We start from the raw sequence: 111773 nt of genomic DNA on the forward strand, positions 1-111773 counted from the left end.
AGGGACACAACGACATGCTGACTGGAGTGGGGTTTGAACTTGTGGCCCCTGATCCGAACACCAACGCACTAGCCACAGCCTCCCTTACAAAAATTCGTAAACCCTTTATAAGGCTACTGTTATTGTAAAGTGGTACCCGTAATTCTTTACCACCCTTCAGAGGAAAGCAATGTTTCCATTATTAAACACCTGGAAATGTAAACAAGTGACACGATGATTTGTTAAGGTTTAGTAAAACATCATGCTTTGGCTTTTAACAAGTGCATGTGTTATGTTATTTAAATTACGTAAATTAAATATGATAGGCTTTTGGTTTTAAAGTCCTGTGTTGTTTTGACCCATCTCACTAACTTGACCATAAAACATCTGTGTGTTACATTAAAAACATGTAATCCGGGAGACATTATTCTTCTTTTCCTGCACACTCATCGTGTTGTAAAGTCCAATAACTCAGCACTAAATCCACAACTCCAGGTTTCACGTGGTAAGAAACCCATTCATCGTTTGTGAACCTAATGTTTAACTCGACAATTTTCTCTGACAGCGTTTGTAAATTATGCAGCTGAACATTACTGATTACATTTTAGTGAGGTGATACATTTATAGCTGCATAAGCAAAGTGGGTGAAAATAAAGAAAAAGGTGGATTTAATCCAGGATTTCGATCATAGTTTGAACTCATAACAGATACCTGGTGAAGCGAAGAGCAACAGTGCCCTCTACTGGTCTGTTAACAAATACAATTACAATTCCTGCAGTCTGACAAAGCAAATCCAAATATTTGTCATTTTGGGCTCTGGGTAATTTGGGTGGCACTTCACACTATTTTACAAATCAAACATTGGATCAATGATTGAACAGCCTTATTTCTCTGGAGTATTTAAACTATTAAATTCATTTATTTTTGAACGATTATAGGCTACTAACATACTTTGAGAAAAACTAATTCAATATTTAAAACAAAGACTGCCAATTTTAATTAAAGGGGACCTATCATGCAAAATGCACTTTTGTACGTCTTTTATACATGAATATGTGTCCCCGGTGTTCCAGGGAACTCACCAAGTGTCAGAAAACACAACCCTCTCTATTTTCCTCCATACCCAAATCTCTAAAAAAAAAAAGGGGCTGCAACGGATCTGATACAGACTGATCCAGATTTGAACACTTTACTGACGTCAGTAAAGTGGCGCTACGGCTATTGGTCAATTCTCCACCTATCAGGGGAATGAGAGGTTGGGCCACGGCCGGCCATTGCTGCTTGAAAGCGCTGGAGACGCTGGAGCCAGGCCTGTAAGTGGCGCTGTAGTCGGCCACAAAAGCAGCGAAGAAGACTTCCCGCGCATGGTTGCCATGGTTGCCCTTCTGTTTGTTCTCCGCTGTGGCTCTCCCTCCCCGAGGCAAGCTTTTGCGCCTCCTTTAAAACAAATGAATAATGACTCTATATAATAATATGTAAGGGATAGTGTGCAGCGACGCGGTCATTATGGGGAAAAGAACACCGACAGGCCGATCAGGAGCCCGACGGAGCGGAGGGATCTAGATCGGCATGAAGGCACATTATGCAATGTGCACATTATCCCGCTTATTACATGGCCACATTCTCGACAAAGTAACGACATGACTCCCAATATTAATTGAAATGCTTTTATGGATATAGAAAATGATTTTATTGATTAAAAAAATTGTTGTATGTATTGATTTAAATTGACATGCATCCGCTAAGAAAAATAGTCCGTTGTTACTGTTTGAACTAACGTAGCAACGGCAGGAACTGCTTCGAGAGTGTTTTTGAGGAGCTTTTTGATTACAGATTTGAAAACATCGTTGCTTGCTTTAAAAGTAGCACAATTCATTATGTCAAACCTTGGAAAGTATCTAGATATCCCTGCCCTAATGCCAAAGTAACTGGCAACTGAATATGTTTCGCCATTTGATGTCTATGTCTGGACCGCTGCGTAAAAAGGCGGGTTTCTGCCCCGTTACTTCTTTTTTTAATTTATTTCTTTTTTTTATTGAGTCAGGCACAATGAGTTTACATTTATACAGTCAATATTTTTATTTATTTTTCCCCTTTCCCCCCCTCCCGGTCCTAGCTAGTCAATTAAATAACTAACTAAATAAAATAGATACATGTATAGGTAAAAGTAAAGTAATGTAGAAGATAATATTAAAAGAAAATGTATAGATAAGGGAATAAAGAATAGTAACAGTAATACATGTACCCATATACTCACATACGTATACCCACATACACACATACACATACATGTGTGTACATACCCACACACATGTACACATGCACATACATAGACGTACCTACATACATACATGTATACAAAGACGGAACAAATAAATAAAAATTAATAAAAATTAATATAACAAAAACAAACAGATAAAAAGAGACACAAGGGGAATAAAACAACAACAAAAAATACATACATTCGTAGTTCCCCCCCTTTCTTCTTAATTTAGTGTCTTAAGTTCAGCTATGTAGGCTATCATAGAGCCCCAGACAGATTCAAATAGTTTTGAGGAGCCCCTCAGGTTATATTTAATCTTCTCCAAGTTCAGGTACAACATTACATCTTTAAGCCATAGAGATGCTTTAGGTGGTATAGAATATTTCCATTCTAGGAGTATTCTTCTACGTGCTAAGATAGATGCAAAGGCTATACTGTCTTTAGTTTTCCTCTTCAACATTCGGTGGCCAGGTAGTACTCCAAAAATGGCAGTTTCTGCACATGGTGTCAATACCACGTCCAAGGCCTCAGTAAGGTGTTTGAAAATGCTTGTCCAGTATCCTTGTAGGCGAGGACAAGACCAAAACATATGAGTCATGTTTGCTGGTGACATGTGGCATCTGTTACAGGTGTCCGTAACATTTGGGTATATTTTGGAGAGTTTAGAGTTGGTGTAATAGATACGGTGGACAACCTTTAGTTGTATAAGATTAAGCATGGCACAGGACGTACTATTGTTCACTCTCGCTAATGTGCCATCCCGGACCTCATCATCTATAGCTTGGACTAGTTCCTCTTCCCAATCTTGATTTTACCAAGCGATGTTTCTGTGAGACGGGAGACGGAATTGTAAATTCTTGAAATCAAACCTTTTTCGATTGTTAGAGTGTCCAGAATTGAGTCAATTATTGAATCCGGAGGGATATTGGGGAAGGAAGGGTTGTTTAGTTCAACCCAGTTTCGGACCTGGAAGTAGCGAAATAGATGAGTGCCTGGAAGGCAACATTTGTCATAGAGTTGGCTAAAGCTACCGAAAACATTGTTAATGTAAAGGTCCCTTACTCTGATAAGACCTAATCTCTGCCACATAGAGAAGGCCCCATCAGTGTGAGAGGGGAGAAAGAGATGGTTGTTGCGAATGGGACTATGTATAGAGGATCCACAGAGTCCATGAGCCTTTCTGAATTGGGACCAAATTCTTAGGGTGGAAACAACAATCGGGTTATTCGAATATTGAGTTGGCCGGCTGGGTAATGTAGATGTAAGCAAAGCCAAGAGTGAGGTATTAGGACAGGATTTGGCTTCAAGCTCACACCAACTCAATGTTGGTTCCTTAGTCCATCGAATTACTTTGTGGATATTGGCTGCCCAATAGTAGTGTCTTATATTTGGAAGCGCTAATCCTCCTGTAGATCTATGCCTTTGTAAAAGCTCTTTCCTAATTCTAGGAGTCTTCCCTTGCCATAAAAAAGAGGAGATTAGTGTGTCTATTTTACGAAAAAGTGATTTTGGTAGGAAGACTGGCAGACATTGAAAGAGGTACAGGAAGCGAGGGAGAGCGTTCATTTTGATACAGTTTACCCTCCCAGCGATAGTTAAATGTAAATTATTCCACCTTTCCAAATCATATTTGAGTTTGTCAATTAGTGGTGGGACGTTATCTTTGTAAAGGTCTGAGAGTTTTCCACTTATATTCACGCCTAAATACTTAAAGTTACTCCTAGACATCTTGAAGGTGATGAGTCTATCGGGGATCTGAAGGGCCAGGTCATTTACGGGGAAACACTCACTCTTGGAAAAGTTTCACTCTTGGAAAAGTTACCATTACTTCTCTTCTTACTTCTATAAGAATAAAACACAGTGGACGGAGATCTCTTTGTCTCCCCCTCTTCTCCCCGCTGCAGCTGATCTCAGAGCACGCTCCCCTCTCCTGCAGGGGGGGTGGTCAGCTGCAGCTCACAGAATCAGCCCCCTGCAAAAACAGCGCTGGAAAGAGCAAATAGAGCGAAATGAGGCATGGCTAAAATGCAGGATCTTTTTGGTATTTTGAAAAAAAAACTATATTTATATACTTTATATAGGTATGGCCCTACAATATATTGTTCAAATATAGCATGATAGGTGTCCTTTAAAGTGGACCTATCATGCTATATTTGAAAAATATATTGTAGGGCCATACCTATATAAAACATGTCTGTGAAGTTTTTTTTTTCAAAATACCAAACAGATCACCCATTGTAGCCATGCCTCATACTGTTCAAACCCCTCTTTTGCAGCCCTGTTAGAGAAACGCGGATCTTGGGTCCTTAGCTTGAAAAAAAGAAAGAAGAGGAGGTGGAGCTAATGCCTGATCAGAATTATACCGGAGATAAAGTTAAATTAGGTTGTGATAAAACACCATCCTGTTTAAACAACGTCAAGGATTATTTCTGAAACAGTATGGAGCTCAAATGCTTTTTCTCTTGCGGGTTTATCACAAGGTGAGTTCCTTTTTTATTTCCTGCTTTTTAAACACATGTGCTCTCCAGTACAGGTTAGCTCTGAGTGTTAGCGAGGCTTGCTAATGTAAACAAAAACGAGATTACGTCCAAAACACATCAGGCATTGTTTCTGATAGCAACTTTCTGTGGGTCCGCTGACATCACAGCGGATAGACATCTGTATCCGCTCGTTGTACACCCATTTTTAAAAGATTTGGGTACGGAGGAAAAGAGAGAGGGTTTTATTTTCTGATGCTGCGTGAGTTCCCAGAGGCACCGGGGACACATATTTATGTATAAAAGACATCACAAAGTGCATTTTGCATGATAGGTCCCCTTTAAGACTAGTCGTTTAAGCATTTGGCTCATTCGTTATACAAAAAATACATTTTCTTTAATAACTAAAGCTCTAAGATATGAAGTAAATATTCCTCATTGGAGTGGTGAAGAAGTATAATTTAAAGAAAACGCTCAAAGTAATATATCAAATACTTGAGTAAAAGTAGTTACATCACCTATGAATACAGACTGCTAAAGGAAGATCTGATGTTTGAGCAATTTCTATCTAGACATTGTGTCCGTCTGTAATGGAAAGGATACAAAGATAACATTCACATTTTTTACCGTTTTTTTATACTTTTCACCTAAAAATATAAGATATTCAACAATAATAGTTTCAAGTTACCTCCCAGGATAAGATCTTACATTTTTATTTTGTTTGCACAAATGTAAGACTGGTAAAAATAAATAATACTAAGCTGATATAAATAGGAAAAATAAAACAAAATTCACCCAAAAATGAATGAATAACTAGAACAAAGTAAACAACACAAATATGAAAAACAATACGGATAAAAAAGAAAAAGGACATATACATACACACGTCAAGAAATAATTAGACACCATGAATTATATTTGATGAAACCGTAATTACTTATTTATTGCTATTATATTTTGTAGTGGTGTTAGATTAACTTCTCCTTCACTTTAGATTACTCTTTTTATTCTTATGTTATTTACTTTAATATTTGACTTATTTTCACTAAATAATATTCTATTTTGCACCGGTGTTGATTCTTATACACTATACAACTGTATCTCTCTAGGTCGTCCCAGTCATCCCGGTTCTCCATCCATCTGGAGAGTCCGCTGCGATGTTCCTGCGGACTCCCGCCGCTGGAAGTATAGGATTTGCGATGACTTTGTTCTTCATGGTTGGCTTTACTATGCTGATTAAGGACTGGGGGGCGCAACTCCTCTCAGTCCTGGTTTTTTAGTTCAGAGTGTCCTTCTCCTAGATGGGTTGCCTTCCATGGCTATGAGCCCCATCTGCCCCTGCTATTTTGCCCATAGCTGGAGAGCAGTTTTAGGGAACGGTGCCTTGCTCAGGGACACCTCGGTAGCACTTGGCCCCTCCGGGACTTGAACTGGTGACCTTCCAGTTGCCAAGTCAAGTCCCTATGGACTTTGCCACCACTGCCCCAAAGTATAGTGTTTTTTAAACTCCTATTGTAATTTTTGGAGCAATCAAAATAATTGTTTGGGTTTTGTGTTTTAAGTATTTATTACTAACTTGTGTTTCGTCCGGCAGTGGCTCAGTCAGTAGGGGCTTGGACTGTGAGCCGTAGGGTTGCCGGTTCAAGTCCCCGACCAGACCTAAATCTGGAGTGTGGACTTCTACTTGGAGAGGTCACAGTTCACCTCCTGCCCTGCCGTGGTGCCCTTGAGCAAGGCACTGGACATCCCCCTTCCCACCTCACTCCCATTGTGCTGTACAATAGCTCTGCTCCTAGTACTAGGATGGGTTAAAAGCAGAGAACAGATGTCACTGTGTGTGCTCTGCATGTGTGGCCATTAAAGAGGGTTTCATCCCTCCCTATTCTATTTGTTTTTTGAGAAAACAATTACTTTATTGTGAGGTAAATAAAGTGTTGTTATCCTAAGCCACCAGCAGAGGGCGACACAGACTGCAGATGTATGGAGCTGGTCCACAGAGAACTGTTATGTCATGATGTAACACATCTGAAATAAATCTCCATTTTTGAAACGTTAGATTTGATAAATTACTAACTTTATCGTAGCATCTGCAAATACTAACAGTACATCTGTCATGATCTATGTCTCATTATATACTGATGGCAGGTCTTTTGACCTTTCCTCCAGCAGGGTGTCAAACATCAGAGCTTCCTTTAACAGTCTGTACTCAGAGGTGAAATGTAACTAGGTACTTTTACTCATTTGATATGAGTGTTTTCTTTTAATGCATTAAACTTCTACTCCACTACAATTAGGAATATTTACTTCACTACATTTATCTTAGAGCTTTAGTCATTAGTACATTCACAAATGTAACATTTACGAGAGAAAATGTATTTGTGAAACGAATAAGCCAAATGCTTAACTAGTCTTAATAGGCAGTGTGTTTTAAATATATATATTATATTTTTCTCTCAATGTTAGTATAATCATTCAAAAATTGTTTGAATACTCGAGAGAAGGCTGTTCATTGATCCAATGTTTGGTTTGTAAAAATAGTATGAAGTGCCACCCAAATTACCCAGAGCCAAAAATGACATTTTGATTTCATTTGAAACTATTGGAGGAAAGTGTTCTGTACAAACATCTTTGTTAACTTAAGCCGTCAGATAAAGCACAAGAAAAGATTGCAATAATTAAGTCCAAGAAGATAGTGGTGTTAATACCGCAACATTTAAAGAAGACAACAGAAGCAGTGAGTTCACTTTTTATTTGTATTTGTTTTAGTACAACAGTTCAAGTCACTGTTTTTATATGGAGGTGCCTAAGTGTATTGCCCGTGTGCATCCCATATAACACCCCTCCCCCTCCCCAAATTCAGTCAAGATGGCGACGTCTTCCAAACCTGGCATTTCAATTCACAGCAAGACATTATGTGCTTTAACCCAACCCAATAGGTTTTACAAAAAGCCAAGAATCAGCTAACTAGCAAAGCTTCACACAAACACTGAGTGAATAACAGCAGACGCCTCGATGTTAACCTTTTGCTACTTTTTTTATTTTTAATATACAGTAAGTGCCGAGAACAGGTGTAGTTCACAGAAACAGTTTGCAAAACTCACTATGAAATAGGCAGGGATAAAAGACCTATGCATAGAAACATGCTTTCCTTACAAAAGGATAAGTACACTGCTAATTTTCAAAAAGGGTAGAAGCTGCACCGACAAGCTACATATCAAATGGAATAGACATGAGGGCGGGGGGGAAATGATCCACATGTGAAACTAGCGCAAATACACTCATAGCAGGAGAATTGAAAATTTCACAAAGTACTTGAATTTATTTCAAAAAAGTTGGGAGGTGAACACAACAAAAATACTGGCCGAACGAAAAATAAATCAATCTTTGGATACGTAAAAAACCCTATACACGCTCCTGTGTGAAACTCAGTCCTCAGTGCCTTCTTTGGTTTCCTTGTTCTTTCGCACTTCTTCCAACTTCTTGTCCTATTTTTAAAAAAAAAGACGGATGGTAAGTTACAACACACCTGGAAGAAATAAATGGTGCTACTTTATCGATTTAAACACTGACCTTCTCCTTGAATTTATCATTCATCGCTGCCAAAAGTGCTGTGCGGTTCTCTTTGTTGGCCTCCATCTTCTGATTCAGCTTCTCCTCTGCTATCTTACTGAAGTTGTTGTTCTCCTCCATAGCTTTCTGTAGCACCTCCTTTTCATGCTCTCGCTTCTCAGCTAAGTGCTTCAGAACCTCGGCTTCATGGTTCTGCAAAAAGATTAAATGTTGCATCAGCCACAACCAGCCTTCAGATGTGAATCAGACGTAATGCTTTCAGATTCAAACAGCTGATAGTATATTTAATTAATCGTTTCTTACCTTGCGTCTCTCCTCTGCAGCGTCCAGCTTCCTCTGGATTTCCTCCAGCGACATCTCCTTCTTCTTGGGCGGAGACAGGGGGAATTCTCCCTTGGGATCAGAAGCAGCGAGGATCACCTCGAAGGCTTGGCCCGAGGCGCGTTTGTCCAGCTCCTTGACCAAGAACTCTGAACACACACACGGTAGAAATAGATTTAGACACAATAAACCATAATTGGGCAACCATTCACATTCAAATCTAAAGATAATGTACCTTCAGCGGCTGCCATCTTAAGAGTGCACTGCAGGTGAATTAACCTAAAGAGGAAATATTAAAAAGAAAGGTGAGATCATTGCTATAGTAGTCTCTGGTGCATTTATAGTACATGAGCGAACTCTAGTGGATGTTTTACACCAGTCCCAATGCCATTTACAGCAGACCGTATACACTGCCGCCAACTGAAAACTCACCCGATTCGCTTGTACAATATGAAAAAAAATGTATGCAGCAGCTCTTACAATGGTCTGGCTTGTTGGAAGTACCATACTTATTATATGATGCTTTGGACAAAAGAATCGACTAAGTCATCTACAAAAGCTGAAAATATATATTTTTTTTTAAAGGCACAGTGGCGACACCATGCGGCCGTCTGCAGAACTGCAAGCAACCACCGCCCATCCATCCACAAAAAAGCATGTCTGCAACACCATTGTTTATCTGACTTGTGGCAGCAGCGACATTAATACCAATCTGAAGGCAAGGCACCGCAGTGACTAGCACTATCAGACATGAAGGAAAAGGGGCAGGGCTTTTCAAACGTTAATTGCTAATGCGCTAAACAAGTCGCTGAAACAAAAGGATGTGTGGGGGGCGTGGGCACGGCTGGCAGTGCCAGGTGCAGACAGGCCTGCAGTCAGAATAAAAAACAGCCAATATGCAGCATCTGAAACGGGATTAGTGGGCGATGAGCTGGCGGAAAATGCTCATCAGGAGCACCTGTTCCTGCAGTATGTGTGTGAGCAGCAGGAGGGGGGGGCGGGGGGGGGGGGGGAACACACACACAGCAACAGGATAAACATGCGGGGCGTGATTGTCTGCATAAATGTGTTCAAATGCAATGTCAGCGATGTCATTTGTTAAGTTATTGGTACTTGTTGGCCCAATGAAATGTAATGTAATTTAGGGAATGTTACTCGAACGATAAGCAGAATCAGATGAATGAAACGACCCCTCCCATAATTGTTCTTAAAGGGTGCTAACTAGCTCATATTACCTTTTGGATGCACGTTTTCTGCATCAGTATAAGGACATACAAATGCATTAATCTTACATTTATTAGAAATGATTGAGGTTGGTGAATGCCCACACCTTGCTTTCCCAAATTGACACCATTGTTTGGATTTAATTAGCTCTTGAAATGACTAAATATCTTCACTAATGATCATTTTAAATAATTTGTTTTAGATTTAGTTAGCATTGTGGTCTCATTAGCTCAGGAATGACACGCAGCATCAAACAAAGGCGCTTTTGACGAGCAGCTGCAGACAAAGACGCCCTGATGGCAGGTTCACTCCCACAGAGAATCCCCAATAACCAGGCTTTCCTTACATCAGTGAATGGAAAACTGATAGAAATGTGACTGCTAGCTTACCAACAAAATCACAGACATGAAATAAGTCTTCAAAAAAAAAAACGACCTCGTCTGCAGCCATGTCTGTGCCAACTGTGCCACCATACAAATACCTCCAACCAGCCCACATAAAGTAACGATAAGCAACAAAAGAGCTGCAGAAAATCCAACATGCTGCCCAAAAATACAAACTCCAGCAAAAGCATCAAACCTGTCTCGCATGGGGTTTCTTTAAAACATACAAAATATAATAATATTTGTACTTACAGACTAGGAAAAACACAGTCCTGGCGAGTCTTTAAAGATGCTGTCACACCCTCCTTCAGAAGCTTTGAACTGTGTTCCTCTCGTGCTGATCACCGCGAGCTCTGTGCTCCACCAAGCCATGCGCGCGTTAATAAAAGCACCAGCGCGAGTGTCGTCACCTCAATTCTCGTCTTTCATTGGCTGCTCGCTCACAGGGGATACTGGGAGTTGTAGTTTTGGGGGATTTTGACTTTGAGACAAATTGATTAATCGTGCTTTTTAGTTACAAAAGAGGGCAAGTCGAGTGAGGAAGCATTTGTGTTTTGAAAGATGTTACTGTCTTGAAACGTTTTTTAAAGGTGTTATTGTAAAATGTATTTCTAATTGTAGTAACTAACCAAAACCCAAAGGTGCTAGACTGCCATATTAAGTCCAGTATGATGAAAAGTGTTGATTTAATTTTAATTTGTGATGTCTTGATTTATCAATGCATCATTATATCAAAACACTGGACGAGTAGGACAGGGTGCTCTTTCTATGTTATATTAATATCTTTATGGAAAGCAGTTTGTACAAAATATCTTGCAATTGTGAGGGTTATTGTTTCCTCTTACAGTGATTTTTAGTTATTATTTACACACATGGCCTAATGTAGTTGATTTGGAAGTTTGGATTTCTGAAGTTGTTTTATTTGTCATGGCTATGTAATTTATATTATGTATACAGGGCATTATTTGCATCTATCTATCTATCCAACAATTGAAACAAAAAACGTTATTGTGGAAAACCATGTCATTGATTAATAAAGCCACAGAGATCCTAAATAATGCTTAAACAAGAAAGGCAGGACGCAAGGAGCGGAATATGAATTCAAAACATTTCATATTCACATTGTTCATTTATTTTCATATATTTCAGCATCTTAAAGTAGCGAGCGCCGTTGGGGAGAAACGTTATGAATGAACACAATAAATGTAGGCCTTTGTGCTGTGGGAATATGACATTTCATAGGCGGCGCGTGAGCCTCAGGTTTGGGAAGGCTTAATAACTTTTTTTTACCTGACGCTGCCCGCCTCCGGCGTCTATAGATCAACTCAGTGAAAGCACCGCCTACTGACCAATCAGAGCTCAGTGTGCGGAGTTTAAATATATCAAGTCATATTACAGGATAAAGGAAATACAGTTTAAACTGCCGTAGCCTATGCAGAGAAGACGCCGACGTGTCGCACTTATCATTCATTTCACATCATCAATCAGATCATCGATCATATTTGTATTGTGTTTGTTCAAACGGTGTATGATTGATGATATGTGTAGCCTATGTCTCTTAAATGTCCACTATGTTTGTATATTATGTACATGTATGCGGAACTGCTGGACGGAGCCCAGAACGAATTTCCTTACGGGGACAATAAAGTATATCGTATCGTATCGTATATAATATCACAATATTTCCTTATCTGAGTCAGCGAGCCGTATCTGGCCGTGCAACACTTGCATTGTCACATATACTGTAGCCATGCAGAAGTATTATTTTAAGCAACACATTAAGTTGACTCAAATGTAATTAAAGTCAGATCCACTCGTGTCTTAGATGGGGCAGTGATATCATAAAACTGTTGTACGCATTCAAACACACTTTTTAACCAGTTGTTCTGTATTCTCCTTGCAGGTGCAACTCTGTGGCTTGTACCTTGGATTATATGTTTAAGTCATGGAAAGTTCATATTTGTCTAATATTAGTTTGCTTTTCATTAATGAAGTATGACGCTGCGCTGTCAGTATACTTGTACCTGTTTGTGATTGGTCAAATGTAGCTAACCCCGCCCCTTTCACAGTTTCACGTGAACGCGCTCTCAGCTGGAGAGAGAAACCCTGGCTTGATTTACCGAGTTGATAACCAGCGCCGTAGGACCGCTTAGCGAGATCTCGTTTGTTAGGATTAGTTAAGATAACTCAAACATATCCAGGGTCTGTTGAACTGGCTTCGTAGTACAGGGCACAGGTGGCAGCATAGCAGCGCTAATGTCAAAGACACAAACATTATACATTAGCCTATATTTTTTATTTTACCAGGATGTAGTGACACAAATATTTGGGAATGCTTAGCCTTCCCTAGCCTACAGCACCCGCCGCCCCTACATTTACCCCCAAAAAACTAAAGAAGATTAACAGCATCATGTGTCAGTGTCCATCAATTGAAATATATGAAGCGGAGTTAACGAAGGAATGTTATGTTCCCTGGGGTAAAAGGGAAGTAACAACATATACAATAACCGGGATAAAAAAGAACAGGAAATTAATTTACAAAATCAAAAGATAATGTTTATTGAATCAAAACAAAGAGCTTGCCAACTTTGTAAACAAACCAAAGACAAAATAAGAACAACTTTCTTGTAAAAGACAGTGACATAAGTAAACAATGTAAAAAGACACAATGGAGCACACCTTAAAACTCTAACAATCACCACAACACTGTTTGTCTGTTGTTTTTGTGTTTACTTAAAGTGGACCTATAATGGAAAATGCACTTTTTTATAACTTTTATGCATACATTTGTATCCCCGGTGTGTCAGGGAACTCACAAAGTCAGAAAATAAAACCCTCTCTCTTTTCCTCCGTACCCAAATCTCTAAAAATGGGGGAACAACGGAGCTGGGGGGTATACTACGAAGCAGGATTTTCGCTTAACCGGCTAACTTCAGGGAAAACTCTGGGTTTCCGGTCCTACGAAGCTGGTTCTCTTTTTAGCAGGCTAGATCTCCATGGTAACTTATGCTGTGCGGCCAGGGTCGGCGTCATGGGGGGTCATTCGCGGGCCATGCCCCCCCAAATGAGTCACTGTGCCCCCCCAACGCAGGGTTGGCAAGCCTTGCCACTTTGCCGTTTTTTTTCTTTTTTAATCATATAAGTGAAAACGTTTCTACTAAAGGTTTTTTGTGTGAAATACATCAGAAATAAAGAACACAAATATAAAACACAGCCTGAGGTGTGCTCACTGCTGCTCTCTGATTGGTGTGTTGCTTGACCAATGACCCCCGACCTTTTTTTTGTTATCATTACGTGGCTGAGTGTTTAGATGAAAGCCCAGTGGCGATCTGTTCATCTGTTACACTGATTATACAGTAAAGCCATCAAAAATAATATGATATACAGTACAGTACAAGTACATGGGTCTCTGTGTTTCATTCAAGCTCGGCTCTGTGTGGCACGAGCACATTTTGTGAGTGCGCGAGTGGTAACGTGGAATGTTGTTAGCATCTGGTTAGCTAGCTATGCTAACGGATATAAAGGGCTGTTTCTACACCAAGGTGGAGGAGAGTCCTCTCCTGTCAGACTGAGAGGATCTTATAACGTCAGCTCAGTGAGGTAAGGACTCTCTCAGTGTTTAGATAGTTCACTTTAGTGTAAGTTATCTCAGTGGGTCTCAAACGGTTTGGTCACCATTTATGTAAGTATTTTCGAGGAATACCTTTATATGATCATTATAGTTGTTAAAGAGAGAATACATGAGAAACGGGTATGAAATACTATTGGACAGTAACACAAGAATACAGTTTAAAAGGGGAGTGATTAGTAAAATATCCATAAAGAAAAAGTAAATCTGTTTACAGTTCTGTTTCATATGGATGCTGAGAGATGTAGGCTATCCATAGATCTCTTCATGTTGCTCTCAAAGTGCACCAGATTGATGCATTTAACTTCAATATTTTAAAAATAATCTTCCCGGGGGAGCTTGCCCCCAGACCCTCCTAGAGGAGGTTAGGTCCACCCCCACCTAAAACATGTTCACATGGATAGGATACTAAATACATTTGCATACTTTTTATATGGTGGCCTATGTTCATATCAAATCAAATCAAGTTTTATTTATATAGCACATTTTTCAACGATTTTTGGTCGAGCCAAAGTGCTGTACATATAATAAAAAATAACCTACAGTAAAGACACTTTACAACAAATACAACAACACAGTTTGTGCAGAATATCAGTATGAGAAAACGACACCCTCTGTCCTTATATGTTTCTGTTTTGGTGGTCGTGCCACAACCGTGCATGTATGCACAAGTCATAGGTGCGCTATACAATAGCACTACACCCTGCAATGTGTGTGAAAGACAATAGACTTTACAGCATGTTTTTTTAAATTGAAGTTGCGTTGGTGTTTGTGTGTTGGTTGTTGACGGCAGTGTGTGCCCCCCCTTGGTAAATGATTGCCCCCCCATTCGATTTGTTCTAGAGCCGACCCTGTGTGCGGCTAACCTGGTCGGGACCAGGTTAGGTTGCAGGCTAAGAGCTCAACTCAGTGAAAGCACTGCCTGCTGACCAATCAGAGCTCAGTGTGCGGAGTTTAAAGCGATCAAGTCATATTACAGGAGAAAGGAAATACAGAAAAACTGCCGTTGCAGGAAAGACGGCCGGCAAAAATCACCGACTGTGTGAACGTGAACATTAATAGAATATCACCTCCATCTTCAGAGCAATCTGACAATTATAACATTAGCGTTAAGAAAGCTTACTTAAATATCTGCCACAACATAAGTAACCGGATCAGAGTAACATTAAGTACAGTCCGCGGCATATCACATCATAATGTATCATATATCTCCTTATCTGAGTCAGCTGAGCCGTATCTGGCCGTGCAACACTCACAGTGTCACATACTGTATGCAGAAGTATTATTTTAAGCAACACATTAAGTTGACGAAACACTGGAGACAAATGTAATTAAAGTCAGATCGTGTCTTAGACGGGGCAGTGATATCATAAACCTGTTAGTGTACGCATTCAAACACTTTTTCTTTTACCAGCTGTATTCACCTTGCAGGTGCAGCTCTGTGGCTTTTATCCTGGATAAAGTGTTTAAGTCATGGATGTTTAAAGTTTAACTTCTTCATTTTTGTCTAATTATATAGTTGACTTTTCATTCAGGAAGTATGACGCTGCGCTGTCAGTACGTTTATCCATGTTTGTGATTGATCGAATGCTCCAGATACCACCCCTTTCATGTGAACGTGCACCTAACTAGATAGGACACGGCTGGCTTGAGCGATCCACTTGATAACCCGCGTCGTAGTACCGTTTACCGAGAGCGCGTATGTTTTGGATTAGGGCAACCGGCTAACTCAAACATATCCAGCTTAGGTTGAACCAGCTTCGTAGCACAGGCCTCTGTACTGGAGAGAGTATGTGTTTAAAAAGCAAGAAATAAAAAAAGGAACTCACCTTGTGATAAACCCGCAAGAGAAAAAGTATTTGAGCTCCATACTGTTTCAGAAATAATCCTTGATGTGGTGTAGAACAGGATGGCGTTTAATCACGGGAGCATTAAACTGAATCTGCCATGTAATTCTGAGCAGGCATTAGCTCCACCTTCACTTTTTTTTTTTTTCAAGCTAAGGACCCCAAACTTGCAGTTCTCTAATGCCCCTTTCACACCAACGCAGCTCCCGTTCTAGCTCCGTGCTTGCGCTCTTCTGGTTCGAAGCCGGTTTTTATTTTCAGCCCCGTTTTGTTCACACCGCCCAGAGCCCGACTGGTGCTGCCGCTGCAGCGTCATGACGTCACCGTTTACATCGCTGATTATCTCCCCAACGGCGCTCACAACAACAACAACAACAATGGGGGATTACGTCGGGTCGATGATCGTGTTACTTTTAATCATACGAAGCCAGATTAAATTAAATAACTATTTCTCAACCCTTAGACTTTTCTCCAGAGTGCCGTGGTTCATTGTTTATTCATGTGTTTCAGCGGTATTCACCGACCGCTGCAGTGCTGCCCGCTGTTTGGCATCACAACGCTGTTATGAAAGTTTCTCTGGTATAACATGGGTGATGTTACCATAGCAACCGAAGCTAAACTGACTATCTTGACTACTTGTTGCTATCCTATTGTGGCATAAGCCGTTTTCTACAAGCACATTTTACCGGCTTATTTTTCATTATGATTCTACTTGTGTTAGTCGGACATGACAACCTGTGCAGCCCATGTATTGATTCCATCCGATAGCTGCTATAATATATTTCCGGGGAAAAGAGCCGGCTCCGCTGCGGTGTGAACAGGGAAAAACGGTGCTTATCAGGCTCTAGCTCCGAACCGGCCCTGGAACCGCGTTGGTGTGAAAGGGCCATAACAGGGCTAAAACAAAGTAAAACACATCACATACATGTTTTTTTATATATCTGAGACCCATAATGTATGCCTAAAAATAGCATAATAGGAGACCTTTAAGACACAAACAACCGACTACACCGGTCACACTGCACTCCATTCATGAGGAGAAAGAGGAGGCTGTGGCTCAGTGGGATAGTGTGATGGACTTCGAATCAGGGGATAGCAAGTTTGAGTCCCACTGCAGTCAGCATGTCGTTGTGTCCCTGGGCAAGACACTTCACCCCAAATTGCTCCTGTGGGGATTGTCCACAGTACTGACTGTATGTAAGTCGCTTTGGATAAAAGCGTCTAACAAGTGACATGTAATGTAAAGAAGAGAGACCTTTAGGCCTGATGCAGGTCCTGATTGGGGATTGAGTTCACCTGAGGGAGAGGCTGCACCTGGAGGGAGACAATCAGGGGAAGAGGGGGAGAGACAGGCACAAACACAGAGGCACATACAGTTACAGGGCCAAAACAAAAGCAGTGCAGATGAGTGCAGAATGCCTGAAAGCAGACTCTCCTGCAGGGATCGATGGCTGCAGTCTGCTGTTCCAGTTCTGCTGAACCACGGCAGGACATCAGCAAACGCCTCTGCGAAGGTTACCAAAGCTGAATTAGCAATAACAACTGGTGCATGAGTTAATGATCGATCTGCTGCATCAGGAGGAGACTCACAGAACAGTGTGAGGAGACGTTTTACAGCCCAGTCTGAGAGAAGGTCACATTTAAAGATGTCAAACAAACACGACACTGCATCCTCAGAGAAACTGATGTCATTTCAAGTGCCCTTTAGAGGACTGGCAGGAAGTGGAGGCAAAGCTTGTATTTGTATTTGTGACAATGACAACTTCGTCTTACAATTCCTGCTTTTTAACCCCAAGAAATAGTAAATGAAAGTCTCAAAAGAAGCAGATGACACAGAGAGGTAGAAAAAGTATGATGACAGTGCAAATAATTAAACCATGATGGTGCGTCGTGTTCTTAAAACATTCTGAGATTTGAAGTCATACATTTCCTAGACATATCAAAACAAATATGTGAGTAAGCCAAAAATCTACTAGACAATAACTTTTTTAGCCCGCACATGATCAAGCCTTTCTTTTACAAATTAGAAATATACAATGTATTTTCAAAGTACCTAAAATATGAGATTTTAAAGTTTCTTTCTTTAAAAAATCAACAATGCCATTTGGGGACATTCTGAATCCCTGGCTTAGTAACTATTAAAGTTGAATCTGTCCATAATACTACGGGGGTATATGACACAGATATAAACAAATTTGATCTCCTTTGTTTGACAAAATAAGTCATATTTGTTGAGCTTAACGATTAATCCCTCTTCTTTGTTTATCTATTTTTGACACATTTCTTATCATAAGGATTAATGTTCCCAGAAAACCTGATTTTTGGAGCTTCGATCTAATGTCCTGTCCCTTTAATTCACATTAATTATCAAAGCTGTTGTTGCTCCTGTTTCCCAGAAGTTAAAGTACCTCAGCTGCCTTCTGTTAATTCATTTATAATCAGAACCTACCGTCTGCTTTAAGTGAGAATCAGAAGCATTGCTAGCATGGAACAGTCTACAAAAGGAATGGAAGCTAAGCAGTTTGATTCCATTTCATGTTTTTAAAGCTAGGATAGACGCTATACAATCAGAAAATATTGGTGTCTGTAAATGCTACTAGTATACAAACTGTAGTATCATATAATGTCCTTTGTTTTCTGTCATGTTTGTATTAATGTTTGGAACTAATTGAAGCAGGTCACCATTGTAAAAGAGGTCTATGATCTCAATGGGTTTTATCTGTATAAATAAAGGTTTTGAATTGAATTGCTGCTGTGTCATTTCAGACAACTCTGAACTAAACTAAATCTGCCAGGCGTTATGCAAATGAACACTTGGACTAAATTCAGCTTCAATCGACCCGGACTATTTGATTTGATTTATTTTTAGCTCTCCGATATTCTGACGACATGGAGGAGCAGATCAGTGCTGGAAATATTTGTAACCACAGGGCCTTCAGTGAGATCTATTTCTACCATGTGGATGTCCTTTCATCTCCAGATTTAGGCCACTCTTAGATTTTAGTTGATGGCACTTTCAGAGAGATGTTTCAGTGCAGAGAGACACCTTCTCCTCAGTCTCTTACAGACGCTCCGACATGGTTCCTTTTTTAAAAGATAAAACAGCTCAGATGTTCAGACATGCATCGGAGGTTACAGGAGATCCATTTCAGGAGGTTATTTTACATGATGGTCATGCAAAGTGGGGGACAGTGGACCCAAATGCAGGATAAGACATTACTTTACTGGAAGGCTTTATCAGAAAAATACCTTTATTTTGATAATCCAGAGCCGGAGAAGCCAGCACAAGGCAAACAGAACTTTCTGAAGGGACCGACATACAAGAATCTAGCAGAAGGACTAACAGAAGACGATGCTTAAATATAAGCAGAATCACATACTGTAGAGAAGACACAGCTGGGTTGCGTGGTTACGCCAGCTACCATAAAATGGTCAAGTATAGGCAACATTTGACAGTGTTTAGTGAGTTGTGTGGGCTTTCTGAAACGTTTCAACATGTTTGAATGGTAATATGCACAGTGATAGATTTGTAGGCCTAACAAGTTGTGCATATATTGCATACAGTTTTATATATTTAAAATATAATCATAAAATTATATTTACTGGGATTCATGTTGATTCAAATATGTGGAATGGAGAGGGAGTGCAAGCAGCTATTACGTTTCATGTTTAATTGTTTTGTTTCACTTCCAGCCTCGGTACTGAAGAATATGTTTCACGTTTCTAAAGCCTGCCATAAAACAACACCATTAGAACACAAGGGGGAAGGTATCTACAGTAGGCGATGACACAATGACAGATCATGGCAGTAAAAGCTGACAAACCAGCCAAAGAAAAGACATACATTTGTATATTCTAAAGGAAGCAACTCAAATACAAAAGACAGCAGGTCCATTTCTAAATGTCTGTCGATACATGGGTTTACAGTCTGAGAGCAAAAACAATGACTCATATTAGCCGACATGACCTTTCCATATTCACTGAAACAAATCCCCAGAGTCTGAATGTGAGAAAGAAGAATTAATGATAAGATAAGGAGCAAGGTGCCTTTGAGCACAGTCATCTGTTAATGCACTTATTACTGCAGGACCTGCGCAGTGTTCAACAATGTGAGCGTACAGTTGTAGGATAGACTGAAAGGCTTATGATTTGTTAAAGTTATAGTTATAGTAAGCAAGAGTGAGTAGAGTGGGAGCAGTGAGTGGATGAGATTCTGTGACATGAGCTGAAAAACCTTTAAAATGTTCTTAGAACAAAACCTTACAACCTGTAGAGCTTATGTGAACCACAGACCTTATTTCAGCTTTCTAAACATAGCATTATTAGCTTAGCAAAAAGTATAAACAACGACTTGTTGATTACAACAAATATAACTTCTAAACAGTGAGCTTTAGACACGTTGGTTGAAGTAGATTACTTTGAGACACAGCAAGAGCAGTTTCCATGTTTCAGATCTTTATAATAAATCAGATTTACAGAATGCTAGCTTGCTCCATACAACACTCTCCTCCTAGTGCAAGCAGCTTATTACAACCCACATTAACATGTATTGTTTAATTTCATTTGAGATCATTCACAGCTACACTGCGGGGATGTAATGGTTCTCATTCTCTCACAATAGCACGCTAGGTGTCACATAGCATTTCTCAGCTATCAATCAGTAGAGGCCATGATGTCCTGTGAGTTCACTTCAGTGTGTCTTCATGGAGCAGATGGTGTTCACGGCCTGCCAGCATCAGTCTGTGGTGCTTCAGCGGACAAAGACCGGCCAATCAGAGCCCGGCACAGAGAACTGGGGGGGGCGACTGTTAGTCAGCACCAGACAAAATGTGCAGATGTGTGTGTGTGTGTGGGTGGTTGGGTGTGTGTGTGTGTGTGTGTGTGTGTGTGTGTGTGTGTGTGTGTGTGTGTGTGTGTGTGTGTGTGTGTGTGTGTGTGTGTGTGTGTGTGTGTGTGTGTGTGTGTGTGTGTGTGTGTGTGTGTGTGTGTGTGTGTGTGTGTGTGTGTGTGTGTGTGTGTGTGTGTGTGTGTGTGGGTGTGTATGGAGGATTGGAGTCTGGGTAAAGTATCAGCTGTGTCTGGGGTGCGAGGCTCTGGACTTTGTTTATTTTTGCTGCTGATTATCTTTTCATACATTCAGCCTTGAAAAAGTCAGGTTTAGTATTCAAGTCGTTGCTTTGAAATGTGAAACTCATTAGCATTTTTTGATGAGTTTCCAACAACAAAAAGAAACCGCTCTGCAGAAATGTCTCAAACGATCCATGGGGATTATAATCTGCTTTCTCGTAGGTTTTTCCAAACATTAAGATGTGTTTTATATATTTACAATACGTTTAGCCTAGATTAAATCATGCTTTATCCTGAGAAATAACTCTTGCATTGTGAAAGTATCGGGAATCTTTCTGATGGTTGCAGTCCGAGGATTGTTGCACAGGGTTAACTGCATGCTGATTCAAAGCTTTGTGATAAAACAGAGGACAAGTGGTTGCATGATGGGAAACATGGGGGGTTATTATTAATCTGTGCATCTCCTACTGGGCTGCCACTGTGTCTCACACACACACACACACACACACACACACACACACACACACACACACACACACACACACACACACACACACACACACACACACACACACACACACACACACACACACACACATCAGCAGCTGCTCCACAGGACGCTCTCCTCTCAGACGGTGAAGGAGAGGAAACCTGCTTTCAGAGGCACTCAGCCTGCTGTGGCTGGAGCTGGAAGCCTGACCCATTTTTAGTCCACAAAAAAATACGGTGCATCCTCCCCGCCTCCGCCCCCCGCCCGTCCTCAGAGGGTCCAATAGAGAGCAGATCAGGGAGGATGGGAGTCCACCATGTTAACATCAGTTTGTGCTGTTAGTGTCCAGATAGGAAGCCTGACAGGCGTAATGTTGGGCACAGAGGGGAGGCTGCTACATGTGCAGGTAGCCATAACACACAGATTACACACATCCATACACCATGTTAAATAAGTGGACATATATCTGTGGTTTGTGGAGTACTGTTTTGAAGCCGAGAGTTTATCATTTTGACCATCATTTTGGTTTTTGGGTGGAGCTGAAGGCCAGGAACTGTGAGCACAACAGGGACTTAATACCAGCTAATGGGCAAGCTCGGGCATTTAATTCCACTTATCTGTATTTTTAAATTGGCTTCTAAGTTAGGCTTGTTTGTAGTGTACTTTATGAAAAAATTGGACTACTGATTTACTGACAATACGTGAAAGCAGCAGAAATCTCGTGTTTTTTTGTACCAGGCTGTAAACATGTTACTTGCTGCTGTTAGGCATTCTACCATAAGGGTTAGCTATTGGTTCATCCTTAGCCCCGGAGGTAAAGTCACATAACACGCAAGGTTTTAGGAAGAAAAACAGTGACATGCTGCTCGTGATGAACTCTGATAAGGTACAGCAGAGATTTCAACCCTCTGAGTAACAAACACTGATCCATAGGGAGCACAAAATCCCTTTTTGTAAATATTGCATGAAAGACGACACGGTCCGTCCTCTGTTATCGCTGAATCCAAAGAGCAGTCATGATAGTGATAATTTTTATGTAACTGTGAGATTACATAATCTCAGCTGCTCTCCTCTCTGGGTTGCAGGCTGTCTAGAAGTGGCTTCAGCATCCCAGCCCCCATCCCACGTCACTGTATGTGTGTGTGTGTGTGTGTGTGTGTGAGTGTGTGTGTGTGTGTGTGTGTGTGTGTGTGTGTGTATGTGTGTGTGTGTGTTGTGTGTGTGTGTGTGTGTGTGTGTGTGTGTCCTCACATACATAATGTACAGTAGGAATCTGTTGTTATTTACTGCAAATAAGGGAGGCATTTGTGATTGTTATCTTAAAGGGGACCTATCATGCAAAATGCACTTTTTGATGTCTTTTATACATTAACATGTGTCCCCGGTGTGTCAGGGAACTCACGCAGCGTCAGAAAATAAAACCCTCTCTCTTTTCCTCCGTACCCAAATCTCTAAAACGGGGGAACAACGGAGCTGATCCAGATTTGCGTCCAATATGATGTAATATCGGAAATGTGGACCCAAGGCCCAATCAGAAACGTTGCTATCAGAAACAATGCCCGACTGTTTTGGCCGTAATATGGTCGGTGTTTACATTAGCATCGCTAACACTCAGAGCTAACCTGTACTGGAGAGCATGTGTGTGAAGAAGCAGGAAATAAAAAGGAACTCACCTTGTGGATCTAACCGCAGCATTTGATACCGTCGACCATGACATCCTACTCCACCGTCTTCACACTATAATTGGACTCTGACTCTGCCTTAAACTGGTTCACCTCCTATCTCACCGGGAGGACTGAGCACGTCACCTTGGGAGCGGCTAAATCAAGAACTCACTCTGTGACTTGCGGTGTCCCCCAAGGATCAGTCCTCGGCCCCACCCTTTTCACCATATACATATCCCCCCTTGGTCGTGTCATCAGCCGGCATGGAATATCTTTCCATTGCTATGCTGATGACACACAGCTCTTCATCAGAGCAAACCCAACCCCCTCTGCACCTCTGCCATCATCCACAATAACCACATGCCTGGAGGAGATAAAGGTGTGGATGAAGCACAACTTCCTCCAGCTAAACAGCTCCAAGACTGAAGCCATTCTTATTGGCACTCCACATCAGGTCCGTTCATCCGCCATCACCAGCATCACCTTCTCCGGTCAGAACATTCCACTCTCATCAACGGTTACCAATCTGGGAGTTAAAATGGATCCTCACCTGAACTTTGAGGCCCACATCAAGCAAATATGCAAGACCTCTTTCTACCACCTGAGAAATATTGCGAAACTCCGCCCCACACTCAGTCTGCCAGATGCTGAAAAACTTGTCCACGCCTTTGTCTCCTCCAGGCTGGACTACTGTAACGCACTTCTCATTGGGATTCCTAGCAAGAACATCGAGAAGCTGCAATACATCCAAAACACCGCTGCTAGGATCCTGATGAGAGTGCGGAAGTACGAACACATCACACCCATCCTCAAATCACTGCACTGGCTTCCGGGCTCACTCAGGATTGACTACAAAATCACCCTCTTCACTCATCAGTGCATATATGGAAATGCTCCCTCCTACATCAAGGAATTGCTCACCCCACAAACCTCCACGAGGAACCTACGTTCAGTAAAGGCAAACCTCCTCATCCCACCAAGGACAAAACTGAAGACCATGGGAGACCGAGCCTTCTGCTCCGCTGCTCTGAGACTGTGGAATGCCCTCCCAAACCAGCTGAGGACACACAGACTGTGGAGGCTTTCAAAAAAGGCCTAAAAACGCATATTTTTAGAATAGCCTTTAACTAGATTTTTAAACCCCCCACACTATGCCATGCCGGCATGAATGTCACAGCTTTTATTATGTTGTTTTAATTGTTTTAAAATTGTTTTTCATTGTTTTGGTTGTTTTTGTTTCACCCTTTTTAATTTTGTAGCACTTTGAGTTTTGTTTACGCAAATGAAAAATGCGCTTATAAATAAAATATATTATTATTATTATTATTATAACCGGCAAGAGAGAAAGCCTTTGAGCTCCAAACTGTTTCAGAAATAATCCTTGATAATCCATGATATGGCGTTTCATCACCGCAGTATTTAGTTTAGACAGTAGCTGCCGGGTCCCACATGAGCTCAGACCCCTCCTTTTTTAAAGCTTTATCCCCAAATCAGCACTTTTGAAACAGGAAGTGAAATAGAGGGATATGAGGCATGGCTAGAATGGGTGATCTGTTTGGTATTTTGAGCAAAACACTTCATAGACATGTTTTTTATATATTTGTATATATCTGAGGCCTATGCTATTGCCTAAAGATAGCATGATAGGTGACTTTTAAAATAAATGTGGAAACATTTGTGACCTGCCAAATAATACTTGGAATAATTCATATCGGTTTTTTTTAAATATCAAAACAAGTACATATAATAATAATAATGTACATTTAACACATGTTTCTTTTTATTTAACTTTTCATTTTTGACATTGCACACCAAGTAATATTCACAAAACTAAAAGTATTTACCAGAAAGAAAAGTAATACTTATAATGAAGAAAATAATAATAGTAATAATGACATTAAAATGACTTTTAGTGGCGTTCTCTTCTAGTTAAACTGAAATCTAGATATCCAGGTGTGATCATAAACCAGGTGCAGATGCTCAGACTTAAAGGAGCAGTCAGAGTGTTGTGCCAAACCTTTATTTTATCCCTAAATCTCCTCCAGACAGCGCTCACATCATGAGGGCTAAACTGATCTGCTGGACGGTGAGATCAAGCTGCGCTCCTCATGCAGACATCTGACCTGTTTGAGAGGATGTTGCTATGATTATTTTAGGATAACACTAATCGCTCAGATTAGAATTATGATTATACCTCACCAGCACACAAACAGAGGTCCCGCCACAGTTCAGGACTAAAATAAACATTAAAACCAATCAGTGACAGGTGAATAAATGTCATTAGGCCAACATGTTAATACAAATACATTTAATACAATTATTAGGATTATTACAGTATGACATTCCTGAACACATTTAGAGTTTCTACATTTATATATTTACTCGTACTAATACACCACTTTATATATTTAAATATATACATTTGTACATATTTATTGTTGTTATGTATTGTGCAAAAACGTGTAGTTTATTATTTTATTTAATATTTGTGTAGCAGATTGTTTATTTAACTTTGTTTGTTAATATGAATAGTTTATTTTATTTAAATGTTTTCTAATCTTTTTTGCAATTTTTTTAACGTTAACTTTTTATATTTACCTACGTATTTTTATTTTGGTATCCTTCATTGCACATTTTTATTTTAAATTCTTACGTTTTTATATAAATATTTTGTTTTTATTTATTTAATCTTTTAGTGCATATGTTGACTTTAACTTGTTTTTTGTTTCATTGTTTCATTGTATTTTTATTTGATCTTATTTAATTATATAGATCTGTTTATATGAGTTTTTAATTTCAGTGTAAATTATTTTGTATGTAATTATAAAATGAAGCACCTGTGACCCAATTTCCCCTGGAATAAATCAAGTACTTTTTATTTTGAATCAGAAGAAAACCATTAACAATTTATATTCTAAAACTCATTTTAAAATCAGATTTCCAGCTTCAGAATAAATCTCCATTGACTCGCATGTTTCCTGCAGCTCCAGCGTCATCAGCGATCCTCTCTGCAGGTCCTCTTTGTTGCGCCCCCCCCTCTCCCCCCCCCTCTCCGTCCCGGGGTTACATCACAGTCCCAGAGGAGCCCTGATTCAGCACCAAGTGTACAGTATGCCCTCACCCTGCATCACTTTCCAGGCAGTGGTTACTCCATATCTCTAATCCCCCTCATCGCTCCTCCTCCCAACCACATGCCCACCCAGAGAAAACTGGGAGAAGAAAAGATAAGATACAATAAAATACAAATATTAATAAAAACATGAAGCGTTTGAGTAAAAATATGCAGTAAAAAAAAAGAAGTGGATTATAAATCATACAAATATTCAAAACATTCATGTACACATTTGAAAAACATTTTTTTTATCAGAAAATACAAATATGTATACAAGCATAGGAAGTTTAAGTTAAGCATTTCCATAAAGGACCAAATAAAATACAATATTCTTTAAAAGTGTGCAATAAAAAGATAAGAAAAAAATAATATAAAATGTAAAAAGTATCAATATAAACATAGGAAGCTATAGTAAAATTGTGCAATAAAAAGATAAAATAAAATTAACCACCCTGACGCTCCCCTCACCCCACCCCTCCGGGGCTCAGTCTGCTTTCCCTGTGAAGAAAACAAGCGTTCCCATGTGTGCAAAGCTCCAATTTCACCGCTGGCTGTGCCTCGGACAACTTACTGTAAAACATCAGGGCGACACCTCCATCAAATATTTATGAAAAGCATGAATATGGAGGAGGACATCAAAGCTTTACCTACTAGGCTTTACAGACGGGTTTGCTTTCCTTTTTCAGGTCAGAGAAATAGTCTCCAAGTTGTGTATTCATCTCATATATGAAATACTATGAAATGTATTATGTATTGATATACAGTGAGCTGTTAGGTGATTTGAGATGGGGTTCCTTGTCAATCAGAAGACACCATCTCCAGAATATTGCATACAAACATGACACAGACTAATATATGATAATGCATTACCTTTAGCTATATTACTGGAAAATGATGGTATATTTGATTTAAATGTTAGCCAAATCATTGGATTACATCGGACAGTGCGGATAGCATTCAACCTACCTTCAGTTGATATACAGTAATAGATCTTAATAGTCTACTGTCAAAAACTGCTGATGAGGCAAAGCCACCACAGCCATACCCTCTTTCACGCTAGCATGCATTATTAATCCAGTCATTTAAAGTAAAGCTAATCAACCGCTGCTAAATGCTTTGTTCCCTCTCTCATGTGAGCTGTACAGACTACAGTACAGTGACATGCATTGTGGCTCTTTGTGAGCAAATGAAAAAGATGTATATCTCAGCGCTGTCCCTGCTGCTGTGAGTGTCTCTCTGTTGGAGCTCTTCAGGCGGAAAACCCCAAACAGGACTATTGGGTGCAGGGCCGTCCCTCCCTACAGGCCGATCATGCAGACTGCGTGGGGCCTCACCTTGCGGAGGGGGCCTCAACTGAGCCGAAAATGTGCTTATGCGGCGCAATTAGTGTGGCGAGGCTCCACATAGCACCCCCCCCGTCGACGCTCGCGAAATAGAGGGCCTCATCATAGAACTTTGCATGGGGCCTCATGTTGGCCAGGGACGGCCCTGATTGTGTGCAGACTGAGCAGACATCACAGTGGGGGGGGTGGAGGGTGCAGAGACTGAAGGATTAGCTAATGGAGTGGTGCAGGGATGACGTGTTTTTGCAGGCAGACTGAGAAAGAAGCATCACACTGGTTCCCCTCATAAAGAGCCAATGGGATTTGACCTCGTGATTTTGGATGCAACAACAAAACAAGATCAGTGGTAAACAAAACGTGCATGATACTTTTGTTCAGCAGGATATCTTCACATATTTACACCACTTTATGATTTTTGAAGTATGCTAGGCAAATCAAGAGAAATTAAAATCTAACATCCCCAAAGTAGCCCCTGGAAACACAAACAAACAAACTGTCATTTGTAAAGGGGCCGTATTGTGCTTTTTGGGGTTTTCCCTTCCCTGTAGTGTGTTCTTTAGATTTTAGTGCATGTAAATGGTCTGCAAAGGATAACATCCCTGTGTTTCCCTCAAGAGGGAGTTTCTCTTCCACTTAGTGACATCACTAGGTAACCCTCGCGCTTCTATTGGCTAGCGCTTCAACGCATTGTACGTGATAGGCTAAGGGGCGGGACATCTCTAAGCAGTTGACCACTCACAACAGAGCCGGTCAGCTAACCAATCAGAGCAGACTGGGCTCTGGTTTCAGACAGAGGGTGAAAAGAGGTGCTGCAGCACAGACGGTATGAGAAAAATAAAGAGCTTTTTGAACATTAAAGAATGGAGGCATGTCACAGGAGAGACACTACATACTGATATACACCTGAACATCAGCAGGAGAGGACTCTTTAAAGTAGAGACACTACATACTGATATACACCTGAACATCAGCAGGAGAGGACTCTTTAAAGTAGAGACACTACATACTGATATACACCTGAACATCAGCAGGAGAGGACTCTTTAAAGTAGAGACACTACATACTGATATACACCTGAACATCAGCAGGAGAGGACTCTTTAAAGTAGAGACACTACATACTGATATACACCTGAGCATCAGCAGGAGAGAACTCTTTAAAGTAGAGACACTACATACTGATATACACCTGAACATCAGCAGGAGAGTACTCTTTAAAGTAGAGACACTACATACTGATATACACCTGAACATCAGCAGGAGAGGACTCTTTAAAGTAGAGACACTACATACTGATATACACCTGAACATCAGCAGGAGAGGACTCTTTAAAGTAGAGACACTACATACTGATATACACCTGCACATCAGCAGGAGAGGACTCTTTAAAGTAGAGACACTACATACTGATATACACCTGCACATCAGCAGGAGAGGACTCTTTAAAGTAGAGACACTACATACTGATATACACCTGAACATCAGCAGGAGAGTACTCTTTAAAGTAGAGACACTACATACTGATATACACCTGAACATCAGCAGGAGAGGACTCTTTAAAGTAGAGACACTACATACTGATATACACCTGAACATCAGCAGGAGAGGACTCTTTAAAGTAGAGACACTACATACTGATATACACCTGCACATCAGCAGGAGAGGACTCTTTAAAGTAGAGACACTACATACTGATATACACCTGCACATCAGCAGGAGAGGACTCTTTAAAGTAGAGACACTACATACTGATATACACCTGAACATCAGCAGGAGAGGACTCTTTAAAGTAGAGACACTACATACTGATATACACCTGAACATCAGCAGGAAAGGACTCTTTAAAGTAGAGACACTACATACTGATATACACCTGAACATCAGCAGAATATGTACTCAGTATATCCGGGTATTTCTGTTGTTCCGTTGAGAACAGTTAGAAAACATAAAACAGTGATTGTTCTTGGTTCATCGTGCTCTGCCCACTAAAGCACCGTCTGCAGAGTTTAGCTTACTCCAGTGACCTTTACCGTGCACAGAGAATATTGATGAGATGAAACAGGGAAGGGTCTATGCTCCCATATCGTCTGCAGTAAGATCAGACTTCAGCCTGTAGATAAAGGAGGGGTCAGCATTTAGGGATGGGGAAGGTAAAAGGTACCAAGGAAAGGTAAAGAGGAGGTAGGCGACAGGAAAACTGGGTCAGACTCTTTCATCTTATTCAGAGAGAGTGATGCTGCTGAGCTGTCTGACACAGAGCTACGAAGAGAAAGGAGTGTGTGTGTGTGTGTGTGTGTGTGTGTGTGTGTGTGTGTGTGTGTGTGTGTGTGTGTGTGTGTGTGTGTGTGTGTGATGCCAGGCTTACGCTGCCAGTCTCCGCCCCGTCACTGCCAGGATGATGTCATATGTCTGTGTGTGAGAGCATGTGTGTGTGTGTGTGTGTGTGTGTGTGTGTGTGTGTGTGTGTGTGTGTGTGTGTGTGTGTGTGTGTGTGTGTGTGTGTGTGTGTGTGTGTGTGTGTGTGTGTGTGTGTGTGTGTGTGTGTGTGTGTGTGTGTGTGTGTGCAGTCTTGTGATCCGTCGCGGGACAAAGAATGAAAACGCTGCCAATAGATCAGCACCAGGGAGGAAGAAAGGAGGAGCAACATTTAGGAAAAATCTGCTGGGCAAATGAACAGCACATTTGGTTTAGTATCAATTAGGGTTGTGCAATAAATAAATATTATATTAGTATTGCGATATAAGCATAGATACTATTGAAACATTTCAATATAATAAGTGCTGTCTTTTCCAGATGCTGCGTTACAGTACAAATACACACTTTTATTTCACTAATAAATCAACATTATGATTGTGTAATTTCTTTTTTATTTAATTTGTTTCCTGCATTTTAAGAATAGCATTATAACAGAAAAATAATTAAATACATTTATTAAATTATAATACACGAAATACATAACAAATCATAGCAAAAGGAAAAATGTTTAATATTTTTTTAAAGCATCAGTGATCAATGCTTCAATATCAACGTACTTTTGTTATTTGTGATTGTCTTCATATTGCCCAGCCCTAGTTTAACCACCCCTATTTCTTGACTTGACTTGGTATCTTCCATATGTTGAGGAAAAGAGGAGTGTGCTTTAAAAGTGTTTTGGTTGCACTTGCTGGTTCATAGATTAACCGAGAAAAGTCAGTATGCTTAATTAATGAAGGCAGGCAACATATGATTTGTTTTCCACCTTATAGTTCATAGTTACAGAGCAAAATGAACCAAGAACAATCACTGTTGTATTGTATGTTTTCTAACTGTTCTCAAACACCAGGCTTTAAAGAAGTCCTATCCTGCTGATGTTCAGGTGTATATCAGTATGAAGTGTCTCTACTTTAAAGAGTCCTCTCCTGCTGATGTTCAGGTGTATATCAGTATTTAGTGTCTCTACTTTAAAGAGTCCTCTCCTGCTCATGTTCAGGTGTATATCAGTATGTAGTGCCTCTACTTTAAAGAGTCCTCTCCTGCTGATGTTCAGGTGTATATCAGTATGTAGTGTCTCTACTTTAAAGAGTCCTCTCCTGCTGATGTTCAGGTGTATATCAGTATTTAGTGTCTCTACTTTAAAGAGTCCTCTCCTGCTCATGTTCAGGTGTATATCAGTATGTAGTGCCTCTACTTTAAAGAGTCCTCTCCTGCTGATGTTCAGGTGTATATCAGTATGTAGTGTCTCTACTTTAAAGAGTCCTCTCCTGCTGATGTTCAGGTGTATATCAGTATTTAGTGTCTCTACTTTAAAGAGTCCTCTCCTGCTCATGTTCAGGTGTATATCAGTATGTAGTGCCTCTACTTTAAAGAGTCCTCTCCTGCTGATGTTCAATTGTATATCAGTATGTAGTGTCTCTACTTTAAAGAGTCCTCTCCTGCTGATGTTCAGGTGTATATCAGTATGTAGTGTCTCTACTTTAAAGAGTCCTCTCCTACTGATGTTCAGGTTTATATCAGTATGTAGTGTCTCTACTTTAAAGAGTCCTCTCCTGCTGATGTTCAGGTGTATATCAGTATGTAGTGTCTCTACTTTAAAGAGTCCTCTCCTGCTGATGTTCAGGTGTATATCAGTATGTAGCGTCTCTACTTTAAAGAGTCCTCTCCTGCTGATGTTCAGGTATATATCAGTAATGTAGTGTCTCTACTTTAAAGAGTCCTCTCCTGCTGATGTTCAGGTGTATATCAGTATGTAGTGTATCTACTTTAAAGAGTTATCTCCTGCTGATGTTCAGGTGTATATCAGTATGTAGTGTCTCTACTTTAAAGAGTCCTCTCCTGCTGATGTTCAGGTGTATATCAGTATGTAGTGCCTCTACTTTAAAGAGTCCTCTCCTGCTGATGTTCAGGTGTATATCAGTATGTAGTGTCTCTACTTGAAAGAGTCCTCTCCTGCTGATGTTCAGGTGTATATCAGTATGTAGTGTCTGTACTTTAAAGAGTCCTCTCCTGCTGATGTTCAGGTGTATATCAGTATGTAGTGTCTCTACTTGAAAGAGTCCTCTCCTGCTGATGTTCAGGTGTATATCAGTATTTAGTGTCTCTACTTTAAAGAGTCCTCTCCTGCTGATGTTCAGGTATATATCAGTATGTAGTGTCTCTACTTTAAACAGTCCTCTCCTGCTGATGTTCAGGTGTATATCAGCATGTAGTGTCTCTACTTTAAAGAGTCCTCTCCTGCTGAAGTTCAGGTGTATATCAGTATGTAGTGTCTCTACTTTAAAGAGTCCTCTCCTGCTGATGTTCAGGTGTATATCAGTATGTAGTGTCTCTACTTTAAAGAGTCCTCTCCTGCTGATGTTCAGGTATATATCAGTATGTAGTGTCTCTACTTTAAACAGTCCTCTCCTGCTGATGTTCAGGTGTATATCAGCATGTAGTGTCTCTACTTTAAAGAGTTCTCTCCTGCTGATGTTCAGGTATATATCAGTATGTAGTGTCTCTACTTTAAACAGTCCTCTCCTGCTGATGTTCAGGTGTATATCAGCATGTAGTGTCTCTACTTTAAAGAGTCCTCTCCTGCTGATGTTCAGGTGTATATCAGCATGTAGTGTCTCTACTTTAAAGAGTCCTCTCCTGCTGAAGTTCAGGTGTATATCAGTATGTAGTGTCTCTACTTTAAAGAGTCCTCTCCTGCTGATGTTCAGGTGTATATCAGTATGTAGTGTCTCTACTTTAAAGAGTCCTCTCCTGCTGATGTTCAGGTGTATATCAGTATGTAGTGTCTCTACTTTAAAGAGTCCTCTCCTGCTGATGTTCAGGTATATATCAGTATGTAGTGTTTCTACTTTAAACAGTCCTCTCCTGCTGATGTTCAGGTGTATATCAGCATGTAGTGTCTCTACTTTAAAGAGTCCTCTCCTGCTGATGTTCAGGTGTATATCAGCATGTAGTGTCTCTACTTTAAAGAGTCCTCTCCTGCTGATGTTCAGGTGTATATCAGTATGTAGTGTATCTACTTTAAAGAGTCCTCTCCTGCTGATGTTCAGGTGTATATCAGCATGTAGTGTCTCTACTTTAAAGAGTCCTCTCCTGCTGATGTTCAGGTGTATATCAGTATGTAGTGTCTCTACTTTAAAGAGTCCTCTCCTGCTGATGTTCAGGTGTATATCAGTATGTAGTGTCTCTACTTTAAAGAGTCCTCTCCTGCTGATGTTCAGGTATATATCAGTATGTAGTGTCTCTACTTTAAACAGTCCTCTCCTGCTGATGTTCAGGTGTATATCAGCATGTAGTGTCTCTACTTTAAAGAGTCCTCTCCTGCTGATGTTCAGGTGTATATCAGCATGTAGTGTCTCTACTTTAAAGAGTCCTCTCCTGCTGATGTTCAGGTGTATATCAGTATGTAGTGTCTCTACTTTAAAGAGTCCTCTCCTGCTGATGTTCAGGTGTATATCAGTATGTAGTGTCTCTACTGTGACATGTCTCCATGCTTTAATGTTCAAAAAGCTCTTTATTTTTCTCATACTGTCTGTGCTGCAGCACCTCTTCTCACCCTCTGTCTGAAACCAGAGCCCAGTCCGCTCTGATTGGTTAGCTGGCCGGCTCTGTTGTGATTGGTCAACCGCTTAGAGATGTCCCACCCCTTAGCCTATCACGTACAATGTGTTGGAGCGCTAGCCAATAGGGGCGTGAGTGTTACACAGTGATGTCATTATGTTCTGGAAGTAAACTAACGAGACACATTTTAAAGGGTTAACCCCAACTTAGCCATGATGAATATGGACACTGTAGTTTATATTGACTGAATCCTAAAGGTAATACTCACTATAGGGCACCAAATGTGTATTAATACGCACTAGAAAATAGTCCCCATCAATGCACTTCTGTTTGACTATTGTTTGTTATTTTGGGTCATATCTGAGCCTTTTGAATAATTAATGTTTGTGGTTTTTAAAGATTCAGTAGAGACAGATGGCTTCAGTGCCACGGACAGTTTAGGGAAATATTCTCAGAAATATGGAGAGGTTAGTATAAGCAGTGAGGACATATATGATAAACAAAACAGTGACATCGCCACAAATTGGGTCTTCCATCTTTTCCTCTTCCTCTCTTCTGTCTTCCATCTTCTCCTCTTCCTCTCTTCTGTCTTCCATCTTCTCCTCTTCCTCTCTTCTGTCTTCCATCTTCTCCTCTTCCTCTCTTAAGTCTTCTATCTTTTCCTTTCTGTCTTCCATCTTTTCCTCTTCCTCTCTTCTGTCTTCCATCTTTTCTTCTTCCTTTCTTCTGTCTTCCATCTTCTCCTCTTCCTCTCTTCTGTCTTCCATCTTCTCCTCTTCCTCTCTTCTGTCTTCCATCTTCTCCTCTTCCTCTCTTCTGTCTTCCATCTTCTCCTCTTCCTCTCTTAAGTCTTCTATCTTTTCCTTTCTGTCTCCCATCTTCTCCTCTTCCTCTCCTCCTGAGGCTGCTGTGTGAAGAAAGGCACGTTGACTTCCACGTGAAGCCTTTTCTATTCGCTGGCATCCTCTCTGTGACCAGTCTGCCCGGCCTCCATCTTATCTTCCTCCCTATACCTTCCTCCCGCTCACTGTCTCTCCCCCACAAACAGCTGGATGATAAAGTCATGAGGGTGAGAGAGGGGAGGACAGAGTAAAGGCTGCTGCTCATTCACTGATAAGCGAGAGGGTGCATCTCTGCGAGGACAATTACACAACGCTTCCTTGAAGAGAAGCCAGCAGCCGACCGCTTTACCGCGATACTCAATTATGTAAGAAGACAGAGCTCTCTGCTCTGTGGGTCGGAAACACACTGCATTGTTGTTATTTTGGATTTGTAAAGTGTGTACAGGTAGATTCACAGATATTAATGTTAATTTGAGCTACATCTAAAGCAATTTATTTTACATTTTCCTTCCTCACTGACTTATGGATCCTTTAATTTGTCATGATAAATTAAGGGACACGCTACAGGCAATACAAAAATCCACATTTTGCGGTTTAATGTTGCGATCTTTGGGCTATGTTGCCTCAATATTATGTTTCCTTTCAAAATAGTAAGAATAAAACATCCAAAATACATAATAAGGTGTATATTTAAGTGTGAACAGTGCAGTCACAGAGATGAATGTCAGCATTTTAATACTATTTTAAATATTGCTTCAACCTTCACTCGAGGGTTCTTTATTTTATCACAATGATTGAAATCGGACAAAAAAACATGCTATTTTTTTTTATCATGTGCTGGTTAATTTTAAGGTTTTGATGTCAGACCAGTGGAAAGGAAACATCCATGGCACATAATTAGGATTATATTTTACTTATTTTGTCTAATTGCGTCTGTAGATTACCCATAAATGACCCAAACATTGGCATAAGATAATGCCTCATTTGCATATTCAAACAGTACATTTCAGAAAACTTGCAAAACGAAAAATAATTGTCTTAATGTCAGTAATGAACTTGGGAGGTTTCATGGAAATTAGTTTATTTGTTTACCCCATCCACCTCCTGTACACTACATCCTGTATCTCAGCTCGCTGACATGATGCAGACCCTCCTCTCCTCACTGCAGCCATTCTTTCAGATCAACTCTCCACCTTCCCTCGTGCACTTGTGAAAAAAACCTCTGCACACAATGCAACAAGGCGTTAGCTTCTCTGTGGGCTAGGTTACCTTAGCAACATGTTACGTGGAGACAGAGGAGGCTATATGTGAGCTCGGAGGTGGAGACTAACAAGGACATTTCAGCAAAAAAAAAGAAGGATTCAACTAATTCTGTTTTGCTCAGTTAATGGCCTCAAGTGCACCACACACAGAAGAGGCATTGCTCCACTTGTTAAAAAAATGATGCTCATGTCCTGTTACATAATCTGCAGCATTAGCGTCCAAACATAGTGCCTCACACACTGGAGTGTCTGCAGAGAGACAAAGAGCCCTTGGGTGCATGCATGGTCTCATTAAAGCACAAAACAGCATTCTGCACGCACACACTTCATTATCAACCTCCACCATCACAGACATGAGTAGTTTTTTTACATGATTAACCCAAAATTGATTCAGAAAAGTGTCATTTTATGTCAAATCCCTCCCTAATGCTGCACCGAGGCAGCAATCGATGCCCTTCCTGTGTTTAAAGCTAAATATCGTGACACTTTAGCCTCTAAATCAGGATTTTGGTCACCATGTTTATGTAGCTTCAGGTATTTGAATAAATGTTGTTGTTCAAAATTGTATTTCGGCCATTTTCTTTGTACCAGACATAACAAAGAAAGTCCCCCCGGTGGCCGCATGATGTTGGGGGGGGGGGGGGTGATAATTGAGAGGATGTCTCCATCTGCTGTACACACACAGGAACTGCTGCATGATGTAACAGCAGGGAGCTAACATGAGCTAATGTGGCTATCCTGATTGTGCTCTTATTATGCTCATACTCTTCACTTCACAAGATGGAGAAGATGATTGGTGCCAGATCAAGTGCCTTCATAACAGAATCTCATGGAAAATAACTTGATCATGTCATTTAAAAGATGAATACATCACCTACAACCTTAAAACTACTAGTAGCATTATTAAACACTACAATATAAAAAAGCTCTCCTTGTATTTACATTACATTACATTTAGCTGACGCTTTTATCCAAAGCGACTTACAATAAGTACATTCGACCAGGAAGACACAACCTTGAAGAAAACAGAATCATATAAGTACATCAGGTTTCATAGAGCCAAACATTTCAAGTGCTACTCAACTGGCTTTAGATAAGCCAGTCCTTTATTAGTATAAAAGTGCTTCGTTAATAGTTCTATCGCTCGAAGTGGAGTCGAAAGAGATGAGTTTTCAGTTTGCGCCGGAAGATGTGCAAGCTATCTGCCGTCCTGATGTCAATGGGGAGCTCATTCCACCATCCTGGAGCCAGGATAGCAAACCCACGTGTTTTCGCCGATGGGAACTTGGGTCCCCCTCGCAGTGAGGGTGCAGCGAGTCGTTTGGCTGATGCAGAGCGTAGTGCACGCGCTGGGGTGTACGGTTTAACCATGTCCTGGATGTACGAAGGGCCAGATCCATTCGCAGCATGGTAAGCAAGTACCAGTGTCTTGAAGTGGATTCTAGCAGTTACCGGAAGTCAGTGAAGGGAGCGGAGGAGCGGAGTGGTGTGGGAAAATTTAGGAAGGTTGAAGACCAGACGAGCCGCTGCATTCTGGATGAGCTGCAGAGGTCGGATGGCACATGCAGGTAGACCAGCCAGGAGGGAGTTGCAGTAGTCTAGGCGTGAGATGACGAGAGCCTGGACCAGATTTACTGGTAAAGTTTGCTGTTTTGGAGGTCAACCTGGTTTTAGCTTCAGCAGTAGGAGGCATCAGTGTTATAGGAAATATCTTACTGCCGATAAAGTAGATTTGTATGGTCTTTTATTGGCCATTTTACTTTTGCTTTTCATGTTTATATGAATAACTTTATTGATCTATTTTCCTTTAACATTTGTGTGTGTATTTGCATAATTTCTATTCTTTTTTTAATTTAATTTTAGAACAATTTAGCTTTTTATAACCTTATAATCAGCTTGTAAACCAGCTGCATGTGAAACAAAATGGAACGCATCTCACAAACCCAACTCTGATCTTGTGTCTTAAAATAAGAAACTTTATTATCAATTAAATTACATGAAATTATGGGAAAAACAACCAGCCCAATTTTCATGAAACTTGGTTTGCAGACAGAACTCCTTTCAAATGACACACCTGTTCAGTGACATAATGTAAAGATGAAGAACTATGACCTTGTGTAGAAATGAAAGTATTAGACTCACAGTTGTTTATGTAAAGCTTGTGGATTTAATATGGCAATTTTCACCAGCAGATAGAATCAACACACAGGATTCAGTCCAGCTAAGTAAAATAAACGCACCACTCAGAGATCAGGGACACTACAAAATACACCTCTGACTCATCAACCCAAAATAAATGTTATATATCCTGTATAACACTTCCTCAGTAAGTACAGCATCAGAAACAGAGCAGCACTCCAGGCTTTGCATCGTGAAGAAACATCCACAGAAAGACACGTCCACCAAAACACCGTCACAGAGAGACGACTACACAACAGCTTCTGTGTGTACAGTATGAGAAGAAGTATTGTGTGTATTATATGAAAAGAAGTACTGCGTGTACTGTATGAGAAGAAGTACTGTGTGTACTGTATGACAAGTGGTGGAACAATACTCCTTTACTTCAGGAATACTACAGTCTAAAACTACTCCATTACAAGTCCTGAAATCAATAGAAATGTACGAAGTATTATCAGCTAAATGTCCTCTCATAAGCACTTGTTATGCAGAATGGCTCTTTTCACAGTAATATAGTATAATTATAATTGTTTATCCCTCACAAATACATGTACTGTAAGGGCATTTCATATTGTAGTTTGTTAATGTTGAACTTGTTAAAGAAGCAGAAATACTAGTCTTAAAATATTCCAATACAAGCCCAGAAACCAATAGGTTACTCAAGTAAAATTGAATAATTATTATCAGGTAAATGTAATTAAAGTATCAAGATTAAAGGTATCGTTAGAATATCTTTGTTTCACAGTAATATATTATTATAGAATATTATAGTGTTAACACATACATGTACTGTAAGAGCATTTCAATGTTCAATGTGGTACCACTTTTAGATACTTCTAAAGTGGGTTGATTTGTAGTGAAGTACTGCATTATTAAAATATATAGATTTTTCAAATGAATATTTTTTAACATAAACTGAAACGCATTTTTTAAATCTGGCTTTTATTAAGTATTTTATAACTCTCTGGTTTTGTTTTTTACTCTTCTTTTATTAATATCTTTATTGTTTATTTCCCTGCACTTTAACACTGTTAACACTTTATTGCTCGATTTTGTTTAACATTTACTACTTTTAACATTTCAGTGTATTCAACTGCTTGTTAAGCATTTCATTTGCTCGAAAGGAACTTTATAAATCAAGTTGTATTGATGGTATCATCTATTTTTACTTCACTATGGATTCAGCATATTAGACGTTAAAGGCTCCTGAACACGTTGAGTTCAGTCACTTTTAATTGTCTGTTTCGTCTCCTAATATGTGTCCTAGTTTTTGTTGCAAATGGAGCTGCTGTGATGCAAGAACAATGATGTCTCTTATCACAAAAAGCAGCTGGAATATGAAACGTAGTGCAGTGAAAAGTATGACGTTTACGACTGAAATGCAATGGAGTAGGAGTATAAAGTAGCATTACATGGAAATACTCAAGTACATGAAATCAGTACTCAGTTACATCCCACCACTGTGTATGACACACACACACGGGTTACACTACAACACAGTATATATACAGTAGCAGTGACTCTCAGTTTCTCTCTCTTCACAGCTCTGTGTGTGTGTTAATGAGTGTGAACACACTGGTTCTCCGTGCTGAGAGGCAGAAGGCGACTGTGCTGCCATTTTTTATTTTTTTCCGGTGACTCCAAACACATTTTCACGGTCGTGTCGCTCCCTCTCGAGTTCAGCCGGCGGCCATATGCTGCTGGAAAAGCCCTGCCGAAGTTTAAGTTCATTTCCTGACAAATGTAGCATCTGCAGGTCCGCAGAAAATTAGAAAAGTGTTTTTTTTATCTTTATTTACACTTCAAGATGATACCTCCTATTAAAACTGAGGAAGTCAATAACAGTACTTCACAGAGAAAGAACACAACACACGTTTCGGGTTGTGAACTGCCACCAGGCACATGTTCAGAGGTTTGGAAAATATTTTTTAAAAAGGAAATTTGACATTTCCCTGTGTTATAATGATCAGGGTTTATATGACTGGCAGTGGGACACTACGCTCTAAAGAAAAGTCTCAAGATAAAGAGTATGGACCTTGAAAAAAAGTATTAAATCCCTGTGATAGGATCAAAAACAGTCTGCAGTGAAGGGTACAAACTGTCCATTTAACATGTAGATATACTGTACAGCAGTCTCAGATTGTAAAACATACAGTAGATCGTACACATTTAGTGTAAAAGCAGAGACGACACAGAAAAAATTCCCAGTTTCCTTAAATCTAATCTAGCATCCAGCTCAATGCAAAGGAACACACATCAGCGTACAACAGCAGGAACACATTGTCTATCAGTTTGTTCTTAAATAAATCATACAAAAATAGTGTACAATCTGTCATGGTCCCTTTGATTCTCAGTGTCAGTGGTGGGTTTATAACTCACACACACACACACACACAAACACACACACACACACACACACACACTCACTGGGTCATAGCTAAGTGACGTCTGGAGTGCTGGTCCTCGGGGAGTTTCTGTTTCTCTGGTGGAGCTCAGCTGCTTCTCAAACAGTCCGACTCTCCACAGACCTTCCCTCTGTAACTCGTCCCGTCGCTCAGGTAATCTCTGCAGGTCTCCGGGGAGGAAAATAAACCAACTTCCCTACGATCCCTCATTCCCCTCCGAGCCCTCGGGCGGCGCTGGAGGCCCCTCCGCCGTCGGGGACTGGGCCCCTCCAGGACCATCTGCGAACAAACCCAAAAAGACACAAGAGAAGTGTTGCAGTCACTCTGAAGGACACGAGGCAAAAGGAGCATTGACAACATTTGATATTTTATATGTCTGTGTTATGTGTAAGAATGTGTAACGTTGCTGCCTTCTTGGCCTCAGCATTGTAAATGAGATTTTGTCTCAATGTTTTCACCTGGTTAATTAAAGGTTAAATACAAAATAAAAATACATTTGAGGGTATAGGAGGGGAAACAGTTAAATCCCAAATTTAAAACTTTCAATTTGAAGACTTTTCTATTTCAAATGTTGAACCTCGAAAACATTTTAATACTTTTACATTAAACACTTTAACCTTTAAAACTGTTATACAATTGTGTCACTTATACCTATAAAAACCTTACCTCTATAACCTTAAACTACCAAACAATGCATTACTTTTAAAACATGATAAAGTAGTTTGTGCTTACTTTAGTTTGTTTGCACTTGCATATACAGAGTCCATCAAAAACATTGAGACGTTGGATTGGAACTGACTAGCTTTTGGAGTATGCAAGACAAATTGTGTCATCATTTCTGATTTACCAGGGTGATTATTAACTCGCTATCCACAAAAACACTCTGTCTAGCAGCAGTCTAAATGTTCCTGTTGTAGCCACACTCATGCCAGAGTCGTGATGAATTATTTTTGCCTGTTTTAGCCAATTCCCAAGTGGCCCTCCAAGCCCAAACATGGACCAAATGTTTCTTACTAAAGCTGATCCGAACCCTAAATCAACGACAATCTGTGCAAAAATCTGGCAGCCATATTTGTATCAGACCATGGGGACGAGTGTCACAGCGGGTTGTAATAAAATACACATGTAAAGAGCAGCGTCAGATTTTGGATTATTGAATACAAATAATCTATGTCGAAAAAAGGTTATTAACACCACTTTATGATTTTTCAAGTAAAAAAGCTAAAGTTGGGCTATACAGGAACTACAGCACGGTCACTTCGCTTCACCACCGCTAAGCTAAAGGTGGCTAATGTTGGGCAATAAAGGAACTACAGCACGGTCACATGACTTCACGTGACCACTGCTAAGCTAAAGGAGGCTAATGTTGGGCTATACAGGAACTACAGCACGGTCACATGACTTCACGTCACCACCGCTAAGCTAAAGGAGGCTAATGTTGGGCTATAAAGGAACTACAGCACGGTCACATGACTTCACATCACCACCGCTAAGCTAAAGGAGGCTAATGTTGGGCTATAAAGAAACTACAGCACGGTCACATGACTTCACGTCACCACCGCTAAGCTAAAGGAGGCTAATGTTGGGCTATAAAGGAACTACAGCACGGTCACATGACTTCACATCACCACCGCTAAGCTAAAGGCGGCTAATGTTGGGCTATAAAGGAACTACAGCACGGTCACTTGACTTCACGTGACCACTGCTAAGCTAAAGGAGGCTAATGTTGGGCTATAAAGGGATAAAGCGCTATAATAAATATAAGGATTATTATTATTATTATAACTACAGCACGGTCACATGACTTCGCTTCACCACCGCTAAGCTAAAGGTGGCTAAAGTCGGGCTATAAAGGAACTACAGCACGGTCACATGACTTCACATCACCACCGCTAAGCTAAAGGAGGCTAATGTTGGTCTATAAAGGAACTACAGCATGGTCACATGACTTCACGTCACCACAGCTAAGCTAGAGGAGGCTAATGTTGGGCTTGAGGACATTTAATCGTCTCATTTAGACAAATTTCAGTTCACAAATTGGGTATTAGCGGATGTAAAACGTTAACATCTCTTCAGCTTGTGTTAACCACAGACCTTATTTCAGACATCCGACCATGATCTGACTTTTAGACAAGGGATGGCATAATTGCTGACTCATTTCTAGGATTAGGGCTCCTTCCTTCAGCAGATAATTATAATAATTAAAAAGAGCACATCATGTACGTTACCTTTGAGGGTCATCTCAGCCAGTTTCAGAGGCAGATCTCCGGGGTTAACGCCTGCCGGAGACCCCAGGATGTCGGGCAGAGCGTTCCTCCGGCCCGACCGACCCGAGGTGGCGAAGTCCAACACGGGCTCCACCTCCGTCATCTCAGGACCGCTCTGAAGTCACAGAAAGGGGGAAGTTAGGTCAAGTAAAATCAGCCTAAATTAGTGTATAATAGGCCTACAAGCCATCAGGCAGCACAACAAAGGGTCAACAATGTGACACTATTACTGGACATAAAATACACACTGTTTTCACACACACATGTAAATAATATGTACACATCATTTCCATTTTTTTTACCTGTAAATGCTAACAGTTAGCCATAATATTAGCTGAATAAGCATTAGCTTTGTTTATTTTTAAGGAGGAGCATTTGCAGTATCACACATTGGCACAAATGTTGTTTATCTATAATAATAATAATAATAATAATACAAATAGTAGATAGTGAGTAGATATGTCTTGTAAACCATTACAATCAAAATCAATAGTATGTTTGATTATCACATTACATAATATCCAAATGCAATACAGTAAAGAAAGTAACATTCTACACCCCAACTAAGTGATTAGTCATTATTATTCCCCCCCCCCCCCAGCCTGTGTCTAACCTCATAGAACATTCATGACATTACATTTGACCGACGTTTCAGTTTTTGAGAAACAGAGGACATTTATCTCGATGTGTCTACAAAACGCTCCTGATCGGGTTTAGATATTCGAGCATGCAGAGAGGAAGGAGATTATCAGTGGAGCGGAGGATGTGTGTGTGTGTCTGCTCTCATGGCAACCAGCAGCTGGGGAGTCAGCTCAGGGCTGCATGGTGACAGGCAGAATTACATCCCCTCACACACACACACACACACACACACACACACACACACACACACAAACACACACACACACACACACACACACACACACACACACACACACACACACACACACACACCACACACACACACACACACACACACACACACACACACACACACACACACACACACACACACACACACACACACACACACACACACACACACAGCCGCTGTTGCCATGACAGCAATGCAGAAAAAGGCACCACTGGCAGGTAAACATATAACTCAAATCCTTTCTCCCTCTCTACTCTCCCTCACGTCCCCCCCCCCCCGACCCCCCCACCGCGTCTCTCCCTCTGCTGTTGTGTCGCCTCACTTTAAATAACCTTATTCTGGGGAGAAAAGATCCCGTTTCCATCCCTCTCTGTTCAACAAAGGAAGGACATGTGAGCTAATGCAGCACTTCAGGTCTGCAGGAAAAAGGGCCACAGGTTAGCCATCTGTTAGCCTGCAGCGCTACTGTAATGTAGCCCATGGCATATTAAACAATCAACACGTGTATTTGTTGATAAATGCTTATAATGCTAATGCTGCATCTGTCACATTTAATCAAACAAAGCCCATCATTTGCAATTGCAGTAGCCAGTCTCCATCTTTGTGTCGGATGAAAGATGTTGAGAAAAGGCCACTACTATGCCTTATACAAGCTTAATGACTATGCTATAACAGTGTGTGCTTGGGATAAGATATATCAATCATTTATGTGTATTATAGTTAGCAGTTTTCTAATTTAACAAATGCTACCTATTTACATCGTCCATTCTTCCCCTAACATGCAGAGTCACTGCTTACGGTATAATTATGAGAAAGTGTTGAAGGAAATATGTTTAAACTCGTTTATTATTATGTATGTATTTAAAAAAGGCCACTACTATATTTTATATGGGCTTTGATCACATGCTACATTAGCACTTAAGGCTAACAGTTTGTGCTGTCATCATTTATGCTAATTGTAACTAGCACGACTGATTTCATTATTAAATAAATGCTAAACCTGTCACCTTGAATCAAACAAAAGGCCCACAAAAAGTCCCACAAATTGATGATAAAATATCAAATAGCTAAATATATTTCTGAATATTTTAAACACTAACAGAAAAGCTATCAATCATTTATCGTTATAGCTAGCACAATAATTTAATAATTAGCATGATTGTGTTGGAAGAAATATGTATGTGTTTACAGAGACAAGTTTTGTTAACAATTATTATACATTAAAGGTGGGGTAGGTAAGAATGGAGAAACCAGCTCGAGTGCGCTAGAATTTGAAACTACGCAGCCGAAAAAAATCTGCCCCTTCCTTCAGACTTCCTTACAGAGCCCCTCCTCCAACACACACGAACGCGCACATGACCAATGAGGGCACGAGATAAGTTTGTGCACCAGATGGAAGGCTGACAGGCAGGTAGGCCATCCAGTTATTTTAGCCGGGCCGGCTCAGATGATTGGTCGTGCTTTTTACACAGATGAAATGTTTTTATGTATTTATTGTCAAATCATTTAATGTATTCATTGCTATCGGGATGTTAAGAGCATTCCATGGAATATAACAAAAGTGAATTACCTACCCCACCTTTAAGTTGTGCATACTATGAACGGAACAAATACAAATAAAATGTTTACACTAATTAATTATTATGTTTTTATTTAGAAGAAGCTACTATGGCTTGAATTAGCATAAAGGCTAAGCTACAATAGAGCTCATAGGGCTAACAGATGGTGTTGTTATCAATCATTTACTGTAATCATAGCAAGCACAAATCATTTGAGGGTTGACTAAATGCTACATGTGGCCTTTATTGATTGAAGGTGGCAGCTTGGTAAACATTAAGCTTCTCTTTAAAAGCACTAACATGTCATATAAAAATAATGTATATATGTATCCATGTCAATCAGAAAGCATATGTCCTTCCTGCCCACACAGCATCTTAATGTACACACAGTAAAACACTAAATATTAATGCATTTATGATTTATTGATGGTGAATGCTGTTGCACTTTTAATGTTTTACCCTGTCTAACACCCTCAGGCTGACCTGGGTCACAGCCACGGTTTACATACCGAGTCATTATTTTTTTAAACGCCGCCTCCATAATCTTTCACAATTTGATATAAATATGTTTTGTTACTGTTGGGAAAATACTGAATGTACTCTTCCAATATGAGAGAAGACATGATAACAAAGGTATCCCAACTGTAGAACATGACAGGATGTGTGATTACCTAGAAGAGCATCAGGACTGTTTGAGGCATATGATAGCTATGTGATTAACATAATGATTCAGCCTCTATGGAGAGAGACATGTGACAAGCATGCTCATTTCTGACGTGGAGCTAATCTGAAGTAAACATTGAAGACTGCTTTCTATTCCTCCATCTTGTGACTGAGTAACTCCCTCTCTTGGATATCAGCATGTGAAGGACACTGTTTAGGAACTAGTTGATGCTCTGTATGTGATGACTACTTCCATTCTGGAGAGGATCAGAAATACATGGATCCTGAGATTGAAGCTCAAGCCGGTGACGAGTGAGATTTTCCTAACAGTTACAGATTAAATGTACGCATATTCCCCTGTATTCTGCATATATTGTGTAAATAAACCTTAATTATTATATCAGCATATTCCATATTCCATGTCTTAATCTGAAAATGTCACAATCAAAATAAGGTTAATTGGGAACATTGAATATGCTGCATGACCTGGTGTTATGAGCGCATCCACATTAATGATCAGATATCGCCGTTTATTTAAAGAAAAACAGACAAAATACTAAACAAAACCCTAAACTCTTAATCAAAAGATTCGAAGCCATACGGCGTATATCTTGGGTACATTTTTCTCTTTCGCCATGCAGTCTCTATCGTGCGGTTAATAAATTGTTTGCCTTCCACTCATCGTGAGCACCTGTCACCTGTCGTCTATTAAAGGGTTAGCCTATGTGACGTCACCATAATAATACATTGATAGTCGGCATCAATCAAAACAATAATACATATAAATAATAAAACATCATATACAAAACATTCATAATATTTCCTTAATTCAAAATGGCTTCAGCACCTGGGAATTATTGTCACATTCAGAGTAATTGTTTGTTATTAGCATGTTAACGTAGCATATGGCTAATTCTAACTTCAGGTTTCTGTAGCTCTCCAGTGTTCCTCTCTCTAGCTGCAGATTATATTCACCCTTTAGTTGGATTTTAAGGCTTGAAGCCAGAATATTGTTCCAGTTTCTCCGGCCTCACGTGATGAAGCTGCTTCTTTGTCCTGGATCAGAGGCCAACAGAAGCTTTAATAAGCTCCCATAAGAGGCTGAGCAGCAGGAAGGAAACTTAGTGTAACGTGTCTCACTTCCTGCTTTAGTCTATCGGACAGACTTTACCTAATATCCTGGAAACATCTGCTATCTGTTAATCTGGTTAATTAAAATGAGACTGTAGCGGAAATACTGACCTGCAGGTCTATAAGGAAGTTCCATTTAATAAAAGCAATCAGGCCACGATGTGTGCTGATTTCAGATATTTAGATTATAATAGATCAGATTGATGTTATTGATCACAAACTGTTATGTTACGAGGAGGCTGTGGCTCAGTAGAATAGTGCGTTGAACTTTGAATCAGGGGATAGCAAGTTCGAGTCCCACAGCAGTTAGCATGTCGTTGTGTCCCTGGGTAAGACACTTCACCCCAAATTGCTCCTGTGGGGATTGTCCACAGTACTGAATGTATGTAAGTCGCTTTGGATAAAAGCGTCTAACAAGTGACGTAATGTAATGTAATGTAATGTCACAGCAGCATGCTAACGAGGCATTGCACATTAATCTAAAATAAAATAAGATAAGTAAATAAATACAAATCAACAGTGGACGATAAACATCTTTAGAGTATCTCTATCAAATATTTGTCTTAAAGTCATTTATCCTACAATTACATTTTCTGGTTCTGAAAAGTGGAGATCTGTATGATTTTCCTTCGACTTTTTTTCAGCAATTTTATGTATTTTTTAGTTTTTTTAAACATTGTTAAGTTGTCATTTTGAGCACTGAGTAATTGCATTTGAATTTCTTAATATCTTAACTACTATTACAAACCAAACATTTGATAAAATAATGGAATAATATATATATTTCTGCACTGAGTACATTTGATTTTAGTAACATTTTCAATTATTCACTTTCCTTGTATGGTATTAGTACTTAAAATAAAGGACCTGAGCACTTCTTCCACCTCTGGTGTGAATCACTGCCTCCAACATTAGTCCGTTCCTAATTATAACATCTGTTTGGTAACTTTAATTAATCCTGTGGATTAAACATTGAACAGGCAGTGACCCATTATCTGGTTTATTTTAGCTGGTAATCCAACACCAGTTCGGATAGGATTAACTTGTCAAAACAATTGACCTAGATACTGTGACGCCGCTCAGTGAGACTCAGGAGCCGCAGGTACATTACACAAGCAGTTATAAAAGCCTTTTGTTGGGAAACTGCTGCAGGTCAAGAATTGTGATGCTAAAAAGAGGAAAACAAGGCTTTATTTCCATCATGTTACACAAGCCCTTGAATTAAACAAGAGGTCATTAATGCTGCAAATTGCTACCTGGGCTATTTCGAAACACAGTGACGTCAACATTTAGCGACAAATTACACAGCATACTTGAAACTCCCTCTATAATGCAGGGCCTGTGTGTTCTTTCATACATTGCCAGTGCTAAAAAAACAAAACGCTGGTCGTCCTCTGAATATTTAAAAGTTGAAGTGTAATTTTGAGAGCAGCTGCATTCAGAAGAAGCCTTTAGAGACAGAGCCTGATATTTGAAATGGAAAAACAAGTCCAAGGACCCTTATAAAGAAAACGAAGATAAGTGTTCTGAGAATATAAATGGAGGCTTTCAGCGCCACGGATAGAGCCAGAGACAAACAGAAAGAGATGCTGCATAACTTTTCTTTGTGCCAGGCGACGGAAGACCACATATAATATTGCCGTCTTCTATTGTCAAAGTCCACTTTATGTCAATCTTTCAGTTCGATCGAAATACCGTTTCCCACAATCAAGTGGAAAAAGTGAAAACCTATATCTATTCAAAAAAGCTGGCAAGTAAATTTCTCTTTGTATTGACACATGACATGACTGGAGGCCTTTCACAAACAACTAATACTCTCTTAGAAGCTCTTATAACTCTACATGCTGAACCTGGCCATTGTGTTATATTCTCAAGTGTTAAGGTATTGGATCTACGACACTAGCTAACACTTTGTTATGAATTGATTTGGAGCCGCATTATATATCCTTTAAGCTCCTTTCCACCTCCCTTTTGCTGCTGAATCATCCACTATTTTCAGAAGCTAGTGTAGTGCTAAGCTTTTTCCCAATATATAAACAGCTGTGTTCTGCGGCTGAAAAATTACACCAAGAAAATCAGGAATTGTGAAACAAAATCAACATTTTCGACACAAAACAAAGCAATGGAATTCAATACCACAACCGATAAGAGAGTCCTCATCCTACTACTCATTCAGGCACGGTGTTAAAAAGTGGCTCATTGATAACCAACAGTGTCAGCACTGATGTGTGGGTGAGTGCGTATTGTGAATGTTTTTTTTATTATCATGACTTGCTCCTTACCTGTATTCAGTGATGTCGTCTATTGTAAATATGTACATTTATTTTGTATAACAATGTAGTGGTATTTTTATTTTTTATTTTAGAATACCTATCACCATCTGGCAAAGGGACTATCGGTGAAAACTAGCCTTTTGGCTAATTCGAGTACATTTACATGTTTTTAATATGTTGATTAAAGGTGAGGTATGTAATTTTGGAGAAACCAGCTCAAGTAAACTAGAATTTGAAAATACACAACCGGAAAAAACCTGCCCCTTCCTTCAGACTTCCTTACAGAGCCCCTCCTCCAACACACACGAACGCGCACATGACCAATGAGGGCACGAGATAAATTTGTGCACAGATGGAAGGCTGACAGGCAGGTAGGCCATCCAGTTACTTTAGCCGGGCCGGCTCAGATGATTGGTCGTGCTTTTTACAGCGCCACGGCTTCACAGATGACATTTTTTAATGTATTTATTGTCAAAGCATTTCATGTATTCATTGCTATCCGGATGTTAAGAGCATTCCATGGAATATAACAAAAAATGTTTCTGAAATAAATTACATACCCCACCGTTAATGTACACTGTCCCTTGTTTTAAATAAATCAATTCAATTCAAGAAATAAATATCTCAAATGCTAGTTGTGGAAAATGTTAATCGAGTCATGATTTTTGGAGGTTTTGTCATGACCTCTTTCGCCATGCACAGGGTCATTTGGGTCTGTTATTAAAATAAAAACCATTAGAGCATGTTAGTGCAATTCATGGCTCACCAACCTTAATGTTAACACAGAGAGAGATAAATAAAACACAAACACAGACATAGTTGATCATTAATTATTATTCAGTTGCACAACGATAATAATCTTGGAGTACAACATCACCTGCTGCCACAGCAGCCAATCGCGGAAATGCCCCCCACCAGTAGCAACAATCAGACAGCATATATAGCCACTGCAATGAACACACACACAGCCTATCATGCAGCCTACCACACGATCGTCACATGTTTTTCTCTCTGAAAGCTCTACTGTTATATGTTGAAAAGTCATCATCTCATGACATCCTTAGTAGTAGTTAACTAACAAAGGTTAACTATTTTTACAACCTGAGGCCTTCTCTGAACTTCCTCTAACCTCGGTGTCAGTTCACTTAAAATGAATACATCTATTGATAATTCAGAACGACCATTGTCTCTCTGACTCTGTGTGACCCAACTCAGTAACCCACATGATATAGCTTACCATGTGACCTTAATGAATAAACCAGAAATACACTGTAATAAGGATTGCCATTACAAGCATCTTAAATGTTTTGCAGTCAGGTGCAGCAGCTTGTTTTGCTAAATTGTTTTTTTTAATATTTATTTATAGAAGGACCATGCATACAAAAACATTAATCTCAGCAAAGAGAAGAGATGCAATATGCCAGATTATAGCTAATAGCTAATTTCTATCTGTGGTCCTCAGGTTTAGCAGCTGATTTGAACAAAAAAATGAAATAACAAACCGAGAAATGTGAAAATACTGGTCAGCTCCCTGATTTCAGTTTTACAAAATGTCGTCTCTCATTATCAATCCAGTACAATATCTAAACTATGATTTATAAATAACAGATGTTTCTCCTGACACGTGGATGCTTTTATAAGAAGCTTTTAAGGATCCACTGGCAGTGGAAAATGCATGTGTTTGAAAATGTCAAGTCCATTACGGTCCCTTGTTATGTCCGAATAAATGGGGCATGTTTCCTGCGTTCTCCTCTCCTTCAGTACTGCTTACGGTCGGTGTTGTTTTGCAATAAAGCAGGAAGAAGCGCTGAGAAAGACTCTCTGTAAATAGGTCGGGAAAACTCTCATTCTACGGTTAACTTTGTATTAAACTGAGCATTGCAATGACTGGGATGAATGGAATCCCAAGCACTTATATTGTTTAAATAATTTGACATATGTAAAAGATATTATATCAAAGCAATGTTTTGTAATAATCCTTGATTTCAGAGCATGATGTGAGCCATAACATCGTGAGCGCCTCCATTGGACTCCTTTGTTTACTTCCTGAACATGGTGACACCACAATGTTACTCTTGCGCTCCAATTTGATAGCACTCCAACACATTGTACGTATATAGGCTAAGGGGCGGGACATCTCTAAGCGGTTAACCACTCACAACAGAGCCGGTCAGCTAACCAATCAGAGCAGACTGGGCTCTGGTTTCAGACAGAGGGTGAAAAGAGGTGCTGCAGCACAGGCAGTGTGAGAACAATAAAGAGCTTTTTGAACATTAAAGCATGAAGACATGTAGAGACACTACATACTGATATACACCTGAACATCAGCAGGAGAGGACTCTTTAAAGTAGAGACACTACATACTGATATACACCTGAACATCAGCAGGAGAGGACTATTTAAAGTAGAGACACTACATACTGATATACACCTGAACATCAGCAGGAGAGGACTCTTTAAAGTAGAGACACTACATACTGATATACACCTGAACATCAGCAGGAGAGGACTCTTTAAAGTAGAGACACTACATACTGATATACACCTGAACATCAGCAGGAGAGGACTCTTTAAAGTAGAGACACTACATACTGATATACACCTGAACATCAGCAGGAGAGGACTCTTTAAAGTAGAGACACTACATACTGATATACACCTGAACATGAGAATAAAATGTCCTCTTTAACCTCAAATATACTTTCGTATTTCTTTGCTGCAATGATGTTTTGTATCTGCCTATATATACTCTCTATATATACTCTATATATTGATCTGCAATAAGCTATCTCAGCCTGGCTGTGTATCGTTCTCGCTCTTCACTCTGAGACTCTCCAGGCTACACTAAGAACTAATTGGAAGTGAACACTGTCTCTCTGCTCAAAGTAGTATGGCTCTTTCCAGGGAATGAATTATAAAATACTATATTATATATTAAAGGTCCAGTATATGTTTCAGGGGCTATTTTTATGAAATTGTACTCCAAAATATCTTTATTTATTTTAGGGCTGCACAATTAATTGAGATTTTATCGAAATCGCAATATGGAAAAGTGCCATATTCAAATTAGAAGCACAACATTTGTAAACGTGTTAATATACCTTTTTGAATTAAGGTACTGCAGTTTTCTACATTTAACAAAACACATTTGTTTCGTACAGATCCTCTTTCAAAAATCATACCATGTTCATTTAAATATATGGTTTCATGATAATAAGAAGAACATCCGCTGCGAAGCTTATGCAGCAGAAGAAAGAAAGAAAACATTAACATTTAGGAAAGGGATAAAGGGGAAATTACCTTTTTTTTGTACATTTTATTTATTTGGGTAATATCATATTATAATATATAAATATTGCGATATTAAACTACATATCCTCCTAGATTTTGGTTAACGTGATATTGTTAGTGTTGTTTTTTCCTGGTCTTTAAGGCTCATTTCACATTTAACTTTTCTCTCCTTTGCTTATCCAAAGATATCCAGAATGTCGTGCATCATATCACAATTAGTCCTTTTTCGAATCGTGCATTGCTAGTTTTTTGCCAAAGTCTTTATACATTGAAATATCAGCGGCTTCAGGACAGGAATATCAGCTCCTGCTGCCTTTAAAAAGCTGTTTCAGTGGAGCCTTTATCTCTGAGACAATGATAGATCTGATCCTGCTGGAGGCTGACCTCCATCCTGCCTCTCATCAGTCTCCCTGTGACACACACACACACACACACACACACACACACACACACACACACACACACACACACACACACACACACACACACACACACACACACACACACAACACACACACACACACACACACACACACACACACACACACACACACACACACACACACCACACACACACACACACCACACACACACACACACACACACACACACACACCACACACACACACACACACACACACACACACACACACACACACACACACACACACACACACACTGCAGCTGCACTACACACACCAGTGAGTGTAATGAAAATAAACACATGAGGCAGCACATTAAATATTATAGCGTTGTCATTTAGAGATGTTCAATGCAGACAGCAAATCCAGCCCCTATATATGTCCATCTAGAGTGTGTTTTCTTTGTGTTATTCCCCCTCATCATCCCTGTATTCCTGGCTTTAGTGAGACAGTGGGGGCTTAGGTCAGAAAACAGCATAATCCCCCCCCCCCCCCCCCTCCTCCTGAGAGGAACTGCAGAAGAAAGGATGTTTACACAGCCGGCGCAGACAGAGACGTTTGAGATGAATAAATAATGCCTGGGATTAAGTCCCCTCGCTATTTTTAGTCCCTCGTACTGTGATTATTCCCCGTACTTCTCCCCACTTTTTCCCTGTTATCCTAAAGCTTAACATGCGTGAGCTGCCATGGAAACACCGCCGTCGCTTTAAAGGGGAGGAGGGGAGCTGAGGAGAGAGGAATCTCTGAGCTGCTTGGTTTCTGCTCCTGGAGACGCTTTTGTTAACATGTTATTTAGTTTGAGACATGGCTGCAGGTATAACAAAAATGGACTGTTAAATCTGATAAAAACAGAGAAATGGGGATGACGAATAGAGCATTTATGGGATGGATGTGGTGCAAAACTAGCATGTTTAATGCAAAATGCAGCACAAATAGTGCAATATTATCAGATAAACCGGTTATTATCTTAATAATGTTTAGTTTGGGGCATTAATGCTGCAGCTAAAAGCACACATTAGCATTAGAAGTGATATAACAGAAAACACAATATGAAATATTCTGCATCTATGGGATTTATGCAGCGCAAAACCATCATGTATTTGCAAAATGCAGCAACAAATGGGCAATATCATCACATGAACAGATGATTTGATCAATATGTAGTTTGAGGCTTTGAAGCTGCAGGTATATGACTATTTAAACAGATTGAAAGACGGTGCATTTCTTTCATAGGAATATATAGAAAGGCAAGGCAAGGCAAGGCAAGTTTATTTATATAGCACTTTTCAACACAAGGTAATTCAAAGTGCTTTACAAAAAATGAAAGACATTAAGAAAATGGCATTTAAAATCAGTCATTAAAAAGAAAAGCTAATAAAATAAACATTAAAAGAAAAAATACATGGATAAAAGGGATATATTGGTGCAAAAGTAGCACATTTTATACAAAATGCAGCAAAAACAGGGCCGATATCATCACATAAAAGTGATGACGTTGGTTTGAAGCATTGCTGCTGCAGGTAAAAGCAAAAATGACAATTAAAACTGAAATAATGCTGAGAAATGCAGCATTTAGGGGATTTTATGCAGCTCGTTATATTTAAAATACTGTAAAAAAAAATCATCATATGCACAGAAAGTCATGTATATGCAGTTTCTAGAAGTAAAGCGCGACTGATATCTGCGTTTAAATACAAAAATTCCTCTCCGGAGCAGCTTCACCCAGACGGAGGGAACGCTGAGCCTGATCTGATGAGACAACGTGATCACAGCCTTCAAACCTCACAAACATCCCGAGCAGAGCCTCACGTCGTCTTTCCGCCGCGCAGCTCTTTTTCTCCACGGCTGCCTGCTTTCATGTTTCAGAAAGCCAGGACTCGCAGGCAAAAGTGCATCAGAGCAGGGTTTTACTTTGTAGATCATTGGCTTTGAGAGATGAATGGTAAAGGTCCAGGTACAGGTCTGTGCATGTAATCCAGAGGGAACGAAATGTCTCCAAATGAAAGGTGTGTTATTAGAAATCAACCTGTTAATATCACCTTCTTCTCCAAGTATCTGATGAACAGAGGTTTTCTCATCAGTATCATGACCAGTGCTTTCAGTTTGAGTGTCCCGTTGTAGTAAACATTGTATTTCAGAGGATCTTTGATACGGGTATTGCTGACATTTTGGGGGAATCCGTTAATTGAACATGATAAACAAGGGGGTCATCTCTATGTTGCTATGGGCCTCAATTATTTTCAACATTAATTAGCATCGTAAGACAATGGTATGAGCCATCTTTACAGTTCACATTGCAAATTACTGAAGATACATTTACGTTTTAAATGCAGTTTTAATCGTTAAAATCAGTTTAGCCACTGTGGAGATATTTATGTCTGAAGAGAAGAAAAAAACGTGTCTTGCCCACAAATTTGGAAAAGTACATTTTATGGATTACACTGTGGGTCATTTCAACATTCTACCTATAGAGAACCATGCAGACCTGAGCATAAAATACTTCAAAATGTCTTGTTATTGAGGTCATATAACAAGATGATAAAGCCCGGGAACTTGGGGCTTTATAATAACAAATACAAAAATATAGCAAATGGAAGCAGGGTGGTCGTGTATGTGACCTTCTCTCCAAATCTAAACACATGAGCAAAACTGTAAGAAACGTGTTTGATCTTCTGTTAGTTCAAGCTACCGCTAACTCTAAACACCGGCTACCAACAGTAGTAACGTAGCGTTAGCAAAGGAGACAGTTTTTAGCTGATTCATGGTGTTACGGGCCCGTCCACACTACAGCTTAAAACAAAACTTGGAGCTGGGCGTGTCTGAAGCTTGTGGATTTTATTCGAGCAACGCGACCAACAACCAATCACATGAATCTCCCGCCCCCGACATACAAAGCAAAAAACCCCGGGGATTTTATGCGAGCAATATATATATATATAAACTCCCCAAACAGGCGAAAACCTACCAGTTTCACCCACTGTCTCTGCCACCTCCCTCCATGACTGGTTCTTCCGGTTTGTATCCCGGTAGGTGAAGAGGGTCTGCTCATACAAAACCGGGTGATTTGCTACGGCGATAATTAGTTTCTCCTCCATCTTTTTTTGAAATATAGAAATGAACGGCGGGATATCTCTCCCAGCTTAGACGCGGTTTGATTGGCTAGGGCTTGAGCTGTCAGATTTTCAGAAACGGGATTTGATTGGCTGGCGCTGGCTACTCCGGCGTCTCCGGCGTCAGAAGTTGAACATTGTTCAACTTCTGACGCCGGAGACGCCGGAGACGGACCGCTATGCTACCCACAATTCAGTTCGGCGAAAAGCGAGGCAACGTGACTTCACCCCATTCAAAGTGAATGGGCAGACGCGTTGGAAACCGTTTTTGAAGCTGTCGAAGCTGTAGTGTGGACGGGCCGTTAGCCTTAAGAAACCTAGCCACAGCGAATAAACTCTGCCAGCAACAGTGAAAAAAAAGGATGTTCAAGGGCTCGTAATGAGACGCTTGCTCTTGTTTCTCTGTGACATTTATAATAATAATAATAACCACAAGAAACCATTCGTTTTAAAAGTAGATCTGCTGCTGTTTTCATTGTAAACTGCATAAGTTACATTTCTTGTTCATTTGGAAAGTTTGACGGGTTGATGTGTTTTTGAAATACAATGTAAAAAATAGCATGGTTATCAGCTGTTGGCTTTAATCTGGTTTGAAAGTTCAATTACATTGCCAGTTTTCAGCAGTTTTGGACACCGAGAGTACCTTTCTTAAAAAAAAGAGAACATTACCAACTAGATCTGTATATATTTTGTGGGGGAAACTTCTGAAGCAATTGGAGTCAGGACTCAAAGAGACACGAGGAGAGCTGGAGCTTTGATGGCAAACACTGAAGGTTTATTTGGAGCTTCGGCCGGAGAATTCAGAAGACAGGTCACGGGCCACGAGTTGACCACACGGTAGAGATGCCACAATCAATGCTGAAGAACTCTACCCCAGACCCGTGTGTTTAGCTAGCTCAGAGAGAATAATGAACATTGTGCATAACAAGATAGAATCATAACACCTCTGTCAGCTGACGCCGACAGGGAGACAAAACACTGAGAGCACAGCAGCCAAGGTTGCAGGCGCGTGTGCTCAGTCAGGACAGTATGAACTGATAAACTGGGTCAAAGTTATGGGCTTTGGAGATTATTCCCTGACATATTTGATATACTCCTACCATTTTCTGCTTTACTCTATTCCATGTATACTATGCAACAGGATAGAGTAGATTATGTACAGCCCCAACTACAGACAAAGATATTTGCTTTGGAGGCAGAACGTATTTAAAACTCAATGCCTCACTGTGTCCATCGTCAGCCATTTGGAAATTATAATTCCAATGTATGGCCAAGTGTAAGTATTAAACAATGTCAACGAAACTCCTTTGGTAAAGACGATCTTCACCCCTATTGTCCACGTTTTCTTGCAATTGCTGCATCATGTTAGCTTCCATTTGTTGGCCATTTCTACAAGTGGTTCTTTGATTAGTTGAATGTTCTGTCTCCATCTGTGCATGTTACATTTTCTGATGATTGCTTCTATTGTCTACATTTCAAGGTGTAATCCACTACCAACTGCGAGGCGATTACGCAACGCCTCGCAGTCTTTTTGTATCACATCACTCCATGCAGAGATGCTGCGTACAACAGCCGATAAAAAACAACCACTCGCTGATATAATTGAGCGTCACTGGTGCACATCCATAGAGGACCTCCGTCGCACATCCTTCAAAAAGCCCCTAAAAGCAAACCGCCCTCTTTGTAATTAACCGCGTTTAGTGCGCAATAACAACAAGCCATTATAAGGAATGAGTGCCCTTCATGTTGGCAAATAAGAGACAGATTGAGCAGCTTTCATGAGGGTCAATCACAACAACAGAGTACCCGGGTATTTACAGCAATTAGCACACTTGACGGAGAGCTGTAGAGAATATCTGGCAGACTGACAGCACTCCGGTTTGATCTGAGGAACAGAACATGGCGGACGGGAACAGACTGTTATTTGGGGACGACTTTGACAATCCTCGTCCTGATTTAACTCTGATTATCAACTAATCCGGGGTGTACAAAAATGGCCTACATTGGAAAGTCATGAGAAAAACACGAGGAATGTCCTGTTTTCTGTCCGGTTGTGGCTGAACACAAAAATCAATGCATCAAAGAGAATTTCCTTGTACTGTAGATTATGTAAATGCTACTGTGTTGAACTGCAACGAGTAGACTGCCCATTGTAGTCTATTTAACATGTTAATATTTCACTTTAACTTGCACAATTATGGTCATTTGCACTATATCATTTCCTTATGTCTTTTCATCTCTTAAAAAGGGACATATTCTGCTCATGTTCAGGTACATATCAGTATGTAGTGTCTCTACTCTGACATGTATCCATGCTTTAATGTTCAAAAAGCTCTTTATTTTTCTTATACTGCCTGTGCTGCAGCACCTCTTTTCACCCTCTGTCTGAAACCACAGCTATTTTGTGATTGGTCAACCGCTTAGAGATGTCCCGCCCCTTAGCCTATCACGTACAATGTGTTGGAGCGCTAGCCAATAGAAGATCAAGTGTTCCATAGTTATAATGAAGTCAGACAGTTTTTCCTTTTGCTAAATCTAAGGCTATTATTTTTTAATCCATCTATTTCGAGTTCCCTAACTTTATGGAAGTGCCATATTGAATCACTGAAGCACTGTTTTAATACCAGAGTAAGACAAACTATTAATCATTCAGCCATGGACTCAAATGTAGAAAAGGATGATTTATTAGTGAGACGAGACACAGCTATACAACTCTTGTAAATGGAGAAGTTGAAACTACAAGTACAATATTTTCGCGTTTCAATTTTCCTTAAGAGTTTTAAAACTCTTAAGGAAAATTGCATGCATACAAAGCTTGTACTATATGAAGGAGAGATGGTATGCTATGATTTCTTGGGGAATAAATAATTATACAACATTCATACTTTTTTAGATGAGACTTAACTTAAATGATTTCCCTTTTTCATCAGATTTTGTAATTGTTATTTTATGCATTATTTAAAATGTATTATATAAAATACTGTATATTTAACTGTATTTTGTGCAATTTATAGAGTTCTGAGAAAACAAGTCATTTTTCAGAAAATAAATATAATTAGAAATGTCAGATTAAAATCAGATCACAAAAAAGAAAATCTCATCTGGCCCTTATCCTCTACTGTATTTTAGTGTACGGCCCATTAAAATATAGCTTAGTCAGAGCTGATTGTTTTTCAAAAAAATTCACAAATGTAACAGTTTCAAAACCCAAGCAGCCGTACTTGAACAGCCCCTAAAAAAATCTGTACAATAAAAACATATTTTAATGGCTGCAACAATGCAATCAAAGAAATATAAATCCAGACAGACATTCGATGCCAAGTATTGAGGTCCAATCACCGCCCACAGACCAGTAGCTGCCAGCAGAATAAACACACACATGGCCGACATGTGTGACACCATACAGTGTGTTGCTGTGACATCCATATTTCAGCACACAGTCTGTTGTTAGGGAGTGTAACCAAGGCCATCCTCCTCCCCAGGCGCTCCCCAAACTAGACCATTGTGAGAACAGCGAAGCACGTGGTCCTCCTGAACGCCGGCTACCAACCGAGGGCCTCTAGCACTGAGACACACACACACACACACACAGACTCACACACACAATAAAATGCGATGAGCCCCAAACACACACTGCCACCCTGCATCAGCACAAGTGTCAAGCTCTTGTGTTGTGTTTGGGATTTAAGCTGCACTCAGCAATGAGGAGAAAAGAGGATTTCATCCCCAGCAGTAGATACCCTGGGAATCCATCTCTCTATACTGACAAACGATTACAAAGGTCCAAACGCAACTCATTTGTCCGATCTTAACAAAGGATGACCTGCATCCATTTCCCAAACATTTACTCCAGTTCTTCCTAAATAAACCCCACACATTTCCAGTCAAATGCTTCCATTCTCTGGGACAAAACCCACCAACACCAGACCATCCTAACCAGAGCAGCAATTAATTACGACTTTCTTTCCATTTAATCTGACTTACATTTCTGAATTATCTTGAACAGATCCATTGAAGTCACACCTAATATTAGATTACTTGTTTTGTTAGTTGAGTTTCTTACCACAATAAGAAAAGGTAAGGCAGCACATACTTAAAACTGCCAGAAACAGACCAAATTGGGAAAAATAGCATAACAAAAACGACATAAATGGTCAATCATCAAGTGGGCCAGCTACTTGTAATTTACGTTGCATGCATCTGGCATTGGATGCTTCTAAACGTGTGCGGATAGTAGCTAAAGTTATTTGCTAAGAGCAAGTTTGTAATATTAAAAACAAAGATATATTGAAAAATCTACTTAGTTACTTAACCACTCTATTCATATTGAGACAAAACATCTGCCTCTTTAGCTTTTAAATGCTACGTCCTACAGCTAGTTGCTAACATTCTCTAAGAGCTCACTTTTACTAGCTTACTTTGGTTGAATGCACTTGTTGTAAAACGCTTTGGAAAATAAGGTCAGCTAAATGTAATGTCATAAAATCACAGGTTAAGGTTAGCCAGCTAGCTGTAACTTAGCTTAGTGGCATCTGGCGTTAGTTGTTTATAAACCTACTTGCTAATAGCGAAGCATAGCAGAGAAAGTCAAATAGCTAACTCTTGCTAACTTTGGTTGAATGCAGTAGTTGTAAGTTGCTTTAAGGTTCAGCTAAATGTAATGTAATGAAATGAAGGTTAACCTGCTAGCTGACATTTGGCTGTGTTGCATTCAACTGGCATTAGTTGCTTTTAAATGAGCTCAAGCCGTTTGCAAACAGCGAGTTTACTTAAAGGTCCCATGTCATGGCCATTTCTACTGATCATAATTCCATTGTTGAGGTCTACTAGAATAGATTTATATTGTGCAATTTTCCAAACTCACAATGGTTTCTCATACAGCATCTCTGTAAAGTATGTGTATTCACTCTCTGTCCTAAACGCCTTGTTGGAGCTCCTGCCCCCCCCCCTCCCTGTGAGCCCAGTGTGCTCTGATTGGTCAGCTCGCCCACTCTGTTCTGATGAGATCACCACCGTTACAGCGGAACATCAGTGATTATGTGTTACAATGGCGTTAGCAACCAGAAAATGACACCAGTAATGACAAACAGATGAGAATGCTGCGTGGGGTCTGGGTGCCGTGTTGGCGGGACGTTGCACGACTCGCTGCTGTGAGGAGCGGACAGTGTGAGCTGGATTAATTTCCTGCTTGCTGCGTGGGGTCTGCGAGACAGCGAGACATCGCGAATGGACGCGGGAAGGGGGGGGTGCTGAGGGGGCTGCAGCATCCTCATCTGCGAGGCTCCACTAGCACCCCCCCCAGCGCATCACAGTTTCGCCGCTGAGAGTGTGTGTGTGTGTGTGTGAGGAGCTCCACGGATTGTTACAATGGGTCCATTTGGGTATGGTTACGTTTGGGTATGGTTACGTCACTATACCCGAAATACGTCACTATACCCAGGAAGAAAATAATGGAAAAAGAGAAATCTCCAACGAGGCGTTCAGGGGCAGCACAGACAGGTATTTTCTGTGTTAGAGTTTTACTCGCTACAGCAGGGGTGCCCAACCTTTTTTGAACCGAGAGCTACTTTTAAAGTTGCCAGTCTGCCGAGATCTACCAGTCCAAATAGAGGCGTAGCCATTACTGATAGCCTACTGCCAGGTAAATACACACTTCTACTTGTATAAAACTGACCTTTGTACGATTAATACTTCATAAAATACTGCAGATCCTTTATCTTACCTCTTTCTAATCTACACACATACAAGTATTTAACTGAAGCTACACAACAGTGTTGTTGATACAGAGTTGGAGTTTATTCACACGTCACTACAGTGGGTAATGTTTTCAAGAAACATTGAACAGTGCTGCCACATATGACACAGGAACAAAAGAAAAGACTCTGAACCCTTTCTTTGACATTATATAAAAATAGTGTTGCTACAAAAGTATAAATTAGGCTTACTAATAAGACAACTCAGATCTGAAGCTACACAATAAAAAAGACAAAATTAATAGAATCAAACCCTTTTTTTGTTGCATTTTAGTAGATTATAAAAAGAAATGCCTTTAAAATAGGATGCAAGCAACACTAGTTTCTTAACCTGAATTGATAATAGATTATAATCAATTTAAGTTTGCATTCTTATACCATTTTGTACAATAATTATAATAAGTAAGTTCAAACAAACTCAAACTTACAGCTGATTAATAACGGTATCTAACTTGAGTTTTATCATATCAAAAACCTGTTGAAAATGCTACTGTTATTTTTATTACGCATCGGCAGCCTCCAGGAATGCTTCTTTCACAACTTCGCCGTCTTTGAAAGACTTCATGTGTTTCTCAAGAACGTGACTGACACGATAACGGAGCGTCCACACAGCAGCGTGCGTTGACGCTTGGAGGTGGGCGTATCTGAAGCTTGGGGATTTTTTGCGAGCAACACGACCAACAACCAATCACATGAATCTCCCGCCCCCGACATACAAAGCAATAGCAATGTTAAAACGAAGTAAACTGGATATAAAATCCCCAAACAGGCGAAAACCTACCAGTTTCACCCACTGTCTCTGCCTCCTCCCTCCATGCCTCGCTCCGGTTTGTATCCCGGTAGATGAACAGAGACTGATCATACAGCACCGGGTGATTCACTACCGCTACAATGAATTTTCCCTCAATTTTTTTGAATATGAGGAAATGACCTGCGTAGTCTCTCCCAGCATACACGCGGTTTGATTGGCTAGCGATTGTACTGGCAGATTTGAATACACGGGATTTCATTGGCTGACGCCTCCGTCGAGGCGTCAAAAGTTGAACATTGCTCAACTTTTGACGCCAGCTACGCCAGCTACGCCAGCAACGCTCCACGTCGCTTCCCAAAATGCAGTTCGGCTAAAAGTGACGTCACCCCATTCAAAGTGAATGGGCAGAAGCGTTGGAAGCTTCAACGCACGCCGCTGTGTGGACGGGCCGTAAGATGCTCTGGTAGCAGCCTTGCTCTTGTTGTTGGGCCTGGTGAAAATGGACTGCTGTGCATTTAGCTGTCCTCTCAGGCCCCTCCCCTTTTGGAGCGTAGGGCAGAATAGGAGGGAATTCCGTCTCGTAGCGTTTGTGCACTGTTTTGAAATGCCGCTCCTAAATTACCCTTCTTCGATAAAGCCACGCTCGCATTGAAGATGAGAGACAGATGGACTTTGAATTGGAATAGATACAAAAATAATCATCCTCCCACTCGGAGTGAAAATTATATATGTTTTGCTTCTGCCATAATTGCGGTCTTGTGTGTGTGCGGACTGTCACTCCTGTTGACACGGACAACGTCAGCGAAATAGTGCCCACTGTCCGCCAGCCACGCCCCGACACATGGGGTCACGCCGGCCAATCACAAAGCTTTGATGCGTTCAAGTGCATTATTCTGGCACAGGAAGATTATGTTATAGGACATTAACGATAAAACTGAATATTGTTGTTCTATTTTTAGACACATCTCGCGATCGACTGGGAATCTCCCCAATCTCCCCCCGATCGACTGGTTGGGCACCCTTGCGCTACAGGGTGTACTTTGAGGGTTTGTGACTCTGCAGACCGTTTACATGAGAAAAACCTTCATAACACACAAGGGGACGGGTAATAACCAGAAAGGCATGACATGGGACCTTTAACAACCACTGCAATGAAAATAAAGACATTTCTGAAAATTCCATGTAAATTCTTAAGAGCTTCATTAATAATGAGACAAAATATAAACTAAAGCTTCTAAATGCTCGACCATTAGCTTGTTGCTAATGATGTCTGTCTGCCATGAAAACCACCTTTGATGGTGCCAAGTTAAACACATTTCAAAACAGCAATAGCACTTCTCAGCCTCTCAGTTTGCCACTCAACAGAATGAGTTCTTCTGATGTCTGACGACCCGTTTTTCTTTTCTTTTTTTTTGGAGCGATGCCATGCCTGTTTATAGAGCACGAAATTCCACACGTTAATTGCGGGGGAAACAAAGCAGCTGATACTATTGTGTGGTCCGACACTGAAAAGGTCGCTGAATGGATGCCTTGGGAATTACAATAAACCCGTTGTCTGCACAGAGGATCCAACCCACCTCACCTACTGTTCCCATCCTCATCTCATCAGTATGGAGAGGCTGGCAGCAGCAGAGATGACTTTGACGAACCCTCAGTTAAGCTGTTTATTGCTACAGTGGGCTGCTGGGAAAATGTGCACTCTCTGTGCACATTTTCCCAGCAGCCCACTGTAGCAAGAAATTGTGGAGGTGGAGGTGGAGGTCAGTACGGTCCAACACCGCTTCAGAGAAAACAGTGTTCCTATTGTCATCCTCTACATCTCTACAAAATATCTCCGCTCTCTTATACGTCCTGCAGGCCCAGGAGGCGGATGAACTGACATGTTTTAATGGCAGAAAGATCAAAGTAGCCAGCTATAGTTCACAGTAAAGGGCACCAGGCTTTGCAGAAGCACCAGCTTGGATTTCACTCGTATAGGTCACTGGTCAATACAGAGGAATAATGAATCACTGGAATTTAGCCCTGCAAATTACGGTTTCCATCATGAGTGGGCGAGGCCGGCAATCAATGGGAATTAAATCTAGTGCCGGCTGGTGAAACTGAAAAGAGCTACACGTGGCTGTCGTTTATCTTGCTGTGAAAAGACAGATACAAAATACAATATTCAGCCTTAAAGAGGCCAAATTCTGCTGATGTTCAGGTGTATATCAGTATGTAGTGTCTCTACTTTAAAGAGTCCTCTCCTGCTGATGGTCAGGTGTATATCAGTATGTAGTGTCTCTACTTTAAAGAGTCCTCTCCTGCTGATGTTCAGGTGTATATCAGTATGTAGTGTCTCTACTTTAAAGAGTCCTCTCCTGCTGATGTTCAGGTGTATATCAGTATGTAGTGTCTCTACTTTAAAGAGTCCTCTCCTGCTGATGGTCAGGTGTATATCAGTATGTAGTGTCTCTACTTTAAAGAGTCCTCTCCTGCTGATGGTCAGGTGTATATCAGTATGTAGTGTCTCTACTTTAAAGAGTCCTCTCCTGCTGATGTTCAGGTGTATATCAGTATGTAGTGTCTCTACTTTAAAGAGTCCTCTCCTGCTGATGTTCAGGTGTATATCAGTATGTAGTGTCTCTACTTTAAAGAGTCCTCTCCTGCTGATGTTCAGTTGTATATCAGTATGTAGTGTCTCTACTTTAAAGAGTCCTCTCCTGCTGATGTTCAGGTGTATATCAGTATGTAGTGTCTCTACTTTAAAGAGTCCTCTCCTGCTGATGTTCAGGTGTATATCAGTATGTAGTGTCTCTACTTTAAAGAGTCCTCTCCTGCTGATGTTCAGGTGTATATCAGTATGTAGTGTCTCTACTTTAAAGAGTCCTCTCCTGCTGATGTTCAGGTGTATATCAGTATGTAGTGTCTCTACATGTCTCCATGCTTTAATGTTCAAAAAGCTCTTTATTTTTCTCATACTGTCTGTGCTGCAGCACCTCTTTTCACCCTCTGTCTGAAACCAGAGCCTAGTCCGCTCTGATTGGTTAGCTGTCCGGCTCTGTTGTGATTGGTCGCTCTGTTGTGATTGGTCAACTGCTTAGAGATGCTAGCCAATAGGAGTGTGGGCGTTACATAGTGATGTCACTATGTTCCTGAAGTAAACAAAGGAGTCCAATGGAGTTTCAGGCGGGAGGGGGGGGGCTCCCTCTGGAGAGAACACAGGGATTTCAGACTTTGCAGACCCTTTACATGCGCTAAAACCTATTTAAGAAAGCATAATAGGTTCTGTTCTAGCAACAACTGTGAGACTAATAAATGTATTCTGATTCTGAACAAAGCTGAACTTTAAAATGTAAAAAATGGAGGTAAATAGACTTTGTGCACTTGTGAATCATCTGACTTCCTATCATCTGTTCACTTTCCTCCTCCTGCTCTTTCTTGGAAATTAGGATCTGTGTCACTGCATGTTAACACATGGTGGCAGGTGACAAACACACACACACACACACACACACACACACACACACACACACACACACACACACACACACACACACACACACACACACACACACACACACACACACACACACACACACACACACACACACACACACACACACACACACACACACACACACACACACACACACACACACACACACACACACACACACACACACACACCACACACACACACACACACACACAAACACTCATTATGGTGTCACCTTTTATCTCCAGCCTCCTGCAGCCTCACATTTATCTTTACGAGGAACAAAGGCTGCCAGTACTATCATCTAACAGGTGCTTTACCAATAAAATCTCTTTCATCTGCAGTGGCCTCTCCTGAGCAGCTTATCTCCATCCAGCTGTCTCCAACTCTTCCTCATTAAAGAGCCAGGATACAAATGAGAGCTTCATCAATTAATGTGGATGTGTGATATAGATATTTTTAGACTGAAGCGGAAATGTGTGTGAATATAAATAATATTTGATTTATTAGTTGAAAATGTAAGACAGCTGTGATATTTGTTTTCTGTGTGATCTAGATACATTTAATTTGTTTTAAAGAGGGAAACAACTGCATTTAATATGTACACGCAGGCGAATGGATAAACAATCTGTCTATCAAACTCTTGAACATTGGTCATGAAAACTGCTTAAATTCATCAAGAATACACTTCATTGCAGTTCTTCGATAATGATGATTTTGAAGTAAAAAGCTAACGTTAGGCTATACAGGAACTACAGCACGGTCACATGACTTCACGTCACCACCGCTAAGCTAAAGGAGGCTAATGTTGGGCTATACAGGAACTACAGCACGGTCACATGACTTCACATCACCACTGCTAAGCTAAAAGAGGCTAATGTTGGGCTATACAGGAACTACAGCACGGTCACATGACTTCACGTCACCACCGCTAAGCTAAAGGTGGCTAATGTTGGGCTATAAAGGAACTACAGCACGGTCACATGACTTCACGTCACCACCCACTAAGCTAAAGGAGGCTAATGTTGGGCTATAAAGGAACTACAGCACGGTCACATGACTTCACGTCACCACCGCTAAGCTAAAGGAGGCTAATGTTGGGCTATACAGGAACTACAGCACGGTCACATGACTTCACGTCACCACCGCTAAGCTAAAGGCGGCTAATGTTGGGCTATAAAGGAACTACAGCACGGTCACATGACTTCACGTCACCACCACTAAGCTAAAGGAGGCTAATGTTGGGCAATAAAGGAACTACAGCACGGTCACATGACTTCACGTCACCACGCTAAGCTAAAGGAGGCTAATGTTGGGCTATACAGGAACTACAGCACGGTCACATGACTTCACGTCACCACCGCTAAGCTAAAGGCGGCTAATGTTGGGCTATACAGGAACTACATTACGGTCACATGACTAAACCTCACCACCGCTAAGCTAAAGAAGGCTAATGTTGGGCGTGATGACGTTTAGTCGTCTCATTTAGACACTTGTTATCAACCTCCGTTTTTAAATTCACCAGTGGGGTATTTACTGACGTTTTTTATGTCGTAGAATTTAAATCTCTTCAGCTTGACATACAACATACAAAAAAACATTGACTTTGATACAAAGGGTCTGGAAGTGGAAATGCTGACTAATTATCGGGTTTAAGGACTCATTCCTGCACCACTCAATTGTGTGAATACACAGGTGTTCACTGCATCTTAAAGCAAAAACAGCAACAAGACACTAAATCAACATCAAGAAAAACTCCAAAACTGACCTCAAGAATAAGCAATTAACACCCGGTGAAATCCTTCAATTAAGCGGAAAGCATGCAGGGAAGTAAAGCCAAGATGTAAAAATAGCAAGGAAGATATCAGACTTCACTTTCCTTACTCCCATGGTGCATCACATTCATGATTCACTATATAATACTAGAGGACCCAGAAATATTTAAAATGTTGCTCATTTTTTTGAAACGTTTTCTGCTCCACATTCACCAAGGCATACAAAATGAGGCTTGTTCACAGGCTTCTGCACACAAGGAACACTAGATGCTCTCCAAAGGATCAGGATAACACACACACAGAGACACACAGAGACACACACCCACAGAGACACACACACACACCCACACACCCACAGAGACACACACCCACAGAGACACACACACACACACACACACCCACAGAGACACACACCCACAGAGACACACACACACACACACACACACACACACACACACACACACACACACACACACACACACACACCACACACACACACACACACACACACCACACACACACACACCACACACACACACACACACACACACACCCCACAACACACACACACACACACACACACACACACACACCACACACACACACACACACCCACACACACACACACCACACACACACACACACACACACACACACACACACACAACACACACACTACTCTTTCTTACATCAAGACTTAAGGGTTTGATAATAGTCACATTACATCATATAAGCAGTCAGGGTTATACATTATAATTTTGAGGTTTTTCAGCATCTCATCTCTAACTTAAAGCTGCAAAATATATTTAAATGTGTAATCTTCCATGCAATAAGACAATTGCACTAAAGGATTATAATTATTATTAGTTAAAAAACGATTTTTAGTCAAGGATTGCCCTTTAAAATGTTACTTTATTTATTTTATTTTTTCTAAATTAGTGCCTTTGTGATCAATTTGTTGAATAAAATAATATTTCGTATTATTCCCTTTGGTTTTGATTAAACAAGCAGAAGGAGCTGAAAAGAGCAGCAAATACACTTTAATATCTGATTTATAGGAAGTAATATCATTATCACAATATTCAACAAAGATATATTATTTCCTTAAACACATAATGTTTACTGTTTTTATTCCAGGGACAGTTCCTTTAGGGTTTTCTTATAATCGGACCTACATTATATCAATATGATATTATTTTAAATGCATGTTTTATCATCTAATGCAGGTATATGTGATAGATTTAGTCTCTTTTAGGTCACAAAGGGATTTAGATTTGGCCAATCTTTTGGGTGTGAGTGAAATGAAAACCCAAAATATGCTTTTCTGGTACGTATTAACAGATGTTTAACGTTTAAATGTGCAATTTTAGTTTGGCACAACTGAATTCGGACAATTTTTGCCCAATATCATGATTATTCACAGAATGTCAAGGTGTTATGGTCCCCCAGGAGATAATCCAGCTGCCAGTGACATTTCCACGAGAACAGCTGATGCAAACAATAGTGAGAGGCCGTATGGAGCTGACAGGTAGCCTCTTGTGGGCCTCTTAGTCTTACATTTTAGCAGATATGTATGTGGAAGATGAGTTTGCACATCAGGACATGTTGTTTTAGATTTTCCTTGGTCAGTTTCAGGGCACATACTGTCTCCAGCCTCATTATTCCTGCATGCACGCATATAATAATCTCATATAACCTGCCGCTTTTCTTCCAGCATGTATTCCTCTGCATGCTGTTGCAGGTTTCTCGACCAGCAGCCTGACGTCCTACCTGTGGAGCAGAACAGGTGACAGCGTGCATATATTTGCCTTGACGGACACTCACCTTCGGATTTCAGTGCGCTTCTCCGAGGAAAAAATACCCCACGGTGTCCGAAATTGGAACTAACCGCCAGCCACCATCTTCTGCAGGGACGAAGACGAGAAAGAGCGGGGAATAGGACTCGTTAGACGGCTTCATTACAGCTGCTGGACCCGCGGCATAGTGGAGCTCAGCGGGCAGACAGCAGACGGACAGCCGGGCTCCGAGCGCTCATTCCCGGCAGAACAGGGAGGAGCGACAGGCTGACAGCGCGGAGCCCGGAGCCGACCGGAAGAGGAGGCCTTCAAAGTAAAAGCACAACAGCTGCAAGGCTTTTCTTTTCCCGTTTCATTGAATGTTGTGTTTTAATTTTGTATGTATGTTTGTTTGAATGTTTGTATTACATGTTTGTTGGGTTGTAAAGCCTCTTTGAGTATTATTATTATTATTATAGAAAATTATGTAAATAAGTAAAAGCATTACAAATATGAAAGATAAAAGAGAATAAACACACTAGGTATGCGATACAATATTCATAACATAAATAATAATAACAATAACATTGGTAAAATAATGTTACACATGTAATAGTTTCACTAATTCACTTACAATCTTTTAAATGTTGTAGCCTTATAATGGGGCAATTTAATTATCATTACTATTATTATTATTTATTATTATTATCTCGAATTTGTAGCAGTGATTGCGAATGGATCGTCATTTTTATTAGTTTTATTTTGAAAACCTGATGATACAGTTTCCGGTGAAACTCCGGCTGTTTTGTGTTGCTGCTACTGCTCAAAGGTTTGTACCATTGTATTTATAGTAAGGGGTGCACTGTATGTCTCTCCACATTCAGATTGTAAAATCTGTATTGTTTAATGATATTATCAAATCACTCAGTAATTTGTCCTCAGTCCTAAATTATAAGGACGATCTACTTTACCTTTCCTTATCTCATTGTTATAACACAGATGATAAATTAACGCACTTGTCTAGTTGTCTTGTAGATACTCCCTCCTTAAATAGCCATAGAAAGCAGAGGCTGTCATGGGTTCAATCAACAGGTTTTCTTGCAATTAATCTATTATGTGATTAGCATCAAATTATTAAACTGCTCATTCAGGTGCATTAATGTGTACAGCATCATTCTGCTTCTTATGAGGATATGACAAGGAAGAATAAGGTGTGCTGGAGCTTTATCTTTGCACATATTATTCACAGTCTGAAGGTCAGACTCAAACAGATGGAGATTTCACCTCCTGTGGTTTTAAACTCACTAACCTTCATCATCAGACCTATACTGTTTGCTAACTTAATCAGTATGCTTTCCTATCTGCTCTTAGGACATTACTTTGAAATGGCCTGTGGGCTGTTGTTCTCCATTAGTTCAATAAAACAATATAGAAATATGTTCTAATTCATGTGTTTGTGTGTCTCTGTTGTGTTTGTGTCTCTCTGTGTGTGTGTGTGTGTGTGTGTGTGTGTGTGTGTGTGTGTGTGTGTGTGTGTGTGTGTGTGTGTGTGTGTGTGTGTGTGTGTGTGTGTGTGTGTGTGTATGTGTGTGTTTCTGTGTGTGTCTCTGTGGTGTATTGGCCAATGCTATGAACACAGTCAAATACAATATAAAATACGATAATACACAAGTTGATATAGAATATGAAAATAAACTATTACAAATGTGTGAACAAGAAAAATAAATTTAGAAAAAAAGAAAATGACAATGGTCCTGATCCATTTATATAAAAAGTAAAAACCGCTTTCACACCAAGTACTTTGCCGTATAGTGCCGGCACTTATGGCACCTTTCCACTGCAGCGGGGTAGCACCGTTTAAGCGTCCCTAAGCGTCCTACCTCGCTGGCCGTCCGAGGCCGTGGCGCATTTCCATTACAGTTTAGGACCTGGGGTAGCAACGCAGTGTAGGCGGGGCGATCGGCCCCTCCTACACTCAGAAATTGGTACTTCCCCCCCCCCCAGGATAGTACCACCTCTCTAGCAGGCACTACAAATGGGGGTAAAAGTTCTCGGCACTAGTACTATTTTTGGTGTGAACGCAAAATAAGGGGTACTAACAGAACTACGAAAAGTACGGGGAAAAGTACTCCGGTGTGTTCTTTTGAACCAAATATCTCTCAGAGGGGCGTGGGGAGTGGCTCCTTATTTTCATCTAAAGTAACAGATAGAGAATCAGCACTTTTGAAACAGGGCTGAAACAGAGGGGATTCTGGGATGCTGCAATGATCTGTTTGGTATTTGGAGCCAAACACTTCAGAGACATGTTTTGTATATATCTGAGACCTATAATATATTGATGAAAAACTGTATAATAGGGGACCTTTAACAACATTATATTGAGATATGAAGAATCAAAGAAATATACAATAATGTGAATGTAATATTATAACTTGTGTTAAATATAACATAACTTCTAATATTGCACCAATTCGTGTTATGTATAGATATCTGCTGCCAAGATTTACTTCCAACATGCACACGATGTAATTTAGAGTGTATGTGTAGGCTTCACGTGACTGACTGCATGCTTTTATTTTGAAGAGGCTTAACGGATATCCGTCGGTTTCTTTAAAGAAGCTAGACATCACTAACTTGACTTTATACAGTTTCGGTTTCTTCCTGAACTTTTTCAACATTTCACGCTTTTCATCTATATAACTATATTTGTGGATTAAATCAACATGGGGGCTTGTTTGGCAATAGGGTCCCTCGCCAGTTGTGTAAGTAAACATTTAACGCTTGTGTTGTTGTTACACGATGTATGTAGGCTTTGTATTTTTACGGTTTCTTGACTATTTTAAGTACGCGTTGTGTGCAAAGGAAAACAGATAAAGATCTACAGAAAGTCATGTGACAAACTATATAAACAAGTCTTAAATATGTTACTACCCCAGTATCTGTAGACATATTATTTAACATTATAAGTACTATGAATACCTTAAAATAGGCGTACATTGTAAAACACGGAACCAAATAAGTTACTTTCCATTATTTAGAAATGTAGTATTTTCTCCGACCGTTGAAGCCGATTTCTTTTTAATGGAAGTAGTGGCCAAACGGTGGTACTACACGTCCCATGACGTCATTCTGGCTCAAAAATACTTTTCTCCATTGACTTACATTGGGTAAAGAGACGTCTGTAAATCGGCGTGTACTTTTTTTGGAGCTTAATTAACTTCCCAGCACGAACACTTGTAAAGCCCTTATTTAAATCATTATGGTCTTAAAGGTGTAAAATGCACTAAAAGCTGAATCCAGTGTTATTGTACATCTCCATTCATTTGAATGAGCCGAGAGCCGGAGGTCGGAGGCTGGGCTTAAGGGAAACTCAACCGCGCATGCTCTGTCGGCCCACATCCGGGTACTTTTTGAATCTACAGTCGCTCTGTTTCTGCCTTCATACGCTACTGAGCAACCCTCATGGGCTATATGGTGAAAATAAGTAACCTAAACATTTAAAGATGACAAACATGTGTCGATGTGTAAAGTTAAACATTATACCCAACTTCAAATGTGTTTTTATTCAAAATAACGTGAATTTAGTGTTGAATTGCCAGATTGAGAATGGAGTTAGACGTGTGAACATGTGCGTCTTTGTTTATTTTATTTACGGTTACTAACTCATAGTGTCATTCTGATTTTAATGTGTATTATGACTGAAGTCAATTAATAATATAGATACATTTACAGTTGTTGTTGGATTTGTAAGATGTTTCTTAAAAAGCCACAGCTTCCGGGTTTCAGTCTCTTATGGCGTCACTGTTTTGTTTTGATCTCCTTGTCGTTCCCATGATAACCCTTTTCTTCGGTATTTATCCCTTTTGGACTTTGACACTTTTCAATATATACAACATAGATTCCCACTAGCCTACATATCAAATGTGTCAGAGGATTTTACCTCAAATACAATATTATCTGAAAGCTCAAACGGCTGCTTATCCAACTTCCAATCCTAAAAGAACATTGTAAACAAATACAAGGCTATTACCACGTCCCAAATAGAAAGGGGATTAATTTTCTCTGGCTTTTTAGATACTGCTGTTACAAACAACATATTTTGTATGCCTTGCTTTGAGACAGACACACAAACCTCCCCATTGAAACACATTAAGTACACACCCTTGACCCCACAGCCATTACTCCATAGATGCTGTTCATGTTTTATTTTATTAGCTAATGTTTATTTTATTAGCTTTTCTTTTTAATGACTGATTTTAAATGCCATTTTCTTAATGTCTTTCATTTTTGTAAAGCACTTTGAATTGCCTTGTGTTGAAAAGTGTATATTATATATATATTATATATTATATATATATATATAAATAAACTTGCCTTGCCTTCATTTGTATGACATCAGTCTTAAAATATAGAGCCTCCTTTTTTCTATTTTCCACTAGATTGAGCTACTTTGCCCTATTTGGCATGGCTACTGTATAATGTCTTTGAAAATAGATGCTCTTGCTCATCAGTAAAATATCCCAGACTGAAGAAAGAATAAAAGCAGAAGTAGTACAATTAAATATGTGTTTTTTCATGTTGTAAACAATAGTGGGATTATGTACACAAACTATCATTTAAAGGCCGTGGTGTAAAATAACAAAGTACAGTTACTCGAGTACTGCACAAGTACACATTTGAGGTACTTGTACTTTAATTGAGTATTTCAATTTGTTGTTACTTTGTACTTCTACTCCACTTTAACACCTTTAGTTGTTTTACAGATTTTGATTAATGATGTTAAATATAATCAAAATTTAAATCAGACAATATGTACACAAACTGGCATTAAAGGGTTACTAATCAAAAAGTATTTGGTAGTTGTAATCTGGACTGGAGTTAATTGAAAGTCAAAGTGTAAAATAATAATAATATTTAGTTTCATTACAGTTTTTGACACAGACATTTTGGACCCGTTATGAGGGCACGATGTGAGTGAACTCTGAGTTTTGTTCTGGTGTTTTGTCGTTTTCCTCTTACTGAGTTATTTGTAAGAACTGTTTGTTGCCCAGACGAGTCTTGAATATGGAAACTGGGTTTATCTGGGGCCTATACTACGAAGCTGGCTCAACCTAACCTGGATATGTTTGAGTTAGCCGGTTGGCCTAATCCAAAACATACGCGCTCTCGCTAAATTGTACTACGACGCTGGTTATCAAGTGGATCGCTCAAGCCAGCCGTGTCCTATCTAGTTAGGTGCGCGTTCACATGAAAGGGGTGGTATCTGGAGCATTCGACCAATCACAAACATGGAGAAGCGTACTGACAGCGCAGCGTCATACTTCCTGAATGAAAAGTGAACTTTAATACTAGTCAAAAATGAAGAAGTTAAACTTTAAACATCCATGACTTAAACACTTTATCCAGGATCAAAGCCACATAGTCTGCACCTGCAAGGTGAATACAGCTGGGAACAGAAAAAGTGTTTGAATGCGTACATTAACAGGTTTATGATATCACTGCCCCGTCTAAGACACCATCTGACTTTAATTACATTTGACTCGAGTGTTTCGTCAACTTAATGTGTTGCTTAAAATAATACTTCTGCATACAGTATGTGACACTGTGAGTGTTGCACGGCCAGATACGGCTCAGCTGACTCAGATAAGGAGATATATGATACATTATGAAGTGATATGCCGCGGACTGTACTTAATGTTACTCTGATCCGGTTACTTATGTTGTGGCAGATATTTAAGTAAGCTTTCTTAACGCTAATGTTATAATAGTCAGATTGCTCTGAAGATGGAGGTGATATTCTATTAATGTTCACGTTCACACAGCCGGTGATTTCTGCCGGCCGTCTTTCCTGCGACGGCAGCTTTTCTGTATTTCCTTTCTCCTGTAATATGACTTGATCGCTTTAAACTCTGCACACTGAGCTCTGATTGGTCAGCAGGCAGTGCTTTCACTGAGTTGATCTCTTAGCCTGCAACCTAACCTGCTCCCGACCAGGTTAGCCGCTAAGCATAAGTTACCATGGAGATCTAGCCTGCTAAAAAGAGAACCAGCTTCGTAGGACCGGAAAGCCGAAAATCCTGCTTCGTAGTATACCCCCCAGGTCACGGCTGCATTGTTTACTCTGCTGCGCTCGTGTTTAGTGAAGGATGGCTGATCTCCGCCTCAGTATCTGAATCATGCAGGAGGCCTGATTCCTGCCCACAGGCCTGATTCCTGCCTCCCTAAATCACCGTATGTCTCGTGCAGGAGAGGGAGAATTTACAGTATTTACATTGAAATAGAATGGAATAAAATGTAAAAATATGTGCAGTAAAAAAAACAGATATTGTCAACATTGTGTGCATTATTGTTGTTATAATATGAATAACCGTGCCTCATCTCCCTGCAGGCGTCGTGTCTGTGTGGCTCCGCCTCCTGCCTGCTGTCCTCCTGCTGCCCCGTCAGCCTTTAACTCCACCATCACCCGGCTGGCCTTCTCCTTCCTGCTGCTGCTCGGCACGCTGGTGTCCATCATCATGATCCTGCCGGGCATGGAGGACCACCTGAAGCAGGTAACTCAGAGTCAATGCTCCACACTGCGCTGCTGCAGGACTAGTCAACTTTTAGTCAAAATGTTTTCTCTCTTTAAACTAATTCAGTTAGGCAAATACAAGTATCTGAAATTGGAATCAAGGTGACAATATCAAGTGTTGACATTGCGTAAAGCAACATTTCACTCTCTTAACACTTTACTTGAGTGGCGTGTGCAGATTCCCAGAATCCCAACTAATTCAACCAATGACAGGGATGCATTTTGACAGACAAGACAGACAATTGGGAGAAAATGTCCTGCATTTTGAATGTCCAATAGTCCACCATTAACACCTTTGTCCCGTCTCGTCTTGTCAACGAAAACAAAATATACATTTCGTCTTAGTTTTTATTATCAAGAATCTATTTTTAGCTCGTCTCGTCTTAGTGATGTAAAAAAGTCGTTACTTAACACTGCTGCAGGAGGCACCTTTTAAAGGACTTAATGAGAATCAGGTTCATTGCTAAGCAGTGCTTCACATAGTATAAAAACACAGTCGTAGAAATTCATCTTACATTGTTTTATTTTATTCCATTTGACATGTAGTTTTTACTTTAACTTCTCATTGTTATATTACGATCTTTATTCTATTTTATTACATAGGAATGTTTTTTAATTAATTTCTTATGTTTTTCTTTTAATTATCCGTATTGGACATTTCTATAAATAATATTATTTAATTTAAATTAATGTTATCTTTATTGGGAATTTCACTTTAAAATAGTATATTTTTATAATATTTGTATCCATTTATTTTTTAAACCTATTTTATAAAAATACTTTTCCATTATTTATAAAGTTTAATCTAATTTGTTTTATCCTAATAAACCTGTCAAAAGAAAATGTTCCACCAGGATAAATAAAGTAGTCTGATTCAGATTTTAACTATTTAAATAAAATACATTTTCATTCAAATTATTTGTATTGCGTGATTTTCTCATATTATCAATATCAATATACATGTGGTGTATAAAAGTACACAGAACGTTTTTCTTTTGTACAAGTATGTAGTTTGACATAAGAGAAAATATAGAACAATTATAAAGACTGTTTAAATAACATTTACATTACATGTTACTTGTTAGACGCTTTTATCCAAAGCGACTTACATACATTCAGCACTGTGGGCAATCCCCACAGGAGCAATTTGGGGTGAAGTGTCCCAGGGACACAACGACATGCTGACTGCAGTGGGGTTTGAACCTGTGCCACACGATTTAGAAGAAATATAAAATGATAAAATAACAATATGCCAAATCTTGGTGAGAAAAATATATATAGTATACAGGGTTCTTATGGTCATTGAAAACCTGGAAAAGTCATGGAAATTCAAAAGGATAATTCCAGGCCCTGGATGGAAAAGTTATGGAAAACAATATTTTTCCCAAAGTTTTGAAAAAGTAATGGAAATTTAAGTAAAGTTGCATCAAATATAATTTATATTTTATCTAATCGCCGAAATAGTAATACTATAATGATAATAAATACTGTATCGTATTGTAATGAAGCGTAAAATGGCATTTAACTGTTGAGGTATTTTGCTGGTGAGAGATTTGAGTTGCTTTAGCGTGTAGAAGCTAGTAAGCCAACTATTTGATTTGTTTTAGATAGGCACAACATGTTTCATATGCAGACCTTATTTTCCTGTTCCATGTTAAAATAAACCACTTTCAGTGGTACCGCTGTGAAAGAGTACTTTTTTTGGTCATGGAAAATTAGGTAAAGGTCATGGAGAAGTCATTGAAAATCATTGGTGAAAAAGTGTATGAACCTGTTAAGCCCCGAGTCTGTTTTTCAGGCTCGAAAATGACATTCCCAGAACAAATGACCATATCTTCCCTTCTGAAAGGGTTAAATTAATAATCTTTTTTCTCAAAGCAAGGTTACATCTGTGAGTTGGATGTAGAAGTGTCAGAATCAATATAGATGTTTTTAATTTAAAGTAAATTCAGATTGAACACAGTAAAAAAAAAAAAATTATTGTGTCCGTCCAAAAAAAAAAAATTACTTATCGTGAAAACCACCCTTGAATGATGGGATAGTAGACTAAAAGCTTTAGAGATCCAAACTAAAACATATAATAAGTACCCTGTATCAAGATTGATGCAAAACAAGTGATATTTGATCTTTTTAGAGAGATTTAGCAAAAAAAAACCACTTCTGGGGTCATTTGGGTGGATTTTCCATATCTCTGGCCCCCCTTGCTCGATTTTGCTGATTGACATCTCTTTCTAACCGTCAGAGCCAATGGAATCGAGGGAAACTCCCACATACTCCTTATTTGGTAATGTGTGTGTGTGAGACTGCCGCATTGCCAAAACCGGAAGCTGCGATAACTCTGGTGGCTACCATTAGCAGCTAACTTTTACTCTCCGATTTTTACATAAAAATAGAATTATGGATTATAAATAATTATTTCAGTTCCACAGAAACATTATCAACCTATGGATTAACCGATTCAGCCGCTTTTTTTCTCGTTTTAATGCCATTGAACACGTCTTTTGATCAGATTGACAGCTACGGTGAGACATCTCCCGTAAAAGCTCCGTAAAGGTACGTGTTGTGATGTCTGAGTTTGCTTCCCCTGTCGCGAGTTCGGATCACTCAGTGATGATACTATATACCTAAATAATGTGTGGAACCTCAGCTTTAATCGGATATCTTGTAAGTGCAGCTAAGTAACAAGGGTATCTTTTATCTTGAGTTCTGTGCCAAAGTGCGTTAGCATTTTTCGCTCAGGGGTCATTCTTATGACACTTGTGTTTTGTTTTGGTAAAAATGGTTTGTATCGTCAGTTAGCTGAGATTATTTCCGTTAATCTGGTATAACACATTAATAGGTTCTTAAATATTAAGATGCCCTGAGACACTGTGATGTGAGAAAAGAAAAGAAAAAACCCCGCCGAGGGGGGCTTTGGGGCTTAACAGGTAAAAGTGTTAGAGCCAGTGGTGTAAAATAACTAAGTACATTTACTCGAGTGCTGTACTTGGCTTTAGTTTTGGTAGTATTGTGCAAAGGTTCAGGAGTATAAAGAGGAACACACAGATGTCACAGGATGTGAGTTAATGTAACACCAGAGTATCTTTTTAATATAGTCTCAACCCTCACGTCATCTCCAATTCAAAAAGGGAAATAATGAGTCTCTTAAGGCTGTAACCCAGCAACAGAGACCCTGCAGAGCAGCTGGAGGCAGTAAGTCCTCCAATATCCATTATTACTGGATGCTGCTTCAGTCACTTTATAATTACACTTCCTACTATGTTTTCTGATTTGACTTTATAGATGTCATGATGTTTTAATAGACGAAGAACAATCTACTTAAGTTACTTTAAAATGCACTTTTGTTAATTTTGTGTGTTTTAGTCAGAGGTGGGAGAAGTACTCATTTACTCATTTACTCAAGTACAAGATCTGAGTACTTCTACTTTAACTCAAGTACAAGATTGAAGTACTCAGATCTTGTACTTGAGTACAAGTGGAAGTACTCAGATTCATGTGTCATGTTTTGCTTTTTGTTTATGTATGTCTGTAAGTTGTTGCTATTGTCGGGACCCCCTTGAAAACGAGATGGTGCATCTCAAGGGGTTTATCCCAATAAATAAAATGTCTATATATTAAATACATGTAGGGGGAGTAAAAGTACACTATTTACTCTGACTGGAGTAGAAGTATGAAGTAGCAGAACATGGAAATACTCAAGTAAAGTACAAGTACCTAAAAATTGTACTTAAGTAAATGTACTTAGTTACTTCCCACCTCTGGTTTTATTCATATACTTAACTTACTAAAACAGGAAGTAACACATTGCAGAAACAACTGTTAAAAAGGAACCACAACCTTTGCCTTTTCTCTCTCTTTTTGTCCTGATCCATTTCTATAAAAACCTGTCTGAAAATGAGCAGATTTTGGCCACTTTATGATGTCATAACGATGTTTTGTCTTGTGTGACCATTAGCCAATCACCAACCAAGGTAACCCCCCCCTCCCCTTATCACCTGAATCTCCTCCTAGAGCACCATCGTGTTCTTTGTAACCAAATGTCTCTCAGAGGGGCGTGGGGAGGGGCTCCTTATTTTCATCTAAAGTAACAGACAGAGAATCAGCACTTTGGAAACAGGGCTGAAACAGAGGGGATTATGGGTAATGCTGCAATGATCTGTTTGGTGTTTGGAGCCAAACACTTCAGAGACATGTTTGTGTATATATCTGAGACCTGTAACATATTGATGAAAAACAGTATAATAGCGGACCTTTAATGGACAGTAAAGTAACGTGTGTTGTTCCCTCAGATTCCAGGTTTCTGTCTCGGAGGCTCCTCTATCCCGGGCATAGAGAACAAGGTGAACTGCGACAGTCGTCGTGGGTTACAAGTCCGTGTACCGCATGTGCTTCGCCATGACCTGCTTCTTTCTACTCTTCTCCCATCATCATGCTCCGAGTGCGCAGCAGCAAGGACCCTCGAGGAGCCATCCAAAATGGGTCTGTGGATAAATAATATAAACACTAAGAAACTCTGCAACAAGGAGCGGACAATAGGCTCCACATGAACTCACAACTGTGTGTGTGTGGTGTGGGTGTGTGTGTGTGTGTGTGTGGGTGTGTGTGTGTGTGTGTGTGTGTGTGTGTGTGTGTGTGTGTGTGTGTGTGTGTGTGTGTGTGTGTGTGGTGTGTGTGTGTGTGTGTGTGTGTGTGTGTGTGTGTGTGTGTGTGTGTGTGTGTGTGTGTGTGTGTGTGTGTGTGTGTGTGTGTGTGTGTGTGTGTGTGTGTGTGTGTGTGTGTGTGTGGTGTGTGTGGTGTGTGTGTGTGTGTGGTGTGTGTGTGTGTGTGTGTGTGTGTGTGTGTGTGTGTGTGTGTGTGTGTGTGTGTGTGTGTGTGTGTGTGTGTGTGTGTGTGTGTGTGTGTGTGTGTGTGTGTGTGTGTGTGTGTGTGTGTGTGTGTGACTATAATCAGAGAGTAGGAACACACCTGGAATAACTTCTCCTCTTGTCTCAGTTTCTGGTTCTTCAAGTTACTGATCCTGGTGGGAATCACCGTGGGAGCGTTCTTCATCCCCGACGGCATCTTTAACACAGGTAGTGTATTTATAAACAACTTGTATTTATTTTATGTCCGTTGTATGAAGTTAATTCATCATAACATCATTTTTTAGTTGGCTTGAGCTTTTATTTCAAAGGATTCTCAGGTAAATTTGTTGTTTGAGTTTTTTAACCATGTTTACTCTAGATGTCTGTGATTATCCAAATAGACTTTTTGCTCACTTTTCTTTATCGAAAATCTGCGATTTAAAATGTTACTTTAATTTTTAGGTTTACATTTTTTTCTTTTGCTAAATGAAAATATTTTTTGGTTATTAAAAAAAAAAGCTTGTGTTGATAAAGTTAAATACAAAGAACAGGTCATTTCCTGCCAAAAACTCAGGTTTAAGATTTGCATACGTCGCAGGTCAACCTCCCATTGTAGCTCATTGATGTTGCTTCTAAATGACCGCCTCTAACCTCAATGTGATTAATGGAAATGGGGAAGATTGTTTATTTTGTTAATTGGCTAAATCATCATGTTATGTTGCAACTAGATCTGATAAATGATGACCTACACTCTGCTCTATGGTGTAGCACTGTAAATGATCTATCATAGTCTAATTACCTTATGAATAAACCCTGTTAATCTCTTTCTGCCCCCCCTCAGTGTGGTATTACTTCGGCATGGTGGGCTCGTTCTTCTTCATCGTGGTGCAGCTCATCCTCCTCGTGGACTTCGCTCACTCCTGGAACCAGTCCTGGCTTCTGAAGGCCGAAGAAGGGAACTCCAAGTTCTGGTACGCAGGTATTTATCCAAAATTAACTCCAATAAACGTTTACAAGTGAGGGTTCTTCTAATGGTTTTCATTCCACTACGTGATATTTAACTGACGCTCCGAAACGACGTACAAACACTTATCGTAGACATGCTTATTAAAGCAATTTGAGATATCTTCCCACAAGACGCTTCAAACCACTGACCCTATGATGGTATATGCCTTATTTCCCCCATCAGCCAACGCCGCCCGAGGCAATCCCTGTAGGTCAATGTATTCATGTCAGTTTTCATAAAAAGAAAATAGCATTCTCACTCAATTTCTCACATGGCAGGGTTTCATATTATCAGAATTTAAACAATTCAACAATAGATCACTCAAATCATGAACAAAGCTATGTTTATTTGCAAATATTGCATTAATATTGGTCGAGTAATAGTCAATCAATCAATCAATCAATGTTTATTTATACAGCCCTTAATCACAAATGTTACATTTGTCTCAGTGGTCTTCACAGTGTGTACAGAATATCAGTATGACAATACGACACCCTCTGTCCTTAGACCCTTACATCGTACAAGGAAAAACTTCCGGGGAAAACCCACAGTTTAAAGGGAACATGGAGAAACCTCAGGGAGAGCAACAGAGGAGGGATCCCTCTCCCAGGACGGACAGACGTGCAATAGATGCCGTGTGAAAATCGAAGAGATAATACATTTACAACATAGGTAGTCCAAATGTTTGGAAATGCATGTGTCTATAATAAGAAGATGAATCCACGAGGATGTCAACAGTCCTGTGGGAGCCATCAGGGAAGTAGTATGGTGAGAGTCAGGCAGGACCACAGTGACAGGTTCAGCCATGACTCGAAGTCCAGAACTCAGGATAGAGGATCCAGGACTCAGGACCGCAGCAACAGGATCAGCCACGACTCAGGATCCCGGCGTAGATAGTAATAGTGTTAAATAAGTCAAAATGCATGAAGCAGATGAACCCTATAAGAGTCTGCCCTCATGTGATTGTTTACTGATGTTTTCCGCAGCTCTGCTCACGATCACCGTCATCTTCTACGCCCTGGCGTTCAGCTGCGTCGTGGTTTTCTACGTTTATTACACCAAACCCGACGACTGCACGGAGCACAAAGTCTTCATCAGCCTCAACTTCATCTTCTGCATCATCGTGTCCGTCGTGTCCATCTTGCCCAAAGTCCAGGTAATAAAAGACTAGTTTAAATACAATATCACTATTAATGCCTCTCAATTATGGTATTTTGTTCCCTAATCCTTCGTGTTTAATACCATACCTCTATAACTGATTTCAAAGTGCTTTTAATGATTTACAAGGCTTTACATAACCTGCCCCCTACATACATCACTGACTGCCTGTCACTTCATAACAAGGACACTCTTAGATCCTGTCTTTCTTTTAGAAGTACCAAAAGTATTACACAAGAAATCTGGGGGGCTGCTTTCTGTCCCGTTGGATCTTAGAACAGCAACTCGACCTATCGTTTTCATTTGTGGTCATTTTAGTGGTGTATCATGCACACTTCTGTATCTTTGAATGAGCTCAATCAGTATGTTCCCATTGCTGGTTCATAAGTCAAATGAGAAAGTAAATACAACTTAGAAAATGATCACCATTTACTTTTTTCTCACCTGCATCTCAGGAAGTAATTTAAACAATGAAGAGTTTTGTTTTAGTTGCACTCTGATGTATTCCCTCATGTCTCCACAGGACGCTCAGCCCAGCTCCGGCCTGCTGCAGGCCTCCTTCATCTCGCTCTACACCATGTACATCACCTGGTCGGCCATGAGCAATAACCCCAGTACGTCCCCACAGCCTGTTAGAGAGCGGGGCAGCGAGGAGCTATTTCTGTAGGAAACCTCAGAAGTTAAAGAGCAAGAAAAAAAACGATAGGATGTTTCCATATTTTGGTATATTGCAGAAAACAATCTTTGTGGCAAATAAACGTTTATGATACTTACACGTTTTGTTCAGCAGGAAAACCTCCACATATTAACACCACATTATGATTTCTGAAGTAAAAAGCTAGCGTTAGGCTATAAAGGAACTACGGCACGGTCACATGACTTCACGTCACCACCGCTAAGCTAAAGGCGGCTAATGTTAGGCTATAAAGGATCTACAGCACGGTCACATGACTTCTCGTCACCACCGCTAAGCTAAAGGCGGCTAATGTTGGGCTATAAAGGATCTACAGCACGGTCACATGACTTCTCGTCACCACCGCTAAGCTAAAGGCGGCTAATGTTAGGCTATAAAGGATCTACAGCACGGTCACATGACTTCTCGTCACCACCGCTAAGCTAAAGGCGGCTAATGTTAGGCTATAAAGGATCTACAGCACGGTCACATGACTTCACGTCACCACCGCTAAGCTAAAGGTGGCTAATGTTGAGCGTGATGATGTTTAGTCGTCTCATTTAGACACTTGTTGGAAACCGCTGTTTGTAAATTCACCTTTGGGGTATTTACTGACGTATTTTATGGTGTAGAATAAAAATCTCTTCACCTTGTGTTAACCACAGACCTCATTTCAGGCTAACAACCAAAAACACTACCAATTTCTACCAGACTAGGGGACAGGAAGTGATCAAATGCTGACTAGTTTCAGGGTTTAAGACTTATTCCTGCAACACTCACCCAGCCCCTGCAGCTTTGACAGTAGTTGTAATATTTGTCTTTGTGTTTCCGCTGCAGACCGTAACTGTAACCCCAGTCTGCTCAACCTGGTGACGGACCCTCTGGCGACTCCAGCTCCAGGCCCGGCCCCCACCACGGCTCCCGGCTCCGTCCAGTGGTGGGACGCCCAGGGCGTCGTGGGGCTGGTCATCTTCCTGGCCTGTACTCTCTACGCCAGGTACGTTACTCTAAATCTACATCTGCTGATGGTTTGTAGGCTCCACGTGGTCCCAATGCACCTTTTATAAGAAGACATTTTTACAATGCTCTTACAACACCGTCTGAAATCTCACTATTTGTCTTTTTTGAAACATCAGTGAGAGTTGGAAAAAGCAGTGCTGGTTTTGTCAGTTTGTTGTGTTGCTTGAACTTTAAATGAGAGTTTCTATGAAGGATCATTTCTATAAAAGGAGACCGCTGCAAAAATATACGTTTATTCTGTTTTTCTTATTTGTTCCAAGTATTAAAATAGTGTTTTTGGGGCGTTCTGCATGATTTAAAACCCAGATTTTGGAAACATTACAACAGTAAAAGCGCTAAAAACGTCTGCAGCTTTTCAGTGCTTGTTTTGTATGTGTTGTCTGGAAGCCACCTCTATCACGTAGTAATGGGAGCACAACAAAAGATGCATTCAAACTCCATTCAACCAAACCTCCTCCATAAGAACCACAAATCAACACTTTAAAAACACAATTAAAAGAAGTAATCAGCATGCACAGTAAAGAAGACCAGGTTGTTTACGTCACTTAAAAGATCACCTATTATGCAAAATCCACTTGTTCACGTATCTTCTACATCAATATGTGTCCGCTCTTCTTCATGTCTCTTCTACATCAACATGTGTCCCCTCTTCTTCATGTCTCTTCTACATCAACATGTGTCCGCTCTTCTTCATGTCTCTTCTACATCAACATGTGTCCGCTCTTCTTCATGTCTCTTCTACATCAACATGTGTCCGCTCTTCTTCATGTCTCTTCTACATCAACATGTGTCCCCTCTTCTTCATGTCTCTTCTACATCAACATGTGTCCCCTCTTCTTCATGTCTCTTCTACATCAACATGTGTCCCCTCCTCTTCATGTCTCTTCTTCATCAACATGTGTCCCCTCTTCTTCATGTCTCTTCTCCATCACCATGTGTCCCCTCTTCTTCATGTCTCTTCTACATCAACATGTGTCCCCTCTTCTTCATGTCTCTTCTACATCAACATGTGTCCCCTCCTCTTCATGTCTCTTCTACATCAACATGTGTCCCCTCTTCTTCATGTCTCTTCTCCATCAACATGTGTCCCCCTCTTCTTCATGTCTCTTCTTCATCAACATGTGTCCCCTCTTCTTCATGTCTCTTCTCCATCACCATGTGTCCCCTCTTCTTCATGTCTCTTCTACATCAACATGTGTCCCCTCCTCTTCATGTCTCTTCTACATCAACATGTGTCCCCTCTTCTTCATGTCTCTTCTCCATCAACATGTGTCCCCTCTTCTTCATGTCTCTTCTACATCAACATGTGTCCCCTCTTCTTCATGTCTCTTCTCCATCACCATGTGTCCCCTCTTCTTCATGTCTCTTCTACATCAACATGTGTCCCCTCTTCTTCATGTCTCTTCTACATCAACATGTGTCCCCTCTTCTTCATGTCTCTTCTACATCAACATGTGTCCCCTCCTCTTCATGTCTCTTCTACATCAACATGTGTCCCCTCTTCTTCATGTCTCTTCTCCATCAACATGTGTCCCCTCTTCTTCATGTCTCTTCTACATCAACATGTGTCCCCTCCTCTTCATGTCTCTTCTACATCACCATGTGTCCCCTCTTCTTCATGTCTCTTCTACATCAACATGTGTCCCCTCTTCTTCATGTCTCTTCTACATCAACTTGTGTCCCCTCTTTGGAAAGAGACTCTGAAAGTTTCAGGAACAAAGATTCTCTCTCTTTTTGTCCTGATCCATTTCTATAAAAACCTGTCTGAAAATGAGCTGATCAGATTTTGGCCACTTTATGATGTCATAACGATTTTTTGTCTTGTGTAACCATTAGCCAATCAGCAACCAAGGTAACCCCCCCCCCCCCCCTTATCACCTGAATATCCTCCTAGAGCACCATTGTGTTCTTTGTAACCAAATGTCTCTCAGAGGGGCGTGGGGAGGGGCTCCTTATTTTCATCTAAAGTAACAGACAGAGAATCAGCACTTTTGAAACAGGGCTGAAACAGAGGGGATTATGGGTAATGCTGCAATGATCTGTTTGGTGTTTGGAGCCAAACACTTCAGAGACATGTTTTGTATATATCTATATAAAACAGTATACTATAGCGACCTTTGAATCAACATCTCTTGCTCTCTCAGTATCCGCTCCTCCAACAACACCGCAGTGAACAAGCTCATGCGGACGGAGGAGGTCCAGGGTCTGACGAGCGACAGTTCTGAGATGGGGGAGGACGGGGTGCACCGCGCCGTGGACAATGAGGAGGAAGCGGTCACCTACAGCTACTCCTTCTTCCACTTGAGCCTCTGCCTCGCCTCGCTCTACATCATGATGACCCTCACCAACTGGTACATGTAAGTATCCTTTATTTATCCTTCTGCTTATGAAAATATATCTGGTTATTTTACGGTTTTTGCCACAATATATGTTTTATATCTCAATAAAAAGAAAATGCATTAGTGTTTCCTGTGGATACAAACCATAGAGCAGGTGCAGTGATGACGTATTTTTGCAGGTCGAAGCAAAAGTAAGCATTGCTCCCTCCACAAAAACAATGTGATTTTTCCATTGGATGTTGGCCTTTTTAGAAAATAAAATATAATAATCTCCACATATTATCACCACTTTAAGATTTCTGAGTTAAGAAGCTAACATTAGGCTATAAAGGAACCGGTCACATGACTTCCCGTCACCATCGCTAAGCTAAAGGCGGCTAATGTTGGGTGTGATGACGTTTAGTCGTCTCATTTAAAGTCACCAGTGGGGTATTTGCTGACATATATCAGGCTAGCAACCCATTGACTTCCAGACGAAGGCGACAGGAAGTGACAAAATGCTGACTCATTTAGGACTCATTCCTGCACCACTCTATTTGACTCCTGGTGAAAAAAAATACCCAACACATTTTCCTACGTCCCAGAGAAAGCACATAAGACAGAGGGCAGGTTGTAACATTATGGGACAATTGTGTACTTGATATTCCCGACATAGACATTTACATATGTTGGGAAAATCCTGAATGTCCTCTTCCAATATCAGAGTCCACATGATAACAAAGATATCCCAACTGTAGCTGTGAACATGACAGGATATGTGATTACCTAGAAGAGCATCAGGACTGTTTGAGGCATATGATAGCTATGTGATTAACATGATGATTCAGCCTCTATGGAGATAGACATAGCATGCTCATTTCTGACGTGGAGCTAATCTGAAGTAAACATTGAAGACTGCTTTCTATTCCTCCATCTTGTGATTGTGTAACTCCCTCTCTTGGATATCAGCATGTGAAGGACACTGTTCAGGAACTAGTTGTACCAAATGCTTTGTATGTGATGACTGCTACATCTAACAAGCCACAATGCATGGATTAAATTCGATCCACTGCTGACTCCTCCTCCCTGATTGGTTCCCCAGGCCCGACGCGGCCTACGAGACGATAAAGAGCACCATGCCCTCGGTGTGGGTGAAGATCGCCTCCAGCTGGTTCGGCCTGGCCATCTTCCTCTGGACGCTCATCGCCCCGGTGATCCTGTCCGACCGAGACTTCAGCTGAAACCACGGTGACACGCAGCAGCTAGCACGTTAGCATGTGCAGGCTATATGAACCGCTTGAACAAACACAGCTTTAGCTTCCAATTGATTGTATTTACTTGCGTTAGGGCTGCACAATTTGGTGAAAAATAACGATTATTTTGGCTGGTATCACATCAGGATATTGGATGGATTGATCTTTTTTTGTAGTTTTTATAAAATGATGATTGGTGAAGAGGATCTCTGCCAAGAATATATGATTTGTTAAGTTTGTAGATTACAATGTATAGGCCGGGAATCTCTGCAGCTGCACACACTTTATTTAATATTACATTTAAACACATAGTCAGCCTTTATCCTACATGTTGATTCATTGTGGAGCCCTAACTTGTACCTCCACAGTTAAAATGGGAGAATATAATGGTTATATGCTTAGTTTTTTTTACCAGAAGCCATTAATAGCAAATGAGCAGTCGGGTCATTTTCACACTGTTGCGATGATTACATCAGAGCACTACCTGCCTTTCTACTGGACCAAATTAACCTTTTAATGATGCCTTTTTAAAGAGTTTATCTCACGTTATGGTTGTTTCTACTTTTTTTACCATTCTCTTTGAATCAGTTTTATTTCATGCAAAGGTGTCGTCTAAGATTATTCAAGTTATGCCTTTTTTTATGACACAGCTTGTCCACAGTTATTATATTTTGCACACAAGCTTTTCAGAAGCAGCATTTTTAAAGTCTTTGGTGTAAAGTGACTTCTTCGATAAAATGTTCGTTTCATTATAATCAATAAAGTTCTGTTTAATGTGATTGTAGGCCCATTTTCTGTCCTGCAGAGGGCGCTGCTGCACATCAAATTACTCTCTTTATCCTGGATCATTTTTAGAATAAGAGACCGCTTTCCCTTTTTATTTGTAGGTATGTGTTTGAGTAAAATATATTAACTTCAAACCACATATATCCCAAATTTCCCTCAAATAATATTGTCGTTTAAAATATTTATTATTTCATGTCTGAAACCACAACCTTTTTTTATTTACTAACATCTGGATCTAGTTTGACATTTAGGTGTTAGTTCCAATACAATTAACAATGATGTTTTATCTTATAATCTAATGACAACATTTAACCTGAATTATAAATAAATATGAATTCATTTGCAGAAAATCATACAGTGGCATGTGTGTGTTTCTTTTCCCCAATATCACAACATCAGCATGAGGAGGAGCTGAACACACACTTCATTATTCTTCACTATGTTCACAGGCTTGTTTTGTGTAAATGTAAAAACCTTCCACACACTCAGTTGCTGTATTTTTTTTTTTAAACATGGGATACCCTCAGGGGCGCTCCTTGCGAACAGGCAAGGCAGGTAACTGCTTGGGGCCCCCGGACCAGAAGGGGGCCCCCAAAGAAGGTAGATTAAGAAGGTCCACAGCAACGACAACATGAATCACCCTTTAAGTTACTGCAACGACATGTCGGGAAACCCCCTCAAGGCGGCCCCATGCATAGTGTGCCGTAAAATGCTGCTTCTCATCTAGTTGTGTTGCCTTGCTCCGCTCCAGGCTGTCGGCTGTGCGTGGTGATCAAAAGCTGGTTCGAGGGGCCCCCGGTGAATGTTTGCCTAGGGCCCCCACCGACTCCAGGATCGCCACTGGATACCCTCTATAACTTCCCCCGTTTCTCATTATATCACAAATAACGGCTCTGACCAATCGGTAGAAACTTACTAGTTAAACAAAAAGGTATTCGTTTTTTTATTTCAGTTTCAACCACTTTTCAATCAATCAATCGATTAATCAGTAAAAATCAATACAACTTTGTTTATATAAACTTTTGATACACAGAAGGTTTCACCAAGCGCTTCCCAGACCTCAAATAAAAACATTTAATTAAAAACATTTATAAACGTTGAATAACCTGTAAAAAACGAGACTCCGCCGGTTTAAATGTTGTTTATTTTAAAGCCTGGTGACGGACCCTCTGGCTTCTTACATCCTGAGGCCTTTTTTTAATAGTAATTTATTTACTTCTTAATTTAAGTTATTGCCTATAGTAGGTAACAGTATTTGAAGAGATACCCAGCATGCAGTGGGAACCAGTTACACAAATCTGGATGCTAAGCAATACCGCAATTTTCTGAGTGTGTTTTTGGAGCAAATCCCGGGACGCTACGTCGAGCGTAGTGTTTGAATCTAACTAAGATCACTTTTTATTGTAGTCAAAAATTGTTTTATTTTAGGAATGGTGAAAGTCAGGTATTCTGGGAACAAATCAGATAACAGGATGAACCAAAACACCAGGAACCAATCAGAGTTAGTGTTTCCTTTAAGCTGATTGTTGACAGTCAGAACACTCAGCAAGCTAATTCTGCAAAGTGACCGCTAATATCTGTAACCCCTCCATCAATCTGCCCCCCCCCCTCTCATATAGTGTCAGGGACCCCCTTCTCTCTGCTCACAGTGATGCAGACCCCCTGCTGTGATGACCCACTTTGTTGTGGTGACAGAGGAAGTCCCCGGCCGGCTGTGAGCGGCTGACCTCCCGCTCTTATATAACAAACGACGCGCTGATCATTGCACAAGACCGTTAGTTATGAGATCTCATTGGCCCTGGGGGATCTTCATCATAATTTCCCAACAGCTACAACCCCCCCCCCCCCCCTCCTCCTCCTCCTCAGAGGCTTTAAGGCACCTGGCAACAGGTAGAAAACAGTCTGAGTGCAGCACCGACACCTGAAGGCTCTCTGTGTTCCTCAGAGGCTCCATGAGGATCAACTCACCTCATATCACAGGTTGATGCAGAAAAAGGTAAGATTTCTAAAGTGTATTTATACTTTATTGCAGGTATCTAAGTTACAAGTGATCCGTTTGACACTTAGATAATTCATCCTGACACATTTAACAACATTTGACTATATAAGATGATTATTATTTATCATTCATAATCTGTGCACTGATTACTGTATTACTCTGTTTATTTAAAACAGTAAGGTTGTGTATCTTGTACTTTTCGGCGAACGTTTTACCATAGATATCATTTTCAACAATCATATGTTTATTAATTGTAATATTTGTTTTCGTTTTAATGATATATATGAAATCATCTTAAATATCAGTTTTGTATTATGTTTACATATATATATATATATTCATGTCAATATAATTATATTTAATGTTTTCTGTTAAATTAAATGCATGAAGTAATTCAACCATACAATGGGATGGACAGTAGTGTGTACTATCAGTTTAATTAATACCAATGTGTGTTATAGGTGTTATTATATATTATTAGATATTAGAGGTCAATCAATCAATCAAATGTGTTTATAAAGCACATTTAAAAACAACCCATATTAACCAAAGTGCTGTACAGAACAGAGCAGATAACCTTAAATACAATAAATAACTAAGAGTAACACCGGCGTAAACGTGAATACACACAGCTCATATGCACACATAAACAAATGCATAGGCACTATCAGCCAGATAAGGAGTCGAACGCTAGGAGATAAAAGTATGATTTTAGAATACGGGATCATAGGAGGCGCCCTGCCCATTTGGCTTTATAGGTAATGTTTTACATATTCAAATCAATAAAATAAATGATAGAATTGAATAGTTATTGAATAATTAATGAGTTAATTATTCGGATGAGAGCACATTAATAATGAGGTCATGTTTAGCTGGTGTTTTGTGATTCAAGTTCTACTTGGGCTGCATCCTTTTTATATTTTATTTCATATCACAATGTGGTTTAAGAGACACTGAGAAAGCCAAATTACGTGTATGAAGAACCTCATCATATTTTAAACAAATATTATATGTAATGGCAACTTAAATAATTTGCTAGATTTATGTATTTGAAGGTTTTATGTCCATAAGAACCGGAAATGAGTTGATTTTATCTTTAAAAGTTCAAATGTATAGGTATTGATGACTTTTTATTAACATTCCTGCCTTTTATACTTGGTTTATTCATGACACTAAAATAGCATAACCAATTAAACATAATTTGTAAGTGATAAATATAAATGAAAATACAAATGTGACGTTTATTTCCCATTGTGTATGCATGTTTTCCCACGTAGCTGTGAATTAGGTAGTTTTTGTATCGACCCCAAACGCCTCCTTGCTGTATTTTCACAGTAGAAAGCTGCGTAGCTACATTCAATGTCTGTCGTTGAAAAAAGTTTTACCCGGAAATGCTGTTTGTAAATATGCAGCATCAACGTTAAAGAGGATTCCTCTCTTACGTTATTCCCAGTTAAAAAGTGAGCTGATACAAAATACAAAACAAACAATTATTGAGTCGGATATTAGAAGCTAAAAGTATTATTGTACATTAGCATATTTACGGTAATCCTAGGTGAGTAAGGTGTTAATGCTAAAAGCATCAAGCTAGCTAAAATGTCATATAGAATTTCCGGTTTTCAAAATAAGGCTACACGTTAGCTTTAATAATAAGAACACGACGCTTTGAAGGAAAACCGAAAACTGCTCAATAATAATTACTTTAACACATTATTATGTATGTATTTATTAATTACAAGTGAAGACAGACTGGACTAGTATCATTGTTGGAAGAAATACTCAGAATCTTCACTAAAGTACAAGGATTACTTATATTTTACTTTTTAATTCAGTTTCATTTTATATTTTGAGATGTTTATATTTTATGTGGGTTTATTTTCTACGATTTTCTTCAAATGATGTACAATGCCTTTGTTTTAACCTGCTGCTGTAACGCAAAAAGTCCCAATTTGGGATCAATAAAGTATCTGATCTACGCCCCGCTTTTATTTTGAAGGCGTCACACTTCCGGTGTAGCGTTGCTGAATGACGCTGACTTGACGCAGCTTGTAAACGCTGTCCGCTGCAGCGCAGAGAAGTTGATCCTGCAGGTAATGTAAGCTCATTAATGTATCACTGAGGGCTTAATGGAAATGTTAACATGTATTTTAAGGATTTATGTTATTGTAAATGTCCACATGGTGTGACATGGTGGGGTATTATTGATTAGAGTGTTTTTCCTGTCGCTATTTGGTGAGATAAAGGGGGAAATGGACAGCCTAACCAGAGCTACACGTGGATCTGGTGTGTGTTCTTTTTGTTATTACCATGCTAAAAGGGTGTTATGATAGCTGAAGTGATCCTGGGTTTATTCATCCCCAAAACTGGCTTCATTCATTGTCTGTGAGAGGGAGGAGGTGGCGAGATGCGGCAAGTCAGCCACAATTGCACCTAACGTAACCGGAAGTACGGTGATTTTCAAAATAACAATAATAAAGCTTTATTTGTTTTGTTTCAATAATAAGGACAACAAACTACAATACAAATAAATAAGGAACCCTCTATCTAAAAATACAGGCTAATTTGTCTACCATGTACAGTTGGTGTTTTTCAATTGGCTGAGGAGGTGTTAAAGTACAGATTAGATTTATTCTGAAACACTTGCATGCTATGATTTCGTGATGCAGTTTCATTTTGAAATTGCTGTATCTGAGGCTGTGTTATTGCTGCTGGCTTGACTCTGGTTGTAGCTGCATGGCTCCGTATGAGGTGCTACGTAGGAACACTGCCACTACGGTGCTTTGGTGTTTTGTTAATCGATATTGCCTCCTGCTGTTGTTCTATATGAATATGTACTGTCAATCCCTAAATAAGACTGTTTTTTTTGCACAGGTGTGTCATATTTGGCTTTTTGGTTATTGATTATCCCACTCGGCTTTATCACAGCTCTGCGCCCCTGTAACAAACCAGCCTCCATTCAACAAATCTGGCACCTCCAATATATTTTAATAATAATTCTGTAAGTGCGCATGCCTGGTGAGAACAATTACTGATTTCACGATGCCGAATGAACTTATATACCTTCAGTAGCAGTAACAGGCTATTAATAATAATATGCCTTCTTGTCGAAAAGCTTATTTACACTTGTATGTGTGATTCGTTTAACGGTATTCGTCGTTCAAGTCTATTTGTGGGACAACACCATTGTGAGAATCGGTGCTAAAGGGTCCAGCTGTGATACAGTGAGCATGCGGAATTAACACATAGCCTACAATAACTTTAAAACACAGTTATCGTGATATGTAATACATGCGTCTTGTTGAGAAACATTTTGTTGACTAAAATGTGTGATTTATTGAAGGGAATTCGCTGTGGCTGCTTCTATTTTGGGTATAAAATATTTGTTATAATCGGTCCACATGTGATAAATTGACCATGCCGAATGACCCTCAGTACTCCTACCGTTATCATGTTTTTCAATACATGCGTTTTGTTAAGGAGCATATTTGGGACTGCGATTTATTGAACGGTTTCCCCTCATGCAACAGAAAGCGAAACTACATAGAGCTGATGCTGCTCGGTCATTTCGGCATACAACCTGCTTACAACGTGACATCATGCATGAGAAACAGATGTATTTATTTTGTGGCTTCAGGATCAAATCACCAACAATATTACATAATCACATCTGAGCTTAAATTGGTGGATTTAACGTCCCATGTACCCGGGGATTTCGTACTTCTTTGTACTGTTTTCTCTCAAGACAAATACACACAAATATGCATTATGATGTGTTTATAAAGAGCAGGAAGATGACCTACTGTCCACTCGGTCTCTGCAGCACTCTGCCTGCTGGATTAGAGGGCATCTGAGGACAGTTTGCATCATTGCTCTGCTGCAAAAAAAAACACACACTTGGAACAACTAGGCATTTTTTCATTTTCTCTATTGGTTTATCACCAGATTAAGAATATTTCTCCGAAGGCTCACAACATTTCTGGGCACAAAGTGGAGCTATATCTGTCTGGGTTTAAAGAGTTTGATCAATAATGTGAGGGATTGTCATGCTTGGAGGGAGGGAGGGAGTATTCTCTGGGAAAAGATTATTCTTTTCATTATTGATTCATCTACTGATCACTCTTTTGATAAGAGACATCCAAAAATCTAAATCTACAATGATATAGAACATAATAAATGAACACATCCACATTAAAGAATCTGGAACCAGGGAGCATTTCACATTCATTCTTTGATAAAGGATCAACATCTTAATTGATTAACACTATGTTGTCCTGCTACACCCTGAAGAAGGCTCTTTGTTCCGCCACTATTGTTAACAACTAGTCTCTATTGTACGAACAGTGTCTGGGATGTAAACAAATCCTAATGACAGAGCTGTTTGATTGGTCTATCACTCTTTGCCTGAGCAATGCCTTACACCTCTTCCTTATACCACTTGTCTTGGTATTGTCTAATTATATAAATTGATATCATTTTTTTAGCCCTAAAAGTCACAAAATAAGTAGGTTAACACATTGAAAAAAGGGGCAAAAGTGTTTTAAAATCAAATAAGTGCACAACCATTGTTCGTTTATAGTAAACTTAGTGCACTTCCGGTTCCTTCATCTCTAAGTTAGCAGATTTTTTGAGTGTGTTTTTGGTTGTTATCCTGAGGAAAAGGTCTGTGGTTAACACAAACTGAAGAGATTTGAATTCTACCACATGAAATACGTCAGTAAATACCCCAAAAAAGCATTTGCCCCATCATCACTGCACCAGTGCAACCCAGTCTCACGCCATTTCGTGTTATAGTCACGAAATTAATTTAATCTATTGATTCGTGTTCACCAACACGATTTTCCCCTTTTTTTCGTGTCACACAGAACGATTTTAAAAGCAATGTATTTCTATTGGTAGTATGTCTCGTGTCTGCACCACGTCTTTTGTCCGGTCGGATCTTGGAAGACCAGAAGCTGTGGGGTTCATAAAAACATTTTGTTACTCAATATCTTACCCTAAGCCTAACCCTTTTATTTTAAATTGTATAATGTCGGAGTTTTTTTGCCGTCCGCGAGGAAAATAAATGGCTCAGAGCCTCAGAATACTGACATCTCTATTTTTTGTCATCTTTCTTTCCTTCTAATTTGTTATTATTTGGTGCAGGCACGAGACATACTACCAATAGAAACACATTGCTTTTAAAATCGTTCTGTGTGACACGAAAAAAATGGCGAAATCGTTTTGGTGAACACGAATCAATTTCGTGACTATAACACGAAATGCCTTGAGACTGTGTTGACCAGTCTGTTTGATGAATCCTAGTGAAGGGATTTCTTGATCATTCCAGTGAAGTCTTAGCATCTCTTAGCTGGACGTTTCCCCTCAGTCCGTCATGTTTCCCCCTCCGTACTGAAGAGTCACATTTTGGTCGTTCCTGTCAGTCCGCGTCCTCGACAGGGGATTTCTTTCCTCCGTAGAAGAGCCGGTGCCTGTGGTTGTTTATTATCATTTTTCTCTCCCCGAGGTGTCCTTCACCTCAGGAGGGACACAACAATCCACGACTCTATGTTCCCAGTTTGATGCCGACGTGTACCTGCATCAATCACCACGCTGTCATTGTGTTGTTGCAGCAGGCTGGACGACATTGACCTCTTGTGTCTATTAAAAGCACAGAATATATTCCTTATGTCAGTTGTACCATAAAATACACACATTTCAAGAAGACATCCACCTTTTTAACACAGTATAGTCAATTTACCTATATATACCATGAACGACCATTATTTGCGTCTTTCTATTGGACTCTGACAGAAAATGTGAGTCATTTCCCAGAAAAGACCAGATATGAAATGTTTCAAAATCATTATAAAAGCAACAACTGTCTTGCTGTGTCTTCCACTTTATCAGGCGTAAACAAAACCATCATCACGCCATTATCGACGTTCCTGCTTGTTTGTTTGTTATGGATCCCTGTGGAGCTGGAGTCTATCAATCCTGATGTTTCATGGGTGCTAAAGTGGCAGCATAATGGACTGTCTGTGGCACTGATAGGCCCAAATGGCTTTCACTGGGTTTTCCACTGGAGCCAAAACTGTGTTTTACTTTAAATGAAGTTAACCCCACTAAAGGCACATTCAGTGGTGGTATGATACACATTTATTTGGTGTGGTGTGCTTGGAGCTGTCCTGAGGTCCCACGGCCTGCTGAGGCTTTATGAAATGGCATGAACTCTGTTTTTTTTGTTTGTCAAAGGTCTCTCTGTTCAGGCTAGAGCAGCGAAGCCAGAGAGACAACATGGATATTCATCAGCTTCGTTCTCATGTCAGTGATGGGTACTCAGACCTTAAAGTGTCCTTGGTAGCAGGTGAACTGTGAGGGCACTTGTATCTTCAGAGCTTCACTGAGATTTTCCACATTGCTGTTTTTAGGCACTTAAAGGTCCCATGTCATGCTTTTCTGGTTATTACCCGTCCCCTTGTGTTATGAAGCTTGTTCGGCATGTAAACGGTCTGCAGAGTCACAAACCCTCAAAGTACACCCTGTAGCGAGTAAAACTCTAACACAGAAAAGACCTGTCTATGCTGCCCCAGAACGCCTCGTTGGAGATTTCTCTTTTTCCATTGTTTTCTTCCTGGGTATGGTGACGTGCCCATACCCAAATGGACCAATCCTCGGAGCCGTTACGTTAAGTCATTTGGACCAATCTGCGGACTTCCTCACACACACACACACACAATCTTTTCTCAGCTGCAGCTCCGCAGAGTTCTCAGCCTGAGACGGTGGGATGCGGCGACAGCCAGGCTGCGGGTGTGTGTGTGTGTGTGTGTGTGTGCTCGCCTGGTTTCGGCTGGGTTTCGCTGTGTCTCGCCGACCCCACGCAGCAACCAGGAAACCACACCAGTAAGTCAGCTCACACTGTCCGCTCCTCGCAGCAGCGAGCCTCGCAAGGAAGAACATGACAAGTCAAGATGCAATCTGGATCTAAAATGAGACACAAAGGAAATGCATATAGACAATGGTTTCACTTTGTTTTTCATTTAATAGATGTTAGGCTTGGGAATCCTTCAGGGGTTTTGTACCGATCAGAAAACCTCAATCCAATAATCGACTTTAGTGTTGGTTTGGAGGAAATACAACACGTCTTAAATACCATTTCTAGCTAGGTTAGCATTGTTAGCAAATGCCACCATGTTCACAGGTGGACCTTAAACTATTTATTTATTATTTAATTTATCTGCAAGTTCATTTTTCAATTATTTGATACATTTTTTGTTTTTTTATATGCAAGAAAATAATGACAAATGGTCTTTACAATGTCTCAGATCCCAATTAAACATAATGAGCTTTATTTGGTTTAAAATAATAGGTAAAAACTCAAATAACTGAAGTTTATCGAAATCTTAAAACATTTCATGAAATTGCTTTTTAATTACTCATCAAATATGAAGCAAATTCATGTTTTATGAATCCATTTTAAGGGATCTCTTTGGACGCATATGGACTGGTTGGTTAAACCACAGTCTTGTTTAACATATAACAAATTAAATCCGTACGTCTCCAACCATCTCTGGATCCCGTTCATCTCAACATTAATTCTGAACGTCCACAGCAGTTTAACCAGGAAGCAGGAAGTGACCGTTCCCTGCTCGGTACATAATGCTGAAGTTGCATTGCTCTTATTGGAACAAATGTCCTCCCGACGCCATACATCATCAAACACCTCCTGCCTCCAACCTGGAAAACACATCCTTTTTTCCAGCCACCACAGCGGTAATAAATCACAGCTCTGCGCAGAACCCTGTGTTCGTGATTTAAGATGTGTCGTGTAAGCGGTGCATCCTCACGTAGATTCAGGGTGTCAACGCTTCAGCTCGTCATGCAGCCGGGGTCCCAAGGGTGCCCTCATCCATCATTAGGATCCCCCCAGCAGCAGACTCAAGTTAAATGTCAAAAGTGCCGTAAGCGAGCAGATTTCCTCGCCGCCGGAAAACGGTCCAAGACTACGGGAGCGGAAATGGAATGATAATGAAAATCTAAAGTCTAAAGCAATATACCTTCGAGATACAAATAGTGCAATAAAAAAATGTGAATAGTCCAAGACAATGGTGATAATAGAATAATACCCAAAGTATTGTTGTTATTGTTTTGTTTAATGCTTTATTTATACAGTCAAATGCAATACAAAATAATAACAACCATATTTATATAAATCTAAGAAGTTCAAGTAAGACAGAAAGATTAAAACAAATACATAACAAAATAAAATAGAATTTAAAAAAAAAAGGATAAAAGCATAAGTATCAAGGATGTGCCATACAAAGATAAATCATTTGTTTACTTCCGGACCAAAGCGACCACCATTAAACTGCCATATTCTGCACATTTCTTATACTATCTACATAGGCCTACATCTTATAAGAGTATAATACATATGTATAATATCAGTTCAACATAGTTAACATTGCTGGAGGTATGTACACATATTGATAGATGTCTTGTAATGCACTGTTGAGGAACCTGCGACCCAAGTTTTCATTCATTGCATAACTACACCGTAGTTGTGTATATGATATGACATGTCAATAAACTTTAGAAAATCTTGAAATCGTGAAAGGGATGTGCAAAATAGTCATTTTAAACAGTCTTTAATTCATTTTAAGTCTGTGTGTGTGTGTGTGTGTGTGTGTGTGTGTGTGTGTGTGTGTGTGTGTGTGTGTGTGTGTGTGTGTGTGTGTGTGTGTGTGTGTGTGTGTGTTTGGATGCCGTCAGAGGCCCCGGGGCCGAGCGTATGGACCCAGCTTGGGTTTCTCCGCGAGGTGGAAGGGCCTCTGGTTCCTGCCCCCCCCCCCCCCCCCCCCCCCGCAGAGAGAGCAGCCTGTCAGGCAGAAGGCCTGTCAGCTGCACCCCTCATTCACAAAACACCAAGTGGACACACACACACACACACACACACACACACACACACACACACACACACACACACACACACACACACACACACACACACACACACACTCACACACAGGCCAAAAACTGGACCTTTTACATTCATGCCCATCCGATAGTGCCCCTGCAAATGCCATTCATACATAGTGTTTGTATATCGCTGCTGAAGGTCCTCTGAGGATGACGAGCATCACAGTGACGTCTCCTCCTGTCCTCACTCTCACTTTGTCATTGTCCATCAAGGTCATTTTCTGCCGAGAGGAGGACACCACTTGCTTTTATTTTGTTATATAACAGCCGGTGTGTTTGTTTTTCTGGGTTTGTCCAGTTCAAAAAGCCTGGTTGGTATCTACAGGTAGAGCTCATTGGCAGCCATTTGTACTTCTTAGCACCGTGAGTGCATGTCACAATATTAGCGCTGCATCCAGTAACACTATCTTCTCTGTGTGTGTGGACGATATAGATTTCTGGATCCCCTATGGCAGGCTTCCCCTGTCTGTTGATTCTCTGTTGGTGAAATAAGAGAGCATATGGCTGCTCTCTCCCCACATCACACCACCTTCACATCCAACAGATCGCTTCAGCTCGTTGTTTTTGGATAGGAGCTGCAAAAAAGAGAAAGAGAAATTGGCTTTTTTTGTTGTCTTACATGGAATAAAAAAAAGCAGGTTGGGATGTCCTGATGTGCCGTCTGTATCCTGCTTAACCCGGCTGCGTCAGGCTCAACAGAGTTAGTATTGATCCATCAGTTACATCATGCAGACTGAGTTCAGCTTCTCACTGGTTTCCATTAGCTGATTTCCTCCCCTTCATGAATTGATGCTCTCTCTCTGCTCTGGTTGTTACTTGGTTTGAAACTTATTGAAGAGGCCCTATTATTCTCTTTGTGGTTTTCCTATAATGGGTTCTGTAGGTTTTTGAGCACGTAAACGGTCTCCTTTGGAATTCTTTGTTTACTTATAAATCTTAAAATTGTTGTCATATTGAATCATTTACAGGGATTTTAGCAGCATTATTTTCAATTTGCGTCGAGTTCACATGATCAATTTAAATGCCATATTGTCATTACTTGCTCAGTTTTGGTCTCCACCTAAAAAAATCCTACAAATATATTCCTCTAAATGCTCCATTCAAACTCGTGTTTATTACCATCATTTTAAAGTGAAATGAAATAATCTAAGAGCAAAATTCAGAAGCTATAAAAACTAGTTAGTGCTTTTTGGAATAACTATCATGAACCCGTTTAATATTCAAAACTAAATATTATTTTATGGGTTCACGACAACCTGTCTGCAGATGTCTCTACCAACTCAACACACAGTGAATAGCAGCGGCGTTTGTTCGCCTAACAATTAGCAAAGCGCGTCATACATCACTCTGAAGTTGGACATCTTACACCAAGCTTTTTGAACTCTTAGGTTTGTAAATCCATAAGCATTGATTCACAGAGTCTAACAAGATTCACAGAGTCTAACAAGATATTTAAACGGTGTCACATTTTCAGGAAGTGTCCTTACAGAAACCCACACTGACTCCCTGAACCCACAAACCCTCGCCTAACTTAGATGTAGAGACCATTATAGCACATTGCTGTTCATTTGTCCTATATTTAGCATTTCCTCCAAATACTTTTAACTTGTTTTCTCTTCGCTTGCACAATGCCGTCCATTCTGTCGTTCTTTGTGCCTCTGTCCTTGTTCCTGATTTGGTTTGCTGCTGCTCTAAATATGTGTTTCCCACTTTTTCTGTGAATGACCCTATTGTCCGTAAGTCCGTAAATAAACGTTTTTATTATAGAGTAACGGCCCTTGGTTACCTATAGATATACATTTGGTTTAGTAAAGAGCAGAAAACGAATCTCCAGTTTTTAGATACTCTGGATTTAAAGGGGCCATATTCAGCTCATTGTCAGGTGTATATCAGTATGTAGTGTCTCTACTTTAAAGAGTCCTCTCCTGCTGATGTTCAGGTGTATATCAGTATGTAGTGTTTCTACTTTAAAGAGTCCTCTCCTGCTAATGTTCAGGTGTATATCAGTATGTAGTGTCTCTACTTTAAAGAGTCCTCTCCTGCTGATGTTCAGGTGTATATCAGTATGTAGTGTCTCTACTTTAAAGAGTCCTCTCCTGCTGATGTTCAGGTGTATATCAGTATGTAGTGTCTCTACTTTAAAGAGTCCTCTCCTGCTGATGTTCAGGTGTATATCAGTATGTAGTGCCTCTACTTTAAAGAGTCCTCTCCTGCTGATGTTCAGGTGTATATCAGTATGTAGTGTCTCTACTTTAAAGAGTCATCTCCTGCTGATGTTCAGGTGTATATCAGTATGTAGTGCCTCTACTTTAAAGAGTCCTCTCCTGCTGATGTTCAGGTGTATATCAGTATGTAGTGTCTCTAATTTAAAGAGTACTCTCCTGCTGATGTTCAGGTGTATATCAGTATGTAGTGTCTCTACTTTAAAGAGTCCTCTCCTGCTGATGTTCAGGTGTATATCAGTATGTAGTGTCTCTAATTTAAAGAGTACTCTCCTGCTGATGTTCAGGTGTATATCAGTATGTAGTGTCTCTACTTTAAAGAGTCCTCTCCTGCTGATGTTCAGGTGTATATCAGTATGTAGTGCCTCTACTTTAAAGAGTCCTCTCCTGCTGATGTTCAGGTGTATATCAGTATGTAGTGTCTCTACTTTAAAGAGTCCTCTCCTGCTGATGTTCAGGTGTATATCAGTATGTAGTGCCTCTACTTTAAAGAGTCCTCTCCTGCTGATGTTCAGGTGTATATCAGTATGTAGTGTCTCTAATTTAAAGAGTACTCTCCTGCTGATGTTCAGGTGTATATCAGTATGTAGTGTCTCTACTTTAAAGAGTCCTCTCCTGCTGATGTTCAGGTGTATATCAGTATGTAGTGCCTCTACTTTAAAGAGTCCTCTCCTGCTGATGTTCAGGTGTATATCAGTATGTAGTGTCTCTAATTTAAAGAGTACTCTCCTGCTGATGTGCAGGTGTATATCAGTATGTAGTGTCTCTACTTTAAAGAGTCCTCTCCTGCTGATGTTCAGGTGTATATCAGTATGTAGTGTCTCTAATTTAAAGAGTACTCTCCTGCTGATGTTCAGGTGTATATCAGTATGTAGTGTCTCTACTGTAAAGAGTCCTCTCCTGCTGATGTTCAGGTGTATATCAGTATGTAGTGCCTCTACTTTAAAGAGTCCTCTCCTGCTGATGTTCAGGTGTATATCAGTATGTAGTGTCTCTACTTTAAAGTGTCCTCTCCTGCTGATGTTCAGGTGTATATCAGTATGTAGTGTCTCTACTTTAAAGAGTCCTCTCCTGCTGATATTCAGGTGTATATCAGTATTTAGTGCCTCTACTTTAAAGAGTCCTCTCCTGCTGCTGTTCATGTGTATATCAGTATGTAGTGCCTCTACTTTAAAGAGTCCTCTCCTGCTGATGTTCAGGTGTATATCAGCATGTAGTGTCTCTACTTTAAAGAGTCCTCTCCCGCTGATGTTAAGGTGTATATCAGTATAGTGTCTCTACTTTAAAGAGTTCTCTCCTGCTGATGTTCAGGTGTATATCAGTATAGTGTCTCTACTTTAAAGAGTTCTCTCCTGCTGATGTTCAGGTGTATATCAGTATGTAGTGTCTCTACTTTAAAGAGTCCTCTCCTGCTGATGTTCAGGTGTATATCAGTATGTAGTGTCTCTACTTTAAAGAGTCCTCTCCTGCTGATGTTCAGCTGTATATCAGTATGTAGTGTCTCTACTTTAAAGAGTCCTCTCCTGCTGATGTTCAGGTGTATATCAGTATGTAGTGTCTCTACTTTAAAGAGTCCTCTCCTGCTGATGTTCAGGTGTATATCAGCATGTAGTGTCTCTACTTTAAAGAGTCCTCTCCTGCTGATGTTCAGGTGTATATCAGCATGTAGTGTCTCTACTTTAAAGAGTCCTCTCCTGCTGATGTTCAGGTGTATATCAGTATGTAGTGTCTCTACTTTAAAGAGTCCTCTCCTGCTGATGTTCAGGTGTATATCAGCATGTAGTGTCTCTACTTTAAAGAGTCCTCTCCTGCTGATGTTCAGGTGTATATCAGTATGTAGTGTCTCTACTTTAAAGAGTCCTCTCCTGCTGATGTTCAGGTGTATATCAGCATGTAGTGTCTCTACTTTAAAGAGTCCTCTCCTGCTGATGTTCAGGTGTATATCAGTATGTAGTGTCTCTACTTTAAAGAGTCCTCTCCTGCTGATGTTCAGGTGTATATCAGTATGTAGTGTCTCTACTTTAAAGAGTCCTCTCCTGCTGATGTTCAGGTGTATATCAGTATGTAGTGTCTCTACTTTAAAGAGTCCTCTCCTGCTGATGTTCAGGTGTATATCAGCATGTAGTGTCTCTACTTTAAAGAGTCCTCTCCTGCTGATGTTCAGGTGTATATCAGTATGTAGTGTCTCTACTTTAAAGAGTCCTCTCCTGCTGATGTTCAGGTGTATATCAGTATGTAGTGTCTCTACTTTAAAGAGTCCTCTCCTGCTGATGTTCAGGTGTATATCAGTATGTAGTGTCTCTACTTTAAAGAGTCCTCTCTTGCTGATGTTCAGGTGTATATCAGTATGTAGTGTCTCTACTTTAAAGAGTCCTCTCCTGCTCATGTTCAGGTGTATATCAGTATGTAGTGTCTCCAGGCTTTAATGTTCAAAAAGCTCTTTATTGTTCTCATACTGCCTGTGCTGCAGCACCTCTTTTCACCCTCTGTCTGAAACCAGAGCCCAGTCTGCTCTGATTGGTTAGCTGGCCGGCTCTGTTGTGATTGGTCAACCTCTTAGAGATGTCCCGCCCCTTAGCCTATCACGTACAATGTGTTGGAGCACTAGCCAATAGGAGCGCAAGTGTTACGGAGTGATGTCACTTTGGCGCTGAAGTCTACGAAGGAGTCCAATGGAGGATCATCTTTATCTGCTAATGTGCAGAAACACCAGGTTTAACACAATTATTAGACATGCAAAAAAGGAGAATCTGTGCAGGATTTAAATGTTTAGATTATAAATAAATCCTCAAAGCTTTGCACTGATGGATAAAGATACAAAAAACAAAACAAAAAGCTGAAAACAGTCAAATGTCTCTAAAGCTTCAAAGTAAACCCTCGAGTCAGGTCGTACACTCGTGGGTTTCAATTTCCTGGCAGTGTGAACAAAATAAATAAAAGCATAATAAATGACTTGACAAATATGAATGTATTTTTAATGTCGGCCTGTAGAGTTGGGAGTGTCTTGCTTTGCGGTCCAGTCGGTGTATTACGCTTACAGTGCTGTGTAGTAAAAATCTGAATTATTGCGCCTTGAGTACACACCGGCGTCTTTGGTCCATAATGGTACAGTTGTACATACATGGCATTAGTATGTTATTGGAACGTTTGGTAGTGGGTCTGAAGCGGCACCGCCCACCACAGCTGAGCTCTGCACAACATCTGTCAACATCTCTTCTTGTGCGCACTCTTTTTAAATCTGCGATGGTTATTTCTCCTTGTGGACGGCAGCGTGTTGGTCGGTGTTTGTTCGGTGGTGATGGGCGCGTATGGTCTGTCTGTGGTTCTGGTTATTGGTGTTGTACACACACATTTGAAAAGATACCCATCAAACTTCTAGATCCAGACATCAAGGTCCATTTAAAGCCAGGGTGTGTAAACATGGTTGGTCGTGGGCACATCAGAATCAGAAAAACGTATTTATCCCCGGGGGGAATAAGAAATGATAAAATAACCACTATTTAAAGGATTTAGAGGTTTCTTTTATCGAAAACTAAGTCATTTTTGTTGATTAAGATGTTTAAATGTCTCGATTACTCAGTCCAAAATCCAAGGATAAATACTAACGCTTGATTTAAAACAGAAAATGGAAGGACCTCTCCATATTAAAGAAGCAAAAACATAATTTTTCCATGAAGAACTACTTAAACAATTATCAAAATAGATGGTAAATACTTTTCTAATCTGTGCTGCAATACTCTGAACTTGCAGTGATGATGCATTTCAGAGGTCGTTAAACACGGTAAAGATCATGTGATGCAGCAGAGACTGAGGTCTGTTGCTGAAGGACAGATGCTGAGGAGACTCTGGCTCTTTCTCTCCTCTGACAGGTGGCTTCATGCCCAGAAACTCCCTCTGAGGCTCTGCAGGAAGCTGCTGCTGCAACAACCGGTCGCTCCAATATACGTGTTCGCCTATATCTGCCTTTTGAGTAAAGTCAGATATTCCTCGGTCAATGTCGTCCCCTTTCAGTTTAAAGGAGGTTCGCTCCTGACTACAGCAAGTCACTCAGACTGTATGTAAATTACACATTTCTCAAGTTAACATACAACTAACCCAGGTGTCATTGTCTGCTGGGGCTCTGGACATGTCCCAGTGTAGTTTTGTCCACACTGCTTTTTTAGTTTTTTGTAATTGAAATCTTTATCGTCACATTATACACGGAAACAACATGCTGGTTACAACAACATTACAATCGCGTAACAAAAGGCCAGCAAGGCAATACAAAATAAAAAGCTAGGGATATGTCTTCATGTTATTATAATCTTGAAGATGTATCTATTAGCTATTGTTCCAGTCACATGTCTTTGTTTTGAGTCTTGTAGTCCACACTGCTTTTTTATTGTATCATTTGTAAAACACTTTGATTCGAATGTTATGAAGCTGAACATGAGCAGAACATGTCCTCTTTAAAATGTCTAGTCTTTAATCCATTGCTCTGATGTGACGTCACTCCAGGATTTTCTTCACACACACACACCGCCACATTCAACATGCACAACATCATGTGAAAGCCTCGATGCATCCTTAGCAAACAGCCCTCATGTATAAGTAGTAGAACAAGCACTACACGTGCATTTCGTGTTTTGTCCTCCAGCTGCAGGCGCTCACAGCCTGATTCGGCCCCAGGCTTTTACTTTTCCTGCGCTCTGTGAGGCTGAAGGTTACCTCTTCCTGCTTAAGTCTGCTCTGATGTAGATCACTGCTGCTAGAGATTATGTAATGGACGAGATGCAAAATAAAAAAAACACAAGGCTTCACTTTACAGAATTATGTTGAGAGAGATCATTTCTGCTGAAGTACAAAACCTTTGTAATGCATTACTGCACATACAATGGTAGAAAAACGGATATGAGCGAGATGAACCCTTTGCATGCATCTTCAAAAATAGCACATCATTTGCATTCAACCACTGCTTAATGTTAATGTATTATAGCTTGAGGTATTAAATGAATACTAAGCAAATTCCAATTCTGAACACAAAGAAATATTCCTGTTGAGGAAATGTGTTTGAAAGCACGATGCTCATAAGGCTGCGGAGAGGAAAACCTCCTGTGAAATTATTCAACACTGGCAGCTCTGTCAACTCCAGGAAAAGGCTGACAAGACAGATTTACTGAGCCAATATTAGTCTGAATGTCATACTTAAATAATATGACAACAAACCAAAATATGTTGAAAGCAGAAACCGCCTTTATTTTCAGCAGACGACGCCTCAATAAACAGTCATTTATCATAGATGGAAAGGAGATGAAAATATATTTTATTGCAAAACTTAATATGCTTCTATTGGCCATCACTCAAACACATTGTACAGTACGTGAGGGGCGGGACATCTCTAAGCGGTTGATCAATCTCAACAGAGCCGGCCAGCTAACCAATCAGAGCAGACTGGGCTCTGGTTTCAGACAGAGGGTGAAAAGAGGTGCTGCAGCACAGACAGTATGAGAAAAATAAAGAGCTTTTTGAACATTAAAGCATGGAGACACTACATACTGATATACACCTGAACTTCAGCAGGAGAGGACTCTTTAAAGTAGAGGCACTACATACTGATATACACCTGAACATCAGCAGGAGAGGACTCTTTAAAGTAGAGACACTACATACTGATATACACCTGAACATCAGCAGGAGAGGACTCTTTAAAGTAGAGACACTACATACTGATATACACCTGAACATCAGCAGGAGAGGACTCTTTAAAGTAGAGACACTACATACTGATATACACCTGAACATCAGCAGGAGAGGACTCTTTAAAGTAGAGGCACTACATACTGATATACACCTGAACATCAGCAGGAGAGGACTCTTTAAAGTAGAGACACTACATACTGATATACACCTGAACATCAGCAGGAGAGGACTCTTTAAAGTAGAGACACTACATACTGATATACACCTGAACATCAGCAGGAGAGGACTCTTTAAAGTAGAGACACTACATACTGATACACACCTGAACATCAGCAGGAGAGCACTCTTTAAAGTAGAGACACTACATACTGATATACACCTGAACATCAGCAGGAGAGGACTCTTTAAAGTAGAGACACTACATACTGATATACACCTGAACATCAGCGGGAGGGGACTCTTTAAAGTAGAGACACTACATACTGATATACACCTGAAAATGAGAGGACCTCTTTAATTCAGGCTTCTAACCAAAAACCTATTCAATAATCCATTATCTTTGAGGGGATTATCTATGTTAAAACAGGTGCATTTGAAAAAAATAGTGCAGTAGATTTAAAAAAACAATAAGCAGAGTTGAAAGAAGCGGCTTCAGAGGTCAGGTGAAGGTCTCAAAGAATACAAATTCAGCTTTAATCCAAAGGTCAGCACTAATGTGGGCTCCATGTACAATTCTTTAATTTCAGAGCTCTCTAAACACAAGGCAGAGACTCTTTTTTCTCCAGAGGAACTTCATCCTAGCGGCCGGTATTCCCTCAATGCTCCACATGTCTGCATAGAGAGAGTCAGTTAGGGGATATAGGAGTGTGTAGGGAGGACACACACACACGCACACACACACACACACACACACACACACACACACACACACACACACACACACACACACACACACACACACACACACACACACACACACACACACACACACACACACACACACACACACACACACACACACAGCTCTAGCAGGAACATGAACGCCGCGCTGTGTGGACATTTTCCAGAGCTGCTCTTAAACAGAGTAAATCCTTCTGACGTGTTTCCCCCAAATCACCTAAAAAATACTATGTTATAAGTCATGCATTCAACATCTTACAAAAACTACAAAAAGTATTGGCAAAAGTTGCTTTATTTGGCGTGAAAATGTACCCAAAGTAAAATTACATTTTGTGGATAATGCCCCATTTCAGAAATATGAAGTGACAGGATTATTGATGCATTCATGTGTTCATCACAGCTGGTAAAGGTGAAGCTAATTTGAATGACTTAATAAACCGCTGCTGGATATCTTTCCCTATAGTTATAGTTCAATGTTTAACTATTAGCTGATGTATGCTTTGAATACTTTCGGATAAATATGTACAGGTACAAATGACTTCCAAAACGAAGTGGAAAAAAACGAAGCAGCACAAAATGAAACTGGATTTCCTTTAAATATTTGTATTTCTTTATGTTCTTTTGTCAAAGTGGCGTAAATATGTGGAGATTATTATATAAAATATTTCAATTATTTTAACTAATTTAGTTCTATGCACCTTGTCACCAATTGTCTGTAATAATATTGAATCAGTTAAAACAATGTATTGTTTAATAAATGTACTTCGATCCATTGCACCACTTCCAACGCCGGACCCTTGACTTTTTTTTGTATCAAAATGCATCTGCACTGGCTCTCCACCTTCGCTTGAAAGTGAGCCCTGAATGGGGAAGCTGTGTTTAAAAAAAATATGAAGTAACTCCTCCGCCCTCTTTGCCCGGTCAAATATAAAAAAGAGAAAGCCCTCCACCTCTCCCTGCTCTGCCAGCTGTGCAGCCCGACACCGCTGCCAAAAGAAACACAACGCTGACGTCACCCTCCAAATAAGGAGCTGCTACTTCACTCTGACCTGAAAGAGAGATAGTAAAAGGTGGAGATGAACAGGGAGAAAGAGTCCCCTCCTCCTCCGTTCATTCATACGTACAATATACTCAGTTACCTGTTTATCAGCCCAGTGCACGTAGAGACTCCATTACCCCTCGTCACTCTCATTCATCCTTTTCTCTCTCTTTTTCCCGAATCCAGTCATTCACAATCGGAGGACAAAACACCACCACCTGCTACCAGGTAACAAAAACCATGTTCCCTCTGTCATCTGCAGTGATTACGGTGTGTGTGAGAGTGACGTGATTTGAGGGGATTTTCTCTTTGTTGTTGCTGCTACAATCGTGTATCCTGTGAATGGTGGAGAAATTAATCATTTGAGGAGACGTTTGGAATATTTTTGAAGCTGCAGTGTGTGTGTGTGTGTGTGTGTGTGTGTGTGTGTGTGTGTGTGTGTGTGTGTGTGTGTGTGTGTGTGTGTGTGTGTGTGTGTGTGTGTGTGTGTGTGTGTGTGTGTGTGTGTGTGTGTGTGTGTGTGTGTGTGTGTGTGTGTGGGTGTGTGTGTGTGTGTGTGTGTGTGTGTGTGTGAATGAAGGATGCGTATAGTGAGTTGTCCGTGGGCTGTGTGTGTATTAAAGCTCAGATTGGTAGTGAATGAGCTCCCTGTGCATCAAACGTCCTATGCTTAGCATGTTGTCGACCGGGGAGCATGTACACACACACACACACACACACACACACACACACACACACACACTTACCATGTATACATCACTTCAGGGGACATTACATTGACTTACATGCATTTCCTGGAGACTTATCCTAACCTTAACCATAACCAACACATGCCTAACCCTAACCCTTAACCTTAACCTAACCCTAACCCTTAACCTAACCCTAACCCTTAACCTTACCCTAACCCTAACCAAGTCTTCACCCTAAAATTAATGATTCCCCTCATGGGGACCTCCAATTTGTCCCCATAAGGGAGGCGAGTCCCCACACGTGACTGTGTAAACAGATTTAGGTCCCCACAAGTATAGTAATGCTAAGCCACACACACACACACACACACACACACACACACACACACACACACACACACACACACACACACACACACACACACACACACACACACACACTCCCAGAGGGCTCTCCTCTGTCCCCGGAGAGCGCCACGATCGGGCTGCAGACGAAGCTTCTGATTTTATAAGGTTTATTGTGCTGGAAACAAAACAGCAGATGAGGGCATTTGTTGCTCGGTTCAAACGAGTCTACGAGGCGGGGAAACAAGTTCAGATCAGCATGTTTTCATTGTGTTTCATCATGACATTATTAATGAAATTCCTTCTTTTTTTGCATCAACATCCTTAGGTATGAATGTCATTGTTGAAGTTGGGAGATATTTTCAGAAATCAATTGTTAAGAAGCTTATATTTTACATTTGTAAAGAGTTATGCTAATTTACAGGTTTGTATCAGTACTAACGGCCCGTCCACACGGCGGCGTGCGTTGAAGCTTCAACGATTCTGCCCATTTACTTTGAATGGGGTGACATCACGCTTTGCCGAACTGCATTGTGGGAGCGTTGCTTCGCTTTGCTCGCGTTGCTTCGCTTTGCTCGCGTTGCTTGCTTCAAAAGTTGAGCAATGTTCAACTTTTGAAGCTTCGGCGGAAGCGTCAGCCAATCAAATCATATGCCAGTACAAGCTCTAGTCAATCAAACCACGTGCTTGTGTGTCAGGGGCGGGAGATTCATGTGATTGGTTGTTGGTCGAGTTTCAGACACGCCCACCTGCAAGCTTCAACGCACGCCGCCGTGTGGACGCTGCGTTAGTGTCTCTCCTGGGACATGTCTCCATACTTTAATGTTCAAAAAGCTCTGTATTTTTCTCATACTGCCTGTGCTGCAGCACCTCTTTTCACCCTCTGTCTGAAACCAGAGCCCAGTCTGCTCTGATTGGTTAGCTGGCCAGCTCTGTTGTGATTGACATATGTTTACCCAAATGCAGCCTTTAAACCAGGAACACTTATGCCACATTTAATATTAGAAAAACAAAGAATGTTATATAATTAGTCTGATATCACTATATCTATTATAAATGGGAAAAAATGCCAAACCATATTTTAGATAACGGCACAATCTTCATTATTAT

General features: G+C 40.2%; 2 protein-coding genes and 1 pseudogene across 2 annotated transcripts; 1 reads left to right on the forward strand and 2 right to left on the reverse strand.

Moving 5' to 3' along the window:
- Window positions 1-7734: 7734 nt before the first annotated feature.
- Window positions 7735-10587, reverse strand: LOC117559925 (stathmin-like). The gene is made up of 5 exons (XM_034236648.1): window positions 10470-10587; window positions 8846-8889; window positions 8593-8759; window positions 8290-8481; window positions 7735-8204 (listed from the first exon to the last, which is right to left on the reverse strand). Exons 2-5 carry the CDS (start codon window positions 8859-8861, stop codon window positions 8145-8147), a joined length of 435 nt encoding a protein of 144 aa, XP_034092539.1. The 5' UTR covers window positions 8862-8889; window positions 10470-10587; the 3' UTR covers window positions 7735-8144.
- Window positions 10588-37651: 27064 nt separating this feature from the next.
- Window positions 37652-69498, reverse strand: pkib (protein kinase (cAMP-dependent, catalytic) inhibitor beta). Its single transcript, XM_034236656.1, has 3 exons — window positions 69256-69498; window positions 42316-42469; window positions 37652-40366 (listed from the first exon to the last, which is right to left on the reverse strand). Exons 2-3 carry the CDS (start codon window positions 42455-42457, stop codon window positions 40284-40286), a joined length of 225 nt encoding a protein of 74 aa, XP_034092547.1. The 5' UTR covers window positions 42458-42469; window positions 69256-69498; the 3' UTR covers window positions 37652-40283.
- A 2318-nt stretch (window positions 69499-71816) lies between these two features.
- Window positions 71817-88828, forward strand: LOC117559982 (annotated as a pseudogene).
- The last annotated feature ends 22945 nt before the right edge of the window (window positions 88829-111773 follow it).

This window comes from Gymnodraco acuticeps, unplaced genomic scaffold (genome assembly GCF_902827175.1).
Source record: "Gymnodraco acuticeps unplaced genomic scaffold, fGymAcu1.1, whole genome shotgun sequence".
Classification (NCBI taxonomy): domain Eukaryota; kingdom Metazoa; phylum Chordata; class Actinopteri; order Perciformes; family Bathydraconidae; genus Gymnodraco; species Gymnodraco acuticeps.

What these genes read in the sequence shown, in the direction of transcription:
- LOC117559925 (XM_034236648.1), bottom strand. An exon ending in CTGCAGAGGAGAGACGCAAG is followed by an intron (nt 8,482 to 8,592) that starts GTAAGAAACGAT and finishes ATCTTTTTGCAG; the next exon opens with AACCATGAAGCCGAGGTTCT. An exon ending in ATGATAAATTCAAGGAGAAG is followed by an intron (nt 8,205 to 8,289) that starts GTCAGTGTTTAA and finishes TTTTAAAAATAG; the next exon opens with GACAAGAAGTTGGAAGAAGT.
- pkib (XM_034236656.1), bottom strand. Translation starts at nt 42,457, where the DNA reads ATGACGGAGGTGGAGCCCGTGTTGGACTTCGCCACCTCGGGTCGGTCG. An exon ending in GGCTGAGATGACCCTCAAAG is followed by an intron (nt 40,367 to 42,315) that starts GTAACGTACATG and finishes GTTTGTTCGCAG; the next exon opens with ATGGTCCTGGAGGGGCCCAG.